Raw genomic sequence first — 144,179 nt, 5'->3', positions numbered from 1 at the left:
AGGTTTGCTATGGGGATTTGCTCCTACTCTGGACAGTTCCTGACATGGACAGAGGTGTCAGCAGAGAGCACTGTGGTCAGGCAGAAAGGAAAAGAAAAAAGAAAAGAACTTACTCTGTAGTATACAGCAGCTGATAAGTTCTGGAAGGATTAAAGGGGTACTCTACTGGAAAATTTTTTTTTTTTTTTAAGTCAACTGGTGTTAGAACGTTAAAAAGATTTGTAAATTATTTCTGTTTAAAAATCTTCATCCTTCCAGTACTTATCAGCTGCTGTATGCTCCACAGGAAGTTCTTTTCTTTTTTCTTTTCCTTTCTGTCTGACCACAGTGCTCTCTGCTGACACCTCTGTCCATGTCAGGAACTGTCCGGAGCAGGATAGGTTTGCTATGGAGATTTTCTCCTACTCTGGACAGTTCCTGAGATGGACAGATGTGTCAGCAGAGAGCACTGTGGTCAGACAGAAGAGATTAACTCAACTCCCTCTGTAGTATACAGCAGCTGATAAGTACTGGAAGGATAAAGATTTTTTTTTAATAGAAGTCATTTACAAATCTGTTTAACTTTCTGGCAACAGTTGATTTACAAATTTGTTTCCAGTAGAGTACCCCTTTAACTGTTTCAAAACTACAACTCTCAAGTTGCTTTTGCAACAGCAGGGTGTCCACAGTTTGGAGACCACTATCACAGCCAATGGCTGTCCGGGCATGCTGGGAGTTGTAGTGCCCAAATTGACCCACAATGAGGGGACATACATGGGCACCTGACGTGGGCAGCTACACCCATAGATCGGCTTCTCTAGTAATAAAGCGCCGCACGCTCAGATTTCCTGCCTCCTCCTATCAGCCGATCAGTCGCCACTTTCCCAAGGACAAGATCTTTCCACCGATATCGGAAAACGAAAACTCAAATTACAGCTCAAAGGCGCAGAAAAAAGTACAGAATGTTGGCGCGTGCAATGAATCAGGCTCAAAGACGACCCCTTCAAGGTCAAGCTGCGTCTTCTCAACACCCCGAGATGAAAGTAAGAAGACATTTGCCTTAGTTCTATCTGTGTCTGGAAAAGCTGAGTGACAGCCCATGTGGTCACTATTCCAACTTGCAAAAATAAGCAAATTTTTTTTTTTTAAATATAATTTCAAAATAACATTTTATTTTTTTTAAAGGGTACCTTTCATCAAAAAAACTTTTGATATATTATAGATTAATGTATGCAGAATAACTTTCCACTAGCATGTTATTAAAAAATATGCTTCTTTCTATTTAATTTTCCACTTTGAAAAAATGACCACTAGGGGTCTCCCTACCAGTCCTTTTTTTTTTATAGATTTCAGACTCATGAAGGAGTCCTATATCTCAGACTGCAGCCGGGACACAGACAAGCTCAGCACTGCTCCCTGGCAGTGAGCAGTGCTGAGTTTGTCCGTGTTCAAGCTGCAGTCTGAGATTTAGGACTCCAGCATGAGTCTGAAATCTATAAAAAAAAAGGACTGGTAGGGAGACCCCTAGTGGTCATTTTTTCAAAGTGGAAAATTAAATAGAAAGAAGCATATTTTTTAATAACATGCAATTGTAAAGTTATTCTGCATACATTAATCTATAATATATCAAAAGTTTTTTTTTTTTTTTGATGAAAGGTACCCTTTAAAAAAAAATAACATTTTATTTTGAAATTATATATATAAAAAAAAATTGCTTATTTTTGCAAGTTGGAATAGTGACCACATGGGCTGTCACTCAGCTTTTCCAGACACAGATAGAACTAAGGCAAACGTCTTCTTACTTTTGTCTCGGGGTGTTGAGAAGACGCAGCTTGACCTTGAAGGGGTCGTCTTTGAGCCTGATTCATTGCACGTGCCAACATTCTGTACTTTTTTCTGCGCCTTTGAGCTGTAATTTGAGTTTTTGAGTTTTGAGTTTTTCATCAAAAGTTTTTTTTTTTGATGAAAGGTACCCTTTAAACTTAAAATAAATAGAATCTGAGTATTGGGAATTATGCAAAAAAAAAAAAGAAGAAAATAAATAAATAAATGAAATGAAACGACAATCATGTAATATAAAAAAAAGTTTGGGAAAAAATAAAAGTATAATATAATAATAAATAAAAAAAAAACAATATACGGTAAATGTAATTATTAAAATATGTATAAAACTACCGGTAATAGTAAAATAATATAACATCTCACATCAGTACGGCCAAATGAAACACTGACAAAAATATTATGTAATATAGTAAAATAATAATAATTATAATAATAATAAAAAAAAACTATAATAATAACAATAATAATATCAAGTATTATTCTTATATTATTATTACATAAATATTAATAATAATTAATTATAATATAATTAGAATATAATAATAATAATTATTATTATTATAACTTAAAAACACAATAAAATTATACAATTAAAAATTCAATGTCCTGAATGGCAAGACCACCACCCATTCTTGCTTTGGAAAGCTGAGTGATAATCCATATGGCTGCTATTCAAACCTCATAAAGCAGCGTTTGCTAACCAGTGTGCAACCAGCTGTTGCAAAACTACAACTCCCAGAATGCCCGGACAGCCAAAGGCTGTCCGGGCATGCTGGGAGTTGTAGTTTTGCAACAGCTGGAGGCACACTGGTTGGGAAACAATGCCATAGAGTTCGCAAACTAGTTCACTTTGGATCTAAAAGGAAAATATGCCTAGTTATAGAGTGCTATCTCCCAACAAGAAAGTACTGTCATTATGGAGCCTGGGAAAGCTGGGTGACAGACCACATGACGCACATTTCAGCTCCCACAAAGTGTTGCAACCCATGCAAAATACACCTATGTCATCCAACTACATTGATCTGCCATTAAGGATCTTGGAAAAGCTGGGTGAAAACCTATTTGGATATGCATAGCTATGTAGTCGTATACTCAAACAGTGTGAGCTTGGAAAAGTAGGCTGCATGGGAAAGCTGGGTGACAGCTCCCACAAGGGTTGTTGTAACCAAGACATTAATGGAAAACCCACATAGTAATTAAGCTGTACCTCATCCATGTGAATAGGTTGTTTTGCCATTTAGAAGCTTAGGAAAGCTGAGTGACAGCCCATATGGCAACTTTTGTATTAGGGGTAGTAGACTTCAGCTTTTTTAGAGTCCTGAATTGTAATATATCCTATTCTGCAGTTTCATCCCCATCCATTTTGTAACCATGCAGCTTAACACTCAGGGGTCTTAAAAAGCTGGGTCACAAACCATATGGAAGCCATATGGCAAGGGTTTCAAACATGGGATCATGAATAAGCTATGTGGTCATATACCTATTGTGTAATTAGCTGACGTTGACATTCAGAAGCTTGAAAAAGTTGGCTTACAATGGTTTGTACAGGAAAGCTGGGTGACAAACCACATGACGGTCATGAGGGTGGTTGTAACCCATCCGAGTGATAAATGGAAAACCCACCCAAGTTGGCAAGACGTACCACATCCACTATGTGAACAGGTTGTTTTGCATTCTTTGTGTAACTAGTCATCTTACCATTCAGGGGCCTTGGAAAGCTGGGTGACAACCCATGTGGAAGTCTCTCCAGCTGAGTTGTAACTCAGGTTTCTTAGACTCGTGAAATACAAACTTGCTTAGTTATGATCCACTGCTCATCGTGGCAGCTTTGCCTTTGGGGGTCCTGGGAGAGCTGGGTGACAATGAGTTTGCATTTAGTAATCCCTATATAACCTGGCCCCTTAAAAGCAAATCATGTGGAGCGAAAAACACGACTCCTATCCCAGCCCCGAGCACAGACATGATAATACCTGGATTTGCACCTAGAATTTGCATGACTGCAATGAGGCATGGCGGCCGGTGTGCGTCTGCAAATGTATTCCCACCACGCTCTCCGAGCCTCCTGACATACAATAGGGACAGAGAGGATGTGGTGAGGGGTAGGAAGTTTTGCATTCTGTCGATGTAGCTTCCAATGGCCTAAACACCCCCCTCCCCAACTACTACCATATACTGCATCCAGCACCCCTCCCCCATAATGAGAGGTGGCTCCATATAGCACAAAAGGATTTCACTATCCTATAACTTCCCTGTAGTGTTTAAAAGTGATCGATTATGTGATTCCTAATGATTTCATTTACCAAATATGACTCCTAACACCTGAAAAACTGCTGTAAAGTCTTGGCCACTAGATGTCTATCTTCCCTGTAATCTGCGATCTCCTGCCTGTTGTTAGGGAAAATCTGTCTCTGGTAACAGAGAGACCAGGACAGAACACAGGAAGTGTCTACGAGCCTTAGCTTGTGCTCTGTGCAGGAGAGAAAGACTGGACTGTGTACCTGCCAGCTGAGGCTGGGTTCACACCGCGCTTTTTAAATACAATTCCCGTATCACGTTTCTGAAATAAACGGATTCCTTAAAAACGGACTAAACTGTCTCGAAACACGTGAACAAATTTTAATCCATAAATGGTTTGAAAAATTTAAGAAAAAAAAACACATACACTTATTTTTTCACTCCATTATGAATAAAGTTTCACTTGTTTGATTGAAGTGCCAAGAAAAAAACTGTGCAAAGTCAAAAACCGTATGGTGAAAATCGGATGGAACCAAACGCACATACAGTTCTGTACGGTTCCCATTGACTTCCATGTTAAAAAGAACGTATACATTTCAATACGGTTTTTCATCCGGACCAAAAAACGTGGTAGAAAAAAACTGACAAAACCGTACAGGATGCAAAATGGACACAACCTGATGAATTGTTTTGGCATATGGTTTTCAATTGAGAGTCAATGCATACAATTTTCAATACGGTTCCGTATAGTTTTCAAATTAAAAACATATACGGGGACAGTATTGCAAATACGTGGTGTGAACCCAGCCTGCCCACTGAAGATGATCCACACTGCTCCTGAAAGGTAAATGAATGCTTCCTTCTCATCTCTGAACACCCATAACGCTCAGGACAGCTGTCCCTTGTGGGGCGGGTCTTAGCTTGTGCTCTGTGCAGGGAGAGCCTGAGAAAGCCTGGACTGAGTACCTGCAAGCTCAGCCAGTCTGCCTGCTAAAGATGATAAACACTGTTCATGAAAGGTAAATCAATGCTTTCCTCTTATCTCTGAACACCCATTAAAGGGTACCTCTCATCAAATAAACTTTTGATATATTTTAGATTAATGAATGTTGAATAACTTTCCAATAGCATGTTAATGAAAAATATGCTTCTTTCTATTGTATTTTTCCCGATCAGTCCTGTCAGCAAGCATTTCTGACTCATGCTGGAGTCCTAAACACTCAGAGCTGCTAGCCTGCTTTGTTCACAGCCAAACAGGCTGTGAACAAAGCAGGCTGGCAGCTCTGAGTGTTCTCCTTTGTGAACAAAGCAGACTGGCAGCTCGTAGTGTTTAGGACTCCAGCATGAGTCTGAAATGCTTGCTGCCAGGACTGGTAGGGAGACCCCTAGTGGTCATTTCTTTAAAGTGGAAAATTAAATAGAAAGAAGCATATTTTAATAACATGCAATTGTAATGTTATTCTGCCTACATTAATCTATAATATATCAAAAGTTTTTTTGATGAGAGGTACCCTTTAAGCTCAGGGCAGCTGTCTCCTGTGGGAGCGAAGCTTGGCTTGTGCTCTGTGCAGGAGACAGTCTGAGAAAGCTTGGACTGTGTACTTGCAAGCTGAGCCTGTCTGCCTGCTGGGGATGATCCACACTGTTCCTGAAAGGTAAAGCAATGCTTTTGTCTCAACACATTGCCAACCCACTACATCAGTAACCTCTCGCTTTATAATTCAGCGCTGCAGAATCTGTGTGTGCTACATAAATAAAGATTATTATTAACCCTATATTTACAGTACAGTGTCAGCCTTTTTAGTACAGTGCACTTTCACCAGCACTATGTCATGGCATAATAGAGAGTAGAAAGTGCTGTGCTGTGATTGAGAAGTAAGGGAAGGGAAGTGCAGGTATATGTACTACTCACAAACAGCCCAACTCTGGTCCTGCCTGCTGAAATAGGTGAGGGGGCTCTCAGGGCTCAATAACCACCCAAAAAGCCCCAAATCACCTTGCCACCACTCTAAAGGGTTTAGGTTATCTTTTTGCTTCATGTCACAGGAAGAAAACCACCTCAGAGGGTTATGACCTGCACAAATATAATACTTCTCACAGCTGGGGGTTTGTTACAAATGTTTCCAGTACTGATAATGGTTTGTGGCATGCTGGGAATTGTGGCATTGCAACAGTAATAAATAATGGCTACCCCCCCCTACAGGACAGGCATTGCGTGGCGGACAGGGCTCACCTTTTTCGCAGCCGGACACCATCTTCACTTTCCAGGTCAATCCACTTGTGAGCCGTCCCCTGTGATCTCATGTGGTCCCATCTGTTGTCACCTGCAGACTCTCCGGCTTTCCCTATCACCCTATATAAGCCTTGTCACCCTATATAAGTCCGGCCAACCCCCTTCCGACCTCTGACCTGCTGCAGTCACTGCACTATCACTAATGGAACAGTAAGTACCGACACACAACCTCCTGCACACTGCTGATCAGCGGTCATCCACACCTGTCAATCACAGCTTACTCCCGCCCACCAGGATCAATCACTGATGACAGCGATCAATGGGTGTTGCAGATGGCCTGGGAGAGTCCAGTACAGTCTCACAACTCACTTAGAGGTCAAGCCTGTCACTAGTGCACACAGGCTCACCATCACTAATGTACAGGTACTCTATCACTGGTGTACAGGTACTCTATCACTGGTGTACAGGTACTATATCACAGGTGTACAGTATGTAATCTATCACTGGTGTGCAGGTCCTCTATCACTGGTGTACAGGTCCTCTATCACTGGTGTACAGGTACTCTATCACTGGTGTACAGGTACTCTATCACTGGTGTACAGGTACTCTATCACTGGTGTACAGGTACTCTATCACTGGTGTACAGGTACTATATCACTGGTGTGCAGGTCCTCTATCACTGGTGTGCAGGTCCTCTATCACTGGTGTGCAGGTCCTCTATCACTGGTGTGCAGGTCCTCTATCACTGGTGTGCAGGTCCTCTATCACTGGTGTGCAGGTCCTCTATCACTGGTGTGCAGGTCCTCTATCACTGGTGTGCAGGTCCTCTATCACTGGTGTGCAGGTCCTCTATCACTGGTGTGCAGGTCCTCTATCACTGGTGTACAGGTCCTCTATCACTGGTGTACAGGTCCTCTATCACTGGTGTACAGGTCCTCTATCACTGGTGTACAGGTCCTCTATCACTGGTGTACAGGTCCTCTATCACTGGTGTACAGGTCCTCTATCACTGGTGTACAGGTCCTCTATCACTGGTGTACAGGTCCTCTATCACTGGTGTACAGGTCCTCTATCACTGGTGTACAGGTCCTCTATCACTGGTGTACAGGTCCTCTATCACTGGTGTACAGGTCCTCTATCACTGGTGTACAGGTCCTCTATCACTGGTGTACAGGTCCTCTATCACTGGTGTACAGGTCCTCTATCACTGGTGTACAGGTCCTCTATCACTGGTGTACAGGTCCTCTATCACTGGTGTACAGGTCCTCTATCACTGGTGTACAGGTCCTCTATCACTGGTGTACAGGTCCTCTATCACTGGTGTACAGGTCCTCTATCACTGGTGTACAGGTCCTCTATCACTGGTGTACAGGTCCTCTATCACTGGTGTACAGGTCCTCTATCACTGGTGTACAGGTACTCTATCACTGGTGTACAGGTACTCTATCACTGGTGTACAGGTACTCTATCACTGGTGTACAGGTACTCTATCACTGGTGTACAGGTACTCTATCACTGGTGTACAGGTCCTATATCACTGGTGTACATGTCCTATATCACTGGTGTACAGGTACTATATCACTGGTGTACAGGTACTATATCACTGGTGTACAGGTCCTATATCACTGGTGTACAGGTCCTCTATCACTGGTGTGCAGGTCCTCTATCACTGGTGTGCAGGTCCTCTATCACTGGTGTACAGGTCCTCTATCACTGGTGTACAGGTCCTCTATCACTGGTGTACAGGTCCTCTATCACTGGTGTGCAGGTCCTCTATCACTGGTGTGCAGGTCCTCTATCACTGGTGTGCAGGTCCTCTATCACTGGTGTGCAGGTCCTCTATCACTGGTGTGCAGGTCCTCTATCACTGGTGTGCAGGTCCTCTATCACTGGTGTGCAGGTCCTCTATCACTGGTGTGCAGGTCCTCTATCACTGGTGTGCAGGTCCTCTATCACTGGTGTGCAGGTCCTCTATCACTGGTGTGCAGGTCCTCTATCACTGGTGTGCAGGTCCTCTATCACTGGTGTGCAGGTCCTCTATCACTGGTGTGCAGGTCCTCTATCACTGGTGTACAGGTCCTCTATCACTGGTGTACAGGTCCTCTATCACTGGTGTACAGGTCCTCTATCACTGGTGTACAGGTCCTCTATCACTGGTGTACAGGTACTCTATCACTGGTGTACAGGTCCTATATCACTGGTGTACAGGTCCTATATCACTGGTGTACAGGTACTATATGTACTATATCACTGGTGTACAGGTACTATATCACTGGTGTACAGGTAATCAATCACTGGTGTGCAGGTACTATATCACTGGTGTGCAGGTACTATGTGTACTATATCACTTGTGTACAGGTACTATATAACTGGTGTACAGGTACTCTATCACTGGTGTACAGGTCCTATATCACTGGTGTACAGGTACTCTATCACTGGTGTACAGGTACTCTATCACTGTTGTACAGGTACTATATCACTGGTGTACAGTATGTAATCTATCACAGGTGTACAGATACTATATGTGCTCTATCACTGGTGTACAGTATGTACTCTATACACTATGTACTATATCACTGGTGTGCACTATGTACTCTATACACTATGTACTATATCACTGGTGTACAGGTCCTATATCACTGGTGTACAGGTCCTATATCACTGGTGTACAGGTACTATATCACTGGTGTACAGGTCCTATATCACTGGTGTACAGGTCCTATATCACTGGTGTACAGTATGTAATCTATCACAGGTGTACAGATACTATATGTGCTCTATCACTGGTGTACAGTATGTACTCTATACACTATGTACTATATCACTGGTGTACAGGTCCTATATCACTGGTGTACAGGTACTATATCACTGGTGTACAGTATGTAATCTATCACAGGTGTACAGATACTATATGTGCTCTATCACTGGTGTACAGTATGTACTCTATACACTATGTACTATATCACTGGTGTACAGGTCCTATATCACTGGTGTACAGGTACTATATCACTGGTGTACAGGTCCTATATCACTGGTGTACAGGTCCTATATCACTGGTGTACAGGTACTATATCACTGGTGTACAGGTACTATTTCACTGGTGTACAGGTACTATATTACTGGTGTACAGGTACTATATCACTGGTGTACAGGTACTATATCACTGGTGTACAGTATATACTCTATGTACTATATCACTGGTGTACAGGTACTATATCACTGGTGTACAGGTACTATATCACTGGTGTACAGTATATACTCTATGTACTATATCACTGGTGTACAGTATATACTCTATGTACTATATCACTGGTGTACAGGCACTATATCACTGGTGTACAGGTACTATATCACTGGTGTACAGGTACTATATCACTGGTGTGCACTATGTACTCTATACACTATGTACTATATCACTGGTGTACAGTATGTAATCTATCACAGGTGTACAGATACTATATGTGCTCTATCACTGGTGTACAGTATGTACTCTATACACTATGTACTATATCACTGGTGTACAGGTCCTATATCACTGGTGTACAGGTACTATATCACTGGTGTACAGGTCCTATATCACTGGTGTACAGGTCCTATATCACTGGTGTACAGGTCCTATATCACTGGTGTACAGGTACTATTTCACTGGTGTACAGGTACTATATTACTGGTGTACAGGTACTATATCACTGGTGTACAGGTACTATATCACTGGTGTACAGTATATACTCTATGTACTATATCACTGGTGTACAGGTACTATATCACTTGTGTACAGGCACTATATCACTGGTGTACAGGTACTATATCACTGGTGTACAGTATATACTCTATGTACTATATCACTGGTGTACAGTATATACTCTATGTACTATATCACTGGTGTACAGGCACTATATCACTGGTGTACAGGTACTATATCACTGGTGTACAGGTACTATATCACTGGTGTGCACTATGTACTCTATACACTATGTACTATATCACTGGTGTACAGGTACTATATCACTGGTGTACAGGTACTATATCACTGGTGTACAGGTACTATTTCACTGGTGTACAGGTACTATATCACTGGTGTACAGGTACTATTTCACTGGTGTACAGGTACTATATCACTGGTGTACAGTATATACTCTATGTACTATATCACTGGTGTACAGGTACTCTATACACTATGTACTATATCACTGGTGTACAGTATGTACTCTATACACTATGTACTATATCACTGGTGTACAGGTACTATATCACTGGTGTACAGGTACTATATCACTGGTGTACAGGTACTATATCACTGGTGTACAGGTACTATATCACTGGTGTACAGGTACTATATCACTGGTGTACAGGTACTCTATCACTGGTGTACAGGTACTCTATCACTGGTGTACAGGTACTATATCACTGGTGTACAGTATGTACTCTATACACTATGTACTATATCACTGGTGTACAGTATGTACTCTATACACTATGTACTATATCACTGGTGTACAGGTCCTATATCACTGGTGTACAGTATATACTCTATACTCTATCACTGGTGTACGGGTACTATATCACTGGTGTACAGGTACTCTGTGTACTATATCACTGGTGTACAGGTCCTATATCACTGGTGTAGAGGTACTCTATCACTGTTGTACAGGTCCTATATCACTGGTGTACAGTATGTAATCTATCACAGGTGTACAGATACTATATGTGCTCTATCACTGGTGTACAGTATGTACTCTATACACTATGTACTATATCACTGGTGTACAGGTCCTATATCACTGGTGTACAGTATGTACTCTATACTCTATCACTGGTGTACAGGTACTCTGTGTACAATATCACTGGTGTACAGGTACTCTGTGTACTATATCACTGGTGTACAGGTACTCTGTGTACTATATCACTGGTGTACAGTATGTACTCTATACTCTATCACTGGTGTACAGGTACTCTGTGTACTATATCACTGGTGTACAGTATGTACTCTATACTCTATCACTGGTGTACAGGTACTCTGTGTACTATATCACTGGTGTACAGTATGTACTCTATACTCTATCACTGGTGTACAGGTACTCTGTGTACTATATCACTGGTGTACAGTATGTACTCTATACTCTATCACTGGTGTACAGGTACTCTGTGTACTATATCACTGGTGTACAGGTACTCTGTGTACTATATCACTGGTGTACAGTATGTACTCTATACACTATGTACTATATCACTGGTGTACAGGTCCTATATCACTGGTGTACAGTATATACTCTATGTACTACGTTCTCTATCACTAGGGCAGTGTGACAGTCCCCGCACCCGCTGGTATACTCACACACGCCCCTGCCCACACTCCCGGCTGACCCTCAGTCCCGGCTCCCGGCGCTGCCTGTCACACACTGCGCTCCAACGCTGCCGCTACATGCCGAGCCACGCCCACCGCCTGTCAGACCGGTATAACCCCGCCCATCACCATGGCAACAGAACACTAACACCGGCATGGGCTTCTGTGATTGGCTGTTCCATTACGGATATAAACCAATAAAGAAATATCAATCTGTATAGTCACGCCCTCTGTAGTGGACAGCACAAGCACCTGTACCTGAAGGGCTCCGCCCCCTACTTAGCCCACGTTGTGGTGTTTCCCTACTCGAGCTGACCAATGAAAAGGGCTGTACCATTCTGAGAGGAGGGGGATTTGTCATAAAACCTGTAGTGGCGTGACACAGTTCCATATTCTTCACTATACATCCCTAGTATGGCATGCTGGAATTTATAGTTTCATAACAGCAATAGTTTCTATACCAGTGTTTCCAAACCAGGGAGCCTCCAGCTGTTGCAAAACTACAACTCCCAGAATGCTGGGAGTTGTAGTTTTGCAACAGCTGGAGGCACCCTGGTTGGGAAACACTGGGGCAGGTGCACGGCTGATGGGGGCAGATGAGATGTCTGCAGCCCATATAGATGAACAGCGGGCGAAAGAGACATCTATGATAAAGGGGGGTCGGGTGCAGTGCGTGCTAGGAGTAGTAGTCCGACAAGCTGCAGACCACTGATCACAATGGGAACTTTATTAACTCAAAGATTTAGATGGAAGGCTATAGATTTACGTGCAATGGCTGCCATCTGGTGGCGATATGTGGTAATACAGAGATCCAACAACAACTAATGTAAATAAGAGCAGTATTATAGTAGTTATATTCTTGTATATAGGAGTAGTATTATAGTAGTTATATTCTTGTATATAGGAGGCAGTATTATAGTAGTTATATTCTTGCACATAGGAGCAGTATTATAGTAGTTATATTCTTGTATATAGGAGCAGTATTATAGTAGTTATATTCTTGTATATAGGGGCAGTATTATAGTAGTTATATTCTTGTATATAGGAGCAGTATTATAGTAGTTATATTCTTGTATATAGGAGCAGTATTATAGTAGTTATATTATTGTATATAGGAGCAGTATTATAGTAGATATATTCTTGTGTATAGGAGCAGTATTATAGTAGTTATATTCTTGTATATAGGGGCTGTATTATAGTAGTTATATTCTTGTATATAGGAGGCAGTATTATAGTAGTTATATTCTTGTATATAGGAGCAGTATTCTAGTAGTTATATTCTTGTATATAGGAGCAGTATTATAGTAGTTATATTCTTGTATATAGGAGCAGTATTATAGTAGTTATATTCTTGTATATAGGGGCTGTATTATAGTAGTTATATTCTTGTATATAGGAGGCAGTATTATAGTAGTTATATTCTTGTATATAGGAGCAGTATTCTAGTAGTTATATTCTTGTATATAGGAGCAGTATTATAGTAGTTATATTATTGTATATAGGAGCAGTATTCTAGTAGTTATATTCTTGTATATAGGAGCAGTATTATAGTAGTTATATTCTTGTATATAGGGGCAGTATTATAGTAGTTATATTCTTGTATATAGGAGAAGTATTATAGTAGTTATATTCTTGTATATAGGAAACAGTATTACAGTAGTTATATTCTTGTATACAGGAGCAGTATTATAGTAGTTATATTCTTGTATATAGGAGGCAGTATTATAGTAGTTATATTCTTGTATATAGTGAGCAGTATTATAGCAGTTATATTCTTGTATATAGGAGGCAGTATTATAGTAGTTATATTCTTGTATATAGGAGCAGTATTATAGTAGTTATATTCTTGTATATAGGAGCAGTATTATAGTAGTTATATTCTTGTATATAGGAGCAGTATTATAGTGGTTATATTCTTGTATATAGGAGCAGTATTATAGTAGTTATATTCTTGTATATAGGAGGCAGTATTATAGTAATTACATTCTTGTATATAGAAGCAGTATTATAGTAGATATATTCTTGTATATAGGAGCAGTAATATAGTAGTTATATTCTTGTATATAGGAGCAGTATTATAGTAGTTATATTCTTGTATATAGGAGCAGTATTATAGTAGTTATATTCTTGTATATAGGAGGCAGTATTATAGTGGTTATATTCTTGTATATAGGAGCAGTATTATAGTAGTTATATTCTTGTATATAGGAGCAGTATTATAGTAGATATATTCTTGTATATAGGAGGCAGTATTATAGTAGTTATATTCTTGTATATAGGAGCAGTATTATAGTAGTTATATTCTTGTATATAGGAGCAGTATTATAGTAGTTATATTCTTGTATATAGGAGCAGTATTATAGTAGTTATATTCTTGTATATAAGAGCAGTATTATAGTTGTTATATTCTTGTATATAAGAGCAGTATTATAGTAGATATATTCTTGTATATAGGAGGCAGTATTATAGTAGTTATATTCTTGTATATAGGAGCAGTATTATAGTACTTATATTCTTGTATATAGGAGCAGTATTATAGTAGTTATATTCTTGTATATAGGAGCAGTATTATAGTAGTTATATTCTTGTATATAGGAGGCAGTATTATAGTAGTTATATTCTTGTATATAAGAGCAGTATTATAGTTGTTATATTCTTGTATATAAGAGCAGTATTATAGTAGTTATATTCTTGTATATAGGAGCAGTATTATAGTAGTTATATTCTTGTATATAGGAGGCAGTATTATAGTAGTTATATTCTTGTATATAGGGACAGTATTATAGTAGTTATATTCTTGTATATAGGAGCAGTATTATAGTAGTTATATTCTTGTATATAGGAGCAGTATTATAGTAGTTATATTCTTGTATATAGGAGGCAGTATTATAGTAGTTATATTCTTGTATATAGGGGCAGTATTATAGTAGTTATATTCTTGTATATAGGAGCAGTATTATAGTAGTTATATTCTTTTACATAGTAGGCAGTATTATAGTAGTTATATTCTTGTATATAGGAGCAGATTTATAGTAGTTATATTCTTGTCTATAGGAGCAGTATTATAGTAGTTATATTCTTGTATATAGAGGCAGTATTATAGTAGTTATATTCTTTTATATATGAGCAGTATTATAGTAGTTATATTCTTGTGTATAGGAGCAGTATTATAGTAGTTATGTTCTTGTATATAGGAGACAGTATTATAGTAGTTATATTCTTGTATATAGGAGACAGTATTATAGTAGTTATATTCTTGTATATAGGGGCAGTATTATAGTAGATATATTCTTGTACATAGGGGCAGTATTATAGTAGTTATATTCTTGTATATAGGAGCAGTATTATAGTAGTTATATTCTTGTATATCAGAGCAGTATTATAGTAGTTATATTCTTGTATATAGGAGCAGTATTATAGTAGTTATATTCTTGTATATAGGAGCAGTATTATAGTAGTTATATTCTTGTATATAGGAACAGTATTCTAGTAGTTATATTCTTGTATATAGGAGCAGTATTATAGTAGGTATATTCTTGTATATAGGAGCAGTATTATAGTAGTTATATTCTTGTATATAGGGAACAGTATTATAGTAGTTATTTTCTTGTATATAGGGGCAGTATTATAGTAGTTATATTCTTGTATATAGGAGGCAGTATTATAGTAGTTATATTCTTGTATATAGGAGGCAGTATTATAGTAGTTATATTCTTGTATATAGGAGGCAGTATTATAGTAGCTATATTCTTGTATATAGGAGCAGTATTATAGTAGTTATATTCTTGTATATAGGAGCAGTATTATAGTAGTTATAGTCTTGTATATAGGAGGCAGTATTATAGTAGTTATATTCTTGTATATAGGAGGCAGTATTATCCTTGTTATATTCTTGTATATAGGAGCAGTATTATAGTAGTTATATTGTTGTATATAGGAGGCAGTATTATAGTAGTTATATTCTTGTATATAGGAGGCAGTATTATAGTAGTTATATTCTTGTACATAAGAGCAGTATTATAGTAGTTATATATTCTTGTATTCAGTATTATAGTAGTTATATTCTTGTATATAGGAGCAGTATTATAGTAGTTATTTTCTTGTATATAGGATCAGTATTATAGTAGTTATATTCTTGTATATAGGAGGCAGTATTATAGTAGTTATATTCTTGTATATAGGAGGCAGTATTATAGTAGTTATATTCTTGTACATAAGAGCAGTATTATAGTAGTTATATATTCTTGTATTCAGTATTATAGTAGTTATATTCTTGTATATAGGAGCAGTATTATAGTAGTTATATTCTTGCACATAGGGGGCAGTATTATAGTAGTTATAGTAAACATAAACTCTAGTTTCCCTACAATAACGAATGTATTCAGCCATTTCCTCTGACCTGTACCCTGTGTTTTGGTGGACATTGTTCTATCATCAGTAATAGTATTGGGCCATTATTACAACAATTTTTTGCCCCTTATATAAAAATATGAGAGTGATATAAAAATGAATGATGAGTCCATAGTTACCGGTTGTGCAGCGTACAGTCCGGGGGCCCCCCGGCATCTCCATAGATTGCCGTTACCTGTCCGGGACTGCAGAGGACGGGGAGTCACGGGACGCACGGTGCCAGCATCAGTCAGATGAAGCCTCTGTCATAGACCAGGCTGCCAGCTCAGCCCTTTGTTAAGCCGCTGCAAACTCCAGCCTGCCGAGCCAGCAGATTTCCTCCTGAATAAGTGCATTAAGTGCTGGGAGCGCGATGACATCATGCAGCCGGGAGACACCGCGAGTGCGGCCATTATCAGGACGTTAACACCTTTTCTATTGATTTTCTTTTTTTATACTCCGTCACTGAATGTCTCGTCTTCCACGGAGGCGAGAAAACGGTAAAAAAAAATAAAAAAAAGCGTCATGTCAGGAGGCGCCGGCCGCCATGTTGGACCTGATAATCCCATCATTATTGTCCTGAAAAACAATGTGGATGATGAGAGTTAAAGTTACAGTTATAGGATTATATAGTACATTGATACATTGTAACTGTCATTAATTTAAATACATCCCATTTTATGCAAATAAGTATAAGATGCTTAGAACAGGGTTTTCCAACTAGGGTGCCTCCAACTGTGGCAAAACTACAACTCCCAGCATGCCCGGACAGCCAACGGCTGTCCGGGCAAGCTGGGAATTGTAGTTTTGCAACAGCTGGAGGCACACTGGTTGGTAAGCGCTGATCTAAATTGACACCTAGAACAGCTTTTTGAGAGACTACAGGCCCCTCCCCTTACTGAGGATCCTCCCATCTGATACTCCCCCCTTTATTTAGGCTCCTCCCTATGCACCGACATCCTGCAGAGCTCGTGCTTCTGCCCAGCAGTCAGTCAGAAAAAGCAGAGCTGCAGTGGAAAGCAGGGAACAGAGGAGCTGCAAATTTCGGACTACATGAAATCATAGCCAAAATCACAAGTAGCCGACAGTACTGAACGTAAATATCTGGTTAGTATCATCCAAGACTTTAGTAGTAGCCTATAGGGTTACAATAGTGGCCCTAATAACTTGGGTGCTCTATAGTCTACCAGGTCACTTAAAGGGGTATTCCAGGAAAAAAAAACTTTATTTTTTATATCAACTGGCTCCAGAAAGTCAAACAGATTTGTAAATAATTTCCATAATTTTTTTTTAATCCTTCCAATAATTATCAGCTGCTGAAGTTGAGTTGTTCTTTTCTGTCTGGCAACAGTGCTCTCTGCTGACATCTCTGCTTGTCTTTGGAACTGCACAGAGTAGAAGAGGTTTGCTATGGGGATTTGCTTCTAAACTGGGCGGTTCCCGAGACAGGTGTCATCAGAGAGCACTTAGACAGAAAAGGACAACTCAACTTCAGCAGCTCATAAGTACTGAAAGGATTAAGATTTTTGTTTAATAGAAGTAATTTACAAATCTGTCTAACTTTCTGGAGTCAGTTGATATATATATATATATATATATATATATATATATATATATATATATATATAAGTTTTTTCCTGGATAACCTCTTTAAGAAAGTAAATGAAGAAAGCTACAATAGATATACTATATATATATATATAAATATATATATATATATATATATATATATATATATACTTGAAGAGCAGTGGGAAATGCGCTTGGCAACGAACCTGCAACCATCTTGCAGGATAGGCTCAAGAATGTTATCTTCACACAAAATCGGTGGAGTAAAGAATTACCAGAGATTTTCTTTCTGTATAAACTAGTATCAACTGAGCCGTCGGCTATGTTACCAGTGAGAGTAACATCCACAATAGGTATGGAAATAGGATCAGACACAATAGTAAAGCCCAAATTGTCCTCATTATTATTAACATAACTCAAAAAAGCTGACTGTAAATCATAATTCCACTCTCTCCGCCAGGACGTCATCAATGTAACGCCCATACCAGGCCATGTGGTGGAGAAAAGGATCCGGGGTGAAGATTCGTCTTTCTTCCCACCATGACATGTGGAGGTCGCATGAAGTCTGCTTTGAATCTTACTTGTAGGATCTCCTTCCAATACGTTGTATGTCTCGCTGTCATATATTACATTGAGAACCTTCCTATGATATAAGCTTTTGTCTAAAACAACAACCGAACTCCCTTTATCCGAGGGTCGGATGGTTATGTAAGGATTATCTTTTAATTCCCGTATAGCCCGATGTTCCATTAAATGGATATTAGAAGGGTTATGGTGTTTCATAGCATGGTCACTTTCTAACTGTGAAAGATCCTTCTCAACAAATTGCTGAAAAAGATCCATGCATGGGACTCCGGACATGATGGGGTAAAATTTCTCATTTGGGGTCCTTGAACGTCCTATTGTAGATGTGAGACAATCTTCAGGACGTCCACTCTCATATTCCAGATCTATGACTTCCATGGTTGATACTTGTTCCCAAAGATGATTGGGGATGGAAATGCTACGTCAGTAATTCCAGTCATTGGCGATGGAAATGCTACGTCAGTAATTCCAGTCCTTGGTGATGGAAATGCTACGTCTGTAATTCCAGTCCTTGGGGATGGAAATGCCACCTCTGTAATTCCAGTCCTTGGGGATGGAAATGCCACCTCTGTAATTCCAGTCCTTTGGATGGAAATGCCACCTCTGTAATTCCAGTCCTTGGGGATGGAAATGCTACGTCTGTAATTCCAGTCCTTGGGGATGGAAATGCTACGTCTGTAATTCCAGTCCTTGGGGATGGAAATGCTACGTCTGTAATTCCAGTCCTTGGGATGGAAATGCCACCTCTGTAATTCCAGTCCTTGGGGATGGAAATGCCACCTCTGTAATTCCAGTCCTTGGGGAGGGAAATGCTACGTCAGTAATTCCAGTCCTTGGGGATGGAAATGCTACGTCTGTAATTCCAGTCCTTGGGGAGGGAAATGCTACGTCAGTAATTCCAGTCCTTGGGGATGGAAATGCTACGTCAGTAATTCCAGTCCTTGGGGATGGAAATGCTACGTCTGTAATTCCAGTCCTTGGGGATGGAAATGCTACGTCTGTAATTCCAGTCCTTGGGGATGGAAATGCCACCTCTGTAATTCCAGTCCTTTGGATGGAAATGCCACCTCTGTAATTCCAGTCCTTGGGGAGGGAAATGCTACGTCTGTAATTCCAGTCCTTGGGGATGGAAATGCTACGTCTGTAATTCCAGTCCTTGGGGAGGGAAATGCTACGTCTGTAATTCCAGTCCTTGGTGATCTCTGTCAATTCCTCATGGTGATTTTCCATTGACAAGAAGAGTCTCTTTACTGTAACCAGTCTGATCGATCTGTTATATGTCCCAAAGTGTTTGGTAGAAATTGAACTGAGCTTCTGGTACAACTAAACCTTTGGGGGGAGATTTATCAAAACCTGTGCAAAGGAAAAGTTGCCCAGTTGCCCATAGCAACCAATCAGATCACTGCTTTCATTTTGCAGAGGCCTTGTTAAAAATGAAAGAAGCGATCTGATTGGTTGCTATGGGCAACTGGGCAACTTTTCCTCTGGACAGATTTTGATAAATCTCCCCCTTAGTGAGGATATTAATTTGATCTTTAGTGAGGATACATGGCGACATATTGATGTGATGTCCCAGTGCGGGATGATGCGGCCCCGTTCTGTCCTGTCAGGCAGAGTCCCTGCATGTCCCCAAGACTCCCCTGCGGCATACCCCCATTATATATAAAGGTTTGCCTCATTTTATGTACTATTGCTTTAATGTTTGTTCCACATGATTGTTACCAAGGAGGCAATAGTGACCAGGTGACCCCCCAAGTGACCTATGGGCTCCTTGCAGAGCCCCCCTATATAACCAGGGGAGGGGCTGCAATCTCTCTCTTAGCACATTGCTTCTGCTGAGGTCAAGTCCAGTCAAGTTGTTCCAGTGTCTGTGTCCAGAGCATTGGAGGCCTCAAGCCTAAAGTCCTGCAGCCACAAGTCGGTCATCAGTAAGTCAAGTCATCTTATTGTCAGTCCCCATCTCTGTCAAGTCAAGTCCATCTGTCGTCACCGTGGCCTGCACTAAAGTCAGTCTAACTACTGCAAGTCATAGCAAACCTGCGAGGTCCCCCTGTGTCACTGGTCACCTCCCTGGGATATTTGGCTGTACTGCAAAGACTATATCACCTGTCTGGCCTCAGTAAAGCTGCCGTTATCCTTAATCTGGTGTTGGTGTCTTCATTGCCCCTGCCTGACCCAGGATCAGCGGTATGACCTACGGGTGATTAAGGCTAAACCACGCCCTGGCGTCACGACAAGAAGGGGTTAATCTGCCCCTGATAGGGCATCATTCCACTCATTTTGGAAATCCTCGTCATATACCAAAGAGGGAGTTTTTCTGATTCGCAACCCTCTGGGGATCATATTACGTTCCAAATAATTTCTTAATGGGGTTGAGTCCGGACTTTTAGCTGATTATTTAGATGTTGTTCTAATTCTGCCTTCATTTGATTAATTGAGGGATCACCATCTTTTTCCACAGTACTAGTTTGACCCGAGAAAATGCCCAAAATGGTGTCTGCTCTCCCCGTTGTATAGAGAGTAGTGTTGAGCAGCATAGGCCATATTCGAATTCGCGAATATTCGCGAATATATGGACGCATATTCGTCATATATTCGCGAATATTCGCATATTCGTAATATTCTCGTCTTATTTTCGCATATGCAAAAATTCGCGTATGCGGAAATTAACATATGCGAAAATTAGCATATACGAAAATTTGCATAAGTGAAAATTCGCACACCGGTCTCACACAGTAGTATTAGAGCCTTCTTTACACCACACAAGCTGGAAACAGAGAGGGATGATCACTGGGATGTGTACTGTGGAAAAACAAACAAAAAAAAAAAAACAATATTCGTAATTACGAATATATAGTGTTATATTTGCGAATATTCGTGAATTCGCGAATATGCGATATTCGCAAATAAAATTCGCATTGCGAATATTCACGAGCAACACTAATAGAGAGGCTGGTACACAGGTGGAATTGAATTAGTATCTATATCTCTATGGTCTAATCTATTGATGTATGTGAGTCCGCAGTAAAAGGATACACACAAAGCAACTTGTATATATGATGTATAATCAGATGTATCAGCGGCAAAAAGGATAAATACAAAAAGGAATGAAAGATACAGCTCACCAAATCTCCAATGCAAGTATCCAGCGGTCTGAGCTTCAGGTGCACGGGAAGGCACTTGGCTGTATACAGTGAGGGCGTAAGCTGAAGAGCAGCGGGAAATCCCAAAACGATCAGTCCAGCACTCCGGAGTAAAGTATAAAAATCACTTCTTTATTGTAATCCAGAAAGATAAAATCCTGTCCTCATATCACAACCTCTTATCCTGACCTCGTATCCCGTCCTCATATCCTGACCTCATATCCCATCCTCATATCCTGACCTCATATCCTGACCTCATATCCTGACCTCATATCCTGACCTCTTATCCCAACCTCATATCCTGACCTCGTATCCCGTCCCATATCCTGTCCTCATATCCTGACCTCATATCCCATCCTCATATCCCATCCTCATATCCTGACCTCATATCCTGACCTCATATCCCTGTCCTCATATCCTGACCTCATATCCTGTCCTCATATCCCGTCCTCATATCCTGACCTCATATCCCGTTCCATATCCTGTCCTCATATCCTGACCTCATATCCCATCCTCATATCCTGACCTCATATCCTGACCTCATATCCCTGTCCTCATATCCCGACCTCATATCCCTGTCCTCATATCCTGACCTCATATCCCGTCCTCATATCCCGACCTCGTATCCCATCCCATATCCTGACCTCATATCCCATCCTCATATCATGACCTCATATCCCGACCTCATATCCCATCCTCATATCCGACCTCATATCCCGACCTCGTATCCCGTCCGATATACTGTCCTCAGGTGGGGCTGAGTTGTGGTGAAGATATTGTAAACTGAAAATAAAAGGGGTGTGGCTTAAAGGGTGGGCGTGTCTTTGCAAGATGGGGTATGGCATGCTGGGAGGGTGTGGCCGGACTGACACATTCACCAGGAGACGCAGAGCGGAGCTTGTGGAATAAGGTACTGGAAGTTCCATGTACTTGTATGGGACTTGAAACAAAAACCCATCCTTCACATATGGGGGATAATTTAACTATTATATATTTTTATTTTACATATCCCCACACCTCTTGTTTGAATAGTTATTGTGTAATATTATGTCTGATACTTGTCTTTGTTTGTACCCCATAATTGTAAGCGCTGCGGAATCTGTAGGCGCCATATAAATAAAGTTATTATTATTATTAAGTAACATGTGACCAAGTATTAGCGAAATATCTCCAGCCATACGGAAGTTATGCTGGAACATACATTTCCCATCCTCACAAATGTGGGTGAGTAAGGGTTAAATTACCTATCCTATGTTTGTTGTTGACATATAAGTAACATGTGACCAAGTTTCATGTTAAAGGGGTATTCCAGGAAAAAACTTTTTTTTATATATCAACTGGTTCCAGAAAGTTAAACAGATTTGTAAATTACTTCTATTAATAAATCTTAACCCTTTCAGTACTAATGAGCTTCTGAAGTTAAGGTTGTTCTTTTCTGTGTAAGTGCTCTCTGATGACACCTGTCTCGGGAACCGCCCAGTTTAGAAGCAAATCCCCATAGCAAATCTCTTCTAAACTGGGCGGTTCCCGAGACACGCGTCATCAGAGATTACTTAGACAGAAAAGAACAACCTAAACTTCAGAAGCTCATAAGTACTGAAAGGATTAAGATTTTTTAATAGAAGTAATTTACAAATCTGTTTAACTTTCTGGAGCCAGTTGATATATAAAAAAAGTTTTTCCTGGATAACCCCTTTAATATCTTTAGCCATTTAGACGTGATGCTGGAACATACATACACACACACACACACACACACACACACACACACACACACATACATACATACATATACACACACATACATACATACACACATACATACACATCTACACATACATACACACACATACATACACACATACATATATACACACACACATCCACACACACATACACATACATACATACACACATATATACATATACACACACATACATACATACACACACACATACACACACATATATACACACATACATACACACATACATACACACATATATTCATACATACACACATACATACACACATATATACATACACACACATACATGCACACACACACATATACATACACACATACATATATACACACACACATACACACATACATACACACATATACACAGACACACACATACATACATACACACACATATACACACACATACACATACATACACACATACATACACACACATATACATACACACACATACATACACACATACATACAAACATACATACACTCATACATACATACATATACATACACACACATACACACACACATACACACATTCATACATACACATACATTCATACATACACATACATACACACATACATACACACACATACACACACTCATACATACACATACATTCATACATACACATACACACATACATACACACACACACACATACACACATACATACACACATACACATACATGCATACATACAGACACACATACATACATACACAGATACACACATACATACATACATACACACATACATATTACATACACACACATACACACATACACACACATACACACATACATATTACATACACACACACATACACACATACATACACATGCATTTATATAAATACATTTACACACATATATATGTTATTCCATAAAAAGTTCCTTCAGTGGTGTAATTTCAACAAATTCCCACAAGATGGCAGCAAAGAGAGAGAAAGAATCATCCATTACTGTGCCTTACCCCACATGATCAGATCAGATCAGGTGGGAACTGTCAGAATCTAAAACTTTTGTTGTTCATCTTGGCAAAACATCCTTTCTAATAGACTTCATAAAAACACGATATCTCATTTTTATAGAAATCATGGCTTATAAAAAAAAGACCATCCAGGGCATAATCCTGTCCGGCTGCAGCATCATCTCTGTCCCAGCTGAAGCAAAGGCTGGAACAAAGTCCAGGAAGTGAGGACGGGACTGGCACTCCTCTGTGCTCACTCCTGTCCTGTCAAACTGCAGCATGAAAACAGAGAATAAGGGGTTACAGGGCAACCTGCAGTGATTGGATGAAGAGACCCAGCACAGCACAGAAGTGAATGCATGGTGAGGGCGGGCTCAGTGCTTGCCTCAGACACGCCCCTTCCTGAGCAGTGCATGTCAGAATGAGTGAGCAACAGAACAGAGGGATTTTTGAGCCAAATACAGAAGTCAGACACATAAAGAAGACATAAAGAATCTGCATGACCTAGTGTGTAACATATATATATATATATATATATTTCTGTGTAAGACAGGAGTCTTAGGCTGGGTTCAGACTACGGAATTTCCGCCTGCAATTTCGCTTTGAAATTGCAGGAGGAAATTCCGCTTGCTAAAATGTATAGTGAAGTTGCTCTTTCTTCAGGCGGAAATCCGCGCGGAACACATTGCAGTCTATTGGAGACTGCAGTGTCCGCGCGGTCCTAGCGCCGACTGATTCAGTCAGCGCTGGCCGCACTCGGAATCTCCGGGCGGAAATTTTCTGCCCGGATATTCCGTAGTCTGAATCTAGCCTTAGGCTGGGTTCACACTATGAAATCTCTTGCCAGAAATATTCCGGATGGGAGATTCCAGCCGTTGTGACATATAAGGAATCTATGACATGACTGCCGATGGAGATAGGTACTCATGACCTCCTGAAGGCTCCCAGACACAATGTAAAAAAAAAATGTAAACAAAAATACATTTTCTATTTACATTCCCTTTTATTTTTTTACATCAAACATGAAAAAATTATAAATAATACACATATATAGTATGGCCATGTCTCTAATAAGCCGAACAATAAAACTATTTTATTATTTATATCACATGTTGAATGCTGTACAAAAAAAAGAGGGAAAAAAAGAGGAAAAAAAAGATGTATTTTGTCAATCTGCCTTCTAAAAAACTGAAAAGAAAACCATCTAAAAGCCATAAGTATTTCAATAAAATTTTTCCTAAATAAAAAAAAAAAAACTAGCCCTAAGGGTCCGTTCACACGAGTATATTTTCGCAGCGTATTTTGCTGCGGATCCGCTGGTGAAGGCCCCGCTCTATGCTGTCTTTACATGTGCCTGCTCATAGCGGCCATACGCCGCGCCGCCACCCTGCAGCGATGTGCGCCGTGTACTCGCACATCGCGGCCACTCTCGCTAATCTGAGCTAGGCAGAGAGCTCCCGCGATGTGAGAGTATACTGCGACTCGCACATCACAGTGTGTCTGCTCGTAGCGGCGTATGGCCGCTAGGAGCAGGCCCATGTAAAGACAGCATAGAGCGGGGCCTTCACCAGCGGATCTGCAGAATAAAATACTTCGTAAATCGGCTCGTGTGAACGTACCCTAACACGGTGAAACTAGCCCTAACACATCAGATAAAAAAGCAAAAATATACGGGTTTTGAAATGCGGAGACACCAATATTTCTTTTTTTTAACCCTTTAAAGGAGATCTTCAGCGGTATATAACTTAAAAGTGTTTGATCACAGGGGGTCCAACCACTTGGCCCCCCCCCCCGTGATCTCCTGTATGGGGCCCCAGGTCTGCCGTGGCTCTCCCATACAGGTGTGTTGTAAGCCGTGGCCGAAACGCCCCCTCCATGTATCTCTATGGGAGAGGTGGAGAAGCAGCGCTCGTACACCCCCGCCTCTCCCATAGAGCTGTATGGAGGGGGCATCATCGACAGCAGTGAGGTCAATGACACGAGCACTAGCCACGCAGAGACACGCAATGCCGGGTCCCCATATGGGCGATCGTGGGGCGTCCTAGCGGTTGGACCCTCTGAAATCAAACACTTATCCCCTATCCTGTGGATAGAGAGAAGTTATATAGATCTGCCTTTTTAAACCACATCACTCATTTTACCACAAAATCTACGGTAAGGCCAATAAAAAATTATTTGTGGGGTATAAGAAACAATCTGATTGGTTCCTATGGGCTACTCAGCAACATTTCCTCTGGACAGGTTTTGATAAATCTTACCCAGAATCTTTATTCTACAGGTCCATACGATTATAACAATACCCAATTTATATAGGTTTTATTTTTTTTTATTACCTAAATGCTAAAAATCATCCTCTTCTGATCACTGTAATTATTTTATTTTTCCATATACGGGAACATATGAGGGTGATTTTTTGCGCTGCATTCTGTAGTTCTTATCAGGATTTATGGTAAGCCACGGTGATTGGCGGGACCATGGGGTGTAGCGGTGTAAGTGGATGTGGCAGATGGTATTAACCCCAGGGGCAAGGTGTTATTAATGTTTATTAATGTTCGTGATGCCAGAGTGGTTTTGGGGTATCGGGAATTATCTTCACAGCTAGGCCAGAATCCCAGAGAGGTGGCCAGGAACCCAGAAGGACCTCGCAGCTTGCTGGGACCAATTATACTTGTGATAGACTTGAGATAATTGACTTTAGGACAGCAGACATAGACTTCACTTACTGGAAGTGACTGTAGATTTGAGGCCTTCCAGGTAGCTGGACACTAGCACTGAGACATCTGGTCTTGAATGTTCCTCAGCAAAATCATAAGAGCGAATGGTAATGGCCGCCCCCTTATCTAGAGGGGGCGGAGCCAAAGCCCATAGATCAAGCTGCGGGTCATGTTTTAAGCTGGTGCCCTCTGAGTAACATGTGATAACATAACATAACATGTGACATTTCACAGGTACTTTGGACATTTACTGGAGTCCTCCAAAGGACCTTTATACTGACTATACATTAATATACTGACTATCCATAAAATAGAATAGATAACATTACAGTAGCGGCAGGGGAGACACTGCAGGAGAGCCCCCAGGTCACTAAGAGACTCAACCTGACAGGGCTTAAGTGTAGTGCAGGACCATGTCCTGTACTGGGACATCACACATTTTTGTTTTGATGGGACTTTCTGAAGTGACCAAAAGTCAGCAATTCCGGACTTTGTATTTTTTAATGTTTACGCCATTGACTGTGTGCTTTCATTAACGTTACATTTTAATAGTTCGGACATTTTCGCACGCGGCAATACCACATATGTTTATTTAAATTACTTTAAAAAATAGGAAAAGTAAACTCCCCCTGCCCTAACCAGAGGTACCAGCTGGTAGTGTGGGGGACGCTGATCAATTTGCTGCCTACCATGACCGGATTCGCCACGCCGTTCCCCTGTTATCTTCATTCTTCTGGATATGCAAATGAGCTGCTAACTGGCACAGGCGGGGTTACAAGGTTCCTTCTGGCACTCTGACCGCAGCACCGCCCGGCTTATGAATATTCATCCCCTCCCTCCTCAGTGGAGTCCAGTACAGAGCGGGGAGGAACAGTCGGAGTGGTGTCTGTGAAGTGAAGAAAGGGGCCGGCCTCTAATGACGGGAACAGGCGGCGCTGGCAGTTCATATGGATGCTGGCGTGCATACGGAGTGCGCCTTCCCGGTCACTGGATTTACTCTGCCACTGCAGGGTTTTTATTCCCTAACCACTTACTATGGTCTTTGTAAGTATGCGATAATGATGTTTGATTGTTTATCTGCGTATACTATTATAATTTATGGTTACTTAGTATGGGTCTATTATTTACTTTGCAGAGCGTCATCCCGCATGCGGTATACACTGTTTAGGACTGTGAGTATAGCTTTTCATTCCTCTCCTTTAAGAAAAGCTTCAGAGGGGTAAGTCTGGTGATTTTGCTAGCATGGTATTTTCTGTTACTACCATATTTATCTGTTTCCCCCTCCAGTGATGGTGGGTCGTCTGATCAGGAAGATCTTGATGGACAAGCCGAATATCATCCTGATAGCTCCCTACTGGCCGAGGAGAGGCTGGTTTCCCCTACTTCTTCAAATGTCGAGGGGCAAGTCTCTAAAGTTTCCTCCCCACAGAGACCTCCTGATCCAGAAAGGCTTTCTCCATCCACAGCCAGAGAGATTGCACTTGGCTGCATCGAGTTTGAGAGATCTAAATTCCGGATGACGGGTCTGTCGGATGAGGTCATATCCCCTCTTCTAGCAGCAAGGAGAAGATCCACCAATGCTCTGTACTCCAAGCTTTGGAGAAAATTCACATCTTGGAGACAGGAGAAGGGTCTAGATGAGGTGTCCCTGCCAGGTATCTTGGAGTTCCTGCAGGACGGCTTTAACAAAGGTTTTAGACCCAACACGTTAAGAGTGCATATGACTGCAATCAACTCTTTCACGGATGGAAGATTTGCTGGTCATCCGGTGAACGCCAGATTTTTCAAGGCTTTGAAACAACCAGTAATCCATCCTCCAGTTTCTGCATGGGATCTCACACTCGTCTTAAAGGCTTTGACAATGCCTCACTTTGAGCCTCTAAAAGAATTGGATCTGAAGTGACTGTCATACAAGGTATCCTTCTTGGTCGCCATAATGTCAGGGAAGAGACTGGGAGAGATTCAAGCTCTTTCATCAAGGGATTTCTTCCTGAGGTTTGTACCAGAAGGAGTCTTGCTGCGGACGGTGCCATCGTTTAGGCCAAAAGTGTCTTCAGAGACGAATGTCAACAAGGAGATTCTCCTGCCTAAATTCCTGCCGGAGCCAGGGAATGGAGAGGAGAGGCTCTACCAACGAGTGGATGTCTTGTCAGCGCTGACCTATTATCTAGACAGGACAAAGGAGTTCCGTGTGGATGAGAACCTGTTCGTCCAATTTGCTGGAGCCAGAAGAGGAAAGAAAGTTGCTAAGGATACTCTGAAATCCACAATCCTAGAGGCTACAAGAAGGCAGAAGTTGAGCCTCCAGTCTGTATCAAAGCTCATTAAACTCGTGCTACGGCTACATCTTGGGCGTAGAGAGTGCAAGTCTCAATCCAGGAGATCTGTAATGCGGCTTTGTGGTCAACAAGTTCGACCTTCGTGAGGAACTACAAGCTAGACATCAAGGGCGCACATCCAGCCTTCAGCACGGGGGTGCTTAAAGGAGTACTTTTTTCCTTTTATCCCTTCCAGGCTGCAAAATAAAATAAAACACACTTTCTCTTACCTGCCAACGAGCCCCCGGAGCTCCAGTACAGGTGTTCGGTCCCCGGGCTGTATTCTTCTTACTTCCTGTTAGCCCGGTACGTCACACAGAGCTCAGCCTATCACCGGCCGAGGCGGGACATCGCTACGTCTGGTGATAGGCTGAAGCTCCGTGTGACGTGCCGGGCTAACAGGAAGTAAGAAGAATACAGCCCGGGGACCGAACACCTGTACCGGAGCTCCGGGGGCTCGTTGGCAGGTAAGAGAAAGTGTGTTTTCTATTATTTTTCAGCCCGGACGGGATAAAAGGAAAAAAGTGCGCACTGGAGTACTCCTTTAATGCTGCATTTAATTAAGTATCTCCCCCCCCACCCTTTGTTTGCTATTCAGCTCCCTTCTGTGCTGCCGGAAGACGATATGGAAAGTGAAAATTTAAACTTACGTAATTTTGCTTTCCTTGAGTCTGAAAGCAGACCATACAAACCCTTCCTATTAAATATCATTTTTTATTCATTAACACATAGTGTATGGGGTTCTGATGGATATATGTAACCAGGCATGGCCTGGAATTGGTTAACTCTTCATTGTTCTTTTAGGTGGGCGGTCCTAGGATGAACTGGATGAAGCTATTAACCCTTCTGTGCTGCCATTTAGAATCAAGGAAAGCAACATTACGTAAGTATAAATTTTCACTATAATACTGCCCCATATATGCAAGAACATAACTACTATAATACTGCCTCCTATGTACAAGAATATAACTACTATAATACTGTCCCCTATATGCAAGAATATAACTACTATAATATTGCTCCTATGTAAAAGAATATAACTACTATAATACTGCTCCTGTAACCAAGAATATAACTACTATAATACTGCTCCTATATACAAGAATATAACTACTATAATACTGCTCCTATATACAAGAATATAACTACTATAATACTGCTCCTATATACAAGAATATAACTACTATAATACTGCTCCTATATAAAAGAATAAAACTACTATAATACTGCTCCTATATACAAGAATATACTATAATACTGCTCCTATACACAAGACTATAACTACTATAATACCGTCTCCTATATACAAGAATATAACTACTATAATACTGCTCCTATATACAAGAATATAACTACTATAATACTGCCCCTTTATACAAGAATATAACTACTATAATACTGCTCCTATGTACAAGAATATAACTACTATAATACTGTCTCCTATATACAAGAATATAACTACTATAATACTGTCCCCTATATGCAAGAATATAACTACTATAATACTGCTCCTATATACAATAATATAACTACTATAATACTGCCTTCTATATACAAGAATATAACTACTATAATACTGCTCCTATATACAAGAATATAACTTCTATAATACTGCCTCCTATATACAAGAATATAACTACTATAATACTGCTCCTATGTACAAGAATATAACTACTATAATACTGTCCCCTATATACAAGAATATAACTACTATAATACTGCTCCTGTATACAAGAATATAACTACTATAATACTGCCTCCTATATACAAGAATATAACTACTATAATACTGTCCCCTATATGCAAGAATATAACTACTATAATACTGCTCCTATGTACAAGAATATAACTACTATAATACTGCTCCTGTAACCAAGAATATAACTACTATAATACTGCTCCTATATACAAGAATATACAAGAATATACCTACTATAATACTGACTTCTATGTACAAGAATATAATTACTATAATACTGCCTCCTATATATAAGAATATAACTAGTATAATACTGATCCTATATACAAGAATATAACTACTATAATACTGCTCTTTAAGGGAAGAATATAAATACTATAATACTGCTCCTATATACAAGAATATAACTACTATAATACTGTCTCCTATATACAAGAATATAACTGCTATAATACTGTTCCTATATACAAGAATATAACTACTATAATACTGCCCCTATATACAAGAATATAACTACTATAATACTGCTCCTATATACAATAATATAACTACTATAATACTGCCTTCTATATACAAGAATATAACTACTATAATACTGTCTCCTATATACAAGAATATAACTACTATAATACTGTCCCCTATATGCAAGAATATAACTACTATAATACTGCTCCTATATACAAGAATATAACTTCTATAATACTGCCTCCTATATACAAGAATATAACTACTATAATACTGCTCCTGTAACTAAGAATATAACTACTATAATACTGCTCCTATATACAAGAATATAACTACTATAATACTGCTCCTATATACAAGAGTATACTATAATACTGCTCCTATATACAAGTATATAACTACTATAATACTGTCTCCTATATACAAGAATATAACTACTATAATACTGCTCCTATATACAAGAATATAACTACTATAATACTGCCCCTATATACAAGAATATAACTACTATAATACTGCTCCTATGTACAAGAATATAACTACTATAATACTGTCCCCTATATACAAGAATATAACTACTATAATACTGCTCCTGTATACAAGAATATAACTACTATAATACTGCCTCCTATATACAAGAATATAACTACTATAATACTGTCCCCTATATGCAAGAATATAACTACTATAATATTGCTCCTATGTACAAGAATATAACTACTATAATACTGCTCCTGAAACCAAGAATATAACTACTATAATACTGCTCCTATATACAAGAATATACCTACTATAATACTGACTTCTATGTACAAGAATATAATTACTATAATACTGCCTCCTATATATAAGAATATAACTACTATAATACTGATCCTATATACAAGAATATAACTACTATAATACTGTTCCTATATACAAGAATATAACTACTATAATACTGCTCCTATATACAAGAATATAACTACTATAATACTACCTCCTATATACAAGAATATAACTACTATAATACTGCTCCTATATACAAGAATATAACTACTATAATACTGCTCCTATATACAAGAATATAACTACTATAATACTGCTCCTATATACAAGAATATAACTACTATAATACTGCCTCCTATATACAAGAATATAACTACTATAATACTGCTCCTATATACAAGAATATAACTACTATAATACTGCCTCCTATACACAAGAATATAACCAGGGGTGGATTGACCGGCCAGTCCATTCGGATGTTGTCCAAAGGCCCAGCCGGGAAAAGGGCCCGCTGTCCGCCTGTCATATAACAGCTAAAAAAAAATGTATATGTTAAATAGCCGGGCCCGGCACAGGGAAAGGGCCCTACACAGCCGCTAGGTCTGTGCTTGTCCTCAGTGTACAGAGCCCTGCTTGTCCTCAGTGTACAGAGCCCTGCTTGTCCTCGCTGTACAGAGCCCTGCTTGTCCTCGCTGTACAGAGCCCTGCTTGTCCTCGGTATACAGAGCCCCACTTGTTTCAGTGTACAGAGCCCTGCTTGTCCTCAATGTACGGAGCTCTGCTTGTCCTCAGTGTACGGAGCTCTGCTTGTCCTGGGTGTACAGGGCCCTGCTTGTCCTCAGTGTACAGAGCCCTACTTGTCCTCGGTGTGCAGAGCCCTGCTTGTCCTCGGTGTAGGTCATGTGAACTTCACATCTAAGTGCGGCAGCGCCGGAGTTCACTGCTGCCACCGAAATCCAGTGTGTCCGCCCTGCTTGTCCTCAGTGTATGGAGCCCCGCTTGTCTTCGGTGTACGGAGCCCTGATTGTCCTCAGTGTACAGAGCCCCACTTGTCCTCGGTGTACGGAGCCCCGCTTGTCCTCGGTGTACGGAGCCCCGCTTGTCCTCGGTGTACGGAGCCCTGCTTGTCCTCGGTGTACAGGGCCCTGCTTGTCCTCAGTGTAGAGAGCCCTGCTTGTCCTCAGTGTACAGAGCCCCGCTTGTCCTCGGTGTACGGAGCCCCGCTTGTCCTGGGTGTACAGGGCCCTGCTTGTCCTCGGTGTACAGGGCCCTGCTTGTCCTCAGTGTACAGAGCCCGGCTTGTCCTCGGTGTACAGAGCCCTGCTTGTCCTCGGTGTACAGAGCCCTGCTTGTTTCAGTATACAGAGCCCTGCTTGTCCCCAATGTACGGAGCTCTGCTTGTCCTCAGTGTACGGAGCTCTGCTTGTCCTGGGTGTACAGGGCCCTGCTTGTCCTCAGTGTACAGAGCCCTGCTTGTCCTCGGTGTAGGTCATGTGAACTTCACATCTAAGTGCGGCAGCGCCGGAGTTCACTGCTGCCACCGAAATCCAGTGTGTCCGCCCTGCTTGTGCTCAGTGTTTGGAGCCCCGCTTGTCTTCGGTGTACGGAGCCCTGTTTGTCCTCAGTGTTTGGAGCCCCACTTGTCCTCGGTGTACGGAGCCCCGCTTGTCCTCGGTGTACGGAGCCCCGCTTGTCCTCGGTGTACGGAGCCCTGCTTGTCCTCGGTGTACAGGGCCCTGCTTGTCCTCAGTGTAGAGAGCCCTGCTTGTCCTCAGTGTACAGAGCCCCGCTTGTCCTCGGTGTACGGAGCCCCGCTTGTCCTCGGTGTACAGAGCCCCGCTTGTCCTCAGTGTGCTGAGCCCTGCTTGTCATGGGTATACAGTGCCCTGCTTGTACTCCATGTACGGAGCCCCGCTTTTCCTCGGTGTACGGACCCCGCTTGTCCTCTGGGTGCGGACCCCGCTTGTCCTCGGTGTACGGAGGCCCGCTTGTCCTCGGTGTACGGAGCCCCGCTTGTCCTCGGTGTACGGAGCCCTGCTTATCCTCAGTGTAGGGAGCCCTGCTTGTCCTGGGTGTACAGGGCCCTGCTTGTCCTCGGTGTACAGGGCCCTGCTTGTCCTCAGTGTACAGAGCCTGGCTTGTCCTCGGTGTACAGAGCCCCGCTTGTCCTCGGTGTAGGTCATGTGAACGCGCGGTAGCGCCAGAGTTCACTGCTTCTGCTGAAGACCAGTGTGCCAACCCTGCTTGTCCTCAGTGTACGGAGCCCTGCTTGTCCTCAGTGTACAGAGCCCTGCTTGTCCTCGGTGTACAGAGCCCTGCTTGTCCTCCGTGTACAGAGCCCTGCTTGTCCTCGGTGTACAGAGCCCTGCTTGTCCTCTGAGTACAGAGCCCTGCTTGTCCTCAGTGTACAGAGCCCTGCTTGTCCTCGGTGTGCAGAGCCCTGCTTGTCCTCGGTGTAGGTCATGTGAACTTCACATCTAAGTGCGGCAGCGCCAGAGTTCACTGCTGCCACCAAAATCCAGTGTGTCCGCCCTGCTTGTCCTCAGTGTATGGAGCCCCGCTTGTCTTTGGTGTACGGAGCCCTGATTGTCCTCAGTGTACAGAGCCCCGCTTGTCCTCGGTGTACGGAGCCCCGCTTGTCCTCGGTGTATGGAGCCCCGCTTGTCCTCGGTGTACGGAGCCCCGCTTGTCCTCGGTGTACGGAGCCCTGCTTATCCTCAGTGTATGGAGCCCTGCTTTTCCTGGGTGTACAGGGCCCTGCTTGTCCTCGGTGTACAGTTCCCTGCTTGTCCTCAGTGTACAGAGCCCGGCTTGTCCTCGGTGTACAGAGCCCTGCTTGTCCTCAGTGTACAGAGCCCTGCTTGTTCTCAGTGTACAGAGCCCTGCTTGTAATCAGTGTACAGAGCCTTGCTTGTCCTCAGTGTACAAAGCCCTGCTTGTCCTCAGTGTACGGAGCCCTGGTTGTCCTCAGTGTACGGAGCCCTTCTTGTCCTCGGTGTACAGAGCCCTGCTTGTCCTTGGTGTATGAAGCCCTTTTTGTCCACAGTGCACAGAGCCCTGCTTGTCCTCAGTGCACAGAGCCCTGCTTGTCCTCAGTGTACAGAGCCCCGATTGTCCTTGGTGTACAGAGCCCCGCTTGTCCTCGGTGTACGGAGCCCCGCTTGTCCTCGGTGTACGGAGCCCCACTTGTTCTCGTTGTAAGGACTCATGCTTGTCCTCAGTGTACAGTGCCCCGCTTGTCCTCAGTTTGCTGAGCCCTGCTTGTCCTGGGTATACAAGGCCCTGCTTGTCCTCCATGTACGGAGCCCCACTTTTCCTCGGTGTACGGAGCCCCGCTTTTCCTCGGTGTACGGAACCCGCTTGTCCTCTGGGTGCGGACCCCGCTTGTCCTCCGTGTACGGAGCCCCGCTTGTCCTCGGTGTACAGAGCCCTGCTTGTTCTCAGTGTACAGAGCCCTGCTTGTCCTCGGTGTACAGAGCCCTGCTTGTTCTCAGTGTACAGAGCCCTGCTTGTCCTCAGTGTACAGAGCCCTGCTTGTCCTCAGTGTACAGAGCCCTGCTTGTCCTCGGTGTACAGAGCCCTGCTTGTCCTCGGTGTACAGAGCCCTGCTTGTCCTTAGTGCACAGAGCCCTGTTTGTCCTCAGTGTACAGAGCCCTGCTTGTTCTCAGTGTACAGAGCCCTGCTTGTCTTGAGTGTACAGAGCCCTGCTTGCAATCAGTGTACAGAGCCTTGCTTGTCCTCAGTGTACAGAGCCCTGCTTGTACTCAGTGTACGGAGCCCTGGTTGTCCTCGGTGTATGGAGCCCTGCTTGTCCTCGGTGTACAGAGCCCTGCTTGTCCTTGGTGTATGAAGCCCTGTTTGTCCTCAGTGCACAGAGCCCTGCTTGTCCTCAGTGCACAGAGCCCTGCTTGTCCTCAGTGTACAGAGCCCTGCTTATCCTCGGTGTACAGAGCCCTGCTTGTCCTCGGTGTACAGAGTCCTGCTTGTCCTCGGTGTACAGAGCCCTGCTTGTCACCGGTGTACAGAGCCCTGCTGGTCCTCGGTGTACAGAGCCCTGCTTATTCTCAGTGTACAGAGCCCTGCCAAAGAAGTGCCCTGATCTCTCTGCTGGCTTTCTCAGTGGGCATCTGCATGGACCCAAAAACAGGCTGGCCTGGCCAGGTGGGTGGGTGGCTCATTAATTGTATAGTTGTATGTATCTTCTACCTGCCTTTCACCTGCCTTTCAGACTGTCTGCCTCACTGTGTACTGCTGGGAAGCCTACTCCATCTTCTACTATAATACTGCTCCCTATGTACAAGAATATAACTACTATAATGCCTCCTATATACAAGAATATAACTACTATAATACTGCACCTATATACAAGAATATAACTACTATAATACTGCTCCTATATACAAGAATATAACTACTATAATACTGCTCCTATAATATAGGAGCAGTATTATAGTAGTTATATTCTTGTATATAGGAGCAGTATTATAGTAGTTATATTCTTGTATATAGGAGCAGTATTATCGTAGTTATATTCTTGTATAAAGGACCTATATACAAGAATATAACTACTATAATACTGCTCCTATATACAAGAATATAACTACTATAATACTGCTCCTATATACAAGAATATAACTACTATAATACTACCTCCTATATACAAGAATATAACTACAATAATACTGCTCCTATATACAAGAATATAACTACTATAATACTGCTCCTATATACAAGAATATAACTACTATAATACTGCTCCTATATACAGGAATATAACTACTATAATACTGCTCCTATATACAAGAATATAACTACTATAATACTGCTCCTATATACAAGAATATAACTACTATAATACTGCTCCTATATACAAGAATATAAGTACTATAATACTGTCTCCTATGTACAAGAATATAACTACTATAATACTGCTCCCTATATACAAGAATATAACTACTATAATACTGCTCCTATATACAAGAATATAACTGCTATAATACTGCTCCTATATACAAGAATATAACTATTATAATGTATGATGACAGGCAGAATATTAGATACTTTTGGATACACTGTGTACCGTCATCTATATTCCTGGGTCTCTTGCATCCTGTAATAATTTCGGCTGAGATGAAATGAGATCTTGGTATCTGTAAAAGACATAAATAAGTCTGACCTCCTGTAGTCACTTTCTTAGTCAACCATAAATATCACTTTTTTCTGGAGTCTCTTCTAGCGGCTAAAATAAGCTCATTGGGAATAGTCCTGGTGCCTGCAAAACCCATCTATTTGTGGATGGAGGCGGCCTGGGGGGGGGGGGGACACGAGTCAGAGGACGAGAAGGAGCGACTGAGTACAGACACGAGAGAGCGAGGGGATACAGGGAATAATATACAGTGAGTAGAGGAAGAGAATGGCGTAGGAGGCGGAGCATCACAAGGCGATCACTGGAGACTTTTCTGTAGTTCTTATACATTACCACAAAACAGCAACTTCTCCTGGATGATGATGATGACGATGACTACAGGTGGCACCATGTGCAGATCACTCCTGCTTCTCTCCGTCCTGTGTCTTCCCGGTGTCTTCATGGAGCAGAGTCGTCTTCTAGAACAGAGGAAGCCTTTCTTTGAACGTTTCAGACGACTGGAGGAACAGGTGAGGTGGGACGGTAGATATGGTCCCTGCATGTATTGAGTGTGCACACAAGTGTATATTATGTCCATGTATGTAGTGAGTGTGCACACAAGTGTATATTATGTCCATGTATGTAGTGAGTGTGCACACAAGTGTATATTATGTCCATGTATGTAGTGAGTGTGCACACGAGTGTGTATATTATGTCCATGTATGTAGTGAGTGTGTATATTATGTCCATGTATATAGTGAGTGTGCACACGAGTGTGTATATTATGTCCATGTATGTAGTGAGTGTGCTCACAAGTGTGTATATTATGTCCATGTATATAGTGAGTGTGTATACGAGTGTGTATATTATGTCCATGTATATAGTGAGTGTGTATACGAGTGTGTATATTATGTCCATGTATGTAGTGAGTGTGCACACGAGTGTGTATATTATGTCCATGTATATAGTGAGTGTGTATACGAGTGTGTATATTATGTCCATGTATGTAGTGAGTGTGTATATTATGTCCATGTATATAGTGAGTGTGTATACGAGTGTGTATATTATGTCCATGTATGTAGTGAGTGTGCACACGAGTGTGTATATTATGTCCATGTATGTAGTGAGTGTGTATACGAGTGTGTATATTATGTCCATGTATATAGTGAGTGTGTATACGAGTGTGTATATTATGTCCATGTATGTAGTGAGTGTGCACACGAGTGTGTATATTATGTCCATGTATGTAGTGAGTGTGTATACAAGTGTGTATATTATGTCCATGTATATAGTGAGTGTGTATATGAGTGTGTATATTATGTCTATGTATGTAGTGAGTGTGCACACGAGTGTGTATATTGTATCCATGTATGTAGTGAGTGTGTATACGAGTGTGTATATTATGTCCATGTATGTAGTGAGTGTGCACACAAGTGTGTATATTGTGTCCATGTATGTAGTGAGTGTGTATACGAGTGTGTATATTATGTCCATGTATGTAGTGAGTGTGTATACGAGTGTGTATATTATGTCCATGTATGTAGTGAGTGTGCACACGAGTGTGTATATTATGTCCATGTATATAGTGAGTGTGCACACGAGTGTGTATATTATATCCATTTATGTAGTAAGTGTGTATACGAGTGTGTATATTATGTCCATGTATGTAGTGAGTGTGTATACGAGTGTGTATATTATGTCCATGTATGTAGTGAGTGTGTATACGAGTGTGTATATTATGTCCATGTATGTAGTGAGTGTGTATACGAGTGTGTATATTATGTCCATGTATGTAGTGAGTGTGTATACGAGTGTGTATATTATGTCCATGTATGTAGTGAGTGTGTATACGAGTGTGTATATTATGTCCATGTATGTAGTGAGTGCTAAGGAGGTGGATATCCCTATAACTATCAATGGGATGGCTGCATTTCCCTGCACCTCTCTCAAATTGTAAGTATGAGATCTTATCCATAAGGGGCGCTGTAACCATTGGTCTCTGTGTGTATTCTCATAGCTTGTAACACCTGTTGCACATGTATATTTATGGACACTACATTTTTATTTAGATTTAGTATAGTCAAAATTAAGGTTTACATTACTTATCCTTTACTAATCCTGATTTACATCCTTCAGAGTTGTACTCACTATTCTGCTGGTGAGGTCACTGTGTATATACATTACATTACTTATCCTGTACTGATCCTGAGTTATATCCTGTATTATACTTGTCACGATTCGGCTGGCTGGAGGTGGATCCTCTGTGCCAGAGAGGGATTGGCGTGGACCGTGTTGGTGGACCGGTTCTAAGTTGCTACTGGTATTCACCAGAGCCCGCCGCAAAGCGGGATGGTCTTGCATCGGCGGTAGCAACCAGGTCGTGTCCACCAGCAACGGCTCAACCTCTCTGACTGCTGAAGATAAGCGCGGTACAAGGGAGTAGACAAGAGCAAGGTCGGACGTAGCAGAAGGTCAGGGCAGGCAGCAAGGATCGTAGTCAGGGGCAACGGCAGGAGGTCTGGAACACAGGCTAGGAACACACAAGGGAACGCTTTCACTGGCACAATGGCAACAAGATCCGGCGAGGGAGTGCAGGGGAAGTGAGATATAAGTAGGGAGTGCATAGGTGATGACACTGATTAGGCCTGCTGCGCCAATCAGTGGCGCAGTGGCCCTTTAAATTGCAGAGACCCGGCGCGCGCGCGCCCTAAGGAGCGGGGCCGCGCTCGCCGGGACAACACAGACGGGGAACGGGTCAGGTACGGGAGCCGGGATGCGCATCGCGAGCGGGCGCCTCCCTCGTCGCGAATCGCATCCCGGCTGGGAGTGATATTGCAGCGCACCCGGTCAGCAGGTCTGACCGGGGCGCTGCGAATGAGAGGATGTTGCGAGCGCTCCGGGGAGGAGCGTGGACCCAGAGCGCTCGGCGTAACAGTACCCCCCCCCCCCTTGGGTCTCCCCCTCTTCTTGAAGCCTGAGAACCTGAGGATAAGACTTTTGTCTAGGATGTTGTCGTCAGGTTCCCAAGATCTCTCCTCTGGGCCACAGTTCTCCCAATCCACCAAGAAGAATTTTTTACCTCTGACTATCTTGGAGGCTAGAATCTCCTTCACCGAGAAGACGTCAGACGAACCGGAAACAGGAGTGGGAGAAACAACTTTGGGAGAGAAGCGGTTAAGGATGAGTGGTTTAAGGAGAGAGACATGGAAGGCATTGGGAATACGGAGAGAAGGAGGAAGAAGGAGTTTGTAAGAGACAGGGTTAATCTGGCACAAGATTTTGAAAGGACCAAGATAGCGTGGTCCCAGTTTATAACTGGGGACACGAAAGCCGACATACTTAGCGGAGAGCCATACCTTGTCTCCGGGAGCAAAAATGGGGGGAGTTCTTCTTTTTTTTATCAGCAAATTTTTTCATCTGGGATGAAGCCTGTAAAAGAGAATTTTGGGTTTCTTTCCATATGGTGGAAAGATCTCGAGTCACTTCATCCACAGCGGGCAAACCAGAGGGCAAGGGAGTGGGGAGGGGAGGAAGAGGGTGACGGCCGTACACCACGAAAAATGGGGATTTAGCAGAAGATTCGGAGACTCTGAAGTTGTATGAGAATTCGGCCCATGGTAGAAGATCTGCCCAGTCATCCTGGCGGGAGGAAACAAAATGCCGTAAATAGTCACCCAGGACCTGATTAATTCTTTATACTTGCCCATTGGATTGGGGATGATAAGAAGAAGAGAAGTTTAATTTGATCTTGAGCTGTTTACAGAGGGCCCTCCAGAATTTAGACACGAATTGGACGCCTCTATCCGAGACGATATGCGTGGGCAAACCGTGAAGGCGAAAAATGTGTATAAAAAATAGCTTTGCCAACTGAGGCGCTGAAGGAAGGCCAGGAAGAGGAATAAAATGTGCCATCTTGGAAAATCGATCAACGACCACCCAAACAACTGTGTTGCCACGGGATGAGGGCAAGTCCGTAATAAAGTCCATACCAATCTGTGACCAAGGTTGTTCAGGAACAGGCAGAGGATGAAGGAGACCAGCAGGCTTCTGGCGAGGAGTCTTATCCCGGGCACAGACAGTACAGGCCCGCACGAAATCAACAACATCAGTCTCCAGAGTCGGCCACCAATAAAATCGAGAGATGAGTTGAAAGGATTTTTTGATGCCCGCATGGCCTGCGAGGTGGGAGGAGTGTCCCCACTTGAGAATCCCGAGACGCTGGCGTGGAGAAACAAAGGTCTTCCCTGGAGGAGTTTGCCTGATGGAAGCTGGAGAAGTGGAGATCAGACAGTCCGGAGGAATGATGTGTTGCGGAGAGGTTTCCACTTCAGAGGCATCAGAAGAACGAGAGAGGGCATCGGCCCTAATGTTCTTGTCAGCAGGGCGAAAATGGATTTCAAAGTTAAAACGGGCAAAGAACAACGACCACCTCTCCTGGCGAGGGTTCAGTCGTTGGGCAGACTGGAGATAAGAGAGATTCTTGTGGTCAGTGTATATAATAACTGGATATTTGGATCCCTCCAGCAGATGCCTCCATTCCTCAAGCGCCAATTTTATGGCCAGTAGTTCTCGATCACCAATGGAGTAGTTTTTCTCCGCCGGAGAGAAGGTCCTAGAAAAAAAACACAAGTAACAGCATGCCCGGAAGAATTTTTTTGTAGAAGAACTGCTCCAGCTCCCACTGAGGAGGCGTCTACCTCCAATAGGAAGGGTTTAGATGGGTCGGGTCTGGAGAGCACTGGAGCAGAAGAAAAGGCAGACTTGAGATGTTTAAATTTGTCTTCCGCTTGAGGAGACCAGGACTTAGGATTGGCATTTTTCTTGGTTAGAGCCACGATAGGGGCCACAATAGTGGAGAAGTGTGGAATGAATTGTCTGTAATAATTGGCGAACCCCAAAAAACGTTGGATAGCACGGAGTCCGGAGGGGCGTGGCCAATCTAACACGGCAGATAGTTTATCTGGGTCCATTTGTAGTCCCTGGCCAGAGACCAAGTATCCTAGGAAAGGAAGAGACTGACAATCAAAGAGACATTTTTCCATTTTGGCAGAAAGTTGATTGTCCCGAAGTCTCTGAAGAACCATGCGGACATGCTGGCGGTGTTCTTCTAAGTTGGCAGAAAAAATCAGAATATCGTCCAGGTAAACCACAACACAGGTATATAGGAGATCACGAAAAATTTCATTAACAAAGTCTTGGAAGACGGCAGGGGCGTTGCACAGGCCAAAGGGCATGACCAGATACTCAAAGTGTCCATCTCTGGTGTTAAATGCAGTCTTCCATTCGTCCCCCTCCCTGATGCGGATGAGATTATAAGCACCTCTTAAGTCCAGCTTGGTAAAGATGTGGGCGCCTTGTAGGCGATCAAAGAGTTCCGAGATAAGAGGTAAGGGGTAGCGGTTTTTTACCGTGATTTTATTAAGTCCGCGGTAATCAATGCAAGGGCGTAGGGAGCCATCTTTTTTGGAGACAAAAAAAATCCAGCTCCGGCAGGAGAGGAGGACTTGCGGATATACCCCTTTTTTAAATTCTCCTGGATGTACTCCGACATGGCTTGGGTTTCTGGAGCAGACAGAGGATAGATTCTGCCCCGGGGTGGAGTAGTACCCGGGAGGAGGTCAATAGGACAGTCATAAGGCCTGTGAGGAGGCAAAGTCTCTGCTTGTTTTTTGCAAAAAAACATCAGCATAGTCCAGATAGGCCTTAGGAAGACCAGATACCGGGGGAACCACAGGGTCACGACTGTGAGTACTGGGAACCGGTTTAAGACAGTCCTTGTGGCAAGAAGTACCCCAGTTCTTGATTTCCCCTGTGGTCCAATCAAGGGTTGGGGAATGGCGTTGAAGCCACGGTAATCCAAGAAGAATTTCTGAAGTGCAGTTAGAGAGGACCAAAAATTAAATTTTTTCGTGATGGGGTCCGATGCACATTAGGAGAGGTTCCGTGCGGTAACGCACGGTACAGTCCAATCTTTCATTGTTAACAGAATTGATGTAGAGGGGTCTGGCGAGACTGGTCACCGGGATGTTGAACCTGTTGATGAGAGAGGCCAAAATAAAATTTCGTGCAGATCCGGAATCCAAGAAGGCCATAGCAGAGAAGGAGAAGGTAGAAGAAGATATTCGCACAGGCACAGTAAGGCGTTGAGAAGCAGAGTTGACATCAAGAGCTGTCTCACCTATGTGTGGAGTCAGCGTCCGTCTTTCCTGGTGGGGAGGACGGATAGGACAATCCTTCAAGAAATGTTCGGTACCGGCACAGTACAGGCAAAGATTCTCCATGCGGCGTCGTGTCCTCTCTTGAGGTGTCAAGCGAGACCGGTCAACTTGCATAGCCTCCACGGCGGGAGGCACAGGAACGGATTGCAGAGGACCAGAGGAGAGAGGAGCCGGGGAGAGAAACCGGCACCGTCTCGTGCGAACAAAGTCCATATCCTGGCGGAGCTCCTGACGCCTTTCGGAAAAACGCATGTCAATGCGGGTGGCAAGATGAATAAGTTCATGCAGGTTAGCAGGAATTTCTCGTGCGGCCAGCACATCTTTAATGTTACTGGATAGACTTTTTTTAAAGGTCACGCAGAGGGCCTCGTTATTCCAGGATAATTCGGAGGCAAGAGTACGGAATTGGATGGCGTACTCACCAACAGAAGAATTACCCTGGACCAGGTTCAGCAGGGCAGTCTCGGCAGAAGAGGCTCGGGCAGGTTCCTCAAAGACACTTCGAATCTCAGTGAAGAAGGAGTGTACAGAGGCAGTGACAGGGTCATTGCGGTCCCAGAGCGGTGTGGCCCATGACAGAGCTTTCCCAGACAGAAGGCTGACTACGAAAGCCACCTTAGACCTTTCAGTAGGAAACTGGTCCGACATCACCTCCAAGTGCAGGGAACATTGCGAAAGAAAACCATGGCAAAACTTAGAGTCCCCATCAAATTTATCCGGCAAGGATAATCGAAGGCTGGAAGCGGCCACTCGCTGCGGAAGAGGTGCAGGAGCTGGCGGAGGAGAAGATTGCTGGAGCTGTGGTAATAGCTGCTGTAGCATCACGGTCAGTTGAGACAGCTGGTGGCCTTGTTGCGCTATCTGTTGCGACTGCTGGGCGACAACCGTGGTGAGGTCGGCGACAACTGGCAGCGGGACCTCAGCGGGATCCATGGCCGGATCTACTGTCACGATTCGGCTGGCTGGAGGTGGATCCTCTGTGCCAGAGAGGGATTGGCGTGGACCGTGTTGGTGGACCGGTTCTAAGTTGCTACTGGTATTCACCAGAGCCCGCCGCAAAGCGGGATGGTCTTGCAGCGGCGGTAACAACCAGGTTGTATCCACCAGCAACGGCTCAACCTCTCTGACTGCTGAAGATAAGCGCGGTACAAGGGAGTAGACAAGAGCAAGGTCGGACGTAGCAGAAGGTCAGGGCAGGCAGCAAGGATCGTAGTCAGGGGCAACGGCAGGAGGTCTGGAACACAGGCTAGGAACACACAAGGGAACGCTTTCACTGGCACAATGGCAACAAGATCCGGCGAGGGAGTGTAGGGGAAGTGAGGTATAAGTAGGGAGTGCACAGGTGATGACACTGATTAGGCCTGCTGCGCCAATCAGTGGCGCAGTGGCCCTTTAAATTGCAGAGACCCGGCGCGCGCGCGCCCTAAGGAGCAGACGGGGAACGGGTCAGGTCAGGTACGGGAGCCGGGATGCGCATCGCAAGCGGGCGCCTCCCGCGTCGCGAATCGCATCCCGGCTGGGAGTGATATTGCAGCGCACCCGGTCAGCAGGTCTGACCGGGGCGCTGCGAATGAGAGGATGCTGCGAGCGCTCCGGGGAGGAGCGGGGACCCGGAGCGCTCGACGTAACAATACTCCAGAGCTGTACTCACTATACTGCTGGTGGGGTCACTGTGTACATACATTACATTACTTATCCTGTACTGATCCTGAGTTATATCCTGTATTACACCCCAGAGCTGTACTCACTATTCTGCTGGTGAGGTCACTGTGTACATACATTACATTACTTATCCTGTACTGATCCTGAGTTATATCCTGTATTATACTCCAGAGCTGTACTCACTATTCTGCTGGTGAGGTCACTGTGTATATACATTACATTACTTATCCTGTACTGATCCTGAGTTATATCCTGTATTACACCCCAGAGCTGTACTCACTATTCTGCTGGTGAGATCACTGTGTACATACATTACATTACTTATCCTGTACTGATCCTGAGTTATATCCTGTATTATACTCCAGATCTGTATTCACTCTTCTGCTGGTGGAGTCACTGTGTACATACATTACATTACTTATCCTGTACTGATCCTCAGTTATATCCTGTATTATACTCCAGAGCTGTACTCACTATTCTGCTGGTGAGGTCACTGTGTAAATACATTACATTACTTATCCTGTACTGATCCTGAGTTATATCCTGTATTATACTCCAGAGCTGTACTCACTATTCTGCTGGTGGGGCCACTGTGTACATACATTACATTACTTATCCTGTACTGATCCTGAGTTATATCCTGTATTACACCCCAGAGCTGTACTCACTATTCTGCTGGTGAGATCACTGTGTACATACATTACATTACTTATCCTGTACTGATCCTGAGTTATATCCTGTATTATACTCCAGATCTGTATTCACTCTTCTGCTGGTGGTGTCACTGTGTACATACAATAATTTCTTTTCATAAGTGATGAAGGTTGTGCATGGAGTTTACCTAATAATCTTCACTCTGTTCCTTTGCAGTTTCGTCGCTTTCAAGAAGTAACCTTGACTCGTCTACAAGGGATCGCCGAAAACTACAACATCTCCTACAACATCGATGCCCGTTTTCACGACATCTATGCCCAGCAGAGTTCATTGGCTGAAGCCTTCAATGCTACCAATGAGGTGACTCAGACCGAGCTGAACGGCATCAAATTCTGGCTGAAAAAGATTCAGAAGAAAACCAAAAATTTAGACTTGAAGATCTCAGCTCTGGAGGAAGCCATGGCCCAAAGGAGCAAACAGCTGACCAAGGAGAACAAAGTGAGAGATGTGACGGTGGCCAACCTGACGTCAGCCCTCAGTGGTCAGAAGAGGATCATCTACCAGCTGGTGAAGGACAAGAGCGCCCTACAGAAGGGAATGGAGATATTACGGGAGACTGTGGAAAGACAAGGAGCCAAAATGGCAGGTCTGGAGAAGCAAATACAGAATATGCAGCAAAATGAGATCCTGCCACCGAGTGCATTGATAGCACCACAAGAGATGAACCGAACCCCTGAGACCAAGCAGGAGATGCCACCTCAAGCCGATACTGGACCCAAAACTGTCCACCAACGCATGGTGAAGCTTCAGGCCAAACATAATCTGAGGAAGAAGCTGCAGGAAGAACAGCAGATGCTGATGACCACTATCAATAAGATGCCTCCAATGGCGGCAGAACGTAGAGAGGAGAAAAGGACAGCTGGTCCACCAGAGGAGCAGACAACAGCTCTGCAAACTACAAGGGCACCACCAAGGGTTACAATGGTCCCACATCAAAATATCAAAACTACCCAGGAGATGGCCGAACCTGACAGTAACGCCATCCACGTGTCAGCCTTACAAGCAAATGTGACTAAGAACGATAGTCCTCAAGGGGAAGAGAGACCTCCAGATGTACTCACTACCATGAAGACACCACGTGTCACCGAGGCCCCAGAACCTGAAGAGAAGACCACCAAAGGCCCAGCAACACGTAAGATCATAAGATGTAGACATTGGATCTGGGTCTTCAAAGGGGGGGGGGGGGAGTCGTCACATATCACCAGGGTCACTTATATGGGTATGAAATACTAGCTAAGAGAAATTGATGGTATCTGTGAAAGGACAGGTTAGCATAAAATATCTTTAGCCCATTCACTTTTCCTGGCCAGTCTACTAATGGGCCCACTTAGACATTAGACATGTGTCAGCTGAAACCACCAATTTTGGTGGGACCACTGGGCCAGCTGTCCATCTAATGTGTATCGGGGTCACCTGACTCTTTCCTGACAGAAGAAGTCAGGGAAGAGAAAGATTGGGCAGGTTGGATTTTAACTACCCAGTTGTTTTTTTCTTGGGGAAATAAGTCACCACCAGAGTCTGGCAGTAGCAAACCACCCTCCTTATTGAGAACATACAAACGCTCGAGCAAGCTTAAGGGATAGATCTCAGCAGTAACTCTTCGATGTATAACCCTGAGGGGCAACACCTAATGTGATAATATGAACACCACTACATACAGGGCCACCATCAGAAACGTCAGGGCCCAGACAGCAAAAGATTCAGACCACCACTCTCCACACACACAGTTGTTTTATGTACTGCCTCATGTGGGCTCTAGACCTTACGGTACCCAATCTAACATGCGTTATCAGCTCAGACTGACCCCAAACCTAAACTAAAATCAGGGCCCAAAATCAGTTAGGCACCTGAAAAAGACACGCCCCTCTTTGCCCCCTCTTTCTTGGCTTGATAAATACTGCGCGCTTCCTCAGCTTCCAGGGGGTATTATCTCACGCTTATACGGGGAGCTCCTTAGCTCTTCCTCACCAACTACACCTAGTTACTTGCATGGAGTGAAGAATAAAATCAGGGGTGTGGAAATTTTATAAAAACTACTTGTCCACGGGACTAAAATGGAGTAAAATCTATTTGTTCCTCATGACAATCCACTTGTCCGGGCCAATTTTCGCTTTTAGGTGCTCATTTTTTCCTCCTCGCCCTATAATAGCCATAACTACCTACTATAATGACACCTTTTAATTTTTCAATAACATATTCTCTGAACCAAAATATATATATATTTGGTGAAGTGAAATTGAAATAGTAAAAGATAATTTTGCAGGTTTGGTGGTTTTCTTTTCTACACCATTTACCTTGTGGATGTTAGTTTCAAACTTTAGGCCGCCTGATTACAGCGATATCAGCTTTGTATAGTTTACGTCATGTTTTACTAATTTAAAAAAAATTCTGAATTTTTTTGAATTTTTCTAATTGCCATTTTCTGACCCCTGCAGCTTTTTTTTTTTTTCGCATACCAGGCTGTATGAGGGCTCATTTTTTGTGCCATAATCGTTTTTTTATATCGGTACCATTTTGGTATTGATCTGACTTTTTTATTGCTTTTTACCTTTTTTTTTTTTTGGGGGGGGGGGGGGGGGTCGATATTATAAAAATTGCAATTTTATGGTTTAGTATTTTTTTTTACATTTACCGTACAGGATGCATAATGTTATATTTTAATAGGTCATACAATTACGCACAAAGCGATACCAAATATGTTTATTTTTATTATGTTTGCATGTTTTTATATAGGAAAAGTGGGTGATTTGAACTTGTAACATGGAATTAGGGGTTAATGTGTGTCTTTTAAACTTTTATTAAAAGTTTTTTTTTAACCTTTATTAGACTTTTAGGAGGAATCATCAGATTCCTCATACAGATGAATAGAGTTCTATTGAGCTCCATTGATCTGCGTGCTCTGCGATCCATTGATAGAGCCTAGTCCAGCCAGGCTCTATCAATGACAGAGCCACGGGACAGCAGGGAACAGAGGTAAGCCCTGCGACTACCTCTATAGTGGATCTTATAGGTGATGGTGCTGTTCAGAAAAGGGCACATTATCTCATATATGGCTCCACTGCTCAAAGATTAAAGGAGGACTCCGGTGGAAAACATTTTATTTTCAATCAACTGGTGCCAGAAAGTTAAACATATTTGTAAATTACTTCTATTAAATATTAAAATCTTTACCCTTCCAGTACTTTTTAGCAGCTGTATGCTACAGAGGAAATTCTTTTCTTTTTAAATTTATTTTTTGTCTTGTCCACAGTCCTCTCTGCTGACACCTGATGCCCATATCAGGAACTGTCCAGAGCAGGAGAAAATCCCCATAGCAAACCTATGCTGCTCTGGACAGTTCCTGACACGGACAGAGGTGTCAGCAGAGAGCACTGTGGACAAGACAAAAAAGAAATTCAAAAATAAAAGAAGCATACAGCTTCTAAAAAGTACTGGAAGGGTAAAAGATTTTTTTAATAGAAGTAATTTACAAATCTGTTTAACTTTCTGGCATCAGTTCATTTAAATAAAAAAAAGTTTTTTTTTACCGGAGTACTCCTTTAAACCATTTTGGGATGATGTTTTGAAAGCTATAGAACTAATCACACAGGTGAAAGTACCATTTTCAGCACCACTACTAATACTCTGGGCACCAAATACTGACATTTTCCCAGGGAAGGCAGACAGTAATGGACATGCTTAGGAAGGATCTGCGCTTGTCTTGGGGATAAATGGCTATGTTGTGAGATTACCATAACACTGTAGCTAGCTTTTTGTGAACTGGTATTTCCTTTTTGAGTTTTTCTTTTTTGACTACAAATCCCATAATTCCATTTTCCTCCCTCCCACACATCAGCCACCCCATCAGCCAGCCACCCCCATCAATCATGGTGCCTACAGCTGTTGAATTAATTACAGATTGATCCCTCCAGCCATTGAAGCAGACCGGCTCCCTGTCATCAGCTGACCAGTGAGTCAGGTCTCGGCCGTATTGCAACCTGGGAAAAATCTAAGACAACAGTCATTCTGTATGCTGTTAAAAATAAATATTGGGGTGAAAATCACAGAAGAATTGTGAGAAAACCGTCCCACACAGGTACAGACACTATATTATGAACTACACTAACTTTACAGCCCCTGTAGCATAGTCAAATAAAAAAAATACCCCTTTAAATGTGCTCAACCTTTTTTACCCTATTGACCTCCTGCACACTATGTTATCGCTAACATACTTAGGCACCCTTGGAGACATTTTTGATTGTTAGGCTAATCTTCTTACCATGTATGCTATATATGTGGATACTTTAGGCCTGCGTGCAATATCGAAGAAGACACTTGCCCTATTGTTTCATTATTATGGATGTAATATTTTTCCTTGTTTACTATATTTAAAAATTTTGAAAAAATAAAAAAATAAAAAAACAGGGCCCAAAAAGGAATCCAGACTCCAGACCTTACTTAAAAAATCAATTCAGGCCCCAGACCATATGTGAAAATAAAATAATACACCAAAATCAATTCAGACCAAAGAGCAGACGAGAAAAGTTCACACTCCGAAAGAAAAAAATAAATTCAGAAATGTCGTATAGTTTCATGTCACTACTTTTGCCCCAATTACATCAGTTACTCCGCTGCTAGGTAACAAGGAATGACAAGTGTTGGGCCCCTAAAGGAGGTCCCAGCCATCCAGCTGTAATGATAGCACCGTGTACATAGATGGATACTGATAATGACGTTCTCCTCTTGTTTCTTCTTGCAGTCTGTAATGTGGATTCTATGCTCATTTTCCCCAATTCTTCCACGGAGAATTTTGCAACGTTTGGTAAAGGGTTGAAGGAACCTTTACATGAATTTTCCATCTGCAGTTGGGTGAAGACTAAATCCAGCTATGTGGGCACCCTCCTGTCATATGCAACAGAAGAGAACGACAACAAGCTTGTTCTTCATGGTAGACATGGGGCCACGCATGATTCTCTTCATTTCGTCATTGGAGACCCAGCCTTCCGAGACCTTCCTGTTGTACCACTGGCAGATGGCAGCTGGCACCATACTTGCTTCATCTGGTCATCCATTCAAGGCAAATACTGGTTTTACGTTGACCGAAGGTTAATTTCTACCGGCTCTAGATTTCAGAAAGGTTATGAGATCCCTCCTGGAGGATCGTTGGTTCTTGGCCAAGAACAGGACACCTTGGGCGGTGGGTTTGACAGCTCGGAAGCTTTTGTTGGATACTTGGCAGGATTTGCTATCTGGAATAGAGCTATAACACCTGGAGAAGTCTCTGGCATTGCCACTGGAAAGGGCTTGCCAAGAGGTACCATCTTAACCATAGCTGATGCCTCTTCCCTTCATGGTTCAGTGGAGCGAGTGCACTGTACCTGCCTGGAGCACTGTCTGTAGACTTCATTGCTTTGTAAATAGAGTATCGCTTCCATATTGGACTATTCTTTATACGACAGCTATGGGCGCATTACATGGACTATATAAAACCCTTTGCCGTGACCAATAATCCCAAAAAAATATTAGTATATTTAGCTGGTCAGAATGAGCGAAAGATCCTGAGATGGGTCCATTTTATCTTTAAAGGGGTATTCCGGGCAAAAGCATTTTATCCCCTATCCAAAGGATGTGGGGACTGCGTCTCTAGTTTCGGGAAACCTCCGGGTTTCCGGGACTGGGGATGGGACGTCATGCCACGCCCTCTCCATTCATGTCTATGGGAGGGGGCGTGACGGCCGTCACGCCCCCTCCCATAGATATGAATGGAGAGGGCGTGGCGTGACATCACGTCCCCAGTCCTGGAAACCCGGAGGTTTCCGAAAATAGAAACGCAGTCCCCACATAGAATGCGGGTGCTGCAGGAAGATCGTGGGGGGTTCCAGCAATGGGCCCTCCGCGATCAGACATCTTATCCCATATCCTTTGGATAGGGGATAATATGTTTTTGACCGGAATACCCCTTTAAAACATGTATGTATGTGTGTATGTTTCAGCATAATTTCTAAACAGCTTAAGATAGATCGATGAAACTTGGTCACATGTTACTTATATGTCAACTAAATATATAGGATAGTTAAACTACCCCTAACCCACCCCCATTTGCGAGGGTCAGGGATTTTGTCTAAAGTCCCATGCAAGTCTATGGGATTTCTGGTACCTTACTCCACAAGCTCCGCTCTGCATCTCCTGGTGAATGTGTTGGTTCACCTTGAAAGCCACACCCCTACTGCAAACCACACCCAATAAGGCCACGTCCCATTCTATTTTGAGCCCTTTTTTGTTTCAGCTTAAGGCCAAAAACGCAATTTTTGCCAGGTACACCCACATCACAGGTCCTTCAACCACAATCTCTTCATCCCATCCCAGCCCTATCTTACTCCACAAACTCTGCATCTGTGGGGGAAGGTGTCAGTCCTGCTTGCAAGCCATGCCCCTTCCACAAGCCATCCCAAAAAAGTCACGCCCCCTTCTATTCTTGGCCTACAATCTCTTCATCGCAGCTCAGCCCCATCTTAGGACAGGACATAAGGTCAGAATATGATGACGGGAGATGAGATCGGCATATGAAGATAAGATATGAGGTCGGGATATGAGGACAGGATATGAGGTTTTGATGAGGACGGGATATGAGATCAGGATATGAAGACGAGGTATGAGGATAGGATATTAGGTTGGGATATAAGGATGAGGTATGAGGACAGGATATGAGATCGGGATATGAGGTCAGGATAAGAGGACGGGATAGGAGGACGAGAAATGAGGTTGTGATTTGAGGACGGGATAGGAGGACAGGATATGAGGTTGAGATATGAGGACGGGATAGGAGGACAGGATTTGAGATCAGGATATGAAGACGAGGTATGAGGATAGGATATTAGGTTGGGATATAAGGATGAGGTATGAGGACAGGATATGAGATCGGGATATGAGGTCAGGATATGAGAACGGAATAGGAGGACGAGAAATGAGGTTGTGATATGAGGACGGGATAGGAGGACAGGATATGAGGTCGAGATATGAGGACAGGGATAGGAGGACAGGATATGAAGTCAGGATATGAGAACAGGATTGAAGGACAAGATAGGAGGTCTGGATAGGAGGACAAGATACGAGGACGAGATATGAGGGCGGGATATATGAATGGAATATGAGGTCGGCATATGAGGACAAGAGTTTAATTGTTGCTTTTCCTCTCCCACAAGGTTTAGGTAGGAGGAGTGAAATTTCCACAGCAACCAATCACAGCTCAGCTTTCACTTTACCAGAGGTCGCTAGATGAGCTGTGATTGGTCGCTGTGGAAAAATCACTCCACTTTTTCTCCCACACAGTTTGATAAATCTCCCCCATAGCGTGTTAGTATAAAGATAGGATGAGTACTTGGAGTAAGTCTCTGGTGGGCCCAAGGTATAGGAAGCACACTACAATAGGGCCCCACAATCCTAGAGCTGGCCATACACTTCAGATAGCTAATGCTCATTTGTCCAACATCTCCCTCCTCCAGTCCCCATATTCCTGCACCCTCGGCCTTGTGCACGTCTTATTAAAGGGGTACTCCGGATGAAAACGATATATTTTTTTAATCGACTGGTGCCAGAAAGTTGAACAGATTTGTAAATTACTTCTAATAAAAAATCTTAATCCTTCCAGTACTTATTAGCGGCTTTATACTACAGAGGAAACTCTTTTCTTTTTGGATTTTTTTCTGTCACGACCTCAGTGCTCTCTGCTGACACCTCTGTCCATGTCAGGTACTGTCCAGAGTCCAGGGATAAGATGTCTGATCTCAGGGGTCCTGCCGCTGGGACTCCCGTGATCTCTGTGCAGCACCCGGCATTTGTTTAGAATGCTGGGTGCAGGCGGAGGGGGTCGTGATGTTACGGCCACGCCCCCTCGTGATGTTATGTCACACCCCCTCAATGCAAGTCTATGGGAGGGGGCGTGGCGGCCGCCACGCCCCCTCCCATAGACTTGCATTGAGGGGGTGTGACGTGACGTTACGAAGGGCGTCACGACCTCTGCCGCTTGCTTCAAGCATTCAAAACAAAATGTTCCAAACGCTGGGGCAGCAGAGTACCCCTTTATTCAAATGTGTATGCCTGGATTTACACCAGTATGTGGCGTACAAACAATAGATGAGGTCCGGCACAATAGAGGCAGGTAAAATCCGCTGCTTTATTCAATATGCAGAATAACAAATAGTACAGGACACAGTCGCCGACGCGTTTCGGGCTGTTGAGCCCTTAGTCATGGCATAAGAACATAGTGTGATAATGGACTTATATACACAGATATCTGGTCACATGATCATTAGCATAAAAAGGATCAGGATTAGTGTAAAAAGCAGCATGGATCCAGACATACAATCCACCTATTACATATCAATACTTAGTTACAAAGTATAAAAAAATATACAAAAAATACAAAAAATATATATATATACAAAAATGTGTACAAAAAAGTCTTGACGTAAATTAAGTCCGTTGGGCTCCCGAGTCCCCAACATGAACATCCAGTAAGACTCACGATTCAATAATAACCTTCTCATGTTGCCCCCTCTAACGGGTCTTTTAACTTTTTCAATTCCCATTACCCGCAGGGAGTCCCCATTTCCATTATGGGTATTTTTAAAGTGCCTGGACAAAGATGAAATATTAAAGGGGTATTCCAGGAAAAAACTTTTTTATATATATCAACTGGCTCCAGAAAGTTAAACAGATTTGTAAATTACTTCTATTAAAAAATCTTAATCCTTTCAGTACTTATGAGCTTCTGAAGTTAAGGTTGTTCTTTTCTGTCTAAGTGCTCTCTGATGACACCTGTCTCGGGAACCGCCCAGTTTAGATGAGGTTTGCTTTGGGGATTTGCTTCTAAACTGGGCGGTTCCCGAGACACGGGTCATCAGAGAGCACTTAGACAGAAAAGTACAACCTTAACTTCAGAAGCTCATAAGTACTGAAAGGATTAAGATTTTTTAATAGAAGTAATTTACAAATCTGTTTAACTTTCTGGAGCCAGTTGATATATATATAAAAAAAAAGTTTTTTCCTGGAATACCCCTTTAAAAGAAAGTGCATTTCTGGCATCCGACATATGCCTGCGTATCCTGGTTTTTAATGTATTGCTAGCGCACCCGACATATTGGCAATGGCATGTTTCGCAGGAAGCTAAATAAATAATATTTTTAGAATTACAATTAATGTAATCTTTCCTTTGATACGTTTTATTATTATAATAAGAGTGGAACTGTTTGTCCACATGCATACGCTTCCATGTGACACAAATATTGGGACCACATTTCCAATTGCCAGGATGTCGAAGCTAGGGATCAGCCGATAATCACGATTTTGGGCATTATACCGCTATACCGGTCCGGCCTCTCCCCCACCCTCCGAGTCAATAAAAAAAATTAAACTTACCCATAATGGGGGTGGTCCGGGCCATCCATCGTTCCTGTAGTGTCCGGGGGCGTTCCGGGTGAACCGGTCCAGGCTGTCCTTCTTCTGCGGCGGTCATCTTCTCCACTCCGGGCAGGCTCCGGCCTAGTAGGTGCATAGACGCCGCTACGCCGTGACGTCAGGTGTGTCGCTGCGCACGGCGTCACTGCGCAGCGGCGTCTATGCTGCGTTACTAGGCCGGAGCCTGCCCGGAGTGGAGAATATGACCGCCGGAGAAGGACAGCCCGGACCGGTTCACCCTTCACCCGGAACGCCCCCGAACACTACAGGAACGATGGATGGCCCGGACCACCCTGACAGGTAGGGGAGAGAAGCCGGGTGGTGGTGGCGGCGGCCTATGGCACCGCAAAAGCCACTGCAGTGCATTGATTTAAAGCGCCCGCTTTAAATCAATGATCTGCAGCGGTGTCGCGGGGGGATAAATAGCTGATAACTTATACCGGAATATCGGTATAAGTTATCGGCTATCGGCCCTGACCTCCACCGATTATCGGTATCGGCCCTAAAAAAACGATATCGGTCGATCCCTAGCTTCGACATCCTGGCAATTGGAAATGTGGTCACAAGCGTATGCATGTGGACAAACAGTTCCACTCTTATTATAATAATAAAACGTATCAAATGAAAGATTACATTAATTGTAATTCTAAAAATATTATTTATTTAGCTTCCTGCGACACATGCCATTGCCAATATGTCGGGTGCACTAGCAACACATTAAAAACCAGGATACGCAGGCATATGTCGGATGCCAGAAATGCACTTTCTTTTAATATTTCATCTTTGTCCAGGCACTTTAAAAATACCCATAATGGAAATGTGGACTCCCTGCGGGTAATGGGAATTGAAAGAGTTAAAGGGGTACTCCGGTGGAAAAACAATTTCTTTTTCTCTTTTAAATCAACTGGTGCCAGAAAGTTAAACATATTTGTAAATTACTTCTATTAAAAAATCTTTATCCTTTATCCTTCCAGTACTTATTAGCTGCTGAATGCTACAGAGGAAATTCACTTTCTTTTTGGAACACTGATGACATCACGACCACAGTGCTCTCTGCTGACATCTCTGTCCAACCATGCATAGCAGATGTATGCTAAGGGCAGCATGGTGGCTCAGTGGTTAGCACTGCTGCCTTGCAGTGCTGGGGCCTTGGGTTCAAATCCCACTAAGGACAACAATAAATAAAGACTTATTATTATTATTATTATAATAGCGTCAGCAGAGAGCACTGTGCTCGTGATGTCATCAGAGAGCATTCCAAAAAGAAAATAATTTCCCTTGTAGTATTCAGCAGCTAATAAATACAGGAAGGATTAAGATTTTTTTAATAGAAGTAATTTACAAATATGTTTAACTTTCTAGCACCAGTCGATTTAACCCCTTAACGACGCAGTATAAGAGATCAGTGTGTGCAGTGTTATAGGTCCCTATGGGATAATAATGATCAGTATAAGAGATCAGTGTGTGCAGTGTTATAGGTCCCTATGGGACCTATTACACTGCAAAAAAAAAAGTAAAAAAAAAGTGTTAATAAAGGTCATTTAACCCCTTCCCTAATAAAAGTTTGAATCACCCCCCTTTTCCCATAAAAAAAATAAAACAGTGTAAAAAAAAATTAAAATAAACATATGTGGTATCGTCGCGTGCGTAAATGTCCGAACTATAAAAATATATCATTAATTAAACCGCACGGTCAATGGCGTACACGCAAAAAAATTCCACAGTCCAAAAAAGCGTATTTTGGTCACTTTTTATACCATTAAAAAATGAATAAAAAGTGATCAAAAAGTCCGATCAAAACAAAAATCATACCGATAAAAACTTCAGATCACGGCGCAAAAAATGAGCCCTCATATCGCCCTGTACGTGGAAAAATAAAAAAGTTATAGGGGTCAGAAGATGACATTTTTAAACGTACAAATTTTCCTGCATGTAGTTATGATTTTTTCCAGAAGTGCGACAAAATCCAACCTATATAAGTAGGGGATCATTTTAACCGTATGGACCTACAGAATAATGATAAGGTGTAATTTTTACCGAAATATGCACTGCGTAGAAACGGAAGCCCCCAAAATTTACAAAATGGCGTTTTTTCTTCGATTTTGTCGCACAATGATTTTTTTTTCCGTTTCGCCGTGCATTTTTGGGTAAAATGACTAATGTCCCTGCAAAGTAGAATTGGCGATGCAAAAAATAAGCCATAATATGGATTTTTAGGTGGAAAATTGAAAGGGTTATGATTTTTAAAAGGTAAGGAGGAAAAAACGAAAGTGCAAAAACTGAAAAACCCTGAGTCCTTAAGGGGTTAAAAAAAGAAAAAAAATTGTTTTTCCACCGGAGTACCCCTTTAACCCCTTAAGGACTCAGGATTTTTCAGTTTTTGCACTTTCGTTTTTTCCTCCTTACCTTTTAAAAATCATAACCCTTTCAATTTTCCACCTAAAGATCCGTATTATGGCTTATTTTTTGCGTCACCAATTCTACTTTGCAGTGACATTAGTCATTTTACCCAAAAATGCACGGCGAAACGGAAAGAAAAATCATTGTGCGACAAAATCGAAGAAAAAACGCCATTTTGTAACTTTTGGGGGCTTCCGTTTCTACGCAGTGCATATTTTGGTAAAAATTACGCCTTATCATTATTCTGTAGGTCCATACGGTTAAAATGATCCCCTACTTATATAGGTTGGATTTTGTCGTACTTCTGGAAAAAATCATAATTACATGCAGGAAAATTTATACGTTTAAAAATGTCATCTTCTGACCCCTATAACTTTTTTATTTTTCCACATACAGGGCGGTATGAGGACTCATTTTTTGCGCCGTGATCTGAAGTTTTTATCGGTATGATTTTTGTTTTGATCAGACTTTTTGATCACTTTTTATTCATTTTTTAATTGTATAAGAAGTGACCAAAAATGCGCTTTTTTTGACTTTGGAATTTTTTTTGCGCGTACGCCATTGACCATGCGGTTTAATTAATTATATATTTTTATAGTTCGGACATTTACGCACACGGCGATACCACATGTTTATTTTAATTTTTTTTTACACTGTTTTTTTTTTATGGGAAAAGGGGGGTGATTCAAACTTTTATTAGGGAAGGGGTTAAATGACCTTTATTAACAGTTTTTTTAACTTTTTTTTGCAGTGTTATAGGTTTCATAGGGACCTATAACACTGCACACACTGATCTCTTATACTGATCATTATTATCCCATAGGGACCTATAACACTGCACACACTGATCTCTTATACTGATCATTATTATCCCATAGGGACCTATAACACTGCACACACTGATCTCTTATACTGATCATTATTATCCCATAGGGACCTATAACACTGCACACACTGATCTCTTATACTGATCATTATTATCCCATAGGGACCTATAACACTGCACACACTGATCTCTTATACTGATCATTATTATCCCATAGGGACCTATAACACTGCACACACTGATCTCTCATCCTGATCACTGTCGTGTATTAACACGCCTGTGATCAGTGTTATCGGCGCTTGACTGCTCCTGCCTGGATCTCAGGCACGGAGCAGTCATTGGATGATCGGACACCGAGGAGGCAGATAAGGGCCCTCCCGGTGTCCTGTAAGCTGTTCGGGACAGCCGCGGTGAAATCGCGGCGTCCCGAACAGCTGACCGGACACCGGGAGGGCCCTTATGTGCCTCCTCGGTGTCCGATCGTCGAATGACTGCTCCGTGCCTGAGATCCAGGCAGGAGCAGTCAAGCGCCAATAGCACTGATCACAGGCGTGTTAATACACGCCTGTGATCTGCGTAGAAGATCAGTGTGTGCAGTGTTATAGGTCCCTATGAGCAGCCGGGTCACTTTCACTTTAGAAGCGGCGGTCAGCTTTGACCGCCGCTTCTAAAGGGTTAATACCGCACATCGCCGCGATCGGCGATGTGTGGTATTAGCCGCGGGTCCCGGCCGTTGATGAGCGCCGGGACCGACGCGATATGGTGCGGGATTGCGGCCGGATCCCGCTTCATATCGCGGGAGCCGGCGCAGGACGTAAATATACGTCCTGCGTTGTTAAGGGGTTAAAAGACCCGTTAGAGGGGGTAACATGAGAAGGTTATTATTGAATCGTGAGTCTTCCTGGATGTTCATGTTGGGGACTCGGGAGCCCAACGGACTTAATTTACATCCAGACCTCGTACTCACTTACTTCTGCCTGTTATTGCCACATTATCCCCATAGTTCTTTCTCCTATTTCCTATGCCCCCATATTGTTTATAGATAACCTGAATAAAATATACAATTTGTCAATAGGTTATTAGTATGTACGGAGGATTGAATTTAAATTGTTAGGAAGGGGCTAGAGACTTTTTTGTACGCATTTTTGTATATATTTTTTGTATATTTTTTTACACTTTGTATCTAAGTATTGATATGTAATAGGTGGATTGTATATCTGGATCCATGCCGCTTTTTACACTTATCCTGATCCTTTTTGTGCTAATGATCATTTGACCAGATACCTGTGTATATAAGTCCATTATCACACTATGTTCTTATGCCATGACTAAGGGCTCAACAGCCCGAAACGCGTCGGCGACTGTCTCCTGTACTATTTGTTATTCTGCATATTGAATAAAGCAGCGGATTTTACCTGCCTCTATTGTGCCGGACCTCATCAATTGTTTGTACGCTGCACGTGGAGAGGAACGCCACCTCCCTGGTCGGAGCACTAGAGCAGTGGTAAGGGGGATCGAGCGGAGGACTTGTTCTATTGATTACCAGTATGTGGCGCTCTACAGCTGGTAATATGGTATGTTTGTTATATTTATTGGACACATTGGCTTTTTAACCTCCTGCAGATCTCATGTATAAGGCGCAATTGCTGCATGCGTCATTCATGTAAGGTAAAGGTATGTACATTACAGTGCGTGTGCTCCTTCTTAGCTGAGACTATAAAGATTATATCTCCCTCTGGTATATAAGAATCACTCACTGATTTTCCTACAACCAACATTTAGAGGTTAGTGGCCCTTTAAATGCAATTCGGTGCCCTACATACTAGATGGAGACTCACACCAAAGCTCTGGTCACAAGACTACGACTATGGGGGAGATTTATCCAAACCTGTCCAGAGGAAAAGTTGCTGTGTTGCCCATAGCAACCAATCAGATGGCTTCTTTCATTTTACAGAGGCCTTGTTAAAAATGAAAGAAGCGATCTGATTGGTTGCTATGGGCAACTGGGCAACTTTTCCTCTGCACAGGTTTTAATAAATCTCCCCCTATGTTTATACAGTGACCACCTGACCTACGATGTCCCCGACATACGATCATTTCAGCATACGATCACTCTCAGAGACCATTGCATGTTGAAGGCAGCATCAACATACGATGCTTTTGTATGTCGGGGCCATCGCATAAACGGCTATCCGGCAGCGCAGACTGCTTCAGCTGCCACCGGATAGCCGTTTACGGTGCCCCGTGTGGTCCGCTGACGATCACTTACCTGTCCTCGGGGCTCCGGCGCGTCTTCTTCGGGATCCCCTGCATTGTCGGCGCTCTCCATCATCGTCATCACGTCGCTGCGCACGCCGTCCCGTCATCCATTGGAGCGGCGTGCGTAACGACGTAATGGGGGCGACGGAGAGCGAGGATGCCGGGGAAGCAGAGGCCTTACCGGAGCGTCGGGGACACCCCGGGGACGCGGCGACAGCGATGGAGGGCGACATCCAGGGCAGCGGTGACGAGCGGTGATGGTCCGGAGCGGCGGGGACACGTGAGTATAACCTCCAATACCAGTGGTCTTCAACCTGCGGACCTCCAGATGTTGCAAAACTACAACTCCCAGCATGCCCGGACAGCCGTTGGCTGTCGGGGCATGCTGGGTGTTGTAGTTTTGCAACATCAGGAGGTACGCAGGTTGTAGACCACTGTCCTATACTTTCCATTGCACGGATCCCTCAACATACGATGGTTTCAACAAACGATGGTCCATTTGGAACGGATAACCATCATATGTTGAGGGACCACTGTATATTGTATACTAATACAGTACAGAATGAGACATTATAGAGATTCCTCAGGTATCAGGTACAATGCAACAGGAAAGTTTTCAGACCCTTTTACTTTTTTCACATTTTGTTATGTTGCTCCTTGTTCTAAAATATAAAGAAAAATCAATTTTTTCCTGTCATTCTGCACCCAGTCCCCCATAATAATAAAGTGATAACAAAATGCTAGAAATCTTTGCTAATTTATTGAAAAGGAAAAATAGAATCTCACAGTGACATAAGTATTCATACCCTTTACTCAGGACTTAGGTGAAGCCCCTTTGGCAGTGATTCCGGCCTCCAGTCTTCTTGGGGATGAGGCCACAAGGTTTACACTCCAGGATTTGGGGATTTTCTGCCATTCTTGTCTGCAGATCATCAGGCTGGATGGGGACGGTCGGTGGAAGCCATTTTCAGGTCTCATAGGAGATGTTCAGGCTCTGTCTGTGCCCTCAAGGACATTCACAGAGTTGTCTTGTCTGTGTACTTAGGATCATTGTCTTGTTGGAAGGTGAATCTTCAGCCCAGTCTGAGGTCCAGAGCTCTGAATCATGTTTTCATTATGAATATCTCTGAACTTTGCTTCATTTAGTTTTCTATCAACCCTGACCAGTCTCCCTGCCCCCACAGCATGATGCTGCCCCCACCATGATCACTGTAGGGATGGTATTGGGCAGATGATGGGCAGTGCCTGGTTCCCTCCAGACATGATGCTGCCCCCACCATGATCACTGTAGGGATGGTATTGGGCAGATGATGGGCAGTGCCTGGTTTCCTCCAGACATGATGCTGCCCCCACCATGATCACTGTAGGGATGGTATTGGGCAGATGATGGGCAGTGCCTGGTTCCCTCCAGACATGATGCTGCCCCCACCATGATCACTGTAGGGATGGTATTGGGCAGATGATGGGCAGTGCCTGGTTTCCTCCAGACATGATGCTGCCCCCCACCATGATCACTGTAGGGATGGTATTGGGCAGGTGATGGGCAGTGACTGGTTTCCTCCAGACATGATGCTGCCCCCACCATGATCACTGTAGGGATGGTATTGGGCAGGTGATGGGCAGTACCTGGTTCCCTCCAGACATGATGCTGCCCCCTCCATGATCACTGTAAGGATGGTATTGGGCAGGTGATGTGCAGTGCCTGGTTTCCCCCAGACATGATGCTGCCCCCACCATGAACACTGTAGGGATGGTATTGGGCAGGTGATGGGCAGTGCCTGGTTTCCTCCAGACATGATGCTGCCCCCATCATGATCACTGTAGGGATAGTATTGGGCAGGAGATGGGCAGTACCTGGTTTCCCCCCTCCATGATGCTGCCCCCTCCATGATCACTGTAGGGATGGTATTGGGCAGGTGATGGGCAGTGCCTGATTTCCCCCAGACATGATACTGCCCCCACCATGATCACTGTAGGGATGGTATTGGGCAGGTGATGGGCAGTGCCTGATTTCCCCCAGACATGATGCTGCCCCCACCATGATCACTGTAGGGATGGTATTGGGCCGGTGATGGCAGTGCCTGGTTTCCTCCAGACATGATGCTGCCCCACCAGGATCACTGTAGGGATGGTATTAGGCAGGTGATGGGCAGTGCCTGGTTTCCCCCAGAGCATGATGCTGCCCCCACCATGATCACTGTAGGGATGGTATTGGGCAGGTGATGGGCAGTGCCTGGTTTCCCCCAGACATGATGCTGCCCCCACCATGATCACTGTAGGTATGGTATTGGGCAGGTGATGGGCAGTGCCTGGTTTCCTCCAGACATAATGCTGCCCCCACCATGATCACTGTATGGATGGTATTGGGCAGGTGATGGGCAGTGCCTGGTTTCCTCCAGACATGATGCTGCCCCCACCATGATCACTGTAGGGATGGTATTGGGCAGGTGATGGGCAGTGCCTGATTTCCCCCAGACATGATGCTGCCCCCACCATGATCACTGTAGGGATGGTATTGGGCCGGTGATGGGCAGTGCCTGGTTTCCTCCAGACATGATGCTGCCCCACCAGGATCACTGTAGGGATGGTATTAGGCAGGTGATGGGCAGTGCCTGGTTTCCCCCAGACATGATGCTGCCCCCACCATGATCACTGTAGGGATGGTATTGGGCAGGTGATGGGCAGTGCCTGGTTTCCCCCAGACATGATGCTGCCCCCACCATGATCACTGTAGGTATGGTATTGGGCAGGTGATGGGCAGTGCCTGGTTTCCTCCAGACATAATGCTGCCCCCACCATGATCACTGTATGGATGGTATTGGGCAGGTGATGGGCAGTGCCTGGTTTCCTCCAGACATGATGCTGCCCCCACCATGATCACTGTAGGGATGGTATTGGGCAGGTGATAGGCAGTGCCTGGTTTCCCCCAGACATGATGCTGCCCCCACCATGATCACTGTAGGGATGGTAATGGGCAGGTGATGGGCAGTGCCTGGTTTCTTCCAGACATGATGCTGCCCCCACCATGATCACTGTAGGGATGGTATTGGGCAGGTGATGGGCAGTGCCTGGTTTCTTCCAGACATGATGCTGCCCCCACCATGATCACTGTAGGGATGGTATTGGGCAGGTGATGGGCATTGCCTGGTTTCCTCCACACATGATGCTGCCCCCACCATGATCACTGTAGGGATGGTATTGGGCAGGTGATGGGCAGTGCCTGGTTTCCTCCAGACATGATGCTGCCCCCACCATGATCACTGTAGAGATGGTATTGGGCAGGTGATGGGCAGTGCCTGGTTTCCTCCACACATGATGCTGCCCCCACCATGATCACTGTAGGGATGGTATTGGGCAGGTGATGGGCAGTGCCTGGTTTCCTCCAGATGTGATGCTGCCCCCACCATGATCACTGTAGGGATGGTATTGGGCAGGTGATGGGCAGTGCCTGGTTTCCTCCAGATGTGATGCTGCCCCCACCATGATCACTGTAGGGATGGTATTGGGCAGGTGATGGGCAGTGCCTGGTTTCCTCCAGATGTGATGCATGCTTCACTCACCATTTTATACCTTCTACACAAAGGATCTTTGGAGCTCAGGCAAAGTGACCATTGGGTACTTTGTCTCCTCTCTTACCAAGGCCCTTCTCCCCCTATTACTTAGTTTGAGGGGGGGTTAAAACAGGACTGACAAAACACACAGTGTGAATAAAGACTAAGGCAACACAAAGCAAATGCAGGACGAACTTACACAATACTAAAACCTGACCAATGTACTAAAACAAAGCAGGCTAAAATCTATATATCAAACAAGACAGGTAACCATGGTAAAAACTCAGGACATGTGCTTAAACAGACAACGTGAACATAATAAACCAGACATGGTCAGAATACAGATCTAATTACCAGCACACAGGCCTTTTATACACTCCCAGGGCTGGAGGGTTAACTCTTCCCAAACCAGGGAGAATTAGCACAGAAACTGTTCAGAAACAAAAACAATGGCTGAACAGGACCAAAAGCAGAAAAAATGAAAAAACACAGAAATGGACATTACACAGAATTTTTCTTTGATTTCTCAGAGCAGAAGAATAAAGTTGCATGAAGGTTCTGTCATGCTTTTAAGTGGTCAGTCCCCTCTTGGTGTAGAGATGAACTATATCTGGCCTTACAAGGGGGTAATATATCACAACGTCTTCAAAACTATAAGTATAAAATATAAGATTGATGGTTTCAAGATGGCAACCCCATGACCTGGTGGATCCTCTCTGATTTACGACCAGTTGACACCTTTGCAGGGAGTAGACCCTGGATATTTGGTGTTTGGAGAAAGTTTACCCAAGTGTAGTGAAGTTTTACTATGCCATATGGTCAATGTTCCCCACTGAGTGAAGACTTTAAATAACACAAGGATAACAAGTGGTGAGGAGGTGCTCGGGTTACATTGTGCTCCAGCACTGTGCTCGGCCATGAAGGCCCCTTTTACGAGACCAGGCTTGTGGATTCAGAAGCCGCCATGGACTCTCGGAGGAATCTGGTTTGCATTCTCTTCTGTCTCGTCTGTGGCTTGTCTTGTGGGGACCTTGGGTGGCCGCTGCTAAATATGGACCTTTTGGATGAGGACATCAAGAAAGAAGTTGACCAGGCCCTTCAGATGATCAACCAGCCGGGCTTTCAAGGATGGAGTTTAGAGCTTATCAAACAGGTGAGGAGCGGACACCCAATGGTGGGGTCAGACCTTGAATATCTGAAACATGAGGTCTCTTTAGGTCTATGCAGAGGTTATAGTAGCATCTGAAGGACCAATGGCTTCTCTGCCCCATAAAGGAACAGCTATAGACTATAAATTGTATATGATGGTTACATTGGGCATTAGCATTGGTGTCATGAGCAAAGGTTTTCAGATAAGGCAGTAAAGTAGTTGATCTAAGGTGAACTATACTGAAATCTTGAAGGTCATCTGCTTGCAGCATATGTATCACTTACACCCATCCAGGTAGACGACACATGCAGTTTGGACAATGTGTGGGCTTTAAAGGGGTACTCCAGTGGAAAACAATTTTTTTTTAAATGAACTGGTGACAGAAAGTTAAACAGATTTGTAAATTACTTCTACTTAAAAATCTTAATCCTTCCAGTACTTATCAGCTGCTGTATGATCCACAGGAAGTTCTTTTCTTTTTGAATTTCTTTTCTGTCTGACCACAAGTACTCTCTGCTGACACCTCTGTCTGTGTCAGGAACTGTCCAGAGCAGGAGAGGTTTGCTATGGGGATTTGCTCCTGCTCTTGACAGTTCCTGAAATGGACAGATGTGTCAGCAGAGAGCACTGTGGACAGTACTCTACTGTCCAAGCATTCGGAATATTTTGTTCCGAACGCTTGGAGTGGGGGTCTAGATGTTATGACCACGCCCCTCATTATGTCACACCACGCCTCCTCAATGCAAGTCTATGGGAGGGGGCGTGGGGGCTGATGGGGGCTGCACAGAGATCGCGGGGGTTCCAGCTGCCGCACCCCCGTGATCAGACATCTTATCCCCTATCCTTTGGATAGGGGATAAGATGTCTAGGGGTGGAGTACCCCTTTAAGCAAAGGCATCTATAAGAAAATATCAAAGCTAGAGGTAGGAACCCCCTGCTCCTCCCCGACCACGGCATCCCTTATAACTGTACCCAAAAAGATCATATTTGTGCATAGAAATTTTTTTAAAAAATGATGTATACTACTGAGATTTCTTAGCTTATGCCCCCAGTCATAAGTCCTTTCCAGCTGGATGACAGACGTAGCATGCTAAACTTTGGTTGGGAGGGGGGTCTGTATAGTGACTGCTACTAATGTCACTATTTTATGATTATCTGTTACTCACTAGGTCATGCAAATGCTTTACATGTCATCTTTTTTATGCCTCTCACTTCTGTATTTGGCTTAGCAATCCTTCTGTTCTGCTGCTCACTCATTCTGACATCCACTGCTCAGGAAGGGGCGATGCAAGCACTGAGCCCGCCCTCACTCACCGTGAACTCATTTCTTCCCTGAGTCTGCTGTGCTGGGTCTCTTCATTCAATCACTACAGGCTGCTCTGTAACCCCCTCCTCTCAGTCTGATAGGACAGGAGTGAGCACCTGGAATTTGTACCAGCCTGTACTTCAGCTGGGACAAAGATGCTGCTGTCGCCGGACAGGATTATGTTCCGGATGGTATGGGGACCCCTAGTTGTCTTTTTTTTATAAGCCATTATTTCTATAAAAAAGAAATACTTTTTTTAATGAAGTATATTAGAGGGTTAATGTGTTTGGCCAAGAATTGGAATGCCAACATATTAGAGATGCAGAATGTTTCATTGTGCAATGATCTGCAGACATGTCCTCTAGCTCCCGATTACATTGCTTCCTTCTGCTTTGTTGCAGGCTGCGCCCCGTATGCACATCGGTCTGGTTGAACTTTGGCTTCGGTTCAGGAAACTCCAAAAATTTCAAGATGAAACCTGGAGGAAGATGAAAAGGATGATGAGAACGATGAGGACAATGAGGACGACTTCAGCGTCCTGCCAAGGTGTAATATGTGTAAGGCTGGGTACACACCACGTTTTTGCTATACAGTTCCGTATCAGGTTTTTGATAAAACAGATTCCTCAAAACCTGACTAAACTGTATCGCTGTCGGTTACCGACTCTACCGTAGGGACCGGCTGCACCTCAATGGGGAGGGGGCGCTGTGCTTGGGGAGAAGATGGCTAGAAGGGTGGAGAAGTGTTTAAACTAGGGACTAGGGGGAGGGAACCTACAACATAGAGTAGGAAGATAGTGTAGATAGAGAAGGGGGACTTATTAATGTACCTGGGGGTGGAGCGGAGGGAGGGGTTAGAATAGTTAATAGGGATAGGCTTCACAGGAAGAAAAAACATACACCATTGAATTGCATGTTGACTAATGCCAGAAGTCTGACCAATAAAACTGATGAACTGGAGTGGTTGATGTCTGAGGAGGATTATGACATAGCGGGTATAACAGAGACTTGGTTGGACGATAGCTGTGACTGGGCAGTCAACTTACAGGGTTATAGTCTATTCAGGAAGGATCGGACAAAACGGAAAGGGGGAGGAGTCTGTCTTTATGTAAAGTCCAGTCTGAAGGCCGCACTGTGGGAGGATATATGGGAGGGAAACGATAATGTGGAGCCATTATGGGTAGAAATATATGGAGAGAAAAATAAAAAAATTCTGGTAGTGGTTTGCTATAAGCCACCAAACATAATGGAAGAAGCAGAAGATCAATTAATAAGGCAAATAAACAAGGCAGCAAATCAGAATGATGTGATAATAATGGAGGATATTAACTATCCTGATATAAACTGGAGACTGAGACCTGTGAATCTCATAAAGGAAACAGGTTTCTGACTATAACTAAAGACAATTATCTGTCCCAAATGGTGCAGGGCCCGACCAGAGGGGGCGCCCTACTAGACTTAATATTAACCAACAGACCTGACAGAGTAACTAATGTGCAGGTAGAAGGACACCTAGGAAATAGTGATCAAAATATAATACATTATAACTTGTTCTTCAATAAGGGAATCTCTTGAGGGGCCACAAAAACAAATTAACTTTAGAAAAGCAAAGTTCGATCAACTCAGAGAAGACCTTAACAATATAAAATGGGATAATGTCCTCAAAAACAAGAATACTGACACTAAATGGGAGACTTTTAAAAATATCTTAGATTCTCACTGTAAGATGTATATACCTTATGGGAATAAAAGGGTCAGAAATAAAAGAAAACCAATATGGATGAACAAAAATGTTAAGGGGGCAATAAATGACAAAAATAAAGCATTTAAACTACTAAAACAGGACGGCAGTGAGGAAGCATTAAAAAGGTATAGAGAAAAATGTAAAATATGTAAAAAACAGATAAAAGCCTCAAAAATAGACAGAAAGACTCATTACCAAATGGAGTAAAACTAACCCCAAAATGTTCTTTAACTATATAAATAGCAAAAAGATAAAAAATGTAAGTGTGGGCCCTTTAAAAAATGATGAGGAAGAAATTATAAATGGGGATCAGGAAAAAGCAAATATATTAAACCCAATTCTTCTCCACTGTATTCACCAAGGAAAATTAAATGCCAGGAGAAATACAGCGAGATAAGGTAAACTCCCCAGTACAGGTCACCTGTCTAACCCAGGAAGAAGTACAGGTCACCTGTCTAACCCAGGAAGAAGTACAGTGCCGCCTACAAAAAATCTAAATAGACAAATTGCCAGGTCCAGATGGCATTCACCCCCGTGTTCTAAAGGAATTAAGTAATGTGATAGACAGACCCCTATTTTTAATATTCAGGGACTCTATAGTGACAGGGACTTTTCCCCAGGACTGGCGCAAGGCAAATGTGGTGCCAATATTTAAAAAGGGATCAAAAGGTGACCCCGGGAATTACAGACCTGTTAGTTTAACCTCTGTTGTATCTAAATTGTTTGAGGGTTTCCTAAGAGATGCTATTTTGGAATATCTTGATAAAAATAAATGTATGACCCCATATCAGCATGGATTTATGAGGGATCGGTCCTGTCATCTGATCAGCTTTTATGAGGAGGTGAGCTCCAGACTGGACCAGGAGCAATCGCTGGATGTTGTATATGTGATGGTTAACCTTATGGGTTAACCAAATTTGTGGGAGGAGTCTGGATCCGTATTTAAGCAGGCGGCAGGATTCTGTGGGATGTGCGGGTATTCTTTCCTAGTGCATCATACCATCTCCGGGATATACCTTTTCCGGCCAGCTGGCGTGCTGGTCTCATCGTTCCTGTCAGGTGTCGGCGGTCAGGTAAGGCAGCGCAGTTCAACTGCGCTACGGTGGTTATTTTATTCTTTTACTTTCTCCCCCTGGGTCCGGTCATTATCTGGGTGCCGGGATACCTTGCCGTAGTTGCGGACTCAGAGGGGTAGGTTACGTCCGGAGTCCGGCTGCTCTCCCTTACCACTCGGGTAGCGGCCGGGAGTTTACTTTCGTTTTCGGCCATTGCTGGGGTTACCAGTAGCGGCGCATGCGCATAGTTTTTCGGCTGTGCCGGACACAGTTCATCTGTCTAAGTGTTTGGCTTACAGGTTTCCTGTTGTTTCGTCTTGGGGGGGGGGGGGGGGGTATGTGCAAGGACAGAGGAGATCTATTGCAGAAAGGGGGCATGTTAGGTACTTGTAGTTAGTCTGGAGGTTATGTAATATAGTTACCTGGCTCCTGTTCAGGTGCTGCAGACATGTCAGTATCTGAGGTCTGCTAATTAGGCTAGATAAGTAAGGTGGGGATAGTAATCTGCGATGTCATAGGTTATATCATATTATTACTCTGGTTACGTCTGATGCTTAAAATACATATTTAGGGGTATTCCCTTCATGTTTTTCAGATTCGGTTGATGTGAAGTCCACCAATTCTTCAGAGTATTTTTACGCAGCTTTCAGTATTGTATGTATTTCTTTAGGGATGGGGGAGTTTATTAACGTTGTATGTTTCCGGTTTAGGTTCAATCGTGTTTACTTTTTTAGCCGAGCAGTCATCGCTTACTCCACATATCGGTGTGGTCTTTTTCTGCATCAACTGTGTCTACTATTTTTCGTGTATGTATTGCTTATTTTCTGGATCGGTTCAATTCATACTTATTTTTATAGTGATTGGTTTCTGCAATTTCGGTTTCCTTTTCAGCAGGAGTTTGCGATATATCCTTTCCTCAGTTCCAAAGAATTCCTCCTCCTTTTCAGTACGGTGTATGTATTTATTTCTTATTAAGGGAGATATTATGGTTCCACAGACCTCTTTCGCTGATCTATGCTTCTGATTTTCTCAGGCATAGGTTTTGTTCAGGGGTCATCGTGTTGTCAGATTCAGGTATTGTTGGGGTTGCAGGGGGTTTGGTGATCACACGTTTCAGGGTTATACGTTGAATTTAAAGGCCGGTTTTGGTGTCACACAGTACGGCGTCTCAGCCTTGTATGTATCACGGCTCAGTCAGGTGGATGTTCTTCAGTTTATCACCTCTATCAGTGGTATTGAAATTCACGCTTTCTCCTCTCGCTTCTGCTTGAGGCGGTTTACCGGGTCAGACCTCGATGCCTCATGTTCTTTACGGGCAGAATTTATTCTAAGGTTTTTGGGAGGGGGGGGTCAGTAGAGGTGGATTGCCCTCGTCAATCCTCGCGCCTCATAATCTGACTTAGATAGTTCACTTGTCTCGTCCTGTGCACCCTCTAGAGGCAGGTTGCTTGTCAACCCACGCGCCTCATGTTGTCCTCTTCATGTCTTAATTTACGCTTAGCTCCGGGCTTACGGGTGTTATTGTTGTTGCAGGCAATGTCTATGTGTTCTGAATCCATGGAAGGGACCGCTGTGCCCCCATCACCAGCCAGATCTTCCTCTCAAGGGAGTGCTATGTCGCTCAGAACTTGGACGGTGCCTAAAATTGTTGCTGAGCTTTGCTGTAAGGGCATTCCATATCCAGCCATGGCTAGGAAAGCTGAACTTTATAGAATTCTTTGCTCTCACGGTACTCCGGGGACCAGCGAGCAGTCGGTTAGGGATAATGTGTCTCTGGTGCAAATTCATACCATGTTAAATACGCTGACAGCTTCTATGCAAGAGATGCAAGACAGAATGGCGGGTCTTGAGGCTCGTTCTAACGCAACTGCTCCCACAGTAGTCGCTGGCCCACTAGCTGCCACTAGGCAGGCAACAACTTCCGAGGGAGCTGGCACTCCGGGTACATCAGCTGTGGCTGTCGCAGATCCAGCACCTATTCCCAAGGCACAGACTGTGCCCTCGGTACCCGAGGTCCCAGTTCCAGTGGCTCTTGTAAATTCCACTATCAGGAAAGACATCTTGGATGGCAAAGATGTCAATCTGGCATCACTCCTGATTGCCTCACAGGATATCCTGGACAACAGAACTTTCACGTGTGGGGAAGTTTCGGTCACCGTTAAAGCCAGGGACCCCAGGTTGAGCAGGAAGTTGAACTTGCCGGAATTTGTCTTGGCTTTTGGGCTGTTCCAGGAAGTTCTGTGCTCTGCTCACCCAAGTAGGAGAGGTGAACTTGATCTGTACCTGCACAAGTTGGTCGACCTAGGCTATAAGTATGGAGGGTATTCTTTCTATGATTATCATCGGTTGTTTTCGGCAAAAGCAGCTGCAACTCTTTCCCAGTTCCAGGGCACCAATTGGACAGTATTAGATACCGAACTTTTTTGCAGACATTTTGCGGGCCTCAGGGCTCCACTCTGCAGGGTCTGTCAGTCTTCGACCCACGCCACCAATTGGTGTTCCTCTTCTGGTGAGGTAGCGTCTGCAACTGAAGGGGCAGCAGCCAAAACGCAACCATGTCCTACAGTTGATAAATTGGGCAGGCCAGTGCATTATTTGGGCAACGCCCAGATTTGTAATAATTTTAATTTATCAGCTTGCCGCTTCAGTCAATGTAGGCTCCTGCACATCTGCTGTATTTGCCATAGGGCCCATCCTAAAACTCAGTGTCCCAAGAGGTCTGGTGCCGAGGCATGACTAGGCAGGGTTAATCCTGATGTGCTCAGGTCATTTCTGTACGGCCATCCGTCTCTGGATTTTGTGAACTTTCTATGTGAAGGTTTCATTCATGGGTTCAATACGGGTATGGTTTGCGTACCTCACGAGACGTATGAATGTAGGAATCTTCAATTGGCACAGAGTTGTCCAGAAGTAGTGGCAGAACTCCTTAATAATGAAGTACGTAAAGGTTTTGTGATAGGACCATTTGAAAGGGCTCCCTTTAATAAATGGAGGGTTAGCCCGATCGGGGTTGCATGCGGGAAATTCTCCAATAAATTCTGATTAATCTATAATTTGTCAGCTCCTCATTCAAGCAGTACTCCGAGCATTAATTCTCTCATATCTTCAGAGGAAGTCATGTTAAAATACACTTCAGTGGACTCAGCAATTCAACGTATCTTGAAGCTAGGGGCAGGCACATGGCTCTCAAAAGCAGATATCTCCGATGCCTTTAAGCTGTTGCCCATACGACCCACTCTTTGGCCGTGGCACAGCATTATATGGCACGGACAATACTATTTTGCGACCCGTCTGACTTTGGATCTAAGAGCAGTCCATGGTTATTTGATTCCTTTGCCATAGCTCTTGAGTGGATATTGACCAATCACTGGTCTTGCAAAAACGTCCTTCATTACTTGGATGACTTCCTTTTGCTGGAAGCCCCTTTTTGTGAGCCTAGAGACTTGGGAACTCTTTTGCATGTTTCCAGGAGTCTCAACGTTCCTATAACTGACAGAAAGGTGGAGGGTCCTTCTACAACCATTACTTATTTGGGAGTTGTCCTTGATACGGTTAGGTTAGAAGCAAGCCTTCCTCAAGACAAACTTGTACGGATTCGTACAGTCTTGTACAATTTTTCTCACAATATGGTGACCAACAGACAACAGCTGCAGAGTCTGCTGGGAATGCTTAACTTTGCAATGAGGATCATCCCTCAAGGGAGAACATTTATCTCTAGACTTCTGGCCCTGTTGCCATCCGCCCCTGATGCTGACTCCCCTGTGGTGCTTGATCAAGCAGCCCGGGCAGACTTGATCATGTGGGATCAGTATTTGTCAGACTGGAATGGGGTTGCTATGTTTATCCCGAAGGCTGGTCAATTTTCCCCGGTGGTGATATCTGATGCTGCGGCTACAGCCGGTTACGCTGCTATTTTTGTGTCTCATTGGTTTTCAGAGGCTTGGCCCACCTCAGCCCTTTTTGAAATTGTCCCTATTGTTGCCGCAGATCAGAACTGGGGTCATCTTTGGCAGGGTCAGACCGTAGTGTTCTTTATGGATAATACTGCTACTAGGGATGCTACTGCAAAGGCAGATCAAAATCACTGAGTATCATGTCCTTTTTAAGGAAATTAATTCACACCGCGCTAATGCATAAGTTTCACATTGAATGTGTACATATTGAGGGTAAGAGAAATCTGGCAGCCGATGTCTTGTCACACTTTAACTTCCAGGCTTTCCAGCAAGTTATGCCAGAAGCGGACAGGTTGGCCTCTACAGCACCTCCGTTCAACACCCTGATGCTGGATTGAGCACGTTGCATGCCGGAGCAATTAACTTAATCAATCAGTCATTAGCTTCAACCACGGCTAGGTCATACAGTACAGCTTGGAAGGCTTTTGTTAGGTTCCAACAATTACATCCTTCTTCTTCCCCTTTCTGCATCCAATATGTCCTAGCTTTTGTGTATTTTTGCCACACTTCATTAAAGCTGTCTCACAACTCTATAGGTTGTACTTGGCAGGGGTCCAACATCATCACTCCCTCAGTAATCCTAGCTCCCCTTCCAAAATCAGCTCGCATGCAGTCAAGGCTGCCCTTAAGGGTATCTTGAAATCTGATAAACCGAAACCTCCAGGCAGGGTACCATTATTGATTGCCACTTTCCAGAATATCAGTACGGCACTGGACAACAATCCATTTGGTTTTAGAGGGAGTTTGGTTCTTAAGGCTGCTATTTATTTAGGGTTCTATGGGTTCCTCCGGCCAGGAGAATTTACAAAGACCAATTACGGCACTGATACTCTGCAAATCAGACACTTGGCCCCTACTGGTTCAGGATATTATCTTTTGCTTGATCACACGAAAACACAACAAGTTAAGCAAACTCAGGTGGAGTACTTTCCTACCAATAACCCTTGGTGCCCAGTCAGGGTTTTTCATCAACTATTAGCGTCACTCAGGGGTCAAGCCCCGGAGTCACCATTACTCCCTTTTCCAAAACTAGCACTTACCTCTAAAGATCTCATCAAACATGTAAGAATTTTGGCACGCAGCTCCGGGGTTAACCCTGCTTCCATTTCTGGGCATTCATTCAGAATGGGGCGGCGTCTTCGGCTTCTAAGCAAAGGGTGCCCGCGCATATCATCAAAAGATTAGGACGATGGAACTCACAATGTTATCAATTATATATCCCCAATCCGCAGGTTGAAATTGCTGAGGCCTTCAATTTGTTGGCCAGTGTCTAATTGATGTTTAATACAATAAAATTACCTTTTCCTACAAGTTGGTGTTTTGCCCACTTCTTACCTCAGGCTACTCCATACGGCCAACCGGGCACACACCAGGCCTAGGATAAGTTGGTAGGGTTATGCACGTGACCAAAGTAAGAATCTGACCATAAGTGATGGTTAACCTTATGGGTTAACCAAATTTGTGGGAGGAGTCCGGATCCGTATTTAAGCAGGCTGCAGGATTCTGGGGGATGTGCGGGTATTCTTTCTCCCGCCCACTTCTCTCTTATTTTTAGCATATACATTACACATCATTTGGGTAGCCCACTTCTTACCTCAGGCTACTCCATACGGCCAACCGGGCACACACCAGGCCTAGGATAAGTTGGTAGGGTTATGCATGTGACCAAAGAAAGAATCTGACCATAAATGGATTTTTCCAAAGCATTTGATACAGTGCCACATAAAAGGTTGGTGCATAAAATGAGAAGGATGGGGCTGGTGGTGAATGTGTGCAAGTGGGTAAGTAACTGGCTCAATGATAGGAAACAGAGGGTGGTTATTAATGCGTTTTTTCAACACGTTTTTTAATCCGGACCAAAAACCATGGTAGGCTACGGTTTTGGGTACAGGGGAAAAAACTGACAAAACCGTACAGGATGCAAAATGGACACAACCTGATGCATTGTTTTGGCATACGGTTTTCAAAGGAGAGTCAATGCATATGGTTTTCAATACGGTTCCGTACGGTTTTAACATTTAAAACATATACGGGAACCGTATTGCAAAAATGTGGTGTGAACCAAGCCTAACATAAAACTTGGGAAACCATGGCAAAACAGATAGGGAGAACTCGCGTTATTTATGGTAAAATCTTTGTTGTGGTTCGTGGCTTGGGGTAAGCCATGTGTCTCAGGGAGTGTAGACTCAAAATGTCCAATCAAACCATGTGGTCAGTGAATACAATATATTCACAAAGCCCAGGTACATTAGACACTTTAAAGGGGTACTCCGCTGCTCAGCGTTCGGAACAAACTGTTGTGACGTCATAGCCCTGCCCCCTCAATGCAAGTCTATAGGAGGGGGCGTGACAGCGTCACGCCCCCTCCCATAGACTTGCATCGAGGGGGTGGGGTGTGACGTCACGAGCTCCCGGCGCCGGCTCCAGCGTTCGTAACAGTTTGTTTCAAACGCTGAGCCGCGGAGTACCCCTTTAAATCAGTGAAGCTTATGGGCATAAAAACACAAATATAGCAAATAAAATGTATGTCATATTCATATCCATAACAATCTTCATCCTCACAATCCTGCCCCCAGGAATGGTGAGGATGTGAAGTTTGTAAGGTGTCCCCGCCGCCCCTGTACGTAGTCCCCTGGCCAGGAAGATAGCCCCGTCTTCTGGGCTGTAATCACGCCCCCTCCTTGTGATTGACAGCCCACATCACCGTTCTGCTTCGTCTGCCATGGGAGCAGAACAGTGACATGGGGTGTTAATGACGTGGAGAGGGTGTGATTACAGGACTAGGTAAGTATAGCTCCCCGCCTAGGGGACTACGTACAGGGGCGGCAGGGGACACCTTTCAAACTTCCTATCCTCACCATCCCTGTGGGTAGGAACTTCCCCCAGGAATGGTTATGATGAAGATTTTACCGTATATCATGTTGCTAACGTTATATATGGTACAATCTGATGCTTGGTTCCCTTTAAAGGGGTACTCCATTACACACATCTTATCCCCTATCCAAAGGACCGATGGAGGGGGCATGGCGTGATGTCATGAATGCGGAAGCTGCAAGCTTCACGCCCCCCTCAATGCAAATCTATGGGCATGACGTGGGCATGACGTGGGCATCCGTGGGCATGACGGCACGAAGGGTGTGGCCAACCCAAGAAAAGCGAGAAAACAGCATTCAGAACATTTTGTTCCGAACGCTGGCCGGTGGAGTACCCCTTTAAAGGACAACTGCAGTGGTAAACATTTATATATGCCCGTGCCGTCGGCGTATCACCGGCCGTAGTGATGTCCCACCCCGGTCGGTGATACTCTGAGCCCACTGTCATGTAAGAAGCCGGCCAGAGCTCCTTACATGACAGTGGGCTCAGCCTATCACCAGCCGGGGCAGGACATCGCTACGGCCGGTGATACGTCAACGGCTCTGCGGCGTCCCCGTCCCCAGGAAGTGGAATGACATCAGCACTGCCGGACCGTGAGGCCTGTGCCGGACCAACGGAGGCTCGTAGGAAGGTATGTATGAGTTTATTTTGTTTATTTTTGAGGCCTGGGCACGGGCATATATAAATGTGTACCACTACAGTTGTCCTTTAAGTGAGACAAGGAGCCGGTGCATTGCCGTGGAATGAGATTTGCCATAGAATGAGATGGTCCGCCTCCATCACATCCTATTGGCTCTCTCTTGTCACGTGACATATTTAAACGTCACGCATCGATGCGCACAGCATTGTCAATTTGGCTATCACAGAGAGAGGATCTCCTCACCCTGTGATAGCTGAAGCTGTACGGAGCTCTCATGGCCTCTGTGGCCCGACAGAAGTTCACACATGTACGCAGCTCATACGGCTGCCTCATATACATTTACTGTTGATCCACAGCGCTATCGGGATCCCTATGCCCGATGGCGCTGTCATCAGGATCCCCACGCCCGCAGCTCTACACCCCGTCCCCCGCAGCTGTACTTCCCGTCCCCCGCATCTCTACTCCCCGTCCCCCGCAGCTCTACTCCCCGTCCCCCGCATCTCTACTCCCCGTCCCCCGCAGCTCTACTCCCCGTCCCCCGCAGCTCTACTCCCCGTCCCCCGGAGCTCTACTCCCCGTCCCCTGTGAACGCTCAGGGAGCGATCCACAGCGCTATGGGGATTCCTATTCCTGATGCCGCTGTCATCAGTGTGCGTCCCCGCGAGCGCCCCATGCCCGCAGCTGTACTCCCCGTCCTCCGCCCCCCGCAGCTGTACTCCCCGTCCTCCGCCCCCCGCAGCTGTACTCCCCGTCCCGTTAACGCTCAGGGAACGGGGAACAGAAAGTAGAGCATCGGGCGCAGGTAAAGTAGTACTGCGCATGCGCAGCACTACGCGAATAACTTAACCTGCGCCCAATGCTCTGCTTTCTGTTCCCCGTTCCCTGAGCGTTAACGGGACGGGGAGTAGAGCTACGGAGGGACGGGGAGTACAGCTGCGGGCATGGGGCGCTCGCGGGGACGCACACTGATCACAGCGCCATCGGGCGTAGGAATCCCCATAGCGCTGTGGATCGCTCCCTGAGCGTTCACAGGGGACGGGGAGTAGAGCTGCGGGGGACGGGGAGTAGAGCTGCGGGGGACGGGGAGTAGAGATGCGGGGGACGGGGTGTAGAGCTGCGGGCGTGGGGATCCTGATGACAGCGCCATCGGGCATAGGGATCCCGATAGCGCTGTGGATCAACAGTAAATGTATATGAGGCAGCCGTATGAGCTGCGTACATGTGTGAACTTCTGTCGGGCCACAGAGGCCATGAGAGCTCCGTACAGCTTCAGCTATCACAGGGTGAGGAGATCCTCTCCCTGTGATAGCCAAACTGACACTACTGTGCGCATCGATGTGTGACGTTTAAATATGTCACGTGACAAGAGAGAGCCAATAGGATGTGATGGAGGCGGACCATCTCATTCTATGGCAAATCTCATTCCACGGCAATGCACCGGCTAGCAGTCACATGATATCGGCAACCTTAGTCGGCACTGGTAAACAGATATTTCTGATTGCAGGATGAGACTGTCATTAAGATATCACTTTGATATATTGGGTTTCATATAGTAATAACTAGTTTATGCAAATCTACACAATTAGCTAATACATAGTTTTACAAAAATCTGATTACTATGGCAGGAATGGACATGGAAAGAACTTTATATCAAGCGAAGGTTCCTTGTTCCTCGACTGCCAATGAGTCCATTCGTTGACTGAACTGAGACATACGGTGTTCATTTTAGGACATCGTCAGTCGTCAGACGTAACTCCGTCCTCCGTCAAGTGAAACGGCATCCCGCCTCCTCCCTTGGACCAATCGCGATCAGTCGTCAGTCGCAACTCCGTCCTCCGTCATGGGAAACGGCGTCCCGCCTCCTCCCTCGCACCAATCGCCATCATCCTTCAGCCACAACTCCATCCTCCCTCATACGAAACTCCCTCGTCCAAAACGCCGTCATGTCTCAGACGACTCTCCCTCCCTTGCAACTTCCTGCCGCATAGCAGAGCCGACGCTGCACAGCATGTATAGCAGAGTCGAAACTGTGAAACTTGCACATGTACTACAGACATTACATGTTCTACAGAGTCTGTATAGTAGAGCCAACACTGAATAGCGTGTACAGCAGAACCCGTAGAGCAGAGACAACACTGAATAGCATGTACAGCAGAACCCGTAGAGCAGAGACAACACTGAATAGCATGTACAGCAGAACCCGTAGAGCAGAGACAACACTGAATAGCATGTACAGCAGAACCCGTAGAGCAGAGACAACACTGAATAATATGTACAGCAGAACCCATAGAGCAGAGCCGACACTGAATAACATGTACAGCAGAACCTGTAGAGCAGAGCCAACACTGAATAACATGTACAGCAGAACCCGTAGAGCAGAGACAACACTGAATAATATGTACAGCAGAACCCGTAGAGCAGAGCCGACACTGAATAACATGTACAGCAGAACCCGTAGAGCAGAGCCAGCATTGAATAGCGTGTACAGCAGAACCCGTAGAGCAGAGACAACACTGAATAGCATGTACAGCAGAACCCGTAGAGCAGAGACAACACTGAATAACATGTACAGCAGAACCCGTATAGCAGAGCCGACACTGAATAGCATGTACAGCAGAACCCATAGAGCAGAGCCGACACTGAATAACATGTACAGCAGAACCCGTAGAGCAGAGCCGACACTGAATAACATGTACATCAGAACCCGTAGAGCAGAGCCGACACTGAATAACATGTACAGCAGAACCCGTAGAGCAGAGCCAGCATTGAATAGCGTGTACAGCAGGACCCGTACAGCAAAGAGCCGACACTGACTCGGTTCTGCTACACGTCAGGAAAGTATTTCATCTGGGGGATGACGGAGTTTCAGATGAGAGACTTTAGGATGACAAAGGAGGGAGGAGGGAGTTGCGGCTGATGCCTGCCGGAGATTGGCCCGAGGGAGGAGGCGGGACGCTGTTTCACCTGATGGAGGACGGAGTTACGTCTGTCGATGTCCTAAAATGGACACCGTGGAGGCGGCTAGTCACATGATATCAGCAATCTCAGTGAGCACTAGTAATCAGATTTTCCTAATTATGGGATGAGATTTCATTCTGACATACTGGGTTTCACATGTGAGTATGTAATTGATTGCGCTATTTTTCAGAACTGAAAGACAAAGTCAGGGACACTGCGGTCCAAGTGCCGGAGCGGTTGGGAACGATCGAGAAACGCGTGGAAATAATAGACGGGAGGATGAAGAATATGGAGGATGCGCACAAAGAAGAATGTGCAAACAGAACGCATCATCTAGAAGAGAAAAAGATCTCAGACCAGCTGCCTAAGAAGGCATGCCACGGAGAGCCACGTGCCATCAGTGCCCTGGGGCCAGGGAGAGGTAGAGCCAGCACTACCCAGCTCGCCCACAAGGTGGCAGCTCTCACCGAGTTACTAAACGGGCACAATGAGTTGCTGGTGGAATTGTATCAGAGGATGACTGAACTGGAGGGAACACGACGCGCAAAAGTCACACTGCAAGATGGGAGCGGAGATGGACGCTAAACGCAGACGGCCTGGTGTGTCGGGAGCCAGGGCATGTGACCGCAAGAGTAATGACCTCTAGGAAGGCTACAACGCACTACATCATGTCTTATCCTCCAGTCACATCCAGAGCAGCAGCATAATTCTGATATCTGAAGCTTACACACACCGGCTACATGTAAGCTGAGATACTTTATACCAGTCTTTCCCAACCAGGGTGCCTCCAGCTGTTGCAAAACTACAACTCCCAGCATGCCCGGACAGCCGTTTGCTTATTTCACATAATGCATTAGTTTAGACCAGGGCTTTCCAAACTAGGTGTAGTAAGTAGTCAGCCATAGTCCCCGGGTGTGTTTGGCAGGACCGTTCTGTCCCAGTCGACACTAGTCACTATAATTAAAGAAGAAGTGTCACGAGAAAAAACTTTGGATTTGGGATAAGTTTTAGATTTTGGAGCCCCGGCTCGCATTCACAGTGGTGCGTCATGCCATGCCCCCTCCATATAGCTATGGGAGAGCCGAAGATTGCTGAATACTTAAAGACCACCTAGATGGTCCAATAATACCCTTAAGTTCCCAACCGTCAACTTATTATGAATTTAATCCTAAATTATAAGGACTTTATTGAACTGATCCATAAACTAAATAAGGAATAATAAAGAATAACGAAATCACACTCTTAAGAGCACTGCATCTATAACAGCCTGTTTGGTTATTGATTCAGTGTTGGGCAAGGCCCACATGGGCCACATGCCTCTTGACAAAGCCACTGAGGTGGCGAAACGTTGAGGGGGCAGTGTTTTTTGGTTTTAACTAGCTGCATGCTCCAGCCAAAGTAGAAAGGGACATTATCTGCAGAATGGCCCCTACAAATCAGATAACATAAGGAGCTATTTTTAGCCCAACATTGAATCAACAGGCTGTTATGCATGCAGTACTTTTAAGAGTGTGATTTTGTTATTCTTTATTATTCCTTATTTAGTTTATGGACCAGTTCAATAAAGTCCTTATAATTTAGGATTAAATTCATAATAAGTTGACGGTTGGGAACTTAAGGGTATTATTGGACCATCTAGATGGTCTTTAAGTATTGTATGAATTCCCCCTCCAACCGTTGGTCTCATTCCTAAGTGTGAAGATTGCCGAATGGCTTTCCCATAGAGCTATATGAAGGGTGCGTGGCGGACCCTGCTTTTGGCGAGGGTCGTGAAGCACCGCTGTGAAGGAGAGCCGGGGCTCCAAATAGGAGAACGTGGGGGGCCCCAGAGCTCTGACCCCCCGCAATCTAAAATTATCCCCTATCCTTCGCATAAGGTATAAGTTTTCTCCCATGATACTTCTCCAGTGGCCGCAGCCCTGCTGCTGATCCGGAAGAGGTAACCGGCACTGCAACCACTTTAAATCAGTGAGTAGTGGTGGCTGCCGGGAGGATGTCACTCATCAGACGCGCCGAGTTTATGAGCCTCCACCTGGTTGATCTCCAAACTATGGACCTTCAGTGTAAAACTACAACTCCCAGCATTCCCGGACAGCCAACGGCTGTCCAGGTATGCTGGAAGTTGTAATTTTGCAACATCTGGAGGTCTGCAGTTTGGAGATCACGGCTATGTTAAAAAAAAAAAAAAAAGATATATATACATATATGTATATAAACATAATAAAACATAATAAATGATGGTACTAGATATAATACTGCAACAAGGAAGGGAAAACATGGATATTGCAGCTCATTCATTGCTATTTATGTTGCTTATAATAAACTATATATTAAATAAATAAAGCTGTATTCATACATACAGTACAGTGCTTAAATAATACCACCATACAGTAACTGAATACTACCATACAGTAACTGGATAATACTACCATACAGTACTTGAATAATACTACCATACAGTACCTGAATAATACTACCATACTGTAACTGAATACTACCATACAGTAACTGGATAATACTACCATACAGTAAATGAATAATACTACCATACAGTACCTGAATAATACTACCATACAGTAACTGAATACTACCATACAGTACCTGAATACTACCATACAGTACCTGAATAATACTACCATACAGTACCTGAATACTACCATACAGTACCTGAATAATACTACCATACAGTAACTGAATAATACTACCATACAGTAACTGAATACTACCATCCAGTACCTGAATAACACTACCATACAGTAAATGAATACTACCATACAGTAGCTAAATATTACTAACATACAGTACTGTACCTGAATAATACTACCATACAGTAAATGAATAATACCACCATACAGTAACTGAATAATACTACTACCATACAGCAACTGAATACTACCATCCAGTACCGGAATAACCCTACCATACAGTAGCTGAATAATACTACCACACAGTAGATGAATAATACTAACATACAGTAACTGAATACTACCATACAGTAACTGAATAATACTACCATATACTAATTGAATAATACTACCATACAGTAACTGAATAATACTACCATCCAGTAACTGAATAATACTACCATCCAGTACCTTAATAACACTACCTTACAGTAGCTAAATAATACTACCACACAGTAGCTGAATAATACTACCATCCAGTAACTGAATAATACTACCCTACAGTAACTGAATAATACTGCCATCCAGTAACTGAATACTACCATCCAGTACCTGAATAACACTACCATACAGTAGCTGAATAATACTACCATACAGTAACTGAATAATAAGACCATACAGTAACTGAATACTACCATACAGTAACTGAATAATACTAACATACAGTAGCTGAATACTACCATACAGTAACTGAATAATACTACCATATACTAATTGAATAATACTACCATACAGTAACTGAATAATACTACCATACAGTAACTGAATAATACTACCATACAGTAACTTAATAATACTACCATACACTAACTGAATTATACTACCATACAGTAACTGAATAATACTACCATATACTAAGTGAATAATACTACCATACAGTAACTAAATAATATTACCATACAGTAGCTGAATAATACTACCATACAGTAACTGAATAATACTACCATACAGTAACTGAATAATACTACCATACAGTAGCTGAATTATACTATCATACACTAACTGAATAATACTACCATACAGTAGCTGAATTATACTATCATACACTAACTGAATAATACTACCATACAGTAGCTGAATAATACTACCATACACTAACTGTCACGATTCGGCTGGCTGGAGGTGGATCCTCTGTGCCAGAGAGGGATTGGCGTGGACCGTGTTGGTGGACCGGTTCTAAGTTGCTACTGGTATTCACCAGAGCCCGCCGCAAATCGGGAAGGTCTTGCATCGGCGGTAGTAACCAGGTCGTATCCACTAGCAACGGCTCAACCTCTCTGACTGCTGAAGATAGGCGCGGTCCAAGGGAGTAGACAAGAGCAAGGTCGGACGTAGCAGAAGGTCAGGGCAGGCAGCAAGGATCGTAGTCAGGGGCAACGGCAGGAGGTCTGGAACACAGGCTAGGAACACACAAGGAAACGCTTTCACTGGCACAATGGCAACAAGATCCCGCGAGGGAGTGCAGGGGAAGTGAGGTATAAGTAGGGAGTGCACAGGTGATAACACTGATTAGGCCTGCTGCGCCAATCAGTGGCGCAGTGGCCCTTTAAATTGCAGAGACCCAGTGCGCGCGCCCTAAGGAGCGGGGCCGCGCACGCCGGGACAAGACAGACGGGGAACGGGTCAGGTACGAACGGGCGCCTCCCGCGTCGCGAATCGCATCCCGGCTGGGAGAGATATTGCAGCGCACCCAGTCAGCATGTCTGAATGGGGCGCTGCGAATGAGAGGATGCTGCGAGCGCTCCGGGGAGTAGCGGGGACCCGGAGCGCTCGGCGTAACACTAACTGAATAATACTACCATACAGTAGCTGAATTATACTACCATACAGTAAATGAATAATACTACCATACAGTAGCTGAATTATACTACCATACAGTAAATGAATAATACCACCATACAGGACATACTATACAACTATACTGCTATAAAGTGTCTAAACAAATACTGGATTTGAAGAAAAATAATACCTCCACACGTTGACCGACCAATGCCAGTTATCACAGAGCAAAAACTACTGCTATACAACACCAAAGTGATCCCATCACAACGGACTAATTACAGTCCCCAAATAATAGTCCTGAGCACCCATATAATATTCTCTGCAGTATACAAGGTGCTTTGTGTGGTCTACTTGCCGACTTCCTTGGAAAGTGTGTGAGACTCCCAGTCTTTTGTGGAGTTTGTGTATAAGGAGATTTGGGGTCTATATTTGTTAAGGAGTCTGGTCTGGGGTCTGTATTTATTAAGGAGTCTGGTCTGGGGTCTGTATTTATTAAGGAATCTGGTCTGGGGTTTGTATTTATTAAGGAGTCTGGTCTGGGGTCTGTATTTGTTAAGGAATCTGGTCTGGGGTTTGTATTTATTAAGGAGTCTGGTCTGGGGTCTGTATTTGTTAAGGAGTCTGGTCTGGGGTTTGTATTTATTAAGGAGTCTGGTCTGGGGTCTGTATTTGTTAAGGAATCTGGTCTGGGGTTTGTATTTGTTAAGGAGTCTGGTCTGGGGTTTGTATTTATTAAGGAGTCTGGTCTGGGGTCTGTATTTGTTAAGGAATCTGGTCTGGGGTCTGTATTTATTAAGGAGTCTGGTCTGGGGTCTGTATTTGTTAAGGAGTCTGGTCTGGGGTCTGTATTTGTTAAGGAGTCTGGTCTGGGGTCTGTATTTGTTAAGGAGTCTGGTCTGGGATTTGTATTTATTAAGGAGTCTGGTCTGGGGTCTGTATTTGTTGAGGAGTCTGGTCTGGGGTCTGTATTTGTTAAGGAATCTGGTCTGGGGTCTGTATTTGTTAAGGAGTCTGGTCTGGGGTCTGTATTTATTAAGGAGTCTGGTCTGGGGTCTGTATTTGTTAAGGAGTCTGGTCTGGGGTCTGTATTTGTTGAGGAGTCTGGTCTGGGGTCTGTATTTATTAAGGAGTCTGGTCTGGGGTCTGTATTTGTTAAGGAGTCTGGTCTGGGGTCTGTATTTGTTAAGGAGTCTGGTCTGGGGTCTGTATTTGTTAAGGAGTCTGGTCTGGGGTCTGTATTTGTTAAGGAGTCTGGTCTGGGGTCTGTATTTGTTAAGGAGTCTGGTCTGGGGTCTGTATTTGTTAAGGAGTCTGGTCTGGGGTCTGTATTTGTTAAAGGACATCTGCAGCAAAATACAACTTTCCACCGGGCGATAAGTGTTTGATGGTGGGGGGATCCCCCGCGATCTCCTGCATGGGGACAAGGCTCTGCTGCGGCTCTCCCCTGCAGGAGACGTGCCGGCCGTAGCATGACATCGCAGCTGACACGTCTCCTCCATGTAGCTCTATAGGAGAGGCGGGGATGCAGCATTCATGCCTCCCCGCCTTTCCCATAGAACTGTATGGGGAGGGGGCACACCGTCTACCTCATCCTGTGGATTGGGGATAAGTTGTCTTTTGCTGCAGATGTCCTTTAAGGAGTCTGTATTTGTTAAGGGGTCTTGTCTGTACTTGTTAGGGGTCTTGTCTGGGGTCTCTGTTTTGGTCTGTATTTTTATAGGGGGTCTGAATTTGTTTAGGAGTCTTATCTAGGGTCTATATTTGTTTAGGGGTCTGTATTAGTTTAGAGGTCTGGATTCCCTTAGGGGTCTGGATTTGTTTTGGGATCTGGTTTTGGTTCTGGATTTGTTTAGGGGTCTGGATTTGTTTTGGTGTCTGGTTTGGGGTCTGGATTAGTTTAGAGGTCTTGTTTGGGGACTGGATTTGTTTTTGTGTCTGGCTTTGGGTCTAGATTTGTTTTTGGATCTGGTTTGGGGTCTGGATTTGTTTTGGTGTCTGGTTTGGGGTCTGGATTTGTTTAGGGGTCTGGATTTGTTTTGGTGTCTGGTTTGGGGTCTGGATTAGTTTAGAGGTCTGGTTTGGGGTCTGGATTTGTTTAGGGGTCTGGATTTGTTTTGGTGTCTGGTTTGGGGTCTGGATTTGTTTTGGGATCTGGTTTGGGGTCTGGATTAGTTTAGAGGTCTGGTTTGGGGACTGGATTTGTTTTGGGATCTGGTTTGGGGTCTGGATTAGTTTAGAGGTCTGGTTTGGGGTCTGGATTTGTTTTGGGATCTGGTTTGGGGTCTGGATTAGTTTAGAGGTCTGGTTTGGGGACTGGATTTGTTTTGGGATCTGGTTTGGGGTCTGGATTAGTTTAGAGGTCTGGTTTGGGGTCTGGATTTGTTTTGGGATCTGGTTTGGGGTCTGGATTAGTTTAGAGGTCTGGTTTGGGGACTGGATTTGTTTTTGTGTCTGGCTTTGGGTCTAGATTTGTTTTTGGATCTGGTTTGGGGTCTGGATTTGTTTAGGTGTCTGGATTTGTTTTTGGATCTGGTTTGGGGTCTGAATTTGTTTAGGGGTCTGGATTTGTTATGGCATCTGGTTTTGGGGTCTGGATTTGTTCCATGATTCAGATGTTGTATTTTGGCCATGCATCCTACATAAATATAAACATTCTGCAGCGCGTTTCGCGCCCCACTTTGCTTTTCCACTGCTGAATCTTCCTGATGTCCCTTCTCAGATGTAGGCGACTGTGTGCAGCCTGTCCGGTCAGTACATGGCACTGTATGGCGGTATTATTTAGCACTATAATGGTTAGATAGTTATTTGTTTTATATGCTGTTCATACTGACCACAAATATCCCACATGAACCTGTATGTGCACATACCCAGAAATGATGCAGTCACGTGACAGACTGGACATCACTGCGGAAAGTTCCATATTACAACTCATCAGCTGATCAGGGAAGTTCCCTGCAGTCATGTTTCCAAACACACGGTATGGAAGCTACGGCCTGGCAGGGAAGACTACATTTCCCGTGATCCCCCGCGCGCAATCCTTGTGTGTCCCTCGTCACGCGCCATAGCTCGAGTCACGTGACCACCTGATTCTCTCAGGCTCCGGATTGTCATATGCACAAACACCGAGCGGAGCGGCCGCAGCGGACTGAACATGGCCAATGTGGCCAACAGGGTGTCCTGGTCCGGGAGAGAACAACCGGAGGAGGACGGGGAGAGCACACCGCTGCTGAACGGAGCCGGAACCAGACCGGTGAGAGGGGAGGACCGGACACCGGGGAAAACCGGGACAGGGGAGGACCGGACACCGGGAGAGGGGAACACCGGGGAAAACCGGGAGAGGGGAGGACCGGACACCGGGAGAGGGGAGGACCGGACACTGGGGAAAACCGGGAGAGGGGAGGACCGGACACTGGGGAAAACCGGGAGAGGGGAGGACCGGACACCGGGGAAAACAGGGAGAGGGGAGGACCGGACACCGGGGAAAACCATGAGAGGGGGAGGACCGGACACCGGGGAAAACAGGGAGAGGGGAGGACCGGACACCGGGGAAAACCGGGACAGGGGAGGACCGGACACCGGGGAAAACCATGAGAGGGGGAGGACCGGACACCGGGGAAAACAGGGAGAGGGGAGGACCGGACACCGGGGAAAACCGGGACAGGGGAGGACCGGACACCGGGGAAAACCATGAGAGGGGGAAAACCGGGGGAGGACCGGACACCGGGAGAGGGGAACACCGGGGAAAACCGGGAGAGGGGAGGACCGGACACCGGGAGAGGGGAGGACCGGACACTGGGGAAAACCGGGAGAGGGGAGGACCGGACACTGGGGAAAACCGGGAGCGGGGAGGACCGACACCGGGAGCGGGGAGGACCGGACACCGGGAGAGGGGAGGACCGGACACCGGGGAAAACCGGGAGAGGGGAGGACCGGACACCGGGGAACACCGGGAGAGGGGAGGGGAGGACCGGACACTGGGGAAAACCGGGAGAGGGGAGGACCGACACCGGGAGAGGGGAGGACCGGACACCGGGGAAAACAAGGGAGAGGGGAGGACCGACACCGGGAGAGGGGAGGACCGGACACCGGGGAAAACAAGGGAGAGGGGAGGACCGACACCGGGAGAGGGGAGGACCGGACACCGGGGAAAACCGGGAGAGGGGAGGACCGGACACTGGGGAAAACTGGGAGAGGGGAGGACCGGACACCGGGGAAAACTGGGAGAGGGGAGGACCGGACACCGGGAGAGGGGAGGACCGGACACTGGGGAAAACCGGGAGAGGGGAGGACCGGACACTGGGGAAAACCGGGAGAGGGGAGGACCGACACCGGGAGAGGGGAGGACCGGACACCGGGGAAAACCGGGAGAGGGGAGGACCGACACCGGGAGAGGGGAGGACCGACACCGGGAGAGGGGAGGACCGGACACCGGGGAAAACCGGGAGAGGGGAGGACCGACACCGGGAGAGGGGAGGACCGGACACCGGGGAAAACCGGGAGAGGGGAGGACCGGACACCGGGGAAAACCGGGAGAGGGGAGGACCGGACACCGGGGAAAACCGGGAGAGGGGAGGACCGGACACCGGGGAAAACCGGGAGAGGGGAGGACCGACACCGGGAGAGGGGAGGACCGGACACTGGGGAAAACCGGGAGAGGGGTGGACCGGACACTGGGGAAAACCGGGAGAGGGGTGGACCGGACACTGGGGAAAACCGGGAGAGGGGAGGACCGGACACTGGGGAAAACCATGAGAGAGGGGAGGACCGGACACCGGGGAAAACCGGGAGAGGGGAGGACCGACACCGGGAGAGGGGAGGACCGGACAATGGGGAAAACCGGGAGAGGGGAGGACCGACACCGGGAGAGGGGAGGACCGGACACTGGGGAAAACCGGGAGAGGGGAGGACCGGACACTGGGGAAAACCGGGAGAGGGGAGGACCGGACACCGGGGAAAACCATGAGAGAGGGGAGGACCGGACACCGGGGAAAACCGGGAGAGGGGAGGACCGACACCGGGAGAGGGGAGGACCGGACACCGGGGAAAACCGGGAGAGGGGAGGACCGGACACCGGGGAAAACCGGGAGAGGGGAGGACCGGACACCGGGGAAAACCGGGAGAGGGGAGGACCGGACACCGGGGAAAACCGGGAGAGGGGAGGACCGGACACCGGGGAAAACCGGGAGAGGGGAGGACCGGACACCGGGGAAAACCGGGAGAGGGGAGGACCGGACACCGGGGAAAACCGGGAGAGGGGAGGACCGGACACCGGGGAAAACCGGGAGAGGGGAGGACCGGACACCGGGGAAAACCGGGAGAGGGGAGGACCGGACACCGGGGAAAACCGGGAGAGGGGAGGACCGGACACCGGGGAAAACCGGGAGAGGGGAGGACCGACACCGGGAGAGGGGAGGACCGGACACCGGGGAAAACCGGGAGAGGGGAGGACCGGACACCGGGGAAAACCGGGAGAGGGGAGGACCGGACACTGGGGAAAACCGGGAGAGGGGAGGACCGGACACCGGGGAAAACCGGGAGAGGGGAGGACCGGACACCGGGGAAAACCGGGAGAGGGGAGGACCGGACACCGGGGAAAACCGGGAGAGGGGAGGACCGGACACCGGGGAAAACCGGGAGAGGGGAGGACCGGACACCGGGGAAAACCGGGAGAGGGGAGGACCGGACACCGGGGAAAACCATGAGAGAGGGGAGGACCGGACACCGGGGAAAACCGGGAGAGGGGAGGACCGACACCGGGAGAGGGGAGGACCGGACACTGGGGAAAACCGGGAGAGGGGAGGACCGGACACTGGGGAAAACCATGAGAGAGGGGAGGGCCGGACACTGGGGAAAACCATGAGAGAGGGGAGGACCGACACCGGGAGAGGGGAGGACCGGACACCGGGGAAAACCGGGAGAGGGGAGGACCGGACACTGGGGAAAACCATGAGAGAGGGGAGGGCCGGACACCGGGGAAAACCGGGAGAGGGGAGGACCGGACACCGGGGAAAACCATGAGAGAGGGGAGGACCGGACACCGGGGAGGACCGGACACCGGGGAAAACCATGAGAGAGGGGAGGACCGGACACCGGGGAAAACCATGAGAGAGGGGAGGACCGGACACCGGGGAAAACCGGGAGAGGGGAGGACCGACATCGGGGAAAACCGGGAGAGGGGAGGACCGACATCGGGGAAAACCATGAGAGGGGGAGGACCGGACACCGGGGAAAACAGGGAGAGGGGAGGACCGGACACCGGGGAAAACTGGGAAGGGGGGGGGGGGAGACTGGATAGTGGGGAAAAGCGGGAGTTGGGGGGGTACGGACTCCTGGGTAAAGCAGGAGAGTATAGGACCAGACAATGGGAGGACGGCCGAGAGATGGGAGACCAGACACTGGGAAAAACTAGGAGAGGGAGGCTCTGAGGGGACGGGGTGAGATTGGGGGAGCAGTATAAGATATTGGGGGTCTCTCACACGTGCAGTGGGTCAGGGAGGGGTTAAGAAGTCCCTCATCCTGGGATCACTCTGTACTTTGCCCTCAGGGTTCGTTGCTTCTGTCTGGGTCGTATTTACATTAGAATTCTCTTGTCCTGATTATATGGAGTTGCCCTTTAATCTTGTGACACTGGGGGGAGGGGGTGGGGGGGGGTCTTGACGTTACTTAAAGAGACGGATACCAGAGACACAGACGATTAGGAGACGTTACCGTCCGGGCAGTTCGGGGTTTCGCTGATCTTTGTCTTTCCCAGAAATCTTCAGTTTTCTGTCTCTATAGAGAATTACCACTTCCAGTATAACCGCACAGTCGGTGGCTGTCAGTGCATGCTGGGATTTGTAGTTCCTCAGCAGTTGGATTTTAAGCTTACATGAAAGCCGTCTCATAGTCTGGCATGCCATTATGAATTCTAGATTATCGGAAAGTTGAGTATAGACCAGTATGGCTGCCGTGCATCCAGTAGGGCAGTGTTTCCCAACCAGTGTGCCTCCAGCTGTGGCAAAACTACAACTCCCAGTGTGCGTGGACAGCTGTAGTGTACAGCAGCAATCACAGCGTCAATGTAAATCAGTGGTCTCAAACTGTGGCCCTCCAGATGTTGCAAAACTTCAACTCCCAGCTTGCTGTCCGGGCATGCTGGTAGTTGAAGTTTTGCAACATCTGGAGGGCCACAGTTTGAGACCGCTGTATTAATACAAAAATAATGGCTGTCTGGTCATGCTGGGAGTCGAATTTTTGCAACATCTGGAGGGCCACAGTTTGAGACCGCTGTGTTAATACAAAAATAATGGCTGTCTGGTCATGCTGGGAGTTGAAGTTTTGCAACATCTGGAGGGCCACAGTTTGAGACCACTGATGTAAATACTCCGAGCACTGGGGATTATGTAATCCTGGTGCCTGAACCTGAGAACATCGGATGATCACCTGTGCCCGTGCTTGCTGTGTGACTACAACTCCCAGCATGTCTAGTACCGTGTACAACATGGGGCTGCTGTCTGTGGGCATTATGACTACAACTCCCAGAATGTCTAGCTTCTTTCAGTACAGCAGTTTGTAGCCTTCGGCTCTCTTGTTGTTGAGTGACTACAACACCCAGCATGTCCTGTATTACTGTTATAGGACTACAATTCCCAGCATGTCCTTTATTACTGTGTTATAGGACTACAATTCCCAGCATGTCCTGTATTACTGTGTTATAGGACTACAATTCCCAGCATGTCCCGTATTACTGTGTTATAGGACTACAATTCCCAGCATGTCCTGTATTACTGTGTTATAGGACTACAATTCCCAGCATGTCCTGTATTACTGTGTTATAGGACTACAATTCCCAGCATGTCTTGTATTACTGTGTTATAGGACTACAATTCCCAGCATGTCTTGTATTACTGTGTTATAGGACTACAGTTCCCAGCATGTCCTGTATTACTGTGTTATAGGACTACAATTCCCAGCATGTCTTGTATTACTGTGTTATAGGACTACAATTCCCAGCATGTCCTGTATTACTGTGTTATAGAACTACAATTCCCAGCATGTCCTGTATTACTGTTATAGGACTACAATTCCCAGCATGTCCTGTATTACTGTTATAGGACTACAATTCCCAGCATGTCTTGTATTACTGTTATAGGACTACAGTTCCCAGCATGTCCTGTATCACTGTGTTATAGGACTACAATTCCCAGCATGTCCTGCAGAGTGTAGCCCATTGGTCTGCCACCTGATATATAACAAGAAATCCCATCATGCCCCAGTTATGTAGCAGTCATCTGATGTATAACTACAACCCTCACTATGTCCAGTGGTTTGCAGCCTGTAGTTCTCCAGCTGTTGTGTAACTACAACTCTCACCATGTCCGCTCCCATGCATGCGGTACGATAACTCGTCTGTGACTCTGATTCGTATAGAACTATAACTCCCATCCTGCCCAGAATGGTCTGCAGCCTACATCTGTGCAGCTCTTGTGTGACTACAACTCCCAGCATGTCCAGTTTATGATTTGTAGCCTAGCTATATAATTCCCTCATGCAGTCAGACGTTCTGGGGGTTGAGGCGTTGTTCAGAGCCTTGTACAGCACTACAGCTTGTGGAGCTCTATTCCCCACTCTGCTCAGACCGTTATTTGCACGCTGTTGCTTTAAAGGAGTACTCCAGTTAAAAAAAATTAATAAAAATTTTGTAAATTACTTCTATTAAAAAAATCTTTACCCTTCCAGTACTTATCAGCTGCTCTATAATACAGAGGAAGTTCATTTTTTTAAAAAATTTCTTTCCTGTCTGACCACAGTGCTCTCTGCTGACACCTCTGTCCGTGTCAGGAACTGTCCAGAGCAGGAGCAAATCCCCAATAGCAAACCTATCCTGCTCTGGACAGTTACTGACATGGACAGAGGTGTCAGCAGAGAGCACTGTGGTCAGACAGAAAAGAACAACTCAACTTCCTCTGGATCATACAGCAGCTGATAAGTAGTGGAAGGATTAAGATTTTTTTTAATAGAAGTAATTTACAAATCGGTTTAACTTTCTGGCACCAGTTGATTTGAGAAAAATTGTAGATTGTAGAGTACCCCTTTAAATCCTCTCCCCCCCCCCCCCCCCCCCTTGTGTCGCACAGATCTGTTTATTGGATCTTATGAGTGTTCGCCGTCCGGTCACCGGGAATCGTCACTTATTCCAGTGGTGGAAACGTCTCATGGGTCTCACCTGACAGGGACGTTCTCCTGACACATATACTGACCAATGGTTTCCGTATATTAATGGCGTTCAGTCAGTCATGCGGTAGAATAGGCGGCCGGGCATCTTCAGAAAGGGATCAGTTCTAAGTGTAGGATCCTGTCAGTGCCGCAGCAACAAACATGGCGGCTATTATAGTGGTCCCTCAAGTTACAATATTAATCGGTTCCAGGACGACCATTGTATGTTGAAACCATTGTATGTTGAGACCAGAACTCTATGGAAACCTGGTAATTGGTTCTGAAGCCACCAAAATTTCATCCGAAAATAGGAAAAAGTGAGGATTAAAGAAAAATAAGTAGATAACTAATATAGATAAAGCAAATCCTTATATATAAAAGTAATAAAGATCTGCTGGGAGATGTAATCACTGTCTATGTTAGCGTTTCCCAACCAGGGTGCCTCCAGCTGTTGCAAAACTACAACTCCCAGCATGCTGGGAGTTGAAGTTTTGCAACAGCTGGAGGCACCCTGGTTGGGAAACGCTGGTCTATGAAGAGGACAGGAGCTTCTTCAGGGTCCTGTACAGTACACACAGTGTCCTAAAAATTTAAAATGGAGCCGCCCTCACCTGGTGTCCAAAGGAGCAGCTAACCCTGTACAGATAGAGTACAGAACATGTAATACCTCCCTGTACTGTAGGGGGCGCTACCAGACACCAGTCAGTGCATACACTTCAGTAATACAGGTAAAGAGTAGTACAGAACATGTAATACCTCTCTGTACTGTAGGGGGCGCTACCAGACACCAGTCAGTGCATACACTTCAGTAATACAGGTAAAGAGTACAGAACATGTAATACCTCCCTGTACTGTAGGGGACACTACCAGACACCAGTCAGTGCATACACTTCAGTAATACAGGTAAAGAGTACAGAACATGTAATACCTCCCTGTACTGTAGGGGGCGCTACCAGACACCAGTCAGTCAGTGCATACACTTCAGTAATACAGGTGTTTTACCAGTGAATGCCCATTCTGATTGGTCAGTTCTTCCGGCCATTGACATGTTTCACAGATCTGGACTGTCTATAGCATTGTATGTTGAGTCTGGTTTCAAGTTACAATGGTCCAGAAAAGACCATTATATGTTGAAACTATTGTATGTTGAGGCCATTGCAAGTTGAGGGATCACTGTACTGCCGATATCCATCCCGGCTACGGCACAATATGGTCAATCTGCGGAAGAACAGGACATTTGGGGAGATTTATCATAACCTGTACAGAGGAGAAGTTGCTGAGTTGCCCATAGCAACCAATCAGATAACTACTTTCATTTTTGAAAAGGCCTGTGAAAAGGGAAAGTAGCGATCTGATTGGTTGCTATGGACAACTCAACAACTTTTCCTCTGGACAGGATCTGATAAATCTCCCCTATGGTCCCCTGAGAACAGTCATGTCAGCCCCAGGTACAGCAGGCTGGGAGGAACGCCATTGCATGTTCCTTAAAGGGGTACTGACCTGGAAAACATTTTCTTTATATATATATCAACTGGTGCCAGAAAGTTAAACAGATGTGTAAATTACTTCTATTAAAAAATCTTAATCCTTCCAGTACTTATTAGCTACTGTATAATACAGAGGAAGTTCTTTTTTTTTTATTTTTTTTTATTTTTTTCCCCTTTCTGTCTGACCACGGTGCTCTCTGCTGACACCTCTGTCCATGTCAGGAACTGTCCAGAGTAGGAGCAAATCCCCATTGCAAACCTATCTTACTCTGGACAGTTCCTGACATGGACAGAGGTGTCAGCAGAGAGCACTGTGGTCAGACAGAAAAGAACTTAACTTGTAGTACACAGCAGTTGATAAGTACTGGAAGGATTACGTTTTTATTATTATAATTTTTTTTTTTAAATAGAAGTAATTTACAAATCTGTTTTAACTTTTCCAGTACTTATCAGCTGCTGTATAATACAGAGGAAGTTCTTTTCTTTTTGAATTTCTTTTCTGTCTGACCACAGTGCTGTCTGCTGACACACCGGTCAGCTGTCAGCTGATAAGTACTGGAAGGATTAAGATTTTTTTTTTTTTTTTGATAGAAGTAATTTACAAATCTGTTTTTAACTTTGTGGCACCAATTGATGTAAAAAATAAAAATAAAAAAATAAAAAATGTTTTTCACTAGAGTACCCCTTTAAAAATTGCAAACCAAGCATCTACCTTGCACACTGTGGTTCCTTGAGGTTTGGGCTCAGCTTGGGCTGTCCCAGATGCAGCAGGTTTGGAGATTCTTCATTGCATATTCCTTTTAAAGGGGTACTCCGGTGGAAAACATTCTTTTTTTAATCAACTGGTGCCAGAAAGTTAAACAGATTTGTAAATTACTTCTATAAAATAAAAAAATAAAAAATAATCTTAATCCTTCCAGTACTTATTAGCGGCTGTATATTACAGAGAAAGTTCTTTTGTTTTTGGATAATTTTTTTTTGGTCCACAGTGCTCTCTGCTGACACCTCTGTCCATGTCGGGAGCTGTCCAGAGCAGGAGAGGTTTACTATGGGGATTTTCTCCTGCTCTGGACAGTTCCTGACATGGACAGAGGTGTCAGCAGAGAGCACTGTGGACGAGACAAAAAAAAGAAATTAAAAAAGAATAGCCTTTGGCTATCCGGGTATGCTGGGAGTTGTAGTTTTGCAACAGCTGGAGGCACCCTGATTGGAAAACTCTGCCTTAGACATTCCAGATATATCGAATGATCCGTTGACCCTTTTATATAATGACAAGTTCTGCAGCTTCGTAATATACAGGCAGTGCACGTGCCAACATCTGGCTGATAACAGAGAGCGCTGGACTGTATTCAGGAGATGGGCACAGGATGCCTGGAGGAGATCCGTGCGTGTAATGGATGTGTCCGGTAGTTAGAGGGTCACCCTCCCGCCCCCCTGCACACACAAGGCAGCGCATTTATGAGGAAGCGGGCGTCTTGCGTAACCAACCTGCAGCTTCTCATTTCCTGACAAGACACTGAGGCTTCCATTGACAGCGTAAAGTGGCGTGTAATGCGATGTCGCCGGCCTGTCATGGCTACAGAACCTAGTGAGGAGCCTTACTGTCCCATTGAAAAAACACTAAAATTAAAGGGGTACTTTTTTTTTTTTAATCAACTGATGCCTGAACGTTAAACAGATTTGTAAATGACTTATATTTAAAAATCTCAATCCTTCCAGTACTTATCAGCTGCTGTATGCTCTACAGGAAGTTCTTTTCTTTTTGAATTTCTTTTGTCTGACCACAGTGCTCTCTGCTGACACCTCTGTCTATTTTAGGAACTGTCCAGAGCAGGATAGGTTTGCTATGTGGATTTGCTCCTACTCTGGACAGTTCCTAAAATAGACAGCAGAGAGCACTGTGGTCAGACTAGAAAGAACTACACAACTTCCTGTGGAGCATACAGCATCTGATAAGTACTGGAAGGATTAAGATTTTTTAATAGAAGTAATTTATAAATCTGTTAAACTTTCTGGCACCAGTTGATAAAAAAAAATAAAAAATAAAAAAATTTCCAGTGGAGTACCCCTTTAATCCTTCCAGTACTTATCAGCCGCTGTATGCTCTACAGGAAGTTGTGTAGTTCTTTCTAGTCTGACCACAGTGCTCTCTGCTGACACCTTTGTGTATTTTAGGAACTGTCCAGAGTAGGAGCAAATCCCCATAGCAAACCTCTCCTGCTCTGGACAGTTCCTGACATGGACAGAGGTGTCAGACAGAAAGGAAATTCAAAAAGAAAAGAACTTCCTGTGGAGCATACAGCAGCTGATAAGTACTGGAAGGATTAAGATTTTTAAATAGAAGTAATTTACAAATCTGTTTATCTTTCTGGCACCAGTTGATTTAAGAAAGGGAAAAAAAAATGTTTTCCAGGGGAGTACCCCTTTAACCCCTTAAGAACTCAGCCCATTTGGGCCTTAAGGGGAGGAGGTTTTTCCTCATCCCCTTCAAAAAAATCATAACTCTTTTATATTTTCATCCACAGACTAGTATGAGGGCTTGTTTTTTGCGCGACCAGTTGTCCGTTGTAATTCCATCACTCACTTTACCATAAAATATATGGCGCAACCAAAAAAATACTATTTGTGTGGGGAAATTAAAAAGAAAACCGCAATTTTGCTAATTTTGGAAGGTTTCGTTTTCACGCCGTACAATTTATGGTAAAAATGACGTTTTCTTTATTCTTTGGGTCAATACAATTAAAATGATACCAATGATTATATACTTTTCTCTTACTGTTGCGCTTAAAAAAAATGGGGGGGGGAGATTCATCAAAACCCGTCCAGAGGAAAAGTTGCTGAGTTGCCCATAGCAACCAATCAGATCACTTCTTTCACTTTTGAAAAGGCCTTTGAAAACTGAAAGCAGCGATCTGATTGGTTGCTATGGGCAACTCAGCAACTTTTCCTCTGGACAGGATCTGATAATTATCAAAATCTGTGTAGAGAAGTTGCTGAGTTGCCCATAGCAACCAATCAGATCGCTGCTTTCAGTTTTCACAGGCCTTTTCAAAAGTGAAAGAAGCCATCTGATTGGTTGCTATGGGCAACTGTTCCTCTGCGCAGGTTTTGATAAATCTCCCCCATTGTCTTTACCAGTAATACAGCTATTATAGCCTTGCTGCAATGGCTGATAACAGGGAGCAATAGTCTGCAGCCTAGATTCCAATACTAAACGTATGTTTCAGGGAGGACTGACGGGACCGCTTTGTGCAGCCATTTGTGGTGATTGTCATCGCTTGTGATGTGTTTGTGGTTCACACATTGATGTATCCGAGTGATTATCTAAGCCGGCGGCGATACGACGGCGATACTGCATGACTGTGCCGTCTACTGGGCAGTCAGCCATAAGAGTTCCCGAACTCCAGCTGTTGCAGAACTACAATTCCCAGCATGCCCGGACAGCCGTTGGCTGTCCGGGCATGCTGGGAGTTGTAGTTTTGCAACAGCTGGAGGCACATGGTTTAGTAAAACGCTGCCGTAGACTATGCAAAGGCTCTTTATTTCTTTAAAGCAGTGTTTCCCAACCTGTGGCTGCTCAGCTGTTGCACATACTACAACTCCCAGCATGCCTGGGCATGCTGGGAGTTGTAGTTTCGCAGATTAGGGGAACGCTGCTTTAAGTTATTGTAAGGAAACTTTTTTCTTGTTCCCTCTTCACGTAGATTCCTTCCTCTTTCTCATTTTGCTGAGTCTTATCTTAACCCGTTACAATGTAATCGGGGCCTTATCTACCGGTAATGAGTTGAGTCATTAACTTAAAGGGAAACTCCACTCTTACACTGTCAACCTGGGGAGGTAGATTTTTTTAATTGCTTTACTATTATTATTATAATTATTATAATATTTATAAATTTTTTATGAAATTATTATATTATGTTATTTATTTTATTTTATTAATAATAGCAATAATAATGGTTATTATTATTATATTTATCAATTTATTATGATATTGATATTATCATATTATTTAATGTGTTATTATTTTATTAATAACATAATAATTGTATTATTTATTATATTTATCGATTATATTTATATTATATTGTGTTGTTGTTGTTATTATTATTTTGTAATTAATAATAATATTATTATTATTGACAATAATAATGGTATTAACAGTTGTTGGTTGTTAATAATATTATTATTATTAATTATTATTTATTCCTCTTCTAGGCTTCTAGTTCCATTATTATTATGGTATTATTATTATTAACAGTTATTGGTGGTTAATTATATTATTATTAATTATTATTTATTCCTCTTCTAGGCTTCTAGTTCCATTATTATGGTATTATTATTAACAGTTATTGGTGGTTAATTATATTATTATTAATTATTATTTATTTCTCTTCTAGGCTTCTAGTTCCATTATTATGGTATTATTATTAACAGTTATTGGTGGTTAATTATATTATTATTAATTATTATTTATTCCTCTTCTAGGCTTCTAGTTCCATTCTCTTCCGCATCGGGCAGCTGAGTACCGTGGACCTCGAGGATGACAATCGCGAGCTGGTAAGGGGTTAACCCTCTGAATTTGGCTCCAGGACCTCAGGAGTTAAAGGGGTACTCTGTAGAGAAAAAAATATATATCTTCGCAAATCAACTGGTCCCAGAAAGTTAAACAGATTTGTAAATTACTTCTATATAAAAATCTTAATCCTTCCAGTACTTATCAGCTGCTGTATACTACAGAGGAAGTTGTGTAGTTCTTTTCTGTCTGACCACAGTGCTCTCTGCTGCCACCTCTGTCCATTTTAGGAACTGTCCAGAGCAAGGTAGATTTGCTATGGGGATTTGCTCCTGCTCTGTACAGTTCCTGACACAGACAGAGATGTCAGCAGAGAGCACAGAGGTCAGACAGGAAAGAAATACAACTCCTAGTATGCCTGGACCGCCAACGGTTGTCTGGGCATGCTGGGAGCTGTAGTTTTGCTGCATCTCTATCGCCACTGCTTGTGCACTACTGGTGTAGTGCATTGTGAGATCTCATCTAGATGCATGTAAGGCTTTTATGAAATAAAATAATTCTCTTTAATTTAATTCATTCATATATTTAATTTAAACATTTTTTTTTTTTTTGCAGGAAACTGATTTCTCCTCATCGGTGGTTAAAGAAATCCCGCACAATGAGCACCTGCTGTCGCTGAAATACGAGGTGACGTACCTACCCCCCCCGATGGCTATGCCTAAAATCTTATTAATCGCTTTAGGAAATTGCATATATATCTCCTTACCTGTGATGATCACTGCTGCAAAACTACAACCCTGAGCTTGCTGGGAGTTGTAGTTTTGCAGCAGTTTAAAAGGCAGGGGTGCAAGATCCTGCCCGTGTGGCATGTTGATTGATTCCTGGGAGGAGGGGGCTGTTAAAACATTTAGTTCCGAATGCTGTGTGCGCGCGCTGCGGGGGTTGGCCACGCCCCCTCATTACGTCAGTTCATGCCCCCTCCCATAGGCTTGCGTTGAGGGGCGTGGAGGGATGTCATGAGGGGCATGGCGTCCCCTGCAGCGCGCACAGTAAATATTCCGAACGCTGGCCAGTGGAGTACCCCCTTAATTTCGATCAGCTGAATTGTCGTTTCAGTGTGTCACTTCTCATTGCAGAGCCTGGATTATGATAACAGTGAGAACCTGCTGTTCTTGGAGGAGGAGCGCAGGATCAATCACGCTGTGAGTATCTGATTCGTACGCTTCATTCTTACCTCATGGGGTTGTGACCTATGTATAACACGACAGTGCCGAACTGCAACTCCCAGCATGCACAGTGGGAGATGTTTTTTTTGCAGCATTCTATGTAATGATTGTGTCCGGCTGATGACTGCAGACAATAGACGTGTTCTCTCTCCCGCAGGCGTTTCGTACTGTAGAGGTCACCCGCTGGGTCATCTGTGGGATGATCGGGATCTTGACCGGACTCATCGCCTGCTTCATAGACATCATGGTGGAACAACTGGCGGGTGTGAAGTACCAGGTCATAAAGAACAGTATCCTCTGTGTGGCCCTTCATCTAATTGAGAACCCTGAGTCCTGACTAAGACATTTAGGGTGCATTTATTAAAGGGTTCTCCACCATAAGGTGATTTTAGTACGTACCTGGCAGACAGTAATGGACATGCTTAGGAAGGATCTGCGCTTGTCTTGGCCTAAATGGCTATGTTGTGAGAATACCAGAACACTGGCTAGCTTTCTGTGAACTTGTATTTCCTGTTTTCCATTTTCTTCTTTGCCTACAAATCCCATAATTCCATGTTCCTCCCTCCCACCCATCAGTTACCCCACCCATTGAAACATAAATGAGCTGCAGACCTGTGGTTTTCAATCCGGGTGCCTCCAGCTGTTTTATTACTTGCAGATTGTGTTCTCCACCCATTGAAGCAGACAGGCTCCCTGTCATCAGCTGACTAGTGAGTCAGGTCTCGACCGCATTGCAACCTGGGAAAAATCCGAGATAGCAGACATTTTGTATGCGGTTAAAAATAAATATTGGGGTGAAAATCACAGAAGAATTGTGAGAAAACCGTCACACACAGGTACAGACACTATATTATGAACTACACTAACTTTACAGGCCCTGTAGCATAGTCAAATAAAAAAAAATCCTGGAATACCCCTTTAACCCAAACTAATGCATACGTGGTGCAGTTATCCATAGCAACCAACACGGTGACAACCTTTATTTAAAGGGGTACTTCAGTAGAAAACATATATATATATATATATTTTTTTTTTTTATCAACTGGTGCCAGAAAGTTAAACAGATTTGTTAATGACTTCTATTAAAAAATCTTTACCCTTCCAGTACTTTTTAGCAGCTGTATGCTACAGAAGAAATTCTTTTCTTTTTACATTTCTTTTTTGTCTTGTCCACAGTGCTCTCTGCTGACACCTCTGTCCGTATCAAGAACTGTCCAGAGCAGGAGAAAATCCCCATAGCAAACCTATGCTGCTCTGGACAGTTCCTGACATGGACAGAGGTGTCAGCAGAGAGCACTGTGGACAAGCCAAAAAAAATCTAAAAGAAAAGACTTTCCTGTAGCATACAGCTGCTAAAAAGTACTGGAAGGGTAAAGATTTTTTAATAGAAGTCATTTACAAATCTGTTTAACTTTCTGGCACCAGTTCATTTAAAAAAAATAAAAGTTTTTTTCCAAAGGAGTACCCGTTTTAATAGTCTTTAAAAGCTGGAATCTGACTGGTTGCTATGGATCTGGGCCCCGCAGCTCTGTCTGATCACATGATTGCACATTCATCTCCTGAAATACTCAATACTTTGTTCTTCCCTGTATGTAACTTATGATGTCCTGCAAAATTGGCACATTTCCCCTCCGAAAGTATACTCTGTGCTGCTCGGCACCTTGCTTTTCCCGGTATGCACCTTGTTTTTCTGTTGTCTCGCATTATATTTACGCATACCTCTCCTGAAATACTGTGCCGCTTGCTAGGGATCGACCGATTATCGGTATGGCCGATACTATCGGCCGATAATCACGATTTTGGGCAGTATCGGTATCGGCAATTTCCTTGCCGATAAGCCAATAATGCCCGACCGCCCCCCCCCCCCGACCCACCGCACCGCGTCGCACCCCCCACCGTAGTGCTGGGCGGTATACCGGTATGGATTTTTGCCCATACCGCTATACCGGTCGGGCCCCTCCCCCACCCTCCGAGTCAATAAAAAAAATGAAACTTACCCGTAATGGGGGTGGTCCGAGCCATCCATCCTTCCTGTAGTGTCCGGGGCATTCTGGGTGGAGGGTGAACCGGTCCGGGCTGTCCTTCTCCGGGGGTCATCTTCTCCACTCCGGGCAGGCTCCGGCCTAGTACTCTGCATAGACGCTGCTCCTCCGTGACGTCAGGTGCGTCGCTGCGCACGGGCGTCACTGCGCAGCAGCGTCTATGCTGCGTTACTAGGCCGGAGCCTGCCTGGAGTGGAGAAGTTGAGCCCCGGAGAAGGACAGCCTGGACCGGTTCACCCTCCACCCGGAATGCTGCCGGACACTACAGGAAGGATGGATGGCCCGGACCACCCGGACAGGTAGGGGAGAGAAGCGGGTGGTGGCGGTGGCGGCCTATGGCACCGCAAAAGCCACTGCAGTGCATTGATTTAAAGCACCCTCTTTAAATCAATGATCTGCAGCGGTGTCGCGGGAGGATAAATAGCCGATAACATATACCGGAATATCGGTATAAGTTATCGGCTATCGGCCCTAACCTCCACCGATTATCGGTATCGGCCCTAAAAAACGATATCGGTCGATCCCTACCGCTTGCCACTTTGCTCTTTTACAGTATGCAGCTTTGTCTGATCTCCTGCAGGATCAGCAGCACGCCTAAGAATCTGTGCTTCTCTGTGATCTCTCATGAGAGATGCACGTTTTGCTCCTTAAATACCCTGTTTTTTTTTTTTTTTTTACCTGTTAAGGATCAAGGAAGTACCTGTACGCCCTGATGCCTTAAAGGGGTAGTCCGCTGCTCAGCGTTTGGACCAAACTGTTCCGAACGCTGGAGGTGGCGCTGGGAGCTCGTGACATCATAGCTCCGCCCCCTCAATGCAACTCCCATAGACTTGCATTGAGAGAGGGGGGTGTGATGTCATGAAGGGGTGGGGCTATGACGTCACGAGCTGCCGACTCCAGTGTTCAGAACAGTTTGGTCCAAACGCTACACAGCAGAGTACCCCTTTAAGTGGGGTTGAAGCGAGCTCAGGAGCTGAGCTTTAGAGCAGTGAGTGTCAGATACTATACCTCCGCTGCACGACATTTAACCCTTTAGACGCCTTGATCAATGCCGATCACCCCATCTAAAATGAAAGTGAAACTTGCCGGTAGCTTGGTGGAGCTCACCGTGGAAGCGGCCTTTCTGACCCCCCGCAGGAAGCCGCTGCCGACACACTCCCTCCATGTATCTCTATGGGATACATGGAGGGGGCGTGTTGTCCGGCGCACGGTTGACACGCCCCCTTCCAGCAGACTGCGGGGTCCTGTTCAGGAGACCCCCTGCAATCTGTAACTTATCCCCTATCCTTTGAATAGGGGATAAGTTGTTTTTTGCTGTACTACTTTAACTATCCCCTCCTTATTTTCGTTCTCCCTATGACTTATTTGCCTGATCACATGAATGGACTGGTTCACTGCAACCCCAACTCCACCCTTACTACTGGGGTGACACACTGTAACAAACCCCCTCCTCATATAATCTCCTTACTACTGGGGTGACACACTGTAACAAACCCCCTCCTCATATAATCTCCTTACTACTGGGGTGACACACTGTAACAAACCTCCTCCTCATGTAATCTCCTTACTACTGGGGTGACACACTGTAACAAACCCCCTCCTCATGTAATCTCCTTACTACTGGGGTGACACACTGTAACAAACCTCCTCCTCATGTAATCTCCTTACTACTGGGGTGACACACTGTAACAAACCTCCTCCTCATGTAATCTCCTTACTACTGGGGTGACACACTGTAACAACCCTCCTCATGTAATCTCCTTACTACTGGGGTGACACACTGTAACAAACCTCCTCCTCATGCTGCTGGCTGTGCGAGTGGCTCAGATGCTGGTTGCTTCTCTCCTGTAATACTCTGTGCTGCTGTGAGAAATGACCTGATCTGTCTGTATGTGATGTCCTCCTTATCTCTGTTCACCTCTTTCTATAGATCCTGGTCCTCGCTACATAATCACATGATCACGGGGTCATGAATTCTCTGCATATTTGCTCCTACCATCCTCTGATCATTCTTATTCGCCCCTTTTGTAGGACATCTCGTGTTTTTCTGTCTCCGTTCTTTCTTTCTTAACCTTTCTCTTCAGACATTGACAAGTTCACAGAGAAGGGGGGGCTGTCGTTCTCACTGCTGCTCTGGGCCACGCTGAACGTTGTGATCGTCATGTTCGGCTCCCTGATCGTCGCCTTTATAGAGGTAAATTTACACGTCGTATGATCTCGTTATATGACTCATTTTACCCGGTATCTCACCTTTTTATTTTTTTGGGATTCTTCCTTGCAGCCAGTGGCGGCCGGGAGCGGGATCCCCCAAATAAAGTGTTTCCTAAATGGCGTAAAGATTCCCCATGTGGTGAGACTCAAGGTAAGGGGCCACCATGACTGTGACTAGAAGTGACTCCAAAAGTCTGCCATATACTCGACTCACATCCAAAGCTGCATTTACATTTCTTAGGGCTGGTTTTGTCTTTTTCAAGCTGCATGACCTTTGCTGCCCCTAGTGGCTTGGTATGTCACTACAGGATATGCTTTGTTGTGGTGCATTGTGCAGTATTTAAATGGGTACTCTGGTGGGAAAACAATTTATTTTATTTTTTTAATCAACTGGTTCCAGAAAGTTAAACAGATATGTAAATGACTTCTATTAAAAATTCTTTACCCTTCCAGTACTTAATAGCAGCTGTATGCTGCAGAGAAAATTCTATTCTTTTTGAATTTCTTTTTTTTTGTCTTGTCCACAGTGCTCTCTGCTGACACCTAATGTCCTTATCAGGAACTGTCCAGAGCAGGAGAAAATCCCCATTTGCAAACCTATGCTGCTCTGGACAGTTCCTGACACGGACAGAGTTGTCAGCAGAGAGCACTGTGGACAAGACAAAAAAGAAATGCAAAAAGAAATTTCCTCTTTAGTATACAGCTGCTAACAAGTACTGGAAGGGTAAAGCTTTTTTAATAGAAGTAATTTACAAATCTGTTTAACTTTCTGGCACCAGTTGATATGAAAAAAAAATTTTTTTCCACCAGAGTACCCCTTTAAGCCAGTGTTTCCTGCCAGCGGGCCTCTAGTTGTTGCAAAGCTGCAACAGTTGAAATAAATATATATATACTCACAATGCGCTAGAACAGTGGTCTCCGTACTGTAGCCCTCCAGCTGTTGCAAAACTACAACTCCCAGCCGAAGGCTGTCCGGGCATGCTGGGAGTTGTAGTTTTGCAACAGCTGGAGGCACACTTGTTGGGAAACAGATTTTACCCATAAAATGATACAGTCAACCTGTATAAAGTGGACATAGTCACATGTTTGCTTTCTCTTTCCAGACCCTAGTGGTCAAGGTGTGCGGGGTCATCCTATCTGTAGTCGGAGGACTCGCGGTGGGCAAGGTTGGTGGACTCTTTCTTTACAGTCCTTTTAGAGTTGGTCGCAGGCGCTTCTAGGATAACGCTGGGTTCACACTACGTTTTTTCAATACAGTTCCCGTATCAGGTTTTTGATGAAAAACTGATTCCTCAAAACCTTACTAAAACGTGTGTACAAATTTTAATCCGTATACGGTTTGAAAAATGATGTCCGGTTGCATCCGTTTTTTAAGAAAAAACATATATTTTAACTTTTCATTCCATTATGAATAAAGTTTCACTTGTTTGATTGAAATTCTAAGAAAAAAAACTGTGCAAAGTCAAAAAAACGTATGGTGAAAACCGAATGGAACCATACGCACATTTGGTTCTGTACGGTTCCCATTGACTCCCATGTTAAAAAAAAAAAACAAAAAAAAATAAATGTTTCAATACGGTTTTTCACCCGGACCAAAAACCATGGTAGGGTACGGTTTTGGGTAGGGGGGGAAAAAAAACTGACAAAACCGTACAGGATGCAAAACAGACACAACCGGATGCATTTTTTCAATGGAGAGTCAATGCATATGGTTTTCAATACGGTTCCGTGCGTTTTTTAAAAATTGAAAACGTATAAGGGAACTGTACTGCAAAAACGTGGTGTGAACCCAGCCTAAGGCTGTTTTTATTGTAAGGACACATGGTGCAGGTCGCCTGTTCATTGTCTTTGCTCTTAATGCAGGAAGGGCCGATGATTCACTCCGGGGCTGTGGTGGCTGCCGGCATTTCTCAGGGAAGGTCCACGTCTCTGAAGAGGGATTTCAAGGTGAGTTATAATATATAAGAACCAGCGCTTATCTCTCTGCTGTGCACCAAGGTAACATGTATGTAGTTAGGAGTCAGATAGAAGGGGCCTCACGTGCTCTTTAGCTCACACATCCACTTTCTTTTGCTCACTCGATCACTTACACTCTCTCTCGTTTTGCTTTGTTCTTTCTTTTTTGCTCGCACAAGGTGAGTGATTATTCAGAAGAAACTGCCCTCAGGTCTCAGCTGTGCATGAAGGTGACGTTTGTGATTTAGAGGAGTCAAAGGGGTCTCACGCTATGATTGGACACTCTCCCACATGCTTGCACAATTTCTCTATTGCTTGGGCGCACGCTCGTCCGACGTCCTTCCCTCGCACTCGTTCGACGTCCTTCCCTCGCCCTCGTTCGACGTCCTTCCCTCGTTCGACGTCCTTCCCTCGTTCGACGTCCTTCCCTCGTTCGACGTCCTTCCCTCGTTCGACGTCCTTCCCTCGTTCGACGTCCTTCCCTCGTTCGACGTCCTTCCCTCGTTCGACGTCCTTCCCTCGCCCGACGTCCTTCCCTCGCCCAACGTCCTGCCCGGCGTCCTGCCCTCGCCCGGCGTCCTGCCCTCGCGCTCGTCCGACGTCCTGCCCTCGCGCTCGTCCGGCGTCCTGCTCTCGTTCGACGTCCTTCCCTCGCCCTCGTTCGACGTCCTTCCCTCGTTCGACATCCTGCCCTCGTTCGACGTCCTGCCCTCGCCCTCGTTCGACGTCCTGCCCTCGTTCGACGTCCTGCCCTCGTTCGACGTCCTGCCCTCGTTCGACGTCCTGCCCTCGTTCGACGTCCTGCCCTCGTTCGACGTCCTGCCCTCGTTCGACGTCCTGCCCTCGTTCGACGTCCTGCCCTCGTTCGACGTCCTGCCCTCGTTCGACGTCCTTCCCTCGTTCGACGTCCTTCCCTCGCCCGACGTCCTGCCCTTGCGCTCGTCCGGCGTCCTGCCCTCGTCCGGCGTCCTTGCCTCGTTCGGCGTCCTTGCCTCGTTCGACGTCCTTGCCTCGTTCGACGTCCTTGCCTCGTTCGACGTCCTTGCCTCGTTCGACGTCCTTCCCTCGTTCGACGTCCTGCCCTCGTTCGACGTCCTGCCCTCGTTCGACGTCCTGCCCTCGTTCGACGTCCTGCCCTCGTTCGACGTCCTTCCCTCGTTCGACGTCCTTCCCTCGTTCGACGTCCTTCCCTCGTTCGACGTCCTTCCCTCGTTCGACGTCCTTCCCTCGTTCGACGTCCTTCCCTCGCCCGACGTCCTGCCCTTGCGCTCGTCCGGCGTCCTGCCCTCGTCCGGCGTCCTTGCCTCGTTCGGCGTCCTTGCCTCGTTCGACGTCCTTGCCTCGTTCGACGTCCTTGCCTCGTTCGACGTCCTTGCCTCGTTCGACGTCCTTCCCTCGTTCGACGTCCTTCCCTCGTTCGACGTCCTTCCCTCGCCCGACGTCCTCGCCCGACGTCCTGCCCTCGCCCGGCGTCCTGCCCTCGCCCGGCGTCCTGCCCTCGCGCTCGTCCGACGTCATGCCCTCGCGCTCGTCCGGCGTCCTGCTCTCGTTCGACGTCCTTCCCTCGCCCTCGTTCGACGTCCTTCCCTCGTTCGACATCCTGCCCTCGTTCGACGTCCTGCCCTCGCCCTCGTTCGACGTCCTGCCCTCGTTCGACGTCCTGCCCTCGTTCGACGTCCTGCCCTCGTTCGACGTCCTGCCCTCGTTCGACGTCCTGCCCTCGTTCGACGTCCTGCCCTCGTTCAACGTCCTTCCCTCGTTCGACGTCCTTCCCTCGCCCGACGTCCTGCCCTTGCGCTCGTCCGGCGTCCTTGCCTCGTTCGGCGTCCTTGCCTCGTTCGACGTCCTTGCCTCGTTCGACGTCCTTGCCTCGTTCGACGTCCTTCCCTCGTTCGACGTCCTTCCCTCGTTCGACGTCCTGCCCTCGTTCGACGTCCTGCCCTCGTTCGACGTCCTGCCCTCGTTCGACGTCCTTCCCTCGTTCGACGTCCTTCCCTCGTTCGACGTCCTTCCCTCGTTCGACGTCCTTCCCTCGTTCGACGTCCTTCCCTCGTTCGACGTCCTTCCCTCGTTCGACGTCCTTCCCTCGTTCGACGTCCTTCCCTCGTTCGACGTCCTTCCCTCGTTCGACGTCCTTCCCTCGTTCGACGTCCTTCCCTCGTTCGACGTCCTTCCCTCGTTCGACGTCCTTCCCTCGTTCGACGTCCTTCCCTCGCCCGACGTCCTGCCCTTGCGCTCGTCCGGCGTCCTTGCCTCGTTCGGCGTCCTTGCCTCGTTCGGCGTCCTTGCCTCGTTCGACGTCCTTGCCTCGTTCGACGTCCTTGCCTCGTTCGACGTCCTTCCCTCGTTCGACGTCCTTCCCTCGTTCGACGTCCTTCCCTCGTTCGACGTCCTTCCCTCGCCCGACGTCCTCGCCCGGCGTCCTGCCCTCGCGCTCGTCCGACGTCCTGCCCCCGGAGGCGCTCGTCCGGCGTCCTGCCATCACGCTCTCACTTCTCCTAGCAGTCACTGTGGACAGAATGTTATGTCTATCAAAAACAGCAGATCTCTGACTCTTATAAAAAATACATATATTTTCAGAAATAAATGACTGCAGTATGTTGGTCCAGAGAACATCCTGATAAATGTGGAGGTTCCTTGTGTCTCGTCTCTACCTCTGACCATGTGTTTCCTCTTTGCAGATCTTTGAATACTTTCGCAGAGACACAGAGAAGAGAGACTTTGTATCCGCGGGAGCTGCTGCCGGAGTCTCTGCAGCTTTTGGGGCCCCAGTTGGTACGATCGCTTAGTATAAGAAATAAAGTTTGCCAAGATGGAAGCATCATGTCTTCCTATCCTAAACCCCATCTGTGTGACCAGATTTGGACCGGGCAGATACTCCCTCTTTTTGTAGGATCTAGCAGTCTGGATGTTATTATAGAGCCATGTCATATCCTCTTTTATGGAGTTTATGCCAAGTTTCCTGGCTAAGCCTAGAGTACTTGGTAATTTGCTTTCATACTGCTTGTCCTCAGTGCCCAGAGCCCTGCCTGTCCTCAGTGCCCAGAGCCCTGCCTGTCCTCAGTGCCCAGAGCCCTGCCTGTCCTCAGTGCCCAGAGCCCTGCCTGTCCTCAGTGCCCAGAGCCCTGCCTGTCCTCAGTGCCCAGAGCCCTGCCTGTCCTCAGTGCCCAGAGCCCTGCCTGTCCTCAGTGCCCAGAGCCCTGCCTGTCCTCAGTGCCCAGAGCCCTGCCTGTCCTCAGTGCCCAGAGCCCTGCCTGTCCTCAGTGCCCAGAGCCCTGCCTGTCCTCAGTGCCCAGAGCCCTGCCTGTCCTCAGTGCCCAGAGCCCTGCCTGTCCTCAGTGCCCAGAGCCCTGCCTGTCCTCAGTGCCCAGAGCCCTGCCTGTCCTCAGTGCCCAGAGCCCTGCCTGTCCTCAGTGCCCAGAGCCCTGCCTGTCCTCAGTGCCCAGAGCCCTGCCTGTCCTCAGTGCCCAGAGCCCTGCCTGTCCTCAGTGCCCAGAGCCCTGCCTGTCCTCAGTGCCCAGAGCCCTGCCTGTCCTCAGTGCCCAGAGCCCTGCCTGTCCTCAGTGCCCAGAGCCCTGCCTGTCCTCAGTGCCCAGAGCCCTGCCTGTCCTCAGTGCCCAGAGCCCTGCCTGTCCTCAGTGCCCAGAGCCCTGCCTGTCCTCAGTGCCCAGAGCCCTGCCTGTCCTCAGTGCCCAGAGCCCTGCCTGCCCTCAGTGCCCAGAGCCCTGCCTGCCCTCAGTGCCCAGAGCCCTGCCTGCCCTCAGTGCCCAGAGCCCTGCCTGCCCTCAGTGCCCAGAGCCCTGCCTGCCCTCAGTGCCCAGAGCCCTGCCTGCCCTCAGTGCCCAGAGCCCTGCCTGCCCTCAGTGCCCAGAGCCCTGCCTGCCCTCAGTGCCCAGAGCCCTGCCTGCCCTCAGTGCCCAGAGCCCTGCCTGCCCTCAGTGCCCAGAGCCCTGCCTGCCCTCAGTGCCCAGAGCCCTGCCTGCCCTCAGTGCCCAGAGCCCTGCCTGCCCTCAGTGCCCAGAGCCCTGCCTGCCCTCAGTGCCCAGAGCCCTGCCTGCCCTCAGTGCCCAGAGCCCTGCCTGCCCTCAGTGCCCAGAGCCCTGCCTGCCCTCAGTGCCCAGAGCCCTGCCTGCCCTCAGTGCCCAGAGCCCTGCCTGCCCTCAGTGCCCAGAGCCCTGCCTGCCCTCAGTGCCCAGAGCCCTGCCTGCCCTCAGTGCCCAGAGCCCTGCCTGCCCTCAGTGCCCAGAGCCCTGCCTGCCCTCAGTGCCCAGAGCCCTGCCTGCCCTCAGTGCCCAGAGCCCTGCCTGCCCTCAGTGCCCAGAGCCCTGCCTGCCCTCAGTGCCCAGAGCCCTGCCTGCCCTCAGTGCCCAGAGCCCTGCCTGCCCTCAGTGCCCAGAGCCCTGCCTGCCCTCAGTGCCCAGAGCCCTGCCTGCCCTCAGTGCCCAGAGCCCTGCCTGCCCTCAGTGCCCAGAGCCCTGCCTGCCCTCAGTGCCCAGAGCCCTGCCTGCCCTCAGTGCCCAGAGCCCTGCCTGCCCTCAGTGCCCAGAGCCCTGCCTGCCCTCAGTGCCCAGAGCCCTGCCTGCCCTCAGTGCCCAGAGCCCTGCCTGCCCTCAGTGCCCAGAGCCCTGCCTGCCCTCAGTGCCCAGAGCCCTGCCTGCCCTCAGTGCCCAGAGCCCTGCCTGCCCTCAGTGCCCAGAGCCCTGCCTGCCCTCAGTGCCCAGAGCCCTGCCTGCCCTCATGACCTGTACTGCAGACATGACCTGTACTTGTTGCACATTGTTTTTTCATGGACTCTATTCACAGAGGGTATTTTTGTCTGTCCGCAGGCGGGGTGCTTTTCAGCTTGGAAGAAGGGGCCTCTTTCTGGAACCAGCTGCTCACATGGAGAATAGTGAGTACACATGGAGCACTTATGGGACCCCCATCTATTGGTAGACTCCTGTTCCTCACATGGCTGTAACTAGACAGACTGAGATGCACACGCGGGCACTTAACCCATTCATCTCTGCCTGGTTACAGCCTACTTACATGGAAAAACATGGGCCCAGCACCCTCACCTATTACTCAATAAATGCTCTTTATTGTAGCTGATAACATCATTATTGCTTGTAAATCTACATTTAGTGCTGCAGGGCCTAGATCCCTGTTTCATCTTTAGCAAAACTTCCCAAAAATTTCTAGTGAGGTCCTGAGAATGGCAGCCAAAGAACTGTGTGTGTGTACACAGGGGGCATTGTTCAGGTGTCACTATGCTGTATGTATGGCCTATGCTGCAAATCGGAAAACATGTCTGCCTGCAGAAACAGCGCCCCCTCATGGTGTTTCTGCTATTACAGCTGAAGAGAATAGGACCAAGCTGCAATATCAGACACAGCCCATAGAGTAGAGCAGTGTTTCCCAACCAGGGTGCCTCCAGAGGTTGCAAAACTACATCTCCCAGCATGCCCGGACAGCCAAAGGCTGTCCGGGCATGCTGGGAGTTGTAGTTTTGCAACAGCTGGAGGCACCCGGGTTTGGACACACTGTAAGCCATCACCTGCTGTAATGTATTGGGTTGTGTGTATCAGTAACTCCGCTTGACCAATCCACATAGCAGCCATCAGAATTTTGAATGCAGCTCTGGGGGCAGCATCATTTTGAATGCAGCTTTGGTAGTGATACAGCTGCAAGGAAGGCGAAGTGTAAACATCTGTTCTGAAGTGAAGCCGCGTCTTCCGTCTTCGTGACTCGATACGCGGCCTATAATTGGTTCAACATGGCAGCAGGGTTATGCGCAGCTTGCGGCGGTCACCTCTGCTGTCGTATTTACCGCCCCATTAATTCTTTCCTCTCTTACATATGTGTCTAATATCCCATGTAGCAGAGCTGAGGATGTCCTGTCTTGTTCCCCTAATTGTTTCCTCCACCGATGACTGATTTTTATGATTTTTTTCTCCCTCCAGTTTTTCGCCTCCATGATCTCCACCTTCACCCTGAACTTCGTCCTCAGCTTTTACAACCGCAAGCCGGGCGACCTCTCCAACCCCGGTCTGATCAACTTTGGGAGGTTTGACACAGATGTGAGTCTCTAGTCTGTGTATGTGAGATGTTCACCCCTGGAAAATTGTCCTTTCTCTGTCGGCTCCATTGGGGGACACAGACCATGGGTATAAATTGTCCTTTCTCTATCGGCTCCATTGGGGGACACAGACCATGGGTATAAATTGTCCTATTGTGGCATTTTGGCATCATTGTGTTACATCCCATAATGCACTGGTTTAAAGGAGTACTCCAGTATATGGAAACATATCCCCTATACTAAGGATAGGCGATAAGTTTCAGATAGCGGGGGGGTCTGACCACTGGGGCCCCATACAGTCAGCGGTAAGGGGGCGTGCCTGACCGCAGCATGATGCAGCAGCCGACACGCCCCCTCAATACATCTCTATGGGAGAGCCGGAGCGCTGCATTAGGCAGCCCCCTGCTCTGCCATAGAGATGTATTGAGGGGGGGGGGGGTGTGAGCCGCCATGTCATGCAGTGATTGAAACACACACACTATTTCGGCAAAGAGCCGGGGGCCCTGTATGGGAGATCGCGGGGGCCCCCAGTGGTCAGACGCGATCTGAAACGTATCCCCTATGGTAGGGCATACGTTTTCATATCCCCTAGTACAACTTTTAATGCTCATCATTGTCGTGGAATTCAGATTCCGCGAGTCCGGGTTTCGCTCGGAAATGCATTGCTGCCTACAAGACGACGCATTTCCGAGCGGTCCTAGCGCCCGATGAAACTTTCAAATGTTCAGAATGTCCGCCCGTGTTTTCCTTGTGAATATACCCTTAGGCTGGGTTCACAGAAAACGGTGCTAGCCATTCCGTTGCACAACGCATACGAACAGATCCTGAGAGATCCTATTGACTTCAATGGGATCTGTCAGGTTTCTGTCTGGTGTCAGTTTATTTAGCCTTATTTGAGACGGAACCAAAACCGAACGGAGCTTACCCTCTTTTTTTTTTTGGTCATGTGATCGACCCCTACATTGCAGATTGGCCTTCATATAACCCACAATCCATCTGTCTTTGTTTTGGATTTCAGGCTGCCTATCACAGCCTTAAAGGGGTACTCCGGTGGAGAACTTTTTTTTTTTTTTATATATTTTTTTTAATCAACTGGTGCCAGAAAGTTAAACAGATTTGTAAATTACTTCTGTTAAAAAATCTTTATCCTTCTTGTATGTATTAGCTACTATATACTACAGAGAAAGTTCTTTTCTTTTTTTTCTTTTTTTTTTTTTCTGTCCACAGTGCTCTCTGCTGACACCCCTGTCCGTATAGAACTGTCCAGAACAGAAGCAAATACCCATAGCAAACCTATGCTGCTCTGGACAGTTCCTGACGTGGACAGAGGTGTCAGCAGAGAGCACTGTGGACAGAAAAAAAAAAGAAATCCAAAAACAAAAGAACTTTCTCTGTAATATACAGCCGCTAATAATTACTGGAAGGATAAATATTTATTTATTTTTTTAATAGAAGTCCTTTACAAATCTGTTTATCTTTCCGGCACCAGTTGATTTAAAAAAAAAAAAGTTTTCCACCGGCGTGCCCCTTTTAAAGGAACACTGTATAGATTAGTGTTTCTTAACCAGTGTGACTCCAGCTGTTGCAAAACTACAACTTCCAACATCCCCACTATCCCTAGAACGAATCTCCCTATCAACATGCCTCTTCCATGCTCTGATTATGGGAGTGCTGGAGATACATGAGCACAGCGTTCGTTTATCTTTGGCGCTCCCATAGATAATGCACAGAACGTGGGGTCCACACCCCGCTGCCATTCATTCTCTATAGGAGGGCTGTACTCGTGTATCTCTGGCGCTTTTATAGACCGTGCATAGAGGCAGTGTGCCTACTCCGCACTCCATGCACAGGGAAGTCCGGGTACTGTATTCAAGATTGTGGAGGCAATGAACTGCAGAATAAGGTCACTAAGGGGTTAAGTTTTTTTTACTACATCACATGGTTCTTTTTTTCACCTTCTTTTCCTCCGCCATCTTTGCTTCCTTTTTCCACAAAGATTGCTGTGGAATTTATTGCTCTCTTTAGTGCGGACAGGGTTTCCCAGCCAGGGTGCCTCCAGCTGTTGCAAAACTACAACTCCCAGCATGCCGGGACAGCCTTCGGCTGTCCGGGCATGCTGGGAGTTGTAGTTTTGCAACAGCTGGAGGCACTCTGGCTGGGAAACACTGCTCTAGGATATAAATAAATCCCTTCAGTAAATCTTTGAATAGATTTCATTGCTTTTAGTCTATCCTATCCACACTGTAACAAACCTACAGCTGTCTGAGCAGTACTGGGGTCAGGGACATAAGGGGAGGGAGCTGTAATGTAAATATTGCATCATTTCCATTCAATGAGAGCAAGCAGAAAACAGCAGATTTAAATAATTAGCAAACTTATTACTCTCTAGGACAGGGTTTCCCAACCAGGGTGCCTCCAGCTGTTGCAAAACTACAACTATCAGCCTTCGGCTGTCCTGGCATGCTGGGAGTTGTAGTTTTACAACAGCTGGAGGCACCCTTTATAAGAAACACTTCTCTAGGATATAAATAAATCCCTTCAGTAATGCAAGGAGACGTCTTGTAAATGTTTGAATAGATTTCATTGCTTTTAGTCAATAAACGTCTCCTATCCACATTGTAACAAACCTACAGCTGTGTGAGCAGGACTGGGGTCAGGGACATAAGGGGAGGGAGCTGTAATGTAAATATTGTATTGTTTCCATTCACTGAGAGCAAGCAGAAAATAGAGGGTTTGGAGCCGTGAGACTGAGAACACACAGATCACTGTTCCTGCCTATAACAAGGCTGGAATTCTTCTCTGCATGTGACATGATGTGTGCGGATTATACGGACACTGCCCCCTCCCCCCCACAATACATCTTCAGAAAATATGTCTGTATGTAAGAAAGTATGTCACCGACAACTCACAAGGGAAGCGCTCATGGTCCTCACCCTCAGGGGGTCCCCGTGATGTATGATACGTGTAATCTCTGCAGTGTCTGTGATATAGGAATCTTTTTTTTTAAGAATTCATGCCTCAGGATGGCGCAAATATAATGATATAGTATTACACATTGCTTGTTTTTATCATATCACCCTTAACTGAACATAGTATCATCTGATAAAATACTGTCCCCTATGTACAAGCATATAACTACTATAATACTGCTCCTATATACAAGAATATAACTACTATAATACTGCCACCTATATACAAGAATATAACTACTATAATACTGCCACCTATTAATAATATAACTACTATAATACTGCTCCTATATATATACAAGAATATAACTACTATAATACTGCTCCTAAATACAAGAATATAACTACTATAATACTGCTCCTATATACAAGAATATAACTACTATAATACTGCTCCTATATACAAGAATATAACTACTATAATACTGTCTCCTATATATTAGAATATAACTACTATAATACTGCCTCCTATATACAAGAATATAACTACTATAATACTGCTCCTATATACAAGAATATAACTACTATAATACTGCCCCCTATATACAAGAATATAACTACTATAATACTGCTCCTATATACAAGAATATAACTACTATAATACTGTCCCCTATATACAAGAATATAACTGCAATAATACTGTCCCCCTATATACAAGAATATAACCACTATAATACTGTCCCCTATATACAAGAATATAACTACTATAATACTGCTCCAATATACAAGAATATAACTACTATAATACTGCTCCAATATACAAGAATATAACTACTATAATACTGCTCCAATATACAAGAATATAACTACTATAATACTGCTCCAATATACAAGAATATACCTACTATAATACTGCTCCTATATACAAGAATATAACTACTATAATACTGTCTCCTATATACAAGAATATAACTACTATAATACTGCTCCTATATACAAGAATATAACTACTATAATACTGTCTCCTATATACAAGAATATAACTACTATAATACTGCTCCTATATACAAGAATATAACTACTATAATACTGCTCCTATATACAAGAATATAACTACTATAATACTGCTCCTATATACAAGAATATAACTACTATAATACTGTCTCCTATATACAAGAATATAACTACTATAATACTGCTCCTATATACAAGAATATAACTACTATAATACTGCTCCTATATACAAGAATATGACTACTATAATACTGCTCCTATATACAAGAATATGACTACTATAATACTGCTCCTATATACAAGAATATAACTACTATAATACTGCTCCAATATACAAGAATATAACTACTATAATACTGCTCCAATATACAAGAATATAACTACTATAATACTGCTCCAATATACAAGAATATAACTACTATAATACTGCTCCTATATACAAGAATATACCTACTATAATACTGCACCTATATACAAGAATATAACTACTATAATACTGTCTCCTATATACAAGAATATAACTACTATAATACTGCTCCTATATACAAGAATATAACTACTATAATACTGTCTCCTATATACAAGAATATAACTACTATAATACTGCTCCTATATACAAGAATATAACTACTATAATACTGCTCCTATATACAAGAATATAACTACTATAATACTGCTCCTATATACAAGAATATAACTACTATAATACTGTCTCCTATATACAAGAATATAACTACTATAATACTGCTCCTATATACAAGAATATAACTACGATAATACTGCTCCTATATACAAGAATATGACTACTATAATACTGCTCCTATATACAAGAATGAGTACCATAAGGTTTTTTTTCTGAACAGCCTCAGTATATTGCGGTATGATACATTTTCCTTTTATTCTTGCAGGAGAACAGCTATAAGTATTTTGAACTTCCGATCTTTATTGGGATGGGAGCTGTAGGTGAGTCAGTCGGTGACAGCTATAGAGCGGTGATATGTACAATGCTGATATTTTTGCGGTAATATAACACAGTATGACTTTCTCTTGTCTCCGGTAGGCGGGATGCTGGGGGCGCTGTTTAATGCCCTGAATAACTGGCTGACCATGTTCCGGATCAGGTAATGTTACATTGTTTCCTCCTATTTATGGTTAGAATGTGACTTTTCCCCTTTGCTGCGACCGCCATAGTTCTTACTGATAATCACTTTACACAGCGTTGTTCATCCAGAGCTTGCTGGTTCATGTGCACAATACCAGGCAAAGATGTAAAATAATTAAAGAGGCCCTGGCTGTGTGTATTGTGTGCGCTGTTGTCGTTAGCGTCTCAGCCTCTGTTTTATGCATTAATCTGCAGAATCCATCTACGTACAGAAGTCACCGGATCGGTGATATTTAATCCTTCTCTTCCTCATTTCCCATCAAGTTTGGCAAATTTTGAGAAATTTTAGGAAGTATTTTGTTCTTTTAATAAGTTTCCGTGGGACGTTAGACGGCGGCGTTTTGTGATGACAGACTGCGGGGGAGGGAAGTCTAAGTTTGATGGCGAATTCAGATGTGTACCGCTACTTCCTATAAAGTTCTATATATAGGCGCTAGAGATGAGCGAACTTACAGTAAATTCGATTCGTCACGAACTTCTCAGCTCAGCAGTTGATAACTTTTCCTGCATAAATTAGTTCAGCTTTCAGGTGCTCCCGTGGGCTGGAAAAGGTGGATACCGTCCTAGGAGACTCTTTCCTATGACTGTATCCACCTTTTCCAGCCCACCGGAGCACCGGAAAGCTGAACTAATTTATGCAGGAAAAGTAAGCAACCGCCGAGCTGAGAAGTTTGTGACGAATCGAATTTACTGTAAGTTCGCTCATCTCTAATAGGCGCCTCTCAAGCTGTTGCAAAACTACAACTCCCAGCATGCCCGGACAGCCAAAGGCTGTCCGGGCATGCTGGGAGTTGTAGTTTTGCAACTAGTATATGTTCCTATATATTGCTGCAGTGTCCCTGTACTGTTCCCCCTTTAAGATGTCTATGAGGTTGTAACATTGTCTTCTCAGGTATCTGCACCGACGTTGCCTGCAGGTTATAGAAGCCATGTTGGTCGCTGGCGTGACGGCCGCCGTGTCTTTCATCATGATCTATTGTTCATCGGACTGCCAGCCGCTCAGGGAGAACTCTGGAGAATACCCTCTGCAGGTAAAATATATGTCAGACATAAAGGGGAACTCCAAATTTACATTATTGCAAAGGTGACCCCAAGACGACACAGGGCATACAATAGTGTTAACCCTTATTAAAATGAACCCCTTCAATAATAACAAATCGCCCCCCCCCCCCCTTTCCAATATTTCAAATAAAAAAGTGTAAAAAAAAATAATAATAAAAAATAAACACATGTCAGAACTAATACAATTAAACATTATTAAAACCAACATAAGCATAAAAAAAATAAAAATAAAATAAAATCCCAGAAAAAAAATTAAATAAAAAAGTCATATCAATACCAATATGGTACCAATAAATCCTACCCCTCATACCGCCTTGTATAAAGTTAGAGTTGCAATAGGAGGACAATTATGAAAAATAAAAAAAAATACTTTTTCTAAAAAGTTTCGAATTCTCCAAAAGTAGCACAACATAACTATACAAATTGAATATTGCAAAAATTGCTCCGACCTTAAGAATCAACACTCTGCACAGTAAATGGCGTAAAAAAGCTAAGCGCCCACAAACTTATTATTATTAATTTATTTATTTTTTGATTGGTTTTGAAGTAAATGTTATGGAAAAATGAAGGGAGTAGTTACAAAGTACAATTGGTCCCACAAAAAAAAAAAATGCGTGTGTAGAAAAAAAAAAAAAAAAGGTTATGGCTATTTAAAAGGCGAGGAGGAAAAAGTGAAAGCGCATAAACAAAAATTGGACTGGATGGGGTTAAATGAACGTGATTATAATGTGAACATACCCTTACTGTAGCCATTATTTCAGCTCCCACAATGCACTGCTTTTAGGTCACATTCTGAAGGGAACTTTGTACATGACTAGTGAAGAAATGTGAAAACTCAACTTAAAAGGTGTACTCCGCTGATCAGCATTTGGAACAAACTGTTCTGAACGCTGGAGCCGGCGCCGGGAGCTTGTGATGTCATAGCCCCGCCCCCTCATGACATCACCCCTTGCCCCCTCAATGTAAGTCTATGGGAGGGGGCGTGACGGATGTCACGCCCCCTCCCATAGACTTGCATCGAGGGGGCGGGGCTATGACATCACGAGCTCCCGGCGCCGACTCCAGCGTTCGGAACAGTTTGTTCCAAATGCTGAGCAGCGGAGTATCCCTTTAATGGAAATCTGTACTATAAAATGTAAAAAGTATCTGTTCTGTTTGCATAAAAAAAATATATATATCAATTGCAAAAGTAAACGCCCTATAATGATCCTTTTTTCTATTCCTTATTCTTCAGCTGTTCTGTGCAGATGGTGAATACAACGCTATGGCGTCTGCGTTCTTTTCCACCCCGGAAACCAGTGTACGCCGGCTCTTCCATGACCCCGCCGGTGAGTTTTGCGTGTGTTTCTTCACCACATATCTTATAGGTTGTTGTTATGGTTGTGGTTGTTGTTGTTGGTTGTTGTTTGGTGGTTGTTGTTGTTTGGTGGTTGTTGTTGGTTGTTGTTGTTGTTGGTTGTTCTTGGTTGTTGTTGTTGTGGTGGTTGTTGGTTGTTGTGGTGGTTGTTGGTTGTTGTTGTGGTGGTTGTTGGTTGTTGTGGTGGTGGTTGTTGGTTGTTGTGGTGGTGGTTGTTGGTTGTTGTGGTGGTGGTTGTTGGTTGTTGTTGTGGTGGTTGTTGGTTGTTGTTGTTGTGGTGGTTGTTGTTGGTTGTTGTGGTGGTTGTTGGTTGTTGTTGTTGTTGGTTGTTGTTGTTGTTGGTTGTGGTGGTGGTGGTTGTTGTTGTGGTGGTTTGTTGTGGTTGTTGTTGTTTGTTGTGGTTGTTGTTGGTTGTTGTGGTTGTTGTTGGTTGTTGTGGTTGTTGTTGGTTGTTGTTGTTGGTTGTTTGGTGGTGTTGGTTGGGGTTGGTGTTGGTTGTTGGTGTGGTGGTTGTTGGTGTTTTGGTTGTGGTTGTTGTTGGTGTGGTGGTGGTTGGTGTTTTTGTTGTGGTTGTTGTTGGTTGGTGTTTTTTTTTTTTGTAAATGGGGGTGTCTCAATCAGACAGCCTCTCCCTATAACTCGCCATTTTGTAAACCTCCATTATTCCCTCTCCTCTAACCTTCCCCAGAGAAGGTGATTAACCCCTTTGTAACCCATGAGGGTTTTAGTCCGTCATGATGCTTTTTCAAGGTATATGAAGTGTGATTCCCGACTCAATCCTGCTTCATACTGGGAAACCCTTAGCTACTGAAATCAGCTGAGGGTTGCCTGATTTGAAGCGGAATTGTATTGGGATCACAGTTGGCGACTATTAACCATTTAGTTCATGGTGCGCTGATTTGGCTCTCCTGGTTGTGGCGCGATTGTGGAGATCTGTTGTCCTGGCAGCCAGAGTGCTTACCTGAGCCACCGTCACTGCTGGGACTCTTCCGTTGATAGAGCCTGTCTGTGTCAGACTCTGCCAATAGAGTGCAGATTTCATGGATCAATTCAGTACATAGGTCAGTGTTTCCCAACCAGGGTGCCTCTAGCTGTTGCAAAACTACAACTCTCAGCATGCCAGGACAGCCGAAGGCTGTCCAGGCATGCTGTGAGTTGTAGTTTTGCAACAGCTGGAGGCACCCTGGTTGGGAAACAATGACATAGGTAACTCGTACAAGTCCCCTATGGGGACTAATAAGGTGTTTAAAAAAAAAGAAAAAAACACCCCTCATATGGGTGAGTGACCTTGTTCACATAATGAAATTTACGAGCAGAATCTTACGGAAAAATTCAGCACCGAAATTCCGTTGCAGCAGAGTCCCATTGTTTTCAATGGGATTCAGCTGTACTGTGCACAAACATCTGGCACGTGAATTCCGCTACGGCCTCCGCAGAAAGAACGGACATGTCTATTCCTTTTTGCGGATTCCGCTCATAAATTCATTGCCATCTATGGAGAGAGTGGGGGTCCTAGTTCCGGACATTCCGGGGGAAAAAAATTTGCGCCTTCTGAACATGGCCTTTTAGATGAAAAAAAAAAGTTATGGCTATTAAAAGGCAGGGAGTAAAAAACAAAAGTGCAAAAAACAAAAATTTGACCGGTCCTCAAGGATTTAAAGGGACGTGATTTACAGCCAACGATGTGTTTTGTGTTCTCTGCAGGTTCCTTTAACCCCCAGACCCTGGGCCTGTTCACACTGCTGTACTTCTTCCTGGCCTGCTGGACCTATGGTCTGACCGTTTCGGCCGGCGTCTTCATCCCGTCCCTCCTCCTGGGGGCAGCCTGGGGCCGTCTCTTCGGGATCCTGTTGACCAACATCTCTAACGACACCATCGTAAGTGCCTGCTATGCTGAGCATTGTTATTTCTGCTTCTGGGAAAGCTGGGTTGCTGCCATTATTGACAGACAGAAGTTTTTTTTTTACCCAGTCTGTTGCAAAATGACAACTCCCAGCATGCCCAGATATCTCTATATAAATGTGTGTGTGTGTGTGTGTGTATATGTGTGTGTGTGTGTGTGTGTGTGTGTATATATATATATATATATATATATATATATATATATATATATATAATGTGTGTATATATATATATATATATATATATATATATATATATATAATGTGTATATGTATATATATATATATATGTGTATATATATTATTTTATTTTTATTTTTTATTAAAGGGTACCTCTCATCAAAACAACTTTTGATATATTATAGATTAATATATGCAGAATAACTTCACAATTGCATGTTATTAAAAAATATGCTTCTTTCTATTAAATTTTCCACTTTGAAGAAATGGCCACTAGGGGTCTCCCTACCAGTCCTGGCAGCAAGCATTTCAGACTCATGCTGGAGTCCTAAACACTACGAGCTGCCAGTCTGCTTTGTTCACAAAGGAGAACACTCAGAGCTGCCAGCCTGCTTTGTTCACAGCCTGTTTGGCTGTGAACAAAGCAGGCTGGCAGCTCTGAGTGTTTAGGACTCCAGCATGAGTCAGAAATGCTTGCTGACAGGACTGATCGGGAAAAATACAATAGAAAGAAGCAGATTTTTCATTAACATGCTATTGGAAAGTTATTCAACATTCATTAATCTAAAATATATCAAAAGTTTATTTGATGAGAGGTACCCTTTAAATATATATATATATTTTTTTTTTTATAGAGTATTTATTTCATAAACGCCTTATATTCCTCTAGATGAGATCCCACAATTTACTAGAACAGTGGTCTCTAAACTGTAGTTCTCCAGCTGTTGAAAAACTACAACTCTCAGCATGCCCGGATATCTATATATAAATAAATAAATATATATATATATATATATGTGTGTGTGTGTGTATATATATATATATATTTAATTATTTTTAAAGAAAATTTTTTATTTCATAAAAGTCTTATATTCCTCTAGATGAGATCCCACAATTCACTAGAACAGTGGTCTCTAAACTGTAGTTCTCCAGCTGTTGAAAAACTACAACTCCCAGCATGCCCGGATATCTATATATAAATAAATAAATATATATATATATATATATATATATATATGTGTGTGTGTGTGTGTATATGTATATATATATATATATATATATATATATATATATATATATATATATATATTTAATTATTTTTAAAGATAATTTTTTATTTCATAAAAGCCTTATATTCCTCTAGATGAGATCCCACAATTCACTAGAACAGCGGTCCCCAAACTGTAGTTCTCCAGCTGTTGCAAAACTACAACTCCCAGCATGCTGGGAGTTGTAGTTTTGTAACAGCTGGAGGCACCCTGGTTGAGAAATATTGCTTTAAAGTATAGATTATCTATAGAGAATGCGCTTTTCAATAGTGTGAATTGGCCCTTATAACCCTCCACCTCCATTGTGTGCAGCTTATAAACAGCATTCCGTGTTGTATAGATGCAGCAGAGTTGTCTGTGTTTGCACTGTTGAGCTCTAACCCCCCCCCCCCCATTTGTCTCCCCCCACACAGTCATGGGCCGATCCCGGAAAGTACGCCTTGATGGGAGCAGCAGCTCAGCTCGGTGAGTGTTTCAGCAGACGACGAATGTCGAAACGTCTGGAATTTCTGCATTTTTCTAATGATTCCCTATGGGGCTTCTGTGAACGTTTCCACACATGTTGAGAATCATTTGTTAATTATTCACTGCGCTGTGAAACTACAACCCCCAGCATGCGCCCACTGGCCTTTTTAGGACATGCTGGGACTTGTAGTTTTGCAAGAGCATGCAATCTACTTCTCTCTATGGACTGAATGGATACAGCTGCCATAGACTTCATGCAGACAGAACTATATGAGGAACAGCAGAGGGTTTGGCACTTTGTATCGGTTTGAGTTTTCTAATATCTTTGCCCTCTATTGCAGGCGGCATTGTCAGGATGACGCTGAGCCTCACAGTTATCATGGTGGAAGCGACGGGGAACGTCACCTACGGTTTCCCCATTATGCTCGTCCTGATCACGGCGAAGATAGTCGGCGACTTGTTTGTTGAGGTTCGTAACGCAGCATCCAGCGCGGACAGGCTCACTTATTTTAATCGGGTTCTTTACTTGTGTCCCGCAGAGCATAAACTGATCAGGGATTCCCAGTGATCAGTTGTGATCTATAGTGGAATCCAGGCAGCAAGGGTTACGTTTCTCTACAGCTCCTCCGCAGGAGAGATGAAGTATTACACCATTGCCTGTGTAATCTATGGGCTGACTTTACCAGTGTTTTACAGCCAGTGTGCCTACAGCTGTTGCAAAACTACAATTCCCAGCATGCCCGGACAGCCTTTGGCTGTCCGGGCATGCTGGGAGTTGTAGTTTTGCAACAGCTAGAGCCACACTGGTAGGGAAACATTGGTCTTTATAATGCATGAATGTACTGGGTCCTCCCAGCTGCTGTATAGGCTCAAGTGACTTTCCAAACAATTTTATTTTTTTAAGACTTCTGCTTGCTGTCAGTGAATACAGATTGCAGACCTCTACTGTAATAACTGTTGTTGTGTCTCTTATTTGCATACAGGGCCTGTACGATCTTCATATCAAGCTGCAGAGTGTCCCGTTCCTGCACTGGGAGGCCCCTGTCACCTCACACTCCCTCACGGCCAGGTCAGTGACCACAGATTCTGGTGATTTTTGTAGGTTAGGTAATGGAAAATTTTAAAATAAATGCATCTTACTCCTGGAGTTTCACCCATCCATAGACATCAAAAGAGGAAGGTCATGTGATCTGCACCCCTCCTCTATTAGCCACAAAGAAAGGATCTCTATGAACAGGGTTTAACTGCAGTACCGGTCACGGCCACACTTGTATGGATGTCACTGCTTACGGGATTGCGTTGAAGGGTCCCGACGCTTTAGCACCAGGACGTATATTTACGTCCTGTACATGAAGTGAGCATTGAAGCGGGGCTTGCATCATGCACGGCAGGATGGATGATCGGCTCGCCCGCGGGGATTCGATCATACAACATGGAGGCCGGAGGTCCCCTTACCTGCGTCATCGCGGGGTCTTCTCCTCTGGTCTGAAGTTGAGCAGACCAGAGAAGAAGATTGCCGATAATACTGATCAGTGCTCTGCATATGTATAGCACTGAACAGTATCTGCAATCTATTGATTGCTATAAATAGTCCCTTATGGGGACATGAACAGTGTTAAAAAATAAAAAGTTTTAAAAAATTTGAAAAAGACCCTCCCCCAAAAAATGATTTGCGCCTTTTTCCCATTGTATTATATAAAGCGTAAAAAAAAAATTTATAAACATTTTAGTATCGCAGGGTGCGTAACTGTCCGAACTATCAATATATATCATGTTTAGAGATGAGTGAACTTACAGTAAATTCGATTCATCACAAACTTCTCGGCTCGGCAGTTGATGATTTTCCTGCATAAATTAGTTCAGCTTTCAGGTGCTCCGGTGGGCTGGAAAAGGTGGATACAGTCCTAGGAGACTCTTTCCTAGGACTGTATCCACCTTTTCCAGCCCACCGGAGCACCGGAAAGCTGAACTCATTTACGCAGGAAAAGTCATCAACTGCCGAGCCGAGAAGTTTGTGATGAATCGAATTTACTGTAAGTTCGCTCATCTCTAATCATATTCACTATCCAATACAGTGAAACGTAAAAAAATAAATAAATAAAAATGCAAAATCGAGGGATTTTAAACGCTTTAATTTTGTTAGTTCAATTTTTTTTTTTAATTTTTTTTTTAATTACTTTCTATAAAGTAATAGAAAAGCATATAATCATGGGAATCCTTTTTATCATATTGACCCACAGAATAAAGAAAATACGTCATTTTTACTGTAAAGTGCACTGCGTAAAAACAAAACTTTCCAAAATGTGCAAAGTTGCGGTTTTCATTTGAATTTCGCCGTACATTTTATGGTAACATGAGTGATGTCATTACAAAGGACAATTGGTCATGCAAAAAACAAGCCAAAATGGGCTGCGTCCTTACAGGGGTACTCCGCTGTTACGCCCCCTCCCGTAGACTTGCATTGAGGGGGCGGGACGTGACGTCATGAGGGGGCGGGGCTACGATGGCACGCGCTCACAGCGCCGGCTCTGAGCATTCAGAACATTTTGTTCTAAACGCTGAGCAGCGGAGTACCCCTTTAAGGGGTTGAAGGAAACAGCGATTGTTCAATTTTGCGTAAAATTTTTTTTTCCATCTACAGACCCATGTGAAGATTGTTTTTTTTGCCACCAATTGTACTTTGTAATGACATCACTCATTTCACTACAAAATAAAAAATGTAAAAAGACCAAAAATATGAAATTATGAATATATATATATATATAATAAAAAAAATATATATAATTTTTTTTTTTCATTTACGTTATTCTCCAAGCGTTATTATTTTATATATTTTTAATAGTTCAGTAATACCAAATATGTATGTTTTATTTTGTTTACATCATGAAATTTTCGGAAAAGGTTAGTTAGAAAGGGGTTATTTAAACATAACACTTTAATAAAAAAAATTAAAAAATTTCACTGGAGTGCTTTCCAGAGTGTGCCGTTGGCTGTCCGGGCATGCTGGCAGTTGTAGTTTTGCAACAGCTGGAGACACGCTTTGGAAAACACTGCTTTAATGTGTAGAATCCCATAGAAGGACATGATAGCAGGTGTTCCCCTTTAAGGAGCGGACATGCCTGTAGTGATTGCATGACTCTGCCACGTTCTAATGGACGCAGATAATTCACGATAAACTATAACGGTTCCGTGATTAGGATAATGTTCCGCACGTTTCACGGCTCCATTAATAGAAGTGGTAAGTGGAATTTTCTGCGGTCCGGATATCTGGCAAACTACATCCAACTTGGAAATGTGCGGTGTAATCAACCGTGAAGCAGAGAAGAGAATACAATTAAAAAAACTCTGCATGATGGGAGTAGTAGTTTTGCAGCAGTAAGAAAACATAAGGGAATTGGTGCGGAAACAGATTACTTGTAGACTGCTTGTTCACCTGATTTCCTATTGGTTGTTTATTTTGTTATATATATATATATATATATATATATATATATATATATATATATATATATATATATATGTGTGTGTCTGTATATATAGTATATATGTGTGTGTGTGTCTGTGTGTGTGTGTGTGTAAGTATATATATATATATATATATATATATATGTGTGTGTGTGTGTATGTATATATATATATATATATATATATTTATATATATACACACATATATATTATATATACAGACACACACACATATATACACAGACGGACATACACGCGCATATATATATATATATATATATATATATATGTGTGTGTGTGTCTGTGTATATATAGTATATATGTGTGTGTGTGTCTGTGTGTGTGTGTGTGTAAGTATATATATATATATATATATATATATATATATATATATATATATATGTGTGTGTGTATATATATATATATATATATATATATATATATATATATATACACACATATATATTATATATACAGACACACACACATATATACACAGACGGACATACACGCGCATATATATATATATATATATATATATATGTGTGTGTGTGTATATATTAATCTATATAATTTTATTCTACATTTATTTTCTTATAGTCATGCACATGCTAATATCTTATTACTATATTATTTCCTCTCTCCCTTATACCAGAGAAGTGATGAGTACTCCAGTCACATGTCTGCGCAGGAGAGAGAAGGTCGGCCTCGTCGTGGACATCCTAAGCCTGACCACATCCAACCACAATGGCTTTCCTGTGGTGGAGAATAGTGGGAACACTGGTCAGGTGAGCAGCGTGCAGTATTCTTATGCTTCATGCCAGAGTGAGCTGCAGAAAACCTAGCCAGCACTGTGAAGAGGGGGTGGTCATAGTAGTGCCGACCATACCACGCTTGGGTTCAGTGCATACACTATAGTGCAGCGAGTTCTGTTCATCAGAAAAGGGCTTGTGCATGGAATTTCACTAAGCTTGATAGACTCGCCTCGGTAACTGTACCGCCCAGCGTGGCCGGCATCATATTTATAACCTGTAAGAAAAGGTAAAGGAGTACTCCGGTGGTAAACTTATTTTTAAATCAACTGATGCCAGAAAGTAAAACAGATTTGTAAATGACTTCTATTAAAAAATCTTAATCCTTCCAGTACTTATTAGCTGCTGAATATTAGGAAGAAAATTATTTTCTTTTTGAATTTCTTTCCAGTCTGACCACAGTGCTCTCTGCTGACACCTCTGTCCATGTCAGGAACTGTCCAGAGTAGAAGAAAATCCCCATAGAAAACCTCTCCTGCTCTGGACAATTCCTAAAATGGACAGAGGTGTCAGCAGAGAGCAGTGTGATCGTGACAGAAAATAAATCCCAAAAGAAAAGAACTTCCTGTGTCGCATACAGCAGCTGATAAGTACTGGAAGGATTAAGAAAGTTTAATAGAAGTAATTTACAAATCTGTTTAACTTTCTGGCATCAGTTGATTTAAAAAAAAAAAAAGGTTTCCACCGGAGTACCCCTTTAACGACGCAGGACATATATTTACGTCCTGCGCCGGCTCCCGCTATATGAAGCGGGATCGTGCCGCGATCCCGCATCATATCGCGTCGGTCCCTGCGCTCATCAACGGCCGGGACCCGCGGCTAATACCACACATCGCCGATCGCGGCGATGTGCGGTATTAACCGCCGCTTCTAAAGCGAAACTGAAAGTGACCCGGCTGCTCAGTCGGGCTGTTCGGGACCGCCGCGGTGAAATCGCGGCGTCCCGAACAGCTGACCGGACACCGGGAGGGCCCTTACCTGCCTCCTCGGTGTCCGATCGGCGAATGACTGCTCCGTGCCTGAGATCCAGGCAGGAGCAGTCAAGCGCCGATAACACTGATCACAGGCGTGTTAATACACACCTGTGATCTGTGTAAGAGATCAGTGTGTGCAGTGTTATAGGTCCCTATGGGATAACAATGATCAGTATAAGAGATCAGTGTGTGCAGTGTTATAGGTCCCTATGGGATAACAATGATCAGTATAAGAGATCAGTGTGTGCAGTGTTATAGGTCCCTATGGGATAATAATGATCAGTATAAGAGATCAGTGTGTGCAGTGTTATAGGTCCCTATGGGATAACAATGATCAGTATAAGAGATCAGTGTGTGCAGTGTTATAGGTCCCTATGGGATAATAATGATCAGTATAAGAGATCAGTGTGTGCAGTGTTATAGGTCCCTATGGGATAATAATGATCAGTATAAGAGATCAGTGTGTGCAGTGTTATAGGTCCCTATGGGACCTATAACACTGAAAAAAAAGAAAGAAAAAAAAGTGTTAAAGGTCATTTAACCCCTTCCCTAATAAGTTTGAATCACCCCCCTTTTCCCATAAAAAAAAATAAAACAGTGTAAAAAAAAAAAATAAATAAACATGTGGTATCGCCGCGTGCGTAAATGTCCGAACTATAAAAATATATCATTAATTAAACCGCACGGTCAATGGCGTGTGCGCAAAAAAATTCCAAAGTCCAAAAAAGCGTATTTTGGTCACTTTTTATACCATTAAAAAAGGAATAAAAAGTGATCAAAAAGTCTGATCAAAACAAAAATCATACCGATAAAAACTTCAGATCACGGCACAAAAAATGAGCCCTCATACCGCCCCGTACGTGGAAAAATAAAAAAGTTATAGGGGTCAGAAGATGACATTTTTAAACGTATACATTTTCCTGCATGTAGTTATGATTTTTTCCAGAAGTGCGACAAAATCAAACCTATATAAGTAGGGGATCATTTTAACCGTATGGACCTACAGAATACTGATAAGGCGTAATTTTTACTGAAATATGCACTGCGTAGAAACAGAAGCCCCCAAAAGTTACAAAATTGCGTTTTTTCTTGGATTTTGTCGCACAATGATTTTTTTTCCGTTTCGCCGTGCATTTTTGGGTAAAATGACTAATGTCACTGCAAAGTAGAATTGGCGATGCAAAAAATAAGCCATAATATGGATTTTTAGGTGGAAAATTGAAAGGGTTATGATTTTTAAAAGGTGAGGAGGAAAAAACGAAAGTGCAAAAACTGAAAAACCCTGAGTCCTTAAGGGGTTAATGTTATGGTGAAGGTGCAGATATTAGTAAACTTTTCCTTCCATCTTTCTTGCAGCCGCCTCGGTTATGTGGATTGATCCTAAGATCGCAGCTGATTGTGCTCCTGAAACACAAGGTACGAATACTTAGCCCAGTGTTACCCAACCAGGGTGCCTCCAGCTGTTGCAAAACTACAACTCCCAGCATGCCCGGACAGCCAACGGCTGTCCGGGCATGCTGGGAGTTATAGTTTTGCAACAGCTGGAGGCACCCTGGTTGGGAAACAGTGACTTAGTCAATAGCCGTGAATTGCAGGACTGTCCAGCAGATTGGGCTCCAAAATAGGCAGGATCAATAAAAAGTTGTATTAAAGGGGTGTGTCTTATAGTTTTGGGGGTGGAGTTATAGGAGGATGCTGTTTGGATGGCGCTGATATCAATGATGTCCCCACGTGATAATCAACAGTTATGCTGACATCTAGTGGCCAGTGTGAAAATTACAATACAGTTCACTCACTTTTACATAAAAGATCTAATTTATTTTTTTAATAAATGTATTTTATAAATACATTTTTCATTAATGTTTCTTTTTCTCCTTATTGTTTTTCTTTCAAGTGCTTTAGAGTTAATCTGTATTGTAATATTGAGACACCACTAAATTGGGGTTTGGTCATTGTCCAATGATACTGAGGTCATTGTCCTCTCTGTGAGTTTTTTTTTTTTTTTTTAAAGATTTTTGTCGAGCGGGAAAATCTGATTCACATCCAAGGACGCTTAAAGTTGAAAGATTTCCGGGATGCTTATCCCCGCTTTCCCCCGATCCAGTCCATACACGTGTCCCAGGATGAGCGGGAATGTCTGATGGACCTGACGGAGTTCATGAACCCCACCCCCTACACCGTACCCCAGGTATCCCATCTGCACGGTCCCTCCTGTATCATGTGATCTGGGTGATGATCTCATACATGACCTTTGATTTACAGGAGGCCTCATTGCCGCGGGTCTTCAAGTTATTCCGAGCGCTCGGCCTCCGGCACCTGGTGGTTGTGGACAATCAGAACAGGGTGAGTGTCCCCAGATGTCAGTCTTCTGGTCTATGTGAGATCGTGGAGCATTGTGTCTCCTCTCTGTACAATTAGGACCCATGAACAATATGGCATTTTGCTACCTCTTCAGTGTCTCTAGGTTCTTGTTGTCCCTTTTATTTACTGACGGACATTATGGTTGGTCTGCTCTTCCTTTCCTGATGTCTTTTTCTTTCATTCTCAGCCTCCTTTTGCCCTTTGCTTTTTACTGCATTGTTTTGGCCCCACACCCCCTCCCCATTGTACTGCCCCCCCCATTGTACCTGCCCCCTCCCTCTTGCTCACTTTATTTCGCATGCTCTCTCTTCAGCCCCCACCTGCCGCTTTCAGTTTACTTGCTTTTTTGCTCCATTTCCTGATGTATATTGCCTGTGGTCTTTGCCTCCTCTTTGCTTTTAACCCTTAGTGTTCTTGACTTCTCCATGGCTTGGCTCATGTTCTCCCAACCCCCTTCCTATTACCTGCTTTATTTTGCTTACTCCCTTTTCAAGTGAGCATGGTAGATTAAAAATACCCTTCTTTATTTATATTTGACTTTAAAATACAATCTGTGCAGAGAAACAAGTCCAATGTCTGCATTCAGACGTTCTTACTCATGGCTTCTCTTTTCCCTTACCCTCCTTCTTGTCTTTGCAATCCCTTACCCTTGTCCCCTCACCTAGTCTCTGCTCTTCCCTTCTCTACTTACACACTGTCTCGTCTTCCCTGCTCTACTTACACACGGTCTCGTCTTCCCCTCCTCTACACTGTCTCATCTTCCTCTCCTCTAATTACTTGCTGTCTCGTCTTCCCCTCCTCTACTTACACGTTGTCTCGTCTTCCCCTCCTCTACTTACACGCTGTCTCGTCTTCCCCTCCTCTACTTACACGCTGTCTCGTCTTCCCCTCCTCTACTTACACGCTGTCTCGTCTTCCCCTCCTCTACTTACACGCTGTCTCGTCTTCCCCTCCTCTACTTACACGCTGTCTCGTCTTCCCCTCCTCTACTTACACGCTGTCTCGTCTTCCCCTCCTCTACTTACACGCTGTCTCGTCTTCCCCTCCTCTACTTACACGCTGTCTCGTCTTCCCCTCCTCTACTTACACGCTGTCTCGTCTTCCCCCTCCTCCTTGCCCAACACATTTCACCAGGTTTTTTGCATTGCCTGCACTCTGACCCCCCCCCCCCTTGTCCGCTGCTTTTTTTAGCTTAGTTTTTTTTGGCCCCTGCCCATTTTGCTTGTGTTCTCCCACTTTTTACCTGCACTCTCAACCCCTTTCCACCATTGCCTGGCACTTTGAAGCCCTTTACCCCCCCCCGCCCTCTGCTTTTGGCTTACATTCTTGTCCCCTCACCTCTTGCCTGTTTGGTGGGGAGGCCCCTTTCATACTGCCATGTCTCCCTGTCGAGATGGGCCGTTAAAGTCTCTTATTTTTTTTGTGTGTGTGACTTTAATGGCCGTTTTCGTGACAGGGAGCAACGGGCAACAACGGGTCCCGGTGTCTCCCATTTACCTATGGGAATAGTGGGAGTAAAAGACGGCTCTTGCAGTAATTTTTCTCCCCGGCTTCGCTGACGCCCGTCACACTGCTGTGTCACAACATCAGTGTAAAAGTAGCCTACGAATTTTGGTGCTCTTGATAACTTTCAGTGCAGTAGAAATGTTTTTGTCCCCTTCTCCAGATCTGTGCCTGCACACAATCCTGTCTCTGAGCTCTACAGGCAGTTCTTTCCTCCTCATTGATTGACGTTTTCTATCCATTACTGATACACTTTATTTGCCCGCTTCATCATTTTGCCTGCCCTCTCTACACCCTCCATTGCCGCCTCCTCATGCTTTGCCGGTGTCCTCATATTCCTTTCTGTACATGCTGCATGTAATTGCACTCTTGCCCCACACACGCCTGCTGCATTTCTCCTGTGCAGTCCCCTTCCACATACCCGCTGTGTTTCACCTGCACTCTCATCCAATATGCCCACTGTTTCACCTGCACTCTCATCCAATATGCCCACTGTTTCACCTGCACCTTCGCCCCATACACGCCTGCTGCATTTCATCCCACTCATTCGTATTTTCTATTCCTCCCACATGCCTGCTGTGTTTTGCATGCTCTCACTCCCCCCCACATGACCTGTGTTTCACTTGCCCTCTTCCCCCCACGTCTGCTGCATTTCCCCTGCACATTCACCCTCCACATGCCCGCTGTGTATCACCTGCACTCTCCCCTCCACATGCCCCCTTTGTTTCTCCTGCACCCTCTCCCCCCCACATGCCCGCTGTGTATCACCTGCACTCTTGCCCCCTCCACATGCCCGCTATGTATCACCTTCACTCTTGCCCCCACATGCCTGCCGTGTATCACCTGCACCCTCGCCCCCCCCACATGCCCGCTGTGTATCACCTGCACTCTTGCCCCTCCACATGCCTGCTGCATTTCCCCTGCACCCTCTCCCCCATATACCCACTGCGTTTCATCCCCCTCACTCGTATCTCCCATTCCTCCCGCAGGTTGTCGGTCTGGTCACCAGAAAAGATCTCGCCCGTTATCGTATCGGGAAACACGGCCTGGAGGAGATGTGCCTGGCGCAGACGTGATGCGGCACCTCGCTGCCATTTTATATTCCTCTCCTTTCCTTGGACAATTCAGCGGTTCTGAGAACTCTGCGTACGCCCCGAGAACCGGATTTTGCGCTGGAGACCACCTTTTGCTCCTGGAGCGAAGTCTTCTCTTCTTCACATCAAAACGAGCGGCCTCTTATTAACCCTTAGTGGTTAGAAGCTCCTGAGCCAGCCGTAAAATGTACGCAGCACCGGTTTAATCCTGTAGGCGGCGCTTCTCTTTGACCAATATGCAAGCACACTATCCTACGGATGTCCCCCTATTACTTTACAATATAAACACCCATAATGCTCCATAACTACTTTACTATCCTCCTTCACTGACATGTTTGATGTGTGTTCTACTCCAGTCACTCCCAAAGCTGCACCCAGAATTCCATTATCTTTTATCTCTCAGGTTGCATACTTCATATAGAGCATGCTCTGCTGTGTTGCATGCTGGGATATGTAGTGTTTTTGCCATAAAAAAATAAACTACATTTCCCATAAGGCATTGCATTAAGGTTTAGTAAAAATATCGCAAATGCGCTGTAAGATTAGGGTTGTGTCTGACAGCACATGACTGACCAATTTAGGGTAGCGTCGCGGGTGCAGCTTTGGGTGTGAATGGAGTATAACATATACTGTACAATGATGGACTGGAACAGTGGCCTTTCTGCTGTCGGTAAACTACAACTCCCAGCATGCCCTGACAGCCTGCGGCTGTCAGGGCATGCTGGGAGTTGTAGTTTACCGACGGCAGAAAGGCCACAGGTTACACAGTATTACTCTAGAGCACTACAACTACCAGCATGCCCTATCAACAACTAGCAGTCCGGGCAAGCTGGGAGTTGTAGTGCTGGTTGGGAAACGCTGCTCTACACTGACTTGCCTTTCAGCCCAAAATGCCGCTGTCTCAAAGGCCGGTGCACAATTACTGGACGATATCTCTTTAAAAAAAAAAATAATAATAATTTTAATATATTAGAAGTAAATTAACATTTTTTTTTTTGCAGCCTCAGGATCACATGATTGCGCTCTCGTGTACCGCGGCGTCTGTATCGGGACGATTTTCGCTCCTGTGAGTTGTTTACACTGGGATTACATGGAAGCGAAAGAGGACAGGGAAGCACAAATTGCGCATTATTAAAGGGGTATTCCAGGAAAAAACTTTTTTTTATTTTTTAGATCAACTGGCTCCAGAAAGTTAAACAGATTTGTAAATTACTTCTGTTAAAAAATCTTAATCCTTTCAGTACTTATGAGCTTCTGAAGTTAAGGTTGTTCTTTTCTGTCTAAATCCTCTCTGATGACACGTGTCTCGGGAACCGCCCAGTTTAGAAGCAAATCCCCATAGCAAACCTCTTCTAAACTGGGCGTTTCCCGAGACACGTGTCATCAGAGATCACTTAGACAGAAAAGAACAACCTTAACTTCAGAAGCTCTTAAGTACTGAAAGGATTAAGATATTTTTTAATAGAAGTAATTTACAAATCTGTTTAACTTTCTGGAGCCTGTTGAGATATATATATATAAAAAAGTTTTTTCCTGGATAACCCCTTTAAGCCTTTAAGAGAGCAGAGCATTATGGGAAAATTAGGGGCTGTACGGCCTTACCCAGCCGAGGGCGAAGCTGCATTTAAACTGGCGTCACTTATATGTTCTTTTATATTTTTGTTTTATTCTATACACTTTTTGGTTTAGATTGCCGGCTGCGAGTGAGGGAAAAAAAAGCAAAAAAATAAATTTAATAAAATAAAAATAAAAAAATAAATATGTAATAAAAAATTAGCCAAAAAACTTAATTTAATTTTTGAATTACATTATTTTTTTCTCTTAATTTTATTATATTTTATTTCTTAAGGTAGGTTAAAATAAAGGCATCCCTAAGCTTGTCCATATGGGTTGGCGATAGCTTTCACCAATTGGCATCACCAAAATTTGGGGGTGGTTTGAATATTTAATTATGCCCCTGTGCCCCCTCCCCAGACTGTAGTATTAAACTAGATACATTTTAATACTTGCTGATTTGCTTTTTTTTTTTACCTAGAAACACCGCATTGCTTTAAGAATTATTAAAGAGCCCATTTTGACCAATCAGATGAAAAATTAAAAATTTAGGCCCCACCCCTGAGGGCTTTCATTTTTTTTTTTTTTCCCCCTAAACTCAATAGCTGAATAATTTTGACCAATAAAACTCAAAGCTTTGAAATAAGGCAGGTTAATACATGGCATGGGGATATCTTTGTGCACCCATGATTCCTATACCAATCAGCATCAATACTTGGCATACCAAAAAGGAATTGGAATACTTAATAACGTCCCTGTGGAAAGTGCCCCATGCCAATACTGCAGTATTTAAAGGGGTATTCCGGTGGAAATGTTTTTTGTTAAAATTAACTGGTGCAAGAAAGTTTAAACGGATTTGTAAATTACTTCTATTTAAAAATCTTAATCCTTCCATTACTTAGCTGCTGTATGCTCCACAGGAAGTTCTTTTTGAATTTTTCAGTCTGTCCACAGTGCTCTCTGCTGACACCTCTCAATGTCAGGAACTGTCCAGAGTAGGAGCAAATCCCCATAGCAAACTTATCCTGCTCCGGACAGTTCCTAAAATGGACAGCGGTGTCAGAAGAGAGCTCTGTGGTCAGACAGAAAAGAGATAAATAAAAAATGAAAAAAAGAACTTCCTGTGGAGCATACAGCAGCTGATAAGTACTGGAAGGGTTAAGTTTTTTTTTTTATATAGAAGTAATTTACAAATCTGTATAACTTCCTGGCACCAGTTGATTAAAAAAAAAAACTTGTTTTCCACCGGAGTACCCCTTTAACCTAAAAATAATACTACTCGCCGATCAGTTCTTTCCCTAAAAACCTCAGTGCTCCTCGATGAATTAATAAAGAGCCTATTTTGACCAATCAGATTCAAAGATTTTTTAAAAAAAGGCCCCACAATCCAGTTGCCCCACCCCTAAAAGCTTTCTTTTTTTTTATAAACGCAATAGTTGGATCATTTTAACCAATCAAGCTCCATGGTTTTAAAATGAGGCTCCTCCAATCCGTTGCTCCGCCCCCGAGGATCTTTGTCACTCCTCTACACACGTTTTCTTGTATTCCAGCACCTTACAGAACCTGGACTATTAAGAAAATTTGTTTGTATGTCATAGTTAATCTTGAATATATACATGTACATTTGTTTTGGTCCCCACCCCCAATACGTGTAGCACTGGTGATGCCGCGTTACACCGAAACACCAGCTTTCCAGGACCAGCAGCAGGGACCCTCACAATAGTTTCACCAAGTGACCACTTACTCTAGAAACCAAATACTGTACAATTCCTGACAGGGTGTGTTTTCTATTAGAGTCCCCCGCCCCGGTATGTGCGAGTGAGTGTGGACGGGTGTGCGTAGACGAATGCTCGTATGGAAGGTGCGCTGCTTTTGAAATTTAAAAGTGCAATTTTTTTTAATGGATTCTGTTCTAAAAATGTGCTGCTGTATGAATAAACCATTTAGTTCGCCTGTGACTAGTCAGTACTTATTTTCGTTTTGTATTCTGACCATCAGGTGGCGCTGTGTCTTAGGTTTTGGTGCTGGTAGCCAAGAAGGTGCTCTAAATGGCTCCCTCTAGTGGTGGGTGTATTGTATAGATCAATGGTCTCCAAACTGTGGACCTCCAGCTGTTGCAAAACTACAACTTCCAGCATGCCCGGACAGCCTTTGGCTGTCCGGGCATGCTGGGAGTTGTAGTTTTGAAAAAGCTGAGGGTCCACAGTTTGAATTACACTACACTACAGTGACCAGCAGGTTTTGTTTCTTAAAGGAAATCTATTATTCCGTGTACACATGTGGCGTTTAATTATCGAAGCGCTGGAATTTGACGCTTTTTTTTTTTTTTGCCGAAGTTACTGTAAAAAAATAAACGCTATTATTTTGCAGCAATTTGCAGTGTGATTGTGCATTTTTGCAAATTGCAGTAAAATTGCACTATTTTTAATGCGATTCTGTTTAATAGTCCTGCCTTATATATTAGGAGGTGTTCCCAAGCCCCTGAAGTGCTGAGGTCCGGTTGGCCTCCTCGCTCCCCCTCCCATCCCTGTTCCTGCTTGATTGACAGTCAGCTGGAAGCCGAGCCTTGTTTCCACATCTCAATCCTGCTCAAAATGTCATTGTATTTCAACTTCCCGATCCTTTTTGTTTTTGAGGAGATAGGCCTCTGCTAGAGCATGGTTTCCCAACCAGTGTGCCTCCAGCTGTGGCAAAACTACAACTCCCAGCATGTCCGGACAGCCTTTGGCTGTCCAGGCATGCTGGAAGTTGTAGTTTTGCCACAGCTGGAGGCACACTGGTTGGGAAACACTGTGCTAGAGGAATCTGACAGTGGCCTTCTTCTTTCTATTGAGAACACATGCACGCACAGTCAAACCGAGCGAGCATGTGTAGAGAAAAGAACAGAAGAGAGAGCAATAATCTGAATGAGCCTGTGTGCATGACCATCTTAAAGGGGTACTCAAAACTGTTAAGGATACAAGCTATATTTCAAAATAACTCACAGATACAGAATTTTTTTTCAAAACTTTATTAAGCAAAATATATTCTGACTATTTATGTACAGAGCTCAGTATATAACACGGATGGGTGTACATTTTTTCCTTACGTGTAGTACCACCTATCACCTATAGAGGCCTACATTTATAAGCCTGTTGTATATGTATAATTTGATGGGGGGGTTGCAAATGACACAGGGGAAAGCAGTTATCTACTTCGAGACCCATTGCCTGGGGGTTTATGACAGTACTGTAGACCTTGTACCTAAATTATGGGGAAAGTGCAGGACCTGGGCAACAGCTGTCTATTGGTGATCTTTGACCATCTTGGTTCGGGCAGGGCTTCCCCATTATGGTTTGGTTTCTTGGAAACTAGTTAGAGGTTCTATATTTGACATGGTGGAGTTGTAGGAGTTCCTCAATGAGGGAATATTTTTTGTCGTAGTCTCCTCTATGGTTAAAAGTAAGGAAACTAGTGAGTTGTGGCCATCCTAGATGTCTAATTCTTTTACACCATTTGGGCACCAGATTTGGTCCATGTTCTACAAAGCAGATGGAGGAATAATGCAGATACTAAGCATCATCTAATCAAGAAAGTCTTTGCTTCTCTTAAAATATTTCAAAATCTGTGCTCTCCAATATTGAGATTGAGGGATGGTATTGGGCAGGTGATGGGCAGTGCCTGGTTTCCTCCGGACATGATGCTGCCCCCACCATGATCACTGTAGGGATGGTATTGGACAGGTGATGGGCAGTGCCTGGTTTCCTCCAGACATGATGCTGCCCCCACCATGATCACTGTAGGGATGGTATTGGGCAGGTGATGGGCAGTGCCTGGTTCCCTCCAGACATGATGCTGCCCCCACCGTGATCACTGTAGGGATGGTATTGGGCAGGTGATGGGCAGTACCTGGTTTCCCCCAGACATGATGCGGCCCCCACCATGATCGCTGTAGGGATGGTATTGGGCAGGTGATGGGCAGTGCCTGGTTTCCCCCAGACATGATGCGGCCCCCACCATGATCACTGTATGGATGGTATTGGGCAGGTGATGGGCAGTGCCTGGTTTCCCCCAGACATGATGCTGCCCCCACCATGATCACTGTAGGGATGGTATTGTGCAGGTGATGGGCAGTGCCTGGTTTCCCCCCAGACATGATGCTGCCCCCACCATGATCACTGTAGGGATGGTATTGGGCAGGTGATGGGCAGTACCTGGTTTCCTCCAGACATGATGCTGCCCCCACCATGATCACTGTAGGGATGGTATTGGGCAGGTGATGGGCAGTACCTGGTTTCCTCCAGACATGATGCTGACCCCACCATGATCACTGTAGGGATGGTATTGGGCAGGTGATGGGCAGTGCCTGGTTTCCCCCAGACATGATGCTGCCCCCACCATGATCACTGGAGGGATGGTATTGGGCAGGTGATGGGCAGTGCCTGGTTTCCCCCCAGACATGATGCTGCCCCCACCATGATCTCTGTAGGGATGGTGATGGGCAGTACCTGGTTTCCTCCAGACATGATGCTGCCCCCACCATGATCACTGTAGGGATGGTATTGGGCAGGTGATAGGCAGTGCCTGGTTTCCTCCAGACATGATGCTATTAATATATATATAACATTGACCTATCTGCCGAATTCGCTCATGAGGTCCCTTCCAGCGCAGTGTAATTCATGATGAGTGTCCGACGTCCAGTTTTCCAGGAGGTCACTGAAGTCAGGGGTGTTGGTGTTCAGAATGCAGGTTGGGACGGGGGATGGTTCCTTCCAGAAGGACAGGGGTAACATCCGTCTGTGCATGGGCACAATATGGGCATATTTGCGATCTAGTCTGTGTAACCTGGCATCCTTACCCACTGGCACTTTTTGCCTCGTATACTTTCGAAGACCAAAGTCAAAGAGCTCAGTGAGAGGACCCAGCTTTTTGGGATCTTCCTTGGTGCAGATGGTCTTTAATACCTTATGGTCTATCTCTGCACAAGGGGTGAGGGAGCGGAAGAAGTCATCTCTATCATGGTCTTTGCTTTGTGCCATCTTCATCAAGTCTTGATAGTATAACTCCTGCCCTCCATACATTCGAGGGGTGAAGTAGTCTTCATAAATATTACAAGAGTCTGGATCTTCCTCCTTGGTCTTCTGCCCAAAATATCTTTGAATATCATTGCTGATGAGCTCCGAAAACCTGAGGAGCTGCTCGGTCATCGCTGTAGGACTTTCTTCTGAGGAGGCATCATGGCTGCTCACATCACTGACGGATCTGATGTCTTGCTCTTCTCCGTAGGATAAGTTTTCCATCTCATCTTCTTCCACCATGTCGTCGTCCTCTTCTGAGGAGTCTTGGAAGTCCACATCCTGGGTTAGAGCCGGGAATAGGAATGAATGTTGGAACGGTGGAGGCAACTTGAATTCTGAGAGGTTTCTTATGACGCCTGCTGCCATTGTGTCTACAGAGGTGCTAAAAGGAGAAATAAAATTGGTTTAGTGGAGTCTTCACCTTGAGGTGTAGGTTTCCCATATTTCCCCCATGTATTGAGTTTGTCCCATCACTGTTAAAGGGGTATTCTGGCTTTATATATCTTATCCCCTATCTAAAGGATAGGGCATAAGATGTATGATTGCAGGGGTCCTGCCGCTGGGGACCCCCGCGATCTCTGCGCAGCCCCTGGCATTCTGTGCTGGGCACATGAGGTCATGCCAACGCCCACTATTAACATCACGCCACGCCCCTAAATTCATGTCTATGGGAGGGGTCGTCACGCCCCCTCCAATAGACATGAATGGAGGGGGTGTAACCTGAAGCTAATGGACCCCAGTAACTTCCAAAGCCCAATGGTTGTCTAATCACACCCAAAAAATATGACAAATCTAGAGGTGGTAAAGCTTTACCAAATTTCTTAGTGGTTTTTCAAGATAGGAAAAACATTTCCTAAATTGGTTTTAGCGGTAATGTGTACAGGTACGAAATTGCTTTAGCAAGGTAACCAAAGACTGGCAGAGACCATTGGAGTAGCAGCACTGAAACAGCAGGTGATTTTAGTGATGGTTTTTGCTATTTTTTGTTTTTCTCTATTAAAGGGGACCTGTCAGCAGGTGTTTTGGGTATAAAGTAAGGGCAGAGCTGCATAGAGCTTTTGACCCTGAATCCGTACATACCTCTTATTAGTTAATTGACCTCTCCAGTACTGAGATGCGGGTGTTTAAAAAAAAAATGCAAATTAGGTGTTGGAGACCCCTGGGCATTCTCTATGGCCTCTAGATTAAAGGGGAGAAGCGGGGGATTACGGTACAGACAAGTGCCTGTGAATTAGGGGGTAGAAGAGGTGACCAGAGGGGAGTGACTAACTGGAGAAGGGGCCGAACCGTGCTGGACTCTAGAGGCCAAGGGAAACAACCAGTGGACTCCAAAAGCCAAATTTGCATATCTTTTTAAACTGTGATATCTCTTGCACTGGAGAGGCCAATTAACTAATGAGAGGTATGCGCGGATTCAGGGTCCAAAGGCCTATATTGCTACGACTTTACTTTATATCCTAAAAACCTGCGAACTGATCAGCTCTAAGTCAATTTTCTTCTGATCTCAAGAAACCACAGGAAATCCAGGAAAACTAAGTCAAATTTTAGGGGTATGACTAGTTTTGTAGTATTGTTTTCCATACTGCTCAAATTTATCTAGAATAAAAATCTAAACTAACTTCAACCCCTTCCCTCTTTGGCGATTTTTCATTTTTACATTTTTCACCTTAAATTCCGTATAAGGGGCGGTATGAGGACTCATTTTTTGTGCCATGATCTGAAGTTTTCATCTGTACCTTTTTTGTTTTGAGCAGACTTTTTGATCACTTTTTATTCATTTTCTTATGGTATAAAAAGTGACCAAAAATATGCAATTTTGGACTTTGGAAGTATTTTTTACATGTACGCCATTGACCGTGCGGTTTAATTTACAATATATTTTTATAGTCCGTGACGATGCCATATAGTTTTTGGTTGTTTTTTTTAACGGGAAAAGGGGGGTGATTCAAGCTTTTATTAGGGAAGGGGTTAAATTACATTTATTAACATATTTAATTTTCACTTTTTTGCAGTGTTATAGCCCCCTCTAGTGTCTATAACATTGCACACACTGATTTCCTTCACTGATCACTGTCATGCAAAAGCATGGCATTGATCAGTGTTATCGCTGCTGGATCTCAGGTACGGAGCAGTCATTCGGCAATCGGACAGCAAGGAGGCAGGTAGGGATCCTTCTCCTGTCCTGCAAGCTATTTGGGATGTCGCAATTTCACCGCAGCGGTCCAGAACAGCACCACTGAGCTAACCGGCAATGTTTACTTTCGTTTTAGATGTGGCGATCAAGTTTGATCGCCACGTCTAAAGGGTTAAAGGGGTAGTCCAGTGGTGAAAAACGTATCCCTTATCCTAAGGATAGGGGATAAGTTTGAGATCGCGGGGGGTCCGACCGCTGGGGCCCCCTGCGATCTCTCTGTACGGGGGCCAGGCTCTCCGGCCAGATAGCGGGTGTCGACCACCGCACGAAGCGGTGGCCGACACGCCCCCTCAATACATCTCTATGGCAGAGCCGGAGATTGACGAAGGCAGCGCTTCGGCTCTGCCATAGAGTTGTATTGAGGGGGCGTGTCGGCTGCCGCTTCGTGCGGAGGTTAACACGCCCCCTTCCTGCGGGCTGTCGGGGCTCCGTACAGGAGATCGCAGGGGGCCCCAGCGGTCGGACCCCCCGCAATCTCAAACTTATCCCCTATCCTTAGGATAGGGGATAAGTTGTTGACCACTGGGTCACCACTGGACTACTCCTTTAATGCTGGACATCAGCCCGATTGTTGCCTATAGCAACCGGGACCCACCGGATATGATGTGCACTCAGCTGCTGAGCGCGCGTCATAACTCGGGAGCCGCAGATGGACGTTAAAGAACTTCCATTTGCGGCAAAGGGGTCAATAAACAATCTTTTGTTCTGTGTCTAAGCTCCTATGCAGGCCTATGTGTCTTCTTGGTTATATAAACCATGTTACAAACCATGTGTAGCAGGATCCTGCAGTTGGGTTAGGGTCTATTCACATGGCAGAATTTCCACCTCACATTAAAGCCCATAGACTTCTATGGGATTCCGCCCTCTCATTCACACTACTGAATTTTTGCTTTCGGAATCCCATAGAAGTCTATGGGCTTTAAAGGGGTACTCCGGTGGAAAGCATTGACACGGCAGAATTTCCGCGTGCGGAATTCCACCCCAAAATAAAGGGGTACTCCGCTGGAAAAACATATA

The 144,179-nt window shown here is 44.8% G+C and overlaps 5 protein-coding genes across 11 annotated transcripts in view; 3 read left to right on the top strand and 2 right to left on the bottom strand.

Moving 5' to 3' along the window:
• Nucleotides 1-16,547, bottom strand: part of SEC14L5 (SEC14 like lipid binding 5) — a 107,913-nt gene extending 91,366 nt beyond the window's left edge. The window contains exon 1 of one of the 2 annotated variants that reach the window (XM_056537115.1): nt 16,163-16,547. The gene's annotated coding sequence lies outside the window, so the exon portion shown is untranslated. Of the gene's footprint in view, nt 1-6,289; nt 6,849-16,162 lie in introns of those variants that run through there. The other variant, XM_056537114.1, reaches the window with a different exon arrangement.
• A 20,724-nt stretch (nt 16,548-37,271) lies between these two features.
• Nucleotides 37,272-51,290, top strand: PTX4 (pentraxin 4). The gene is made up of 3 exons (XM_056537116.1): nt 37,272-37,681; nt 45,902-46,877; nt 50,484-51,290. The coding sequence occupies exons 1-3, from the start codon at nt 37,529-37,531 to the stop codon at nt 51,122-51,124; spliced, it is 1,770 nt and encodes a 589-aa protein (XP_056393091.1). The 5' UTR covers nt 37,272-37,528; the 3' UTR covers nt 51,125-51,290.
• Nucleotides 51,291-60,042: 8,752 nt separating this feature from the next.
• On the top strand, nt 60,043-80,954 carry LOC130285559 (uncharacterized). Of its 3 annotated transcripts, none has more exons than XM_056537118.1 (3): nt 60,043-60,080; nt 67,074-67,218; nt 80,086-80,954. In XM_056537118.1, the coding sequence occupies exons 1-3, from the start codon at nt 60,057-60,059 to the stop codon at nt 80,478-80,480; spliced, it is 564 nt and encodes a 187-aa protein (XP_056393093.1). In that variant the 5' UTR covers nt 60,043-60,056; the 3' UTR covers nt 80,481-80,954. The 3 variants fall into 3 exon arrangements, with proteins under 3 accessions (XP_056393093.1, XP_056393094.1, XP_056393092.1); XM_056537119.1 differs by lacking the exon at nt 60,043-60,080 and adding an exon at nt 60,106-60,190; XM_056537117.1 differs by lacking the exon at nt 60,043-60,080 and adding an exon at nt 60,471-60,945.
• Nucleotides 80,955-87,394: 6,440 nt separating this feature from the next.
• On the top strand, nt 87,395-135,551 carry CLCN7 (chloride voltage-gated channel 7). 4 transcript variants are annotated; one of them, XM_056537101.1, is made up of 25 exons: nt 87,395-87,611; nt 99,529-99,600; nt 100,172-100,243; nt 100,693-100,758; nt 100,940-101,072; nt 104,909-105,018; nt 105,106-105,186; nt 106,139-106,201; nt 106,899-106,982; nt 109,673-109,766; nt 111,818-111,882; nt 112,934-113,050; nt 117,881-117,935; nt 118,033-118,093; nt 119,027-119,165; nt 120,431-120,524; nt 122,258-122,430; nt 124,097-124,148; nt 124,490-124,617; nt 125,132-125,217; nt 128,269-128,401; nt 130,756-130,815; nt 131,411-131,587; nt 131,662-131,742; nt 134,253-135,551. In XM_056537101.1, exons 1-25 carry the CDS (start codon nt 87,513-87,515, stop codon nt 134,337-134,339), a joined length of 2,382 nt encoding a protein of 793 aa, XP_056393076.1. In that variant the 5' UTR covers nt 87,395-87,512; the 3' UTR covers nt 134,340-135,551. The 4 variants fall into 4 exon arrangements, with proteins under 4 accessions (XP_056393076.1, XP_056393079.1, XP_056393078.1 ...); XM_056537104.1 differs by lacking the exon at nt 87,395-87,611 and adding an exon at nt 94,948-95,004; XM_056537103.1 differs by lacking the exon at nt 87,395-87,611 and adding an exon at nt 98,095-98,259.
• Nucleotides 135,552-140,271: 4,720 nt separating this feature from the next.
• Nucleotides 140,272-141,543, bottom strand: PERCC1 (proline and glutamate rich with coiled coil 1). The gene has a single exon (XM_056535814.1). The coding sequence runs from the start codon at nt 141,332-141,334 to the stop codon at nt 140,522-140,524; it is 813 nt and encodes a 270-aa protein (XP_056391789.1). The 5' UTR covers nt 141,335-141,543; the 3' UTR covers nt 140,272-140,521.
• Between the last annotated feature and the right edge of the window lie 2,636 nt (nt 141,544-144,179).

The sequence above is a fragment of the Hyla sarda genome, chromosome 8, assembly GCF_029499605.1.
Source record: "Hyla sarda isolate aHylSar1 chromosome 8, aHylSar1.hap1, whole genome shotgun sequence".
NCBI classification, from domain to species: Eukaryota; Metazoa; Chordata; class Amphibia; order Anura; family Hylidae; genus Hyla; species Hyla sarda.
This window is presented reverse-complemented; position numbering and strand designations above follow the sequence as displayed.

Bases quoted from the DNA above. Each gene is read 5' to 3' on its own strand.
- LOC130285559 (XM_056537117.1), top strand. From the start codon at position 60,823: ATGCCGGGGAAGCAGAGGCCTTACCGGAGCGTCGGGGACACCCCGGGG. The intron at 60,946-67,073 runs GTGAGTATAACC...GCTTTGTTGCAG, and splicing joins GTCCGGAGCGGCGGGGACAC to GCTGCGCCCCGTATGCACAT. The intron at 67,219-80,085 runs GTGTAATATGTG...GCTATTTTTCAG, and splicing joins GACTTCAGCGTCCTGCCAAG to AACTGAAAGACAAAGTCAGG.
- CLCN7 (XM_056537101.1), top strand. From the start codon at position 87,513: ATGGCCAATGTGGCCAACAGGGTGTCCTGGTCCGGGAGAGAACAACCG. The intron at 106,983-109,672 runs GTGAGTTATAAT...TCCTCTTTGCAG, and splicing joins CTCTGAAGAGGGATTTCAAG to ATCTTTGAATACTTTCGCAG. The intron at 131,743-134,252 runs GTGAGTGTCCCC...TTCCTCCCGCAG, and splicing joins TTGTGGACAATCAGAACAGG to GTTGTCGGTCTGGTCACCAG.
- PERCC1 (XM_056535814.1), bottom strand. From the start codon at position 141,334: ATGGCAGCAGGCGTCATAAGAAACCTCTCAGAATTCAAGTTGCCTCCA.
- PTX4 (XM_056537116.1), top strand. From the start codon at position 37,529: ATGATGATGATGACGATGACTACAGGTGGCACCATGTGCAGATCACTC. The intron at 37,682-45,901 runs GTGAGGTGGGAC...GTTCCTTTGCAG, and splicing joins TCAGACGACTGGAGGAACAG to TTTCGTCGCTTTCAAGAAGT. The intron at 46,878-50,483 runs GTAAGATCATAA...TTCTTCTTGCAG, and splicing joins CACCAAAGGCCCAGCAACAC to TCTGTAATGTGGATTCTATG.